We start from the raw sequence: 139,794 nt of genomic DNA, 5'->3' as shown, positions 1-139,794 counted from the left end.
CATAGGGGGCCTTCAGGAGGCAGCCAAATCAGTGATTCTCATCATTGATGTTTCTATCTCTCCTTCTCCCTTCCTCTCTGGAATTTTATTTATTTTATTTTTTTTAAATAAATCTTTATTGTTCATATTATTACAAATGTTCCTCATCCCCCCCCCCCATTGCTCCCCTCCACCAGGTTGGAATTTTATATATATATATAAAAAGAGGCCAATAGAAATAACAATTTCCATGCTTTAAGCTTTTGCTACATGTCTGACAATGAGTTAGGCACTTTGCATACACACAAACATATCTATTTTGCGAGTTATGTATTATCTTCAGTATATAGATACATATGCTGTCTCGGTCAGTAGTGTCCTTCCCTCTGTCATTTGTCCTTTAATCAGAGTACTGTCTTACTTGACTTTGGGCAGCTTAATTCATCTCCAGTTGCAGTGTAGAGCCTGAGGAAATGTAAATTCTCCAAGCTGCCTCTCTTTCAAACTCCCCAAAGTAAATTTTGTTCCAAAACTAATTCAGGAGCCATCTCCATAAAGTTGCTGGCCAGGAGTACTTGAGCGAGGGCAATCAAAGATAACCTTTCTTTGGGGAATGAATGAGGTCTTCATCTCTAGGTGTGCTGGGTATCTTCGCATGCCTTCCAGATTACTCTCCTCCCTCCTGTATTTTATTCTCTATCCTTGGAGACTAACCTGCATGGATTTCATTAATGGGCTCCCTGCACTTTGGCTTCATGATGGATTCAGCCAATAGAGAACTCCGGCAGAAGGCTGGGAGGGAAAGACACCACTCCCCAGGCCTCACCTGGGCCTTTGATTAAAGGTCACTGCTTTTCTCAAGGCAATCTCTCCTTCCAGGTCCTAGTAACCACTAGCCTTCTTTGTCTTTTCAGGCCTAAGGCTGTTACTAGCCTCCAGTTACTGACCCATCCATCCCTTGCCCACATTTTTAAAAAATAGCCCTTCATGCTCTGGCTGGTGTGGCTCAGTTCGTTCGAGTGTCATCCGATACACCAGAAGGTAGAGAGTTTACTTCCCCATGCAGGGTACATAAGGGTGCATACATGAGGCATCCCATAAGTCTTTCTCACATCAATGTTTCTCTCTCTCTCTCTCTTTCTCTCTCTCTCTCTCTCCAGTAAATTAAAAGCAGCCCTTCATTATTTAGAGAATACCACCTATTTCCTGTTTGCACCCTAATATACCTGGTAAACATAGGTGATCTTTTGATTCATAGGCTCCATATTTTTCATCCATGTACTTGAACTGTTCTCTCATACATATAACCTTACATTTTTATGAGTCAATAATACTAAAGGGTCAGCTGCTGAATTAAGTAGCAGAGAGTGACTCATACCTGTGTGGTTCCCAAGTGTGGGGTAGTAGCCCCAAGGAGACATAAATCTGAGAGACAATAATAGCTTGGACCCCTGTGACTTAGGTCCCAAAGAACCCAAGATGCTTAACAGCTTTTCAAGCTTTGTGACTGTGGAACCTTCTGAGGTTCAGGTCCCCAAAGCCTTCCACAAGCTGATGAACTCTGCCTACTGGGGCCCTGGTTTCTCCATAACCTCCCAGGGTACCTCTGGGAAATCAGCTTAGTAATCCCTCAGGATGACAACTTTATCCTCCTTTTGGCACATTCTAGTTTTTCTAAAGGCAAAGTTTGAGTTAATATCCTAATTTAAAAAAAAGGTTGTCAGCCAGTTCCTTAATTGGGGTCATGTTTATCCCTCTACTGTCAGTGATAATACTTTCTTTGAATTCATCCCTTTAATTAATTAATTTTTTAAAAAATTATATATATTTTTTATTGATTTTTCACAGAAAGGAAGGGAGAGGGATAGATAGCTAGAAACGTCGATGAGAGAGAAGCATCAACCAGCTGCCTCCTGCACACCCCCCATTGGGGATATGCCTGCAACCAATATACATGCCTTTGACCAGAATCGAACCCGGGACCCTTCAGTCCGCAGACCGACACTCTATCCACTGAGCCAAACCGGTTTCGGCTCATCCCTTTTATTATTTACTACTGTCTGTCAGCACCATATGTTTATATCAGTGTTTCCCAAACTTCTCTCATGATGAGAATCACCTGGTGGAGTTGTTAAAACACAGATTCCTGAATCCCAACTAAGAAGTGCTAAACTAGAATTTTTGAGAACATATAGGTAAAATTGCATACCTAACTTAGTGCTCTGTATATAACATCTGTCTTAGAGCACTAGTTAAGTATACAATTTTACCTATATGTTCCCAAAAATTCTAGTTTAGCAATTCTTAGTTGGGATTCAGGAATCTGTGTTTTAACAACTCCACCAGGTGATTCTCATCATGAGAGAAGTTTGGGAAACACTGGTTTATATGCTGCTTTACAAACCCATTGTTATATGTTCTTTCCATACTTTACAAAAGAAATTGAGGCTTTGATATGGCAGTTGTACGACCAAGGTCACACACAAAAATATTAACTGGCGGAGTCCAAGGACTATTGTTCTTCTCTGCAACATAGTTGCTTCTAGTAGCTTTGAGAAGGTTCTGCAAGTCCACTTCAGGCACCCTCAGATAATTCTCCATTCTTTATAGATAATAAGTGAACGCCCTTCACAACTAAACTGAAGCCAGGACTTTAACCTATAAATTGCTGCTGCCTGCAGGCACAGGTTAAATTTCTATTGTACTTCTCTTTTGGGTCTATATTTAAATAAAGGATCATTTACCCCTTTTCCTGGGGCCATCTTCAGGGCAAGAACGAAAGTATTTGTGAGGCTTGTCCCTCAAAGGCATGCATGCAGCCTTACATTTTTTTTTCTTCTTTGATCTGGCTTTAACACCTTGGGTTTTAAAATATATATTTTTATTTATCTCAGAGAGGAATGGAGAGGAAGAGGGAGGTAGAAGCATCAATGATGAGAATCATTGATCGGCTGCCTCCTGCAGCCCCCAGCGGAGCAGCAGCCGCCTTGACCAGTGACCTCCTGGTTCATAGGTCCAGGCTCAACCATTGAGCCACTTCCGCTGGGCTAACACCTTGGTTTGAAGAGGATAATGAAATCAGGTGATTGAAAGATTCTCCGCCCGGTCCTTGGTCTCCTCCACCATCTAGCAGTGGTTTCAAAATATCTGGTTTAAGAAAGGCATCTAGTGAAGGGAAGACAGACCTAAGGCCCTCTCCAACCTGGTGCAACGAGCTCCAGGCAGTGTGCACTCTGGAGGGCAACCGAATGTGGCCCAAGGACCTGAGGTGTGAGCAGTGTTCAAAGGCATTTCAGAACCTTGAGGGGAAAGTCTGTAAATGAAGGTTGTAAGGGCTGGAGGGGAAATATGACTCAGTAGAAGATCACAAATGAGGAACAGCCTATGCCTGAGTTGGGAAGAAACCACCTCACAGCTACCATGCTTTCTCCTTTAGAAAGATTTTAGACATTATCGTACTTGAGCCTCTCAGACAACCCCGTTTTTTTTTTACACGAGGAAAACCACTTAGGGCAGAGTTTTGACTTGTCAAGTCACAAAGTAGAACAAACCCAGGGTTCTTCAAGTTGTTCTTAGTGGTTTCCCGCAGAAAGGCATAAATGCCTGAAGGCAGCGAGCCAGGGAGCGTCCTTAGCTGCAGGGCTTGATCCGGCCTCCAGGTGGCGCTAGCGGCGGGGGGGGCGGCCTAAGGCTCCAACCGGGCGGATACTCCGGCCACGCGCGGGCGAAAAACACGACCCGTAAATCCGCAAAAGTAGCCACAGCTGGCGCGAGGCCTTCCGTGGCCTCAGCGCGAGGTAGTGGGCGGGGCATGCGGTCCTGTTCGCCCTCCCATTGGTCCCCAGCGGTAACTGACAGGTATCTACAGCCAGTCCCTGCCGGAGGAACACCGGGACGATCGAGCGCGGCGGCCTCAGGCGTCCCGAGATGCCGCGCGTGCGCACAAAGACTCGCGCGCTGGGCAGCCCTCAGGTACCAGCCGGGGCTGACCCGGGACTCCAGGAGGACCGAGTCCTTTGCTGTTTTTTTGCAGCGTCCGTCCCCCCCTCATGCAACCTAGAGCCTTGGAATTCTCTTTAGGACAAGATTTCCTGAGGTGAAAGTTAAATCACTTTTTTTTTTTTCTTGCTCCAAAAATAACCTTCCCCGCCCCTCGGGACAGGCTACGGAAAAGGCCCTCTTACCTCAGCCCTGAAGCGGGCGCCTCCTGCCCTCCCCAAGCCCACCTACCCTTGGCCTTGGGTCTCCTGGGCCCGGATGTATCTCCACACCGCGCGTGTGTGTGTGTGACATTGAGCTTGGTGAGGGAGGTGCTGGCTGATCTTGAGGAAGCCTCCTGATTAACCCCGGTGGGACCGCAGCCATGCAATTACTCGGGAGGCCGAAGATTCAGGGCGAAGGCGCGAGGGAGCCGACCGATCCCCGCCCGCCCGCCCCGCCCCGCCCAGCGCGTGAATGAGGCGGCGGCTCGGGGACTCGACTGTATTGGGGGGACACGGCTGTATTGGGGAGCGAGGGCTCCTACACGGTAGGAGGCACCTCCCAGGAGGTCCGAGGGTCAGTACACAACGAGCGTGGCCCCAGCCCCGACCGTCCGTCCGTCCGTCCGCCTGCGGCCCGCCCGGGGCCCAGTCCGGGGAGGAAGCCCAGGGGGCGAGTTAAGGCAGCTTGGCTGAGGGGGGAGTGGGGTGCCCGGCCCCTCCAAAAGGCTGGCTCACTGAGGGGCAAGCTTCCGGCTCCCACTCCTGAGGGGACCGAGGGGAAGACAGTCAATAAATAAGCCCGAGGCGGGTGGCGCGGGGCCGGAGGGAGAGGGTCCCCTGTCCTTGGAGACCGGCTTCCTTTACAAGTTGAAATGGCCGCCGCCGGGGACGGCCAGCGGGGCGGGGGGCGCGGCCAGGGGCAGCTTCGGGGGCGGCCGGGGCTTCGCCATGTCCACTCGCTTCAGGGTCCGGCCCCGGTAGCCCTCGGCGCGGCCCGGGTACAGGTGCCTCCCGGAGTACCGGGAAGGGCCGCCCGAGGGGACACGCGTGAGCAGGGTGGGGGGCGCCCGGGGGGCGGAGAAGGGCAACCTGCGGCTGCCGCCCACCCCCAGGCGGGGGGCGGGGACCGGCCGGCCGGGGGGCCCCGGGCACTGCCCATCGGGCGGCACGTCCAGCCGCAGCGGGGGGGCGCACTCCCGGGCCAGAAGGCCGGCGCCGGCCAGCAGGGCGGGGGCGGGGGCCGGGCCGGGCTCGAGGGGCAGCGCCCGCGGGGCCGGGGGGCCGGGCGGCTCCGCGCCCCTGCGGGCCGGCTGCGGGGCGTGCAGGTAGCGCAGCAGTTCCTCCAGGGTGGTCACCTCCACCGCCTGCCCCGGGCAGCCGCGCGGCGGCGGCCTCACCAGCACGCGGGGCGCGGAGCCACCGCCGCCGCCGCCGCCGGCCGCGCTCCCCCGCGCGGGGCCCGGGGCCTCGGTGGCGGCGTTGTTCCCGTTCCGGTTCCACTCCCAGGGGCCCCCGGCGCCGCGGAGGTGCTTGACGGGCAGCTCGGGCGTGGACTCCGGGGTGGGCAGGCAGGCCAGGTCCGGGGGGGAGCCGGCCTCGGGAGGCAGGAACGTGGTGTAGAGCTGGGGCGCCAGCGCGGGCTCTCCGTCCTTGGAGGGCGGCGGCGGCGGCTCTGGGCCCGGCCCGTGCAACCGGGCCAAGCTGCGGAGGGAGAGGGGGCGCGGGAGCCCCGGGGTCTCCATGTCCTTGCTCCGGTGTCGGTGGTGGGCGCGGCGACAAGCGCAGGAGACCAGAAGGCCGGAGACTAAGGCGCCCAGGGCGAAGGCTGCGGCCACACAGGCCAGGAGCAGCGGGATGGGGACGGAGCGGGAGGCTGAGGCTGCGGGGAGGTCGCTGCGCACGCCTGCCAATCAACAGGGAGGAGGGAGGCTTAGCGAAAGCAGGAGGGCTGGATGGCAAGTTGCAACGTTTCATCACTCCTGCTGCTGTTCAGCTTCACTCCAACGCTTTTTTTGACCCTCCCCCACGCACACCACCCCTCAAACACAAGCTAGAACTTGGGTCTGGGGATTCCCCATTCCCAGCTCTGGCCCCAGAAGCCAAGACAAGAGCAACTGCCAAACTTGCCCCAGCAGAAGGAGGGGGGCTGGGATGCCCACCTTTGGGGAGGGGAGGCTCCAAACAGGCATTAGTGAGCACCAAACACAGGCCGGTAAAGGGCTTAGAATTCTTCAAGAACCAGCAGCCCACACGTCACTCCTGTCCCTCCCAGCCGGCCCCCTTACCCTGAGTGTGAGCTCCAAGAGTGGAAGACTGGGGCCGGGGGTGGGCTTCACTGGGGGGGCTGGGGGTCTCAGGGGAAGGGCCAGGACCCAGAAGCACTGGTGACAGAGACCAGGTCAGAGCCGGTGAGGCTCCTGCTCTCCACCTCTGACACCCATTGAGCAGTGCTCCCCCCATCCCCCCACACGTTGGAACCCAAAGGCCCAGAACCCCAGTCTCTGTTTTCCTTTGGCTGAGGGGAAGGGCTCACCATGCAGGACATTCATTTGTGTGTTCAAAACTATTAAGCACCACCGAGCTATTTGCTAGGGGTTTGGAAGATGCTAACTCTGTCCTATGACTCGGGGTGTCCAGGGTGCTGGTCTGCTGCTGCCATGGGCACAGACGTGAGTGAGTGTGGGATGAGTGAGGGAAGTGAAGTTGGGATAAGACTCACCATAAGCAGAGTTCCCTGTGCCAGACTGACTTCCGGTAGCTCCGTCTGCGAAGGGACAGGGGGCAGAGATGGGAGCAGGGGGAAGCTTCATGAATAGGGATGACTGTGCCACAGAAGGGGAGAAAGACAAAAGCCATGCCTGCACAGTAACTGTGGCCCTCAGAGCCATGTGCAACCATGGCTGGAGCTGCAGCCTCCCCTTCTGTTTACCTTGGCAGTCATCATGCTCCATGGGTTCCTGGTTCTCAGCTGGATCCACATCAGTCCTAGGAGGACATGGAGATGACTCAGTGCAGTTATACATCTTGCACCCATCCCCCACCCTGGGCCTCAGCTTCCTGTCTTATGGTGGGGAACTTTCTCCGTAGGAGATCCGGGAACCCCTCACTTACCCATGAGGTCCCCTGATGTCCACACAGCCTCTGGAGCTATGCCATCCACAGTATGGGTCCCGAGAAGCCAAACAGCTCCTAGGGAAAACTGAGTCATGTGAGGCTGGGACCTTCTCCATTCTAATCACATTCCATTCACCTGCCTCTTCTCTGCTCACCCTGGCCTACAGAAGGCTTTTAGCCCAATATTCCCATCCTATCCAGCCCAAAGCCTGTTCCAAACCCTAGTTACTGTGTCCCTGCAGAATGCTTGAGGCATCTCCCCACCTGCCACCCCCTATATTTCCCCCAATGCCTGCATTCCAGAGTTTCTGCTGGCCCAGGGAGCCCATCCAGGCAGGGCCCAGCCTCAGGCCCCTCTCACCTGCGACAGGCCCCATGCCGGGCACACCGGCTGAGAGGGAGGTAGATGATGCAGCCAGAAAAAGCCACAAAGAGCCGGTGACCTTCAGTGTCCAGCTCCAGTCCTATCACCTGCCGGGCCGTTTGGGCCGCCCGCTTCCCAGTGCACCTAGGGTGAGGCCAGAAGGAATCAAAGAAGGGGAAGGCCTAGTGAGGTTCTTTTCCCCCTGAAGGTGGTGAGAGGCACAAGCAACTAAGTATGGCTCATGGAGCCGATGTTCCTGAGTGCCCCCTGCCCCACCACACTGTCCAGCTTCTCACCAAGCCCATCTCTCTATGCCCTATAGAAGCCAATGTTGGAGCCCCTACCCCATTCCCACATCCCCATCTACCATCTCACATCCCATTCCTGTTCTGCAGGAGGCCCGCCAGACAAAGGCCTATGTCCTCACCGGGCGGGGCTGTAGGCATTGATCTCTTCCAACAGGATGGGCTCCCGTCCTCCAGATGGTCCCCCTGGGGGCAGCACCTTCAGCACTGTTCCATCATTGGAGCCAAGGAACAGGACTGTGGTGTTACTATAGGGACCAGCTGTGCCATCCACAGCTACCTGGGTCAGTAGGGCCCTGGAGGAATAAGCCTTAGGTCAGGGCAACCCGGCTAGTGGAAGCTTGGTGCTTCAAGGACAGCCCATGTGTCCTGGTACCCACTCCTGGGTCCTTCCCCAACCCAGGGTTTCCCTTCCCTTCCACTTTCATGGGTACTTCCTCCCACCACTGTGATTTACCTTGTGGGGTCCGAGAAGGAGAGTGACTGAGAAGGGAGGGCAGTGGTCAGTGTTTTTTTAGCCCCATACCTGCTGGTGAGGGTAAGGAGAGGCTGGTGGGTGGCAGGTGGCACAGTGGGGTCCAGCAGTGGGTGAGCCTTGATGAAAGTCAGGACATCATCAGGGAGATCTCGAGAAGAGGGGAATAAGGCAGCTACACCCACTCCTGCACAGGATCCTGGCCTGGTGGGCAATGGGAAGGGACAGCCTTAGGGCAGGGAGCTGGGACTTACGCTCTGGGCTCCCCACACACACACTGCTCCTAAACAGGATGGGTAGCCCTTGCTTCCCCTCCACACACTCACATACTGCTTCCCTTCCCAGTCCCACTGCCAGCACACCACAGCCTCCTCCCCAAGCCCTGGACACCTTTTCCCTTTTCCTTACAACCCCATTTTGAGAGCAGACACTGCTTGACTCTGACCCACAAAACCCACCCCCATCCTGAGTACCTGGGGGAGGGGACCCTGTCCTCAGACACAGGGGTCCAGGCCCCATCCGAACTCCTCTGCTCCTTGAACTTGCCCTCAAACCCACGTTCAATATCATCCAGGTAGAAGGCACAGACTGCAGAGCCAGGGATGCTGAGGAAGCCAGAAAAGGACGCGGGCAAGATGTTAGGAGAGACAGCGCGGCTCCCCCAGGTAAGACATGGCAGCTACCCTTCATGCACCATATCGGGGGGCAGCGCCTGAGAGGGTGGGGTGCCCCTGGCTGCCATGCTAGGAGAAGAAAGATGGGCAAAACTGGCTTCGAATGGAACATCCCCATCAGTAAACTTTGAAAGAGGAGCTTGGATGCTGGTGGGGCAGGGGACAGACGGGGCCACATTGGTTAGTCTAATACCAACCTATTGGTCTGGGTGCTGAAGACCCCAAAGAGAGCAGGGCGGCCATACAAGTTCACAGGCCCCGTCAAGGCCTGTAAGACGTCAAAATAGAAGGCAGCATCTCCAGGGACAGAGCAGTTGAGGCGAAGCTTCAGGAAGGATGTCCAATGGCGGTCCAAGGCCCGAGGTGAGCCGCCCATGTCACGCTTACACACACGGGCCACACGGGAGAACTGTACCTGAAAGTCGGGGACAAGGGGAGAACAGTGAGAGACAACCTCAGGGTCAGCGAGGTGAGAGGAATGCAGTGAGTTAGAGCACCAGGACACAAATGTTAGGGATGGAGCAGAGGAAGGGTATGCTGTACGAGGTCTTTCTGGTTAAGGATGAGGGACACAGCAGGATATGGGGGCAGAGGGCTAGGGTTACTCCAACTTGGGGGCCCAGAGTCGAGGGCAGCAGTTCTCAACCTGTGGGTCGCGACCCCTTTGGGGGTCGAATGACCCTTTCACAGAGGTCGCCTAAGACCATTGGAAAACACAGATATTTACGTTACAATTCATAACAGTAGCAAAATTACAGTTATGAAGTAGCAACGAAAATAATTTTATGGTTGGGGGTCACCACAACATGGGGACCTGTATGAAAGGGTCGAGGCACTAGGAAGGTTGAGAACCACTGGTCTAGGGGATTGCATTATGGAGACCAGGGTCAGGAGCTGTCCCCTGACTCGGACTGCCTTCACAGGATCCAGCAGAACCCTCAGCTACCCACCCCAGGTGCCCACCACCTCCTTACCCTTCCCAGCCGGGTGTCCTCCACAGAGACCTCTCGGAAGAAGAAGTAGACATGGTCTCCATGCTCCAAGGCATGGACAAAGTGTGGCTCTGAGGGGGGTGACAGGACAGGGTATGGAAGAGTATCGGTACCTGCTCAGAAACTCCTGGCCCCACACAGCCTCTCCCCTCTGCACACATGGACACTGCCTGCTCCCTGCCAGTCCTCCCCAGGCACCTCCTCCCCAAGAGCAGCCTCCCGCCCCCAGGCCCGCCCTGACCTCGGAGCCACTTGGAGTCGTACTTGGCTGAGCGGAGTGGGGGCTGAGGGCCAAGGCTTCTGTAAACTACAGCATCACTGGCCTGGAAATCCGCAGCTGTGGCCGAATACAGGCTGCCCTCTGGAGGGATGGGGGGGGGGGGGGGGGTGGAGTCAGGGGATCTGCTTTCTGGCTCTTCTTGGGCCTCCCACACCCCTCCCTCAGTCTGACTCTGGCCTCTAGCTCAGCCCTCCATTCAGGAGCATGAGGGAAAGACCAAATTGGGAGAAGGGCTTCAGCCACATGCCTGCTTCTCACATGCCCAGGTGCTCACCTGCAAAGACAGCTACGTTGGACTGTGTGGCATCAAAGGGGCATCGAGCCTGCCCGCTCAGCTCTTCACCCTCCTGCTGCAGCGAAGTTATCTGGAAACAGAGGGAACAGGCTCTTGGAAACCTTGGGGTCTTAGAGTCAGGCTGCATAGCCTACTTCCTCATGTCCCCTTGCTTCCTTCCCTGACCCCTTCTGGACTGGACCCCTGAACCGTGAGCACTCCCATTCCCCCACCCCCACTGGTCTGTCCGCAACAAACTGTCCACTTGAGTTTTCCTCCCCTACCCATCCTGACCCCCGCACTCTCGCCTTTGTACCCCATAGCTGCGGCACACGGGGCTGAATGAGTTCGTTCCACAAGCAAGGAGTGTCTGTGAGTCCCAGGGAACGAGAACACGAATGTAGTTGTAGCACTCGTCCTAGAGAACACAAAACTCTACGTCAGTGACAGGGTCGCTGGGACTAGGACGGGTGTGTGTGTGTGTGTGTGTGTGTGTGTGTGTGTGTCACAGGAAGTAAGTCCACGCCCCTTGAACAGTCAGAACAATGTGGGGTAAAGTTGCAGCTAAGCTGTTCACCAGCCCTGTGGCCTTGAGCAAGTCCGTTATCGGAGCCTCACTTTTCTTTTTTGTGAAGCATGTGAGAGAAGCTAAAAACCATTAATTCTCTTTCCTCTGGGTCCTGAGATGAGAGGAGTGGGTAGGAAATTGGGCACAGGACAAGACTGCTTGGACAGAGGCTGGAGGCAGGGTAATCTCCCCTCAACATTCTCCTTCCACTCCTCACCGTCAGCTTCCCCCGCACAGCGCAGTTCTCCATGTCTTGGCTCCTCCATGTTAGATACTGAAGGGAGAAATGGGAGAGGGAAAATCATGGGGCAACCTGGACCCCACCTTTTTCCCACCCCCTTGACTCCCATTAGACCTTCCCCAGCCTCATCTCTGAGTGCACCTCCTCCCAACCAGCCCCTCACCTTGTTGGGCACCAGTCCCTCCCCTTCTTCTTGAGCTTGTAGATCGAAGGAGAAAACATGATCCCTGAGGAGACAGGCAAAGAGGGATCAGAGACAGGCCAAGGCACCCACCTGAGCTCCTTAGTCCTACCCTTGTCCACTGCTCAGGGACAAGCAGTGCGGACCTCTGCTCTCTACCCTCCCCTTCCTCCATGCCTTGGCATTTGTGTTCTGGGTCCCAGCATGTCCATGTCCCAGGAGATTGCGTGTCAGCCCCACAACCGTGCCACTGCTAGTTTACCGGGCAGCCACTAGCAAGGTCCGGTTCAAGGTCAGGAATTTCTGGAAGTCCAGGCCAAGTTCTGCAACCACAGCATCCTCCTCCAGGCCCCGGAACCAGGATAATGGGGAAGTACCTGGAAGGCACAGAGGTGGTGCTGAGAGCCAGCCAAGAGCTACACACTCCCTCAACACCCTCTCCAACCAGATGAAACACAGCCATGGGCACAGTGCATATGTGAGATGAGTTGTGAGGCATTAATTAAGTAACCTATTAAGAAAAATAATACCAGCTAACTGAGCACTTAACCTCTGCTAAGCTCTGTGCTACAACTACATTGTCAGAATACAACAACCCTATGAGGTCGGTACTAGTGGTGGTCCCATTTTACAGATTAGCAGCTTGAGGCTTAAAGCCATTACAGAATTTGCATAGCTCATTTAGCTTGGAAGCAGCAGGTACCTGGATTCAGCTGTCGGACTCCAGAGCGGAGCCCAATCCCTTCTTGGTGCTGCCTTAGGGCTAGTGATTCTCTTTTGTGCCCACAATGTACACTGTCCATTCTGGAGCTTTTACTCACCTCATTTCTCCCAGCCCTCTCTTTGCACCCTCCTCTCAAGGCCATTCACAGGCCACCTCAGCCCTCCAAGGTTTCTACCTCAGCTGACCAACCAGCACCCACCTGGCCTGAGCATGGAAACCAGTCATCAGCACTCAAAGGGAGTCTAGAGTGCAGGGGTAGATGGTTGAACATTGCACAGTGCTGAGAACTTCATCTGGCCCAGATAAGTGGTTGCTATCTTATCTATCCCCTAATAGTTACTCCCAATAATCCAAGTGCAGTTCCTTCATCCTTAAAATTACTCTAAATCCTACATACTAACAGGTACCTGAAAATAGATAAAATTCTCAGAAAAAGTGGGTTTATGGTTTCCCTCACTGTAGGGCATGAGCTTAGTAATAGTGTTGGTACAAGTGGTGGAGAGGGGCGTGAAAGGTGCTGGGAACCACTGAACTAGTCCCCACCCTTCCTTTCGTAGCTAATGATAATGGTAAACACATAGAAAGCATTCACTTTGTGCCAGACAGCCCTTGCCCTTTACATGCATTACCTAATTTAATCCCTAAATAACTCTATGAGGTGGAATACTATTATCTGCACATGCAGATGAGGAGTCTGAGGCCAAGAGAGGGGAAAGTACTAGACCAAAGTCACATAGCTAGTGAGCAACCTTGGCCTGGCTGAGAGTCATGTTCTTAACCACCATACGATGCTGCCTCAAAGTTAAGAAAGTTGGCCCAGGGATGAGAAGTGCCTGAAGGGAGGTGGCAGCTCTCTTGATCTGTCTGCTCCCCTTTGCTGGTCAGGCTCTGAGCTTCACTGAGGCTGGGAGCCTTCCTGCACCTTGCCTCCCACACATAGGTCTCAAGTGTTTTATTTTTTTTAATTTTTATTTTTTATTGAGTTCAGAGAGGAAGGGAGAGAGAAATAGAAACATCAATGATGAGAGAGAATCATTGATTGGCTGCCTTCTGCACGCCCCACACTGGGGATCTAGTCTGCAACCTGGGCATATGGCTTGACTGGGAATCAAACTGTGATCTCCAGGTTCACAGGTCAACACTCAACCACTGAGCTATGCCGGCCGGGCCTCAATGTCTAATTTTTAAGCTCACACCCCAAGAGTGTGGTACTGGGCACTCACCTTGCAGGTCAGAGATCAGCAGAGGGAGGGGATCCCGGGGGAAGGTGGCCTGGGTGTGGGGAAGTGAGAGCAGCAGCAGCAGCAGCAGCAGCAGCAAGGGCATGAAGTAGGGGGCACGGAGCATCCTGTGCAGGGCAGCTCAGGCCCCAGGGGGTGCCCCCTCACCCATATGCTGGCCCTGAAAGAGGACACAGAGAAGGGGGGGAGGGGCCAAATGATCTCCACCCTTGAAGCAGGCAGGCTCCTCCCCTGGTGTATCCCCGGAAGACCCTAGGGCATGGGGAAAAGAACCTTCTCTCTGGCACTGCCGTAGTCCAGCCAACTGTCACTGTCACTCAAGGCCCTACCCTTTCCAACTGGCCCAGACTGGCTGGTGTGAGGCCTGCCTGCATGACCCCAGGTAAGGACAGGACACACCTGCTCTCCCTCCCAGCCTTCTCACTCAGCCTATCCTCCCCTTTCCAGACTGAGCCTGGGACATTCAATAGGTGACACCTCCTGGCCCCCCTCTTGCTAACCCCTTCTCAGCTATAATTAGACACGAAGCCTTAAAATTATAAATAGTGACTCCTTGGCACTGGGAGGAGGCAGAGGGCACCATGTCTGACTCCCCCTACATTTCAGACCCCCAGAGCACCGTGGAAGCACCACAGGCACTGAGCCCAGGCAGAGGCAGCTGTGAGATAGCCACTGTCCTCTTTAGGGTTGAGGAAGAACACAGTTGGGGAAGGCAGCCTAAGGGTCATTGTCCTGGTCTAAACTCATACTTCAGGGGCCCTCCCCATTGCTAGGGAGAAGTTGGGGGGAGAGGGGGGAGGGGGGAGGGGGGAGGGGAGTTGCTGCTGTCTTCGCCAAAAATGAATCTGCATCAAAGCCAGATCTGAGGCTAAATTTAGCTCTGGCTGCAGCTGTCTGCCCGACCACTGTGCCCCTTCCCAGCCTCTCTATCCCCCTGCTCCCTCCCCACTCCTAAGAACCAGTGCTTCTACTTAATGGGGGGAGGGGGAAGTGCAGGCCCACCCCCTATGAGGAGCCAGGGAGAGAAGGGGCTACACTGGTGAGGAGTAATGGCTGCATATGTCCCTCTTTCCCTTCTTCCCTCTTCGGGCTACCTCGAAATGGAAATATAAATAATTCAATGACAGGCAGGCAATCATAGTCCAGGAAAAGAAGGGCAGGGTGGGAGGGATGGTGAGACAACCCTCCTTCCCACCCATCAGCCTCCCCCTTCTGGCTGGGACCCACAGCGGGAGGTGTACACCAACTTGCCCTGAAATTGAAGGGTCTGAGCAGGTCCCAGAAATCAGGTCAGAAAGGGTGGGAATCTTTCTTTTAGTGAACAGACAGCTACCTTTTACCAGTCCTCGGTTGCCCATCCTGCCAAGCCCCCTAGAGAAGAGACCCTGGGCTTCCAAGCCCAGCCCATTCCATCTCCCCAACAATTCCACTCTTGGAGCCAGGACCCAAGTGTACCCACCCCCACTCCAGCGTCACTGATGGAGAGATTGACGTCAGATGGGGTCTCAAGAGAGCTAGAGGAGGGGAAGGGGAGGTAATACCTAACGATGACCCCCCCTCCCCGGAGGCAGAGCAGTCAGCTAGCTAACGACCCTCTGGCGCTAAAAAGCCAAGTCTCCCTCCCCCTCACTTCCACCACGTTCCTGGATGCTGGGACTCCCAGGGGAAGAGGAGGGACACAGATTGTCTCCTATCCTTCTCCTTCTGCCACCCCCCCCCCAAGTTGCCCTGGGCAACGAGTATCTTCACCCAGGAAACAACTTTGATCTGTGGCAAGTGGGGAGAACATCCAGACTCACTCCCTGCTCCCAGGCCATGCCAGCTTCTATCCCCGCCTTCAGGATCTGCTGCCCTTTCCTTACCTGGGTGATGACTGCTGTTGGGGTTTGAGGATTGAAGACCTTTGACCTGATGGAAGGAGGGACACAGGAGGGAAGAGACCATTACTACACCTCCTTACCACATCCCTTAAAAGTAAATGTGAATATTCAGAAGCGCAGTGAGACTAGGATAGAGATGTGCCGTGTGTGTGTGTGTGTGTGTGTGTGTGTGTGTGTGTGTGTGTGTGTTGACATTGAGCTCGGTTAGGAAGGTGCTGGCTGCTTCATGCCAAGAGATGTGAGGGCAGGGGCTGGGGCTGGCTCTTAGCCAGAAACTGCTGAAACTGCAGGACCAGACTTGGGAAAGAGGTAACAGGGAGAGTTTGTGGGGCATGATGACCACTCCCACATTAAAACCCTCAGAATCCAGCAGCCTTCTTAGCAGAAGCGCCCCAGCTGGGGACAATAGAGGCTAATTTGCATCTCATTTACATGCTCTTCATTTCTAGGCAAAATGTTGATATCAGTCATCCCTGGCCCTTTCCTTCTTCCTGAGTGAGCAGGCCTTGCCTCCCTCTCACCCAATCTCCTTCCACCCCATCCCCCACCTAGGTCCAGCCTCTAAAAACACTTGGTTGGCCTTTGCATGGGCCCCTAGTAGACTTAACTATGATATAGCTTTAAGAGGGCTTTCCTTAGCTGTTTTGGGGGAGCAACATCTGAGCAGCCTGGGGACAGGCTTATCCTGCTGGGACCAATCCCAGCTGCTGCATACCCCCTCGGAAACAAACGGGGGAGGCCTGCCCGCCTTTTCTCCCCCTCCCCTTCCCTTGCTGGAAAGAGGAAACAGCCTTTCTCTCCGCTCCTGGCTCCGAAGCCACCTCTGGGGAGTGGCGGAGGTCAAAGCCAGAGTCTAGCGGGGGCTGGGGACGCGATGCAGAAGGGGAGACCGGGCTGGGGACAATAGCAGGAAGCCCTCCGGCTGGTCTCCCGCCCCAGTCCACCTTCCTCTGGGGGAGCGGGGGTCGCGCTGAGGAGCCGCTCGGAACGGACGCGTTCGCACCTCCAAGACATTTTCCCCACCTTTAGCTCTCAACCCCCAGCTCACACCTACCCTCCCTTCCACCCAGCCCCCAACAAGGATAGTCCAGGTGTCTGTAGCCTCGCATCGGGTGGGCCCGGGGCCAGGGGCTCGACGTGTCTCCCCCTCACTGGATCCGAGGCTCCGAGAGGGGCGGGTAGCAGAGTCTGGGCCGGGACCGGGTCCCAGAGCCACGTTAGCGGGAGGAGGGGCTGGAGGGGCCTGCAAGCGCAGACCAAGTAGGGATGGAAGCGGGGGGATGTAGGGAGGGGGGGCAGAGGCGGGTCTCCGAGGCCAGGGAAACAGGGTCAGAGGCTGGGAACCGACGAGGGCGGGTCCGGGGCCAGCGCCGACCCGGGTCGCCAGCTCGTCTCTCCTCCTCGGGAGACCAAGGTCTAACAAAGCCCCGGACAGAGAGGGGTGCTCGAAGGAGATGGACTCTGGGACTGATGTTTCTTGAGGACCCCATTCCCCGACACTGTGCCGGAGCCAACCCCTTGGGAGGTGCAAGCCCAAGGACAGAGGTGCAGCCCTGACACCAAAGTCCGAAACGACGCGCCCCTCCTTCCCATCCTCGCAGGGGCATCAAGAGGATCAGGTTTTACGAGGGTCTCGGAGCCTTAGTTTCCCCGATGGGGCGGCAGGGACCAGGTTTTCCACCCTCCGCACAGTGCGCGCCTCAAATCATCCATCTTCGCGCTCCCCAATTCAGGAGACAAGACTCAGAGAAGCTCGGTCGGCAGAGGCGCCCAGACCAGTGACGCGCTCGGCTACAGCCCCCTAGGCGCACCCCAACTCCATCGACCCTCCCCGCCAGCCAGGCACACCGCGCGCGGGCATCTCCCGGGCCCCTCGCACTTAGGAATCTTGGCTCCAGCCTGCCGCGCCCAGTCCTCCCCGCCTCCCTGCAGCCCTGCCCCAGCTCCGGGTACTTGCTCCGAGATCCGAGCTAGCGGGATCGAGAGGGCAGCGGGCGGGCAGCGGCCCCGCACCGCGACGACTTCGCAATCCGTGGTTGGGCTCTGGCGACGGGTGATGAGCGGACGAGTTGGATGGAGCTTGAATCTGGGTTCCCGGGCGCTGTCCAGTCCCCCAAGCCCAGTCGCAGCCCCCAATCCCGCCGCGGGTCCGCGGAGGAAAACAATGCGACCGCCGGGAGGTCTGGGCCGGGCCCCAGCAGCCCCTCCCGCCTCCCGGTCGGACCCGCCTCCGGCCCGCCTCGAGGTCGCCGCAACTAATCCGACTCTCGCAGGCTGGCTAGACCCCGCCTCCTAGACGCCTTTCCACCAATAGTCACCCTCGGGGGCGGGGCGCCTGGAGCACCGCCCACTGAGAGGCCAGGCCCGGAGCTGAGCTAGAGACCAAAGCCAAGCTCCAGCTGAAGAGACCCCGGACTACTGCTGAGAGCCTGACAGAGGAGGGGGTCACACGTTTTAACATGGAGAGGCCCTGGAAAGAAAGAGCAGCTGGGAGGAGACAGGAAACCCAGGGACCTCAGCTGGGCTGGGCTGTCATAGCCGGCGGGACCCTCCCTCCCCTCCTTTCCTCTACAATGGCTTTGGCTACTCTGCTCCCTGGGGAGTCTCCCGCCGCCCACTCTGCCCCCAACTTTCTGTTCGTCTTCTCTAGCCTTTTTACCTCAACCCTTTTGTTTTTCCCCATGTGGCTCCTCTGGTTCCTCCTGACCCCAATAAGAGAGGCCTGCCTGCACTAAAGGCTTGAGGCCTGGAAAAGGAAGGAGGTCTTCCTAGTCCCCATCATCTCCTCCCCTCCCACCTCTATTGCCACAGCAGGACTAGATTGGGCAACTACTATTAAGCCAGGACCTAAGGAGCCAGGATACCAGAGTGGCTGGTAGTCAGGCTACTAGTTGATGGAAGAAAACAGATGAGTCAGGCTAAAGCCAAAAGAGAGATGTGGAGATCAGGACAAACTGACTCAGAGAATCAGAGGAAAAGTGGCAGGCTGTCCCAATTCCACAGAGCCTCACTGTCCCCAAATACAGGGCTAGTTATGTTCCATCTTTCCTCAGAGAACCCTGGACACCCCTCCAAACAGCAAAACTGAAAACTGCTCCTTCCCCATCTCCACCTTCCATAAAGATCCTTTGATTCTGGCCCTGGCAGACCATCCTCCTGGTATGCCTAGGCTGTGGGTTTGATTTCCCCATGGGGAACATACATGAATCAACCAATGACCCTAGCCGGTTTGGGTCAGTGGATAGAGTATTGGCCTGCAGACTAAAGGGTCCCAGGTTCGATTCAGGCCAAGGGCACATGCCCAGGTTGCGGGCTTGATCCCAGTGGGGGATATGCAGAAGGCAACCGATCAATGATTCTCTCTCATCATTGATCTCTCTCTCTCACTCTCTCGCACTCTCTCTCTCTGAAATTAAAAATATATTTAAATATATAAATTTTAAACAAGAATCAACCAATGAATGCAAAAATAAGTGGAGCAACAAATTGATGTTTCTCTCCTTCTCTCTCTCTCCCCATTTCCTCTCTCTCTTTCTCTGTTTAAAATTAAATAAATAAACAAACAAACGACCCTTTGATTCTGGGACTGTCAGTGGGAAGGAAGAATTGGCTACTTCAGACAGCACTGATTGGCTTCCACCTTGGTATTGCCTGCTAAGATTATCCCCTGCGTGGGGGCCGGGACACAAGACAAACGTTCTCAAAATTCCCAGGATAGTGGGTGGCATTCTTGGGTAGTTTTATCTGAATGAGCACATCCTTCCTCCATGCCCCCACATCCTCTTCCCTGGACTGAAGGAGAGAAGAGTTTGCTACATCTAGCCAGTCTTTACTGGACTGAGATCAGGGTGCAAAGCATCACCAACTGGGCTGAACCCCACCATGAAGTCACAAGAGAGATAAACATACATACACTCACACCCACACACAACACAGAAACAGAGACACAGATGGAAGGCCAGGTAAACCAGTGAGATAATCAGAATCAGAAATAATGGAAAAATACATATGCAAGGTTAAATGCCAAGGTCTTGGGTCTAGGGCAATTCAGTGGCCAGTGGAGCTGTTTTAAAGCCTGGAAAGAGGTTTTGGGGGAAAGACACATCAAAATATAGAGATTGAGCCCTAACCGATCTGGCTCAGTGGATAGAGTGTCCACCTGAGAACTGAAGGATCCCAGGTTCAATTCTGGTCAAAGGCATGTACCTTGGTTGCAGGCACATCCCCAATGGGGAGTGTGCAGGAGGCAGCTGATGGATGTTTCTAACTCTCTATCCCTCTCTCTTCCTCTCTGTAAAAAATCAATAAAATATAATTTTTTTAAAAAATTGAAAAAAATATAGAGAGAGGTTGAAATCTCCCAGATTCCAGCATGGGGCTTAAGTACTCAAATATGTGCTCATTAAGTAGATTAATGAATGGGACCAAGGTGTAACTCATTTAAAGTTTTATAGCCCAACTAAAATTTCAATTCAATCCAATAAGTGTGAAGTATGATACTTAGTTCAGGTACAATTCATCTTAGGATGTGGTTCTGGCCTTTAAGAAAATGGTCATCTATTTGAATTAAAACAAGACTTACCAACCTGGTCAGTGGTGCTCAGTGGTTAGTGTCATTCTCGGGTTTGATTCCCAGTCAAGAGCATGTACCTGGGTTGCAGGTTCGATCCCCAGCTCTGGTCAGGGCACATGCAGAAGGCAACCAATCAATGTCTCTCTCTCACATGGATGTTCTCTCTCTCTCTCTCTCTCTCTCTCTCTCTCTCTCTCTCTCTCTCTCCTCCCCCACCCCCTTCTCCCTTCCATTCTCTCTGAAAAGCAATGGGAAAAAAATATCCTCCAGCCCTGACCGGTTTAGCTCACTGGATAGAGCGTCGGCCTTCAGACTCAAGGGTCACAGGTTTGATTATGGTCAAGGGCATGTACCTTGGATGTGGGCACATCCCCAGTAGGGGGTGTGCAGGAGGCAGCTGATCAATGTTTCTCTCTCATTGATGCTTCTAGCTCTCTATCCCTCTCCCTTCCTCTGTAAAAAATTTAATAAAATATATTTTTAAAAAATATCCTCCAGTGAGGATTAACAACAATAACAATAATACAAACAAAACTTACAGTAAGCCTGGCTGGCATGGCTCAGTGATTGAGTATCGACCTATGAACCAGGAGGTCACGGTTCAGTTCCTGGTCAGGACACCCCGGGTTGTGGGCTCAATCCCCAGTGTGGGGTGTGCAAGAGGCAGCCAATCAATGATTCTCATTATTAATGTTTCTATCTCTCCCTCTTCTTGCCTCTCTGAAATCAATAAAAATGTATTTTTTAAAAAAGACTTACATGTACTAAATAAATAAAAAAAGCAATACCAAGTCTTAAAAAAAATGCCCAAAAGTTGCATTGAATATAATTCCTAAATTAAAGAAAAGATAATAAATTTTTTTGTGTGATTGCCTACAGAGAAAGATGGTGAATACATCTTGGGAAAACCTTGGTGAGTGTTGAGTTGGTGCAAAAGAAAAGAGAAAATATTCCAAAGAGAAACATAAGCAAAAGCTATTTGGTGAGCATAGAGCCTGAAGCATGGGTAGCAAAAAGGTCCTGTCTGACCGATGTGTAAAATACTATTTAGAAGTAGAGGAAAAGGGAAGAAAGAGAAAAATTATGGAAGGCTTGATATGCCAAGGTGAGTAGGTTAAAATAATTTGATAGGAATAAGATGTTATTTTAAGTTCTTGAATAAGGGTGTTTGTTACTTGTCAAAATGCTGTATTGTAGCAAGAAGACAGGGAGACCTTCTAGCAAGAAGATAGGAAAGTTCAAGGATGAGGGGAGAGAGACAGTCAGACAAAGATGTTGCCATTGGAATAAAATGGGTGAATCTGAGAGTTATTTCAAAGGAGAGTTATTTCAAAGTCTAAATGATGCTGTTCCTACTTCCTGGAGTCTTCTGGAGAAAATCACACAGTCCTATAGATTGACTCTTTAATAAATTCAGGATCTCCAAGCTTGGAAAATCACTGTCTCCCAGGCCCTACAACTAGTTATTTCTAAAACTACCTCTTTAAAAATACATATATGTGTGTGTATGTATTCTTATTGATTTCAGAGAGGAAGGGAGAGGGAGAGAGAGATAGAAACATCAATGATGAGAGAAAATCATTGATCAATTGCTTCCTGCACACCCCTCACTGGTGATGGAGCCTACAACCTGGGCATCTGCCCTTGACTGGAATCGAACCTGAGATCCTTCAGTCCACAGGCCAACTCTCTATCTACTGAGCCAAACTAGATAGGGCAAAAAACTGCCTCTTTTTCAAGCTCATTTCCTCACCATCTCCTTGCTTATCTTAACAGAATCCACAGCCATCTTCAAATAAAACAGAATAAAATGAGAATTCCACCAACTTTTTGCCCTCTTTACATACACTTAGCTATGCCCTCACATCTCTCTCATCCATAGATGTAACCATATTACATATCTAAGGCTCACCTTTTCACTTTACTATAAGCTCTGTGCACTTGGGAGCCAGCTATGTCTGTCTTGCTCACCATTCAGCACAGTGCCTGGCACAGAGCAGGTATTAATGATTAACTCTTTGGTTGAATAAATCTGTACTCTGTATCTTCTTCTCCTACTTAGGGTCTTTATGCCTCATGTCTTCAAATCCTTTGCCTTCCTTTCTTCATTTTTAAATTATCACCTGAGGACATGGTTAGGGGGTTGGGGGGGGGGGAGAGAGAGAGAGAGAGAGAGAGAGAGAGAGAGAGAGAGAGAGAGAGAGAGAGAGAGAGAGGAACATCAATGTGAGAGAGAAACATCAATTGGTTGCCTTTTGTACATGCCCCAACCAGGGATTGAATCCACAACCCAGATATGTGCCCTGACTGGGAATCGAACCAGCAACCTTTCAGTGCACAGGATGAAGCTCAACCAACTGAGCCACTCCAGCCCAGCTCCTTTCTTTACTTTTAGCACCCCTTTTCTACTGACATTTTCCCCTCAAGTATCTCCCATAATTTAAAAACAAAAATCTAACATTTTCCTTGATTTTGTCTGTATTTAGCCATCAACTTCTTCTCCCCATTACAGGTAATCTTTTCTGTACTCATTTTCCCCTTCTCATCCACTTCTCAATCATTTTAGTTTTTGCCCAAATCAATCTACTGAGGCTGTTTTTATCAAGGCCACAATTGACCTCCTTGTCACAGGAAATTAACAGCTGTCTTTATTCTTTTGGCCTCATATGTCATTTGAACCTGTTAACCACTCCTTCCTTCAAATGCTTTTCCTTTTTGGCTTCTGGATCCTTCTTTCTCTTGACAGAGAATAGGGACTTAATAATATATATATATATATATATATATATATATATGAATGGCTTCACTTCTATTAATATAGCCTCTTTCAGCCTTCTCTAACTTCTCCTTAAATGTTGGTGTTTCCTAGGGTCACATCCTTAGCCATCTCTTCTTGCTCTACACATCTCATTCATTGGTCAAGATAATCCACACCAACAGTTTAATAACTTCTTATGTGCTGCTCACCATAAAATCTAGTTATTCGAGCTGGGTCTTTTGCCTAAGCTTTAAACTCACATATACAATTACTTACTGAATAGTTCCATTTGTATTTTTCATAGGTATTTACCACTTAGTCTAAAGATAGGAAGCTTGTCTCTTATCTTTGTATCCCCAGCACTCAGTCATAATGCCTGACAAATAGTACTAATAAGTAGAGAAAGAAATGCATCAAAGATCTGAACTACCTCCTGGTGTCAGGCTGAAGTCTTCCCTGACTGCTTCAAATCATAGTGGACATTCTCTTCCTGGGCTGATGTGAGTACTGATCCTAACTATGGTAAAACCTTAGCTGAGCATAGAGGTATGTTCCATTCTGAATATTTTCCCAGATAACGGAAGTTTATCCAATTAAGTGCAAAAAAATTTCATTTTAACTTTCAAATTATGGATTATTTTATTTTATTTTTGCCAGTATTTTCTTGTTAATAATCACCCAAGGACAATTTTTCAATGATTTTTAAAAATACATTTTTATTTATTTTAGAGAGGAAGGGAGAGGGAGAGAGAGATAGAAACATTGATGAGAAAGAATCATTGATCAGCTACTTCCTGCACCCCTCCCAAAAGGGATGGAGCCTGAAACCTGAGAATGTGCCCTGACCCAAAATCAAACTGTGACCTCCTGGTTCATAGGTCTGCACTCAACCACTGAATGACACTGGCCAGGCCATTGGTTTTGAGAGAGAGAGAGAGAGAGAGAGAGAGAGAGAGAGACTGTTATGTTCTTGACTAAAAACCCTTGTGTGATTCTTTGGTGTGCTGGCCAAAACTCTAACCACTGAACAAACAGCCAGGGCAAATTAGGAGTTATTTTATTTATTTATTTTTAAAATATATTTTATTGAATTTTTACAGAGAGGAAGAGAGAGGGATAGTTAGAAACATCGATGAAAGAGAAACATCAATCAACTGCCTCCTACACACCCCCTTCTAGGGATGTGCCTGCAACCAAGGTACATGCCCTTGACTAGAATCAAACCCAGGACCTTTCAGTCTGCAGGCCGGCGCTCTATCCACTCAGCCAAACTTGTTTCAGCAGGTATTATTTTAAAAGATATTAATTTCCTTTGGATTATATAGTGGAAAGAGCATGATTAGGAGATATTAAGACCTAGATTGATCTCTGGATTGGTCTGTCATTTGTGAGTGGACACTTTACCTTCCTGTCTATCTCATAGGATCAAATAAGATAATGTAGGTAAAATGCTTTGTAAACAAAGTGTTTCATACATTTAAGATAAGCACCAAAGGGTGGTGGGTTTGATTCCGGTCAAGGGCACATACCTGGGTTGAAGATTTGATCTCTATGTGCGGATCCAACTAATCAATGTATCTCTCTCACATCTATGTCTCTCTCTCTCTTTCCCTCCTTCCCTCTTTCCCTTCCACTCTCTCTAAAAATTACTGGAAGAAATGTCCTTAGGTGGAGGATTAGTAAAAAATATATAGATAATACCATCACTTAACCAGTTTTTCACTTATTCAGAAGTACTGGGAACTTAATTGTCTAGGAAAACCACGAGGACTTCAAAGTCTATAATATATGTACTTAATACTGTTTGCTCCTCTTTCACATGGCCAAAATGCTACAATTTTCAATTGTCTGCCTTTTTTTCCTTTTTAAAAAAATATATTTCTTTATTGATTTCAGATAGGGAGGAGAGAAACATCAATGAGAGAATCGTTGATCAGCTGCCTCCTGCACATCTCCCACCCCCCACTGGGGATCAAACCTGCAACCCAGGAATGTGCCCTTGGCCGGAATCGAACCTGGGACCCTTCAGTCCACAGGCCATGTCGGCTAGGACTGCCTTGTTTTCTTAATCTTCCCTTGCTATCATAATGCTCATTGTTATATGTTGCTTTCAAAAGCTTCTCTTTGCTCTTTTAATTTGCTATTCATTATATGCTGTGGGTTCAGAGATGATTACTAGAAATGGGTATAGAGAAAATAAAGACTTCCACATAAATGAGGTAAATGAACATTATTTCATGTGACTGCTGTTATGTCTGGTCTTGGGGGTGTGTGTGTGATTTGGTTTTTGTTGTTGTTGTCATTGTTAATCCTCACCTGAAGATATTTTTCCATTGATTCTTAGTGAGCGTGGGAGGGATGGGGAGGGACAGAGAAAGAGAAACATGTGAGAAAGACACATCAATTGGCTGCCTTCTGCATGCCTTGCACTGAGGATAAAGCCCACACCCAGGCGTGTGCCCAGACCAGAAATTGAACCAGCAACCTCCTGGTTCCTGGGTCATTGCTTAACCACTGAGCCACACTGGCTAGGCAGATCATCGTTTCTTTTAATGAAAAAGAACTTTTATTATTCCTATGATTTGAGTAGTGCCACCTACTCTTGTCCCCAGAGTGTGATGTGGTCAGTGAATTGTTAGAGCAATCAGAATGGAATGCTACCACATTCATTATGAGGTTAAAGTTATTACCTCATAACCTTGTAAAGCAATTATCAGAAAAAGCATAGGCTTGAGAGTCTTACAAAGTCTTCAGTCTGCCATTTATTAGCCCTCCAATTTGGAGACAGATTATTTAACCTCTTTAAGCCTCAGTCTTTTTCATTAGTAAAAAGGATATCTCCACATTTAATTCATATGGTTATAAGAGGATTAAATGAGATATTTATTGTACATAACATCTAGCAAATTTCAATCAATAAACACTAGTTCCCGTTCTCTCCTCTCACTTCCCTCCTCTGAACTCTGAATCCATTCTCTTCCATCTGCCCTCCCACCTTGCTCCATATGCTTTCCCTCTCCTTTGCATTTTTCTAAGCCCCCCCTCTCTACTGCTCCCTCCTTTCCACCTACAAAGGTCCTCAACTCTCAGCTAAAAGTAGTTCTTCTGTCAGTCCAGCTTCCACCCCCTTAAGCTACCTTTCCATTTCTCTTCATCCCTTTACCATCACACTCCTTAAAGCAGTTAACACTCCCCATCCAGGCTGTATGAAGGACCCTCAGCTCTGGACCTGGGCTCAGAGAGGCCGAAGTAAAAAAGAAGTCAGGACCCTGGCCACTATCTCCGAGGAGGAAGACCCATGTGTTGGGAGTCAGTATGCTGACTGTCTTGACTTCTGAACTTTAACTTTTCACAGTCAGCTAACTTCCTGATCCTTCCCCTTCTTCAAGAACTCCTTTCTGGGAAAATCACCAAACCCCAAGGTCTCTCATTAGTACTCATCCTGTGCTTAAGCAAGCTATACCATTGATCACTTCTTTTCCAGCTACCCCTTTCTCAGCTAAAAGTTTACTGAAGACTCTAACCCAGTGGTCGGCAAACTCATTAGTCAACAGAGTCAAATATCAACAGAACAACGATTGAAATTTCTTTTGAGAGCCAAATTTTTTAAACTTAAACTTCTTCTAAGGCCACTTCTTCAAAATAGACTCGCCCAGGCCGTGGTATTTTATGGAAGAGCCACACTCAAGGGGCCAAAGAGCCTCATGTTTGCCGACCACGGCTCTAACCCAATCCCATTGAGCTAATGATTTCACTTTCCTGATTGAAAATCTGTAATGCCTCTCTACTGCCTATGGGAAAAGCCTGAAGTCTTAAGCAAGTGCTTCAAGACCTTCCATAACCTGGTCTTTTTCCTTCTTCACGTCTCTCAAAACCTATGCTCCAAACATACAGAATAAATCACTGCTTCCTGAGTATACCTCATATTATCTTTACCTGGTATTCACTGTAGGACTTATACTTATTCCCATCGTCTGGGAAGCACTTCTTTCTCAAATCTGCCTATTAAATAGTATCCCTCCTTCCAAGTCTGCTTCTTTGCCCTATAAAAAATACCCTAAATTTCTCTTTACTCTCATAATTTCTTATTGATTTGAGAGTGAAAGAGATTTCTTGTTCCACTTATTTATGCATTCGTTGATTGCAGCTTGTATGTGATCAAACCTGCAACCTTGGCATATTGGGACAATGCTCTAACCAACTGAGCTACATGGCTAGAGCTGTATGATTCTTTTTTTTTTTTTTTTTTCAACAAAAAGAAAGGGAGAGGGATAGTTAGAAACATTGATGAGAAACATCGATCAGCTGCCTCCCGCACACTCCCCACTGGGAATATGCTTACAATCAAGGTACCTGCCCTTGACTGGAATTGAACCTGGGACCCTTCCCAGGTTCAATTCCAGTCAAGGGCAGGTACCTTGATTGTAAGCATAGACTGAAGGGTCCCAGGTTCAATTCCAGTCAAGGGCAGGTACCTTGATTGTAAGCATATTCATGCAACCAGCCCTAACCGGTTTTGCTCAGTGGATAGAGTGTCTGCCTATAGGCAGACACTCTATCCACTGAGCAAAACCGGTTAGGGCTGGTTGCATGATTTTTTATGGTAAATACTTTTGCCTCATTTAGGAACTCTGACTTTCCTACATTTAATTTTTTTTTTAGCCGGGACCAGTTTGGCTCAGTGGATAGAGCGTCGGCCTGCGGACTGAAAGGTCCCGGGTTCGATTCCGGTCAAGGGCTTGTACCTTGGTTGCAGGCACATCCCCAGTGGGGGGTGTGCAGGAGGCAGCTGGCCGGTGTTTCTCTCTCATCAACGTTTCTAACTCTCTGTCCCTCTCAATTCCTCTCTGTGTAAAATCAATAAAATATATTTAAAAAAAAAAGATAATTTTTTTTAAATTGATTTCAGAGAGGGAGAGGAAGAAAGGAATAGAAACATCAATGATGGGAAAGAATCATTGACTGGGTGCCTCCTCCACACCCCATACTGGGGATCAAGCCTGCAACCAGGCCTGTGCCCTGAGCTGAAATCAAACAGTGACCTCTTGCTTCATAGGTCAAGGCTCAACCACTGAGCAATGCCGGCTGGGCCCTTCATTTTTAAAATTTCTTTAGCAGCCAAAACCGGTTTGGCTCAGTGGATAGAGCGTCAGCCTGTGGACTGGAAGGTCCCAGATTCGATTCCGGTCAAGGGCATGTACCTTGGTTGAGAGCACATCCCCTATGGGGGGTATGCAGGAGGCAGCTGACAGATGATTCTCTCTCATCAATGTTTCTAACTCTCTATCCCTCTCTCCTCCTCTCTGTAAAAAAATCAATAAAATATATTAAAATAAATAAATAAATAAATAAATACATACATACATACATACAATTTCTTTAGCAGCTACAAAGTACATGGTAGGCTTGTTTTTTCCAGTGGTTCGATCCTGTGCTGACACCTGCTGGTCAGATCTGGTTTGGCAGCCTGGCCCTAACACCTTCCTCTCGCAAGTAATATTAAGAGTGGGGACAGTCTGTGGCAACCTGACTCAGCCAGACGCTGGAAGCATATGCTCTTGATAACATTGCTCCTTGGTTCCACCCTTCCCTGGAGACTCCAGGAACACTCAAGTCTGTTGAGTCTCTGGCTTGCCTCTGGAATCTCCGGTTTAAGTTCAGTTCAATCTTCAGAACATTCTCCATTGACCACACACCCCAGCCATTTGTACTTTACAAGATTTCAAGGAATTGGGCAGCAAGCAAAGAAGCAAGTGAACAATTTGAGGGCAGGGTTTATGTAATCCCTCCTTATCACCTCAAAGAATCAAGACTAGCCAGTTTGGCTCCATGGATAGAGCATCAGTTTGCAGGTTGAAGGGTTCTAGGTTTAATTCTAGTCAAGGGCACACGCTTGAGTTGTGGGCTTGATCCCCAGTGTGGGGACATGCAGGAGGCAGCCAATCAGTGATTCTCATCATGATGTTTCCATCTCTCTCTCCCTTCTTCTCTGAAATCAATAAAATATATATTAGGAAAAACAAACAAACAAGAATCAAGACTATTTCCTACAGAGTGCTATTCCTTTTGACCTATGTCACACTTCAAGGAGGCTCTTGGGCCATAAACTTTCTTGGTGACTGTATGAAGAACCGGAGGTTGAGACGAGAGTAGGTAGGCGGGGCTTGAGGGGTGGGGCCAGGCCAAAGGGCCTCTCACTTTGGAGCTTCTCCATTCAGTCAGCCCTTCCGGAACATCCAAGGCAAGACTGGCACCCAGTGCACAGCAGGTGAGCGACTGGCAATGACTGGCAAGGGACTGGTAGGCTTTGGGGGGTGAAGGTGACAGAGAGTCCTTGCTCTGTCAGCCTGATCTTTCCAGATTGTGAGACTAACCTGATGGTAGTATTCTTGGGTCTCCAGTGGAGGGGTCCCGCTCAGTTTTTCCTGGGGCAAGGCAGACACGGTTTGGGATGGTTTGAGGCAGGACTGAGACCTGGGAGTGGAGGTGTGTGTGTCTGACAGAGTACTGAGAGATGCAAGGCAATCTTGGGAGACATGGAGGCAAATGTAAGGGCCAGAGGAGGAGCATGACCAGAGGATCATAGGGCAAGTCCCAGTGAGAGAAAAAGTGAGACAGAAACAGGGCAAGAGGGAGAGGACAGTGGACCAGATGTGAGATGGCAACGGGGGCAACTGAGAGCAGGGTAACGGAAGGCCAAGGAGGAAGGAAGGCCCAATGGAGCAATCTACTCTCCCGGCCGCGGAACCTGGGTTCAGAAAACCCCCAACAAAGGCAGGAACAAAGCGAGGTTCCTGGTTCCCCTTGAACTAACTCAGCTGGGGAAGAAACCCCCCGAGCCCCACGTACCCATCTGCCTGACTTTTCAGACTCCCACATTGGTTTGGGGGAGAGGGTGAGGCTGCTCCTCACTGCGGTCACAGCCACATCCTGCAGATCAGGGGAGGGGGAAGTAAGAAGCAAAACAACCAGAACAACCATAGGCAAAGCCATGGCGAGCGCACCCTGGACATTTGCAGCTGATGGGTCACCAGGAGGGTCCTAGCTCAGGCCCAGCGGAAGACTTAGACCTCTAGTACTGCCTGCCCCGCTGAGGTGCTTGCTTCTCATGCTTCCTCGGTGTACTTCAACAGCCTTGACAGTATTCCAGGGAAGGAAGTTTCTTTGGATTATTATTATTTTTAAAATATATTTTATTGATTTTTTTTACAGAGAGGAAAGGAGATAGAGTTAGACACATCAATAAGCTGAAACTGGTTTGGCTTAGTTGATAGAGCGTTGGCCTGTGGACTGAAGGGTCCCGGGTTCGATTCCAGTCAAGGGCATGTGCCTTGGTTGCGGGCACATCCCTAGTGGGAGGTGTGCAGGAAGCGGCTGATAGATGTTTCTCTCTCATCCATGTTTCTAACTCTCTTTCCCTCTCCCTTCCTCTCTGTAAAAAATCAATAAAATATATTAAAAAAAGAAAAAAAAGAAACATCAATGAGAAACATCGATTAGCTGCCTTCTGCACACCCCCTACTAGGGATGTGCCAGCAACCAAGGTACATGCCCTTGACCAGAATCTAATTTGGGACCCTTCAGTCCACAGGCTGTCTCTCTATCCACCGAGCCAAACCAGTTAGGGCATGGATTATTTGGTTTGAAACCCCTTTTTATCATTTGCTAGTGACTTTGGCCAAGTTGCTTAATTTCACTTGGCTTCAGTTTTCTCATTGTAAAATGCGGATGTCTATCTTACAAAGGGTTGTGAAGACTGAGATAATTCACATAAAGCACTTGGCACATAGTAGGTTCTCAATACATGTTAGGTATTATTTTTATCAAGACTCCTGCGGCCCCACATTTCTTACTTATGTAAAGGCAATATATCGCACTGGTTGACATGGGTTTTTGGAGTCAGAAAAACAGTAGTGTTTACCCTTGGGTAAATTATTTAATTAAGCCTCCGTTTGCTCAGCTATAAACAAGGATAGAAATACCTACACCTCACAGATATATGCACATGGTCAGTGTCCAAAATGGTAGCTGGGAGAATTATTTGCCAGGTAAGCCTTATCTTCTCCCCTATAGCAGAAATACTCTGCTTTTCCTTAAAACTTACCTTGAGGTGGGCTAGCCTCATTCCTCCAGCCAAAGCTATTCTGCTCCTCTAGACTGCCTTAGAGATCAAGATTTCTTACAGCCCTGGCTGGTTTGGCTCAGTGCATATCAGCCTGAGTGTGGACTGAAGGGTCCTGGATTCGGTTCCAGTCAAGGGCACATGCCTGGGTTGCGGACTCAATCCCCAGTTTGGAGTGTGCAGGGAGTAGCCTATCAATGATTTTTTCTCATCAAAGATGTTTCTATCTCTCCCCCTCTCCCTTCCTCTCTGAAATCAATAAAAATATATTTAAAAACAAAAAAAAAAATATTTCTCACAGTAGTAAAGGGAAAAATAGGAACAAAGCATGGGGGGGAGGGGAAATCTGACAAGCAAAGATGCTGATGAGATAGAAACCAAATAAGAGACAGAAAAGGGGAAAAGCTATTTCTCTCTTTCTAAGGAAGCCTGTGGCCTTTCTTCTGACTGACCGCATACCCCCACCCCCACCTCCTTCTCCAGGAGCCATGGAGTCCTTCAGCTCAAAGAATCTGGCAATGCAGGCGGAGAAGAAGCTACTGAGTAAGATGGCAGGTCGGTCTGTGGCTCATCTCTTCATCGATGAGACAAGCAGCGAGGTGCTAGATGAGCTCTACCGTGTGTCCAAAGAGTACACGCAAAGCCGGTCCCAGGCCCAGCGGGTCATCAAGGACCTCGTCAAGGTGGCTGTCAAGGTGGCCGTGCTGCACCGCAGCGGGTGCTTTGGCCCCAGTGAGCTGGCCCTGGCTGCCAGCTTTCGCCAAAAACTGCGGCAGGGCGCCATGACGGCGCTCAGCTTTGGCGAGGTGGACTTCACTTTCGAGGCCGCGGTGCTGACCAACCTGCTGACCGAGTGCCGGGACATCCTGCTGGCCCTGGTGCAGCACCACCTCACGCCCAAGTCACACGGCCGCATCCGCCACGTGTTCGATCACTTCTCTGACCCGGGCCTGCTCACGGCCCTCTACGGGCCTGACTTCACTCAGCACCGCGGCAAGATCTGCGATGGGCTCAGGAAGTTGCTGGATGAGGGAAAACTCTGAACTCAGCACATTCCACCTTGATCCTGACTAAAGGGCTGGCTGAGAACGCAACAGACAATGAGTGGGCTTTCTAATTCTGCTCATCTGCGCTAAGGCTTTTCAGTCCTCAGTCTTCCTCAAGAGTGCTTTTGACTCCAACCCCCACCCCCAAATGACTGGAGGAGGAGAAGCAATGAGGCCTCTCTCCCACTCCAGCCCCTGGCAGGAAACAAAACTGCCTGCAAAGAGGAAGTGAAATTTGGATCTCTTATTTCCTCCATAAGGGATGTTTGAAACGGAAAGCCCCTTCCCCCGGGAACCCTTCTGGGGACACAAAGACAGAGGGGGGAAGAGGTTGCTTTGAGACATCCTAGACCTGCAGTTCCAGGCAGCGCCAGGACAGACACCGGAGGCTGTTCCAGAGCACAGGAAGAGGGCAGGCGGAGTCTCACAGGGGAAATAAAACTACTGAAACACGCACAGGGCTCAGTGTTTAATCTCTCCAGTTTCAGTGTCTTATATCTTATGATCATCACGATGGCATATAAACACCATTTATCTCACCACTCGCCTTTCCACACAGGACACTCAGGCGTATTTCAGTATCACTGGGGTTCCCTTGCCTACGTCTGTTTAAAAACTGTACCACAGATCAGTGCTACAAATTGCAAATAAATATTAAGTGAGGAGCAAGGCATACAGCGATAGACTCTGATGGGGAGGGAGGATAAGAAATAGGAACTGTTCGTTATACTCCCACAACTGTTCTCCCCTTCGAACTCCAAGGCAATTCTTCCATCCCTTAGCTGCACACAGGCTGAATTGAGGTGCAGTGACTATTTTTTTTTTTTTTTTAACTATTCAATTCCGGTACCTACATCACTGTGACTAAACCCAAATTCTTTACGTTGAGGGTCAGATCACTGATTGCCTCATCCTCAATAACATGCTTGGCTGAAAAGGTGGGCAGCCAGCAGTTACTGGCTCACTGTTCCTGGGTTTCCATCACACCATGGCTATAAAAATCCCATTTTTCAGCTAAGGGTGGGAAAGAACAAAATACCGCAAATAAATATTACTTCAATATAGCACCAAATAAATTAGGTAATATACTGGAGATGGGGAAGAAGTTAGGGCCTGAGGGAGTCACCTGCCTCCTGTTCTAAGGCCAAGGAATGGGGAAAGGCAGCAGGGATATAAAAAGAACCTTTGAATCTAAAGGACAACTCTAGATTCAACCCAAGAACTGAGAAGGGGTCTATTCCCCACCCCTACTCTTGCCAATCAAACTGCCTCAGGCCAAGGAGCTCTTGAGGAGACACAAGGCTGGGCCGGAGGGAGGGAGGTGGGCTGGGCAGCCTTGTTCTTGAGCCTCACCTCAGGCTCCTCTCCCCCTCAAGTTGCTCCTTCACCATCTTGCTTCTCTCAATCAGTTCTGGAAACATCAGAGTTTGAAGATTTCATCCTCCTGGTCCCGAAGTGTCTGGATTCGAGAGGTCCGGGTCAGTGGCACGGGACCTAGGACTGCTCGCTGCTGCATCCGAGGGGAGCTGCGGTGATGGCCTGACTCCTCCCCAGGTACCCTGCAAACGAGGAAAGGGGAGAAAGAGTGACAGGTCCAGGGAAGAACCTGAGAACAGGCCAAGTGATGAGGTACGTGGGAAGCTGTCCTCCTTTCCTAATACATCCAAGCTGGTCTAGATGGAGTCTCAATGCCTTCTGGATAAATCCTACCCTACTGCTCCTTCATGGATCATCAACGCAGTAAGCACAGTCAACTATTTTACTCCAGTGAGAACACAAAACCCTTTCCCACTGCCTCTGCCCATTCCAGCAGCCACTGGCTCTGCTCATTGTCGTGGGGCCACTGGAGGAGAGGATTCCCCTTGCTTCTGCAGACACTGTGCTTGCTTCCTTGTGTTTCTGGCAAGGGAAGGCTGAAAGAGGGGAGAAGTCTGTGAAGGGGCTGAAAAGGAACCATTAAGACTCACCCACTTTCCCCTTTTCTCAGCTTCTGGGCAGCAGCCTTCTTTGACAGGCTGATCTGTGAGTCGAGCTTCTTCAGGAAGTCAGAGGCAGAGAGGTCATGGGAGGGAGTGGGGGGTTCCTGGCCAGGTGTGGAAAGGACTTCGCCATTGGCCCGTCCTGAACCTGCTTCCTGTTTCTTCTTCTCAGCTGAGTGTGGCCGAACTTCAGCCTTACTTGGCTGCATCTCTTCCTCTCCATCTTTCTCTTCCTCAGAATCCAAACCATTGAAGAGGTCTCTGGGCTCTGTCAGGATGGGGATGTAGAGGGTTTTCTTCAGGAAGATGGAGTCATTAGTATAAAGGCGGTTTGCACGTTTAATCTGTTCCATCTTAAAAAAAATAGTCACCACAATTAATGACAGTAATAAAGATAAATGTTATATTTGTATAGCATTTAATGCCTTTAAATTGACTGTGTATCCGTGGTGGATGTGGTTCAGTTGGTTGGAGGGTCACAGGTTCAATCCCCGGTCGGGGCACATACAGTAGGCAGCCCATCGATGTTTCTCTCACACCAATGTTTCTCTCCCCATTTCTTCTCCTCTCCCTTCCTCTCTCTCTAAAATCAATGAAAAACATACTCTCGGAAAAGGATCATATATATATATATATATATATATATATATATATATATATATATAATGTTTTTTGTTTTTTTTTAAAGGGATTGTACAGAGTCTTATCTCTTATCAAGAGACCCTAAAGTACAAGGGGCTGATCTTAGTCCTATTTTATTGATCAGTGGTTTTCATACCTTTTGGTTATTGGACCCTTTTACATTTTAAAAAATTATTGAGGAAACCCATGCCTGAGTGGCTCTATTGGCTGGAACAATATCTGTTCACCAAAATGTTGCGGATTCAATTTCAGGTCAGGGAACATACCTAGGTTGCGAGTTCAACCCCGGATTGGGGTGCATACTGGACGCAGTCCATCAGTGTTTCTCTCTCTCCCTCAATAAATATATCCTTGGGTGAGGATTTTTTTTTAATATATATTTTATTGATTTTACACAGAGAGGAATTGAGAGGGATAGAGAGTTAGAAACATCGATGAGAGAGAAACATCAACCAGCTGCCTCTTGCACACCCCCTACTAGGGATGTCCCCGAAACCAAGGTACATGCCCTTGACCGGAATTGAACCCAGGACCTTTCAGTCCATAGGCCGATGCTCTATCCACTGAGCCAAATCGGTGAGGATTTTTAAAAAATATTGAGGCAAAAAGCTTTTCTTTATGTGGATGATAGCTATCAATATTTAAATTACTTTAAATTAAAACTGAAAAAGTTTATGCCCTAGCTGGTGTGGCTGAGTAGACAGAGCATCAGCTTGTGGACTGAAGGGTCCCACGTCCAATTCCGGTCAAAGGCACATACCTCGGTTACAGAATCCTGGCCCTGGTTAGGGGCATATGGGAGGCAACAAACTAATGTGTCTCACTCACATCAGTGTTTCTCTTTGTCTCTCCCTTTCCTTCCACTCTCTAAAAAGAAAAACTCAAAACATTTAAGAACATGTACTTATTTAAAAATAATAAAGCTATTACATGTTAACATAAATATTTTAAGAAAAATAACTATATTTTCCAATACAACAAAAATGTAGCAAGGAGAGGCACTGTTTTACATTTTTGCAAATCACCTTAATATCTGATTTAATAGAATACAACAGGATTCTCACATCGGTCTCTACATTCAGTCTCTTTAAATATCACATGATGTAGTCTCTTCTTTTTTTTTTTAACTCAGTTTTTAACTTTAATTAAAACTGTATCTCAATAATTTCAGTTCGCTGTATATACTGTTCCTAGCTGATTACAATAAAATGAAATTCCCCTGATTCACACGTGATGTAACCTCTTGAAAATGTAAACTCATGAGAATGAGAATGAAAAACGGAAATAAAATCTCATTATTACTATGAAAACAGTTTGGACTTTGTGGACCCTGAAGGGTTTCAGGGACCCCTAAGGGTCCCTGGATCTCACTTTGAGAACTTCTATTAAAAATGATGGAACTGAGGCTCAGGGAGATTAAGTTACTTGCCTAAGATTATCTAATGACAGCGCTAGGACCCTTTTACTCCTTCTGGGAATATTCCACACTACAATATTAATTTCACTGACCAAATATTTACTTAGTACCTACTTATTTATCACTGAACATGGTGACTGGCATCACAATCTATCTACCTGTCTCCCAAGGTAGAAATACCAATGTCACCCTTAACTCATACTTTTCTTTCATCACCCATACCCACGTGGTCAACAAAAGTGCTGCAAAACTCTCATATCTAGTCTAATCTTCCGTCTTCTGCCATTTTAAATATATTTTATTGATTTTTTACAGGAGGAAGGGAGAGGAATAGAGAGTTAGAAACATCGATGACAGAGACATCGATCAGCTGCCTCTTGCACCCCCCCACCCCCTGGGATGTGCCCACAACCATGGTACATGCCCTTGACCGGAATCGAACCTGGGACCTTTCAGTCCACAGGCCTATACTCTATCCACTGAGCCAAACCGGTTTCGGCACTTTAGAACAACTCTTAATACTTCTCATCTGAGTTCTGAAAGTTTAATGGGTCTTTCTACTCATCCTTCACCTTGCTGACATCTATCTTCTTCTTCTTCTTCTTCTTTTTTTTTTTTTTTAAGAGAGGGAGGAAGGGAGAGAGAGACAGAAATATCAATGCGAGAGAGATACATCGATGGCTTGCCTCCCACAGGTGCCTCCACCAGGGATCGGGTATATGCTGACTGGGAATCAAACCAGAGACCTTCTGGTGCCCAAGATGACACTCCAATCAACTGAGCCACATCAGCCAGGGCACATCTATCTTTCTCAAAAAATCAACCTGATAAATTCAGTACCCTACTTATAAACTTACTCATTGGCTCAGTTAAAATACAAATTATCATTCAAGAGCATCTTCAATCTAGCCCCCATAACATTTAGCTTCATCTCTCTTCTTTTGCCATCTATATATTTTGTCATCCTGAACTTCTCCTTTTTCTTTGAATCCTATATAATAAAGAGCTAATATGCTAATTAGACCGGATGGCAGAATGACCTTCCAGAACAACCAGTGGGCATGGCCGCAAGGCAGTCGGGGCTGTGAGGGCTGAGCCCCTTGCACGAATTTTGTGCAGGAATTTTGTGTATCGGGCCTTTTAGTATATTATGATCTTTCACACTTTTGTGTCTTTATCTGCCTGATAGGTTTCTCCACTACCCCCTTTTCTGCCTGAAAAATTTCTACTTATCAACTCTCACTTCCTTGGTGTTACCTTCCTTAGGGCTCCCATACTATCAGTATTGTAATAATGCCTGCCCTGTTATATTGCTCAAACTCTGTAAGTCCCTTAAAGGCAGGAATGGTGACGTGCTGTCTCTGTGTCTCTAAGGTGCTCCTCAACATCACACAAACTTGGCACCCAGCAGAGCTCATTAATGCTTTATGACTGAACAAGCTAGATCATAAAATAGAAAAATCACAGATACAGTATGCTAGTATTTTATCATCAGAGGCCAGGCAGCCAGTTGTACTAAAAATTCATCCCATATTGGCATCAGTTTAGGAAATCATATTTCTTATGTCTGTCAAATATCTAAGCAGTTTCCGCCCCGGGCAAAAACTATTATAAAATCTTGACCAATAAAGTCTTATACTATAATGTGCTTAAAAATAAAACCAGATTAATCTAAACAATAAAAAAGTTAATATTGGCTTACAGTTCTGTACTTTTACTTTGCCAAGTGCTTTGATGACATTAATTTAAAAAAATACTTTTATTTCAGAGAGGAAGGGAAAGGGAGAGATAGAAATATCAATGATGAGAGAGATTAATTTATCAGCTGCCTCCTGCACGCCCATTACTGGGTATCAAGCCCACAATCTGGGCATGATAATCAATATATTTTTAAAAATAAAAACAAAAGAATGGAATATGTCCTCTTATATGGTACTTTTAGGAAATAACAAGGCCACAGAAAATTTACAGTAATATAATACCTTAGAGCTAGAAGGGACCTATGATATTATCTAGAAAAAATAAAAATTAATAGCATCAGCTCAACCGGTACACCAAAGTCATGGGTTAAAATCCAGTCAGGGCACATAAAAGAATCAACCAATGAATGCATAAATAAGTGGAACAACAAAATTGATGTTTCTCTCTCTCTCTCCTTTCCACTCTCTCTCTAAAACAAACAAACAAACAATTTTTTGAAGGAAAAATTCTTAAAGTAGAATATAGGCTATTGGAAAGAAAAAGATGTAAAAGGTCTAAACAATTGGATTGTATGCATTTGTAAAGAGAAGCATAGAGGAAGGAATTTGTAATTATTTCAAAGCCTTTAATGATGGCTCCCTTGAAATTTGCACTGATGTCTTATTCCCTTCCAGATAAAAAGTTTTTTCTAATTTTCCATCCTTTGTTAATACCTCTACAAACTCACCACATTCTCACCTACCATCATTATTTATCCCTGTTTATTTCTCACTAGACTGTAAATTATATGAGGACAACTATACATTTTATTTATGTCTGTACCTCCTAGAATGGCTACCAGAGTGCATTAAACCTACCAAGCATAAAAATGTTGCCTAAATTCAACAGGATGTGTAAAAATAATCAAACCCTCATCAACTTTAGTGCAGTATATTTTTACACCTAGTGTATATACCCTATGCATAACCTGAAAAGCTTGGTGTAGAGAGTACCTTGGAAAGAAGAAGGTAGAGCACTGAGGAGGGAAAAAGAACAAGGAGAGAGTGACACTTTAGGAACTTAGAACTAAAAACCAGGTCTCCACAATTTGCTGTAAATTTTTAATCACTCTCAAACAGTTTCTATGTGGCTATCAGTGGAGATTTTGTAATCAGACAGAAGTCTAATGCTCATTAGTTATTTGACCTTAGTCAAATTGGTGAACCAATCTAAGTCTCAGTTTCCTCATCTATAAAAAGGGGACAACAACTGTATGCTCATAGGGATGTGAGGATCAAATGGGCTAACGTATATAAAGCCCCTAGCACAGTGACTCGAATAATAAAAGAGAGCTGCTCCTCTCCACTAAGATAGTGTGGACAGGATTGGTCCTGGCCAGACAGTGCAAATGGGAAAACAAAAACACAAAGGTGGATCAGACAACACAACACCGTTAGGGAAATTTCAGAGGAAATAGCCTAGAAGGGACACTATATTGTCCTGAGGAATAAATCTCTTCCAACTGGTTGCCAGTCCCAATCCTGGAAGACTCACCGTCACCCCGTATTTGAGTGCTAGTCCAGCCAGGGTGTCTCCGGGCGCCAGCTGATGCTCCAGGCGCCTCTCCCTCACCGGGGAGCAGGTAGACTGCACCAGGCTTCCGTACGAACGAGCCCGGCTCCCTTGAAGCAGCCCTGACCCCCCGAGGGGGTCCTGTCTAGAGGGAGATGCCATCTCCTCAATCTGCCGGCAGCTGGGGTTGCAACTGCCAGACGGACAGACGCCCGGCTAAGTGACCGATAGTGACAGCAGGCCCGGGGACTGGGGACAAATAACCAAATCCCTTTCTCTTTCTGTCTTCCCTCCCAAGCCACCGGTCTCCCTGGCACTAACACCCCGCTCCACTCGCTTATCCTCCCTCCAGGCGCCTTTCCCACAAATCCGCTCTCTCGCGTAGTACTCAGTCTCTGGGTCTCTCTCCTTACACACCCCTCCGACTTGCGACCCCCTACAACTTGTGATGTTGACCTTTGACCCTTGACCCCTAGGCACTGTCCCTCAGTGTCCCGTTCAGTTTGCCTCCAGGTCTGGCAGCCCCTTCTCGGGGGGCGGGGTGAGGGGTGGGGGCCTGATACCCCGGCTCCGCCCCGTCTCTAGGTTGGTCCGCTAGGGTCGGGAACAAATCAGACGCCCCAGGTGGGCTGTCGCCGCCGCCCAAGCGCGTGATGGTCTGGAGAGCTTGGAGTGCACGTTCCACTCAGAGATCCTCCAAGGCCCACTCCGCATCAGGGGAGCCACCCCCTCAAATTCGGGCTCCACCTCTTATCTCTCCCAATGCCTCGAATGCGACGAGACGCAAGGGCCCGGACCCAGCGGGAAGGCAAGTTCTTTGGAAAAAGACTTCATTTCCCAAGAGGCCCCGCGTCTGCGGGGTGGCGGGGGACCGTCGGAAGTGCAGTCCCCCTCGGTGGGCTGGAGGCGGGCTTCCGGAACCGCGCAGTGCATGCCGGGAAGCCGTCTCCGGAAGTCAGGAGGCCAAGCGGGAGGAGACCGGACGGAAAGGAAACGCCCCACTCTTGCTACGGTGGCCTGAAAGGAGTGGCGAAGTCCGTGCGATAGAATTTATTATTTCTGGGGCTCACAGTTGTGATGTCTTTCAAGAGAGAGGGGGATGACTGGAGTCAACTCAATGTGCTCAAGGTAAGCGCGAGAGGGGAGCGTAGAGAGCAGCTTCCGCTGCCCCATGAAGGCCGCGAAGGGGTGGTTTTGTTGCTCTGGCAACAGATGGAGGTTGGTTGGGGGGCAGGGAGCCAGGGTTACTAGTCCTGGGTTGTGACCCATTCTTCGCTTTGTGATCTCTGTTCTCTCCATGGTCTTTAGTCCGTTTGAGTCCCTGTCATTTTCCCTCCACCCTATCCCGCTGATCTTTCCGGACTTCTTTCCCTTCTCTTTGCAGAAGCGGAGAGTGGGGGACCTGCTGGCCAGTTATATACCAGAGGACGAGGCGCTGATGCTACGGGATGGACGGTGAGGGAGGGCGAGAGTAGATCAAGCCTGAGAGTTCTGCGATTAGAGGCTCAATAAACGTTTGTTACTGAGAAGAGCGGGAGGATCTAGGATTTGTTGGTGGCGAGTGAGAGCAGGGATGTCGGTGGTGGAGATGAGTTTAGGAAAGTTGGGAGTAGGGCTTTGGAAAAGACTGCTCGGACAGGGTGGGACCTCCGGCCGAGACCCACTCCCCAAGGACTATTTATCTTTTCTCTCCTCTCCAGCTTTGCTTGTGCCATATGTCCCCACCGACCTGTACTGGACACCCTGGCCATGCTGACTGCCCACCGTGCAGGCAAGAAACATCTATCCAGTAAGTTTGTCAGAAGACAGGGGGTGGAGAATAAGCCCTTAAAGCCCTGGCCAGGTGGCTCTGTTGGTTGGAATGTCCCCCGTATACCAAAAGGTTCTGGGTTCCATTCCCGGTCATACCTAGAAGGTTTCAGGTTTGATCCCAGGTGTGAGTTTGTGAGACAACTGATCTGTGTTTCTCTTTCACATCAATGTTGTTGTCGCGCCCCCCCCCCCGCCCCCCGCCTCTCTCTCTCTAAAGGAAGGTCAGATCCTCCAGTAAGGATCATATATATATGTTTAAAAGTAACAAAAATAATAAAATGTGTGCAGATGACTCAAGGTGCTTTGCTTTTAATTCTCTTGCTTTTATACTCAGGCCTGCAGCTTTTCTATGGCAAGAAGCAGTCAGGAAAAGGAGTAGAGCAGAATCCAAGGCAGCAGAATGAATTGGAGAGGGAAGAGACCAAAGGAGAGGTAATCCAGAAACGGAAGTGTGTGTTCCCAGGGAGCACCATACTGCATAACTTAGGCTTGAAGGGCTTTGGCTTCTAGAAAGAAGCTCTGACTGTTTTCCTTCTCCATACCAGGCTCCTCTGTTAACCCAGACTCGACTTATCACCCAGAATGCTCTGCACAGAGCTCCTCACTATAACAGTTGCTGTCGACGAAAGTACAGGTCTGTGGGGTGGGAAAGTCCAATAGGGAGGGATAAAAGGAGATAGATGGTTCTTTTTTCTTTTTAATTCTTATCACCATTTATCCTTATATATCCTCTTGCACCTCCACATACCTTCCTCCCCCTGCTATCATCACACTGTTGTCCATGTTAATGAGTTCTCTTTTTTTCCTTTGTACTCAGTCACCCTCCCTGCCCCACCATAGCTCACTACTCCTCAAACCCCCATAGGAGGTTCTTTAAAAAAAAAAATAATAATAATAACAATAATAAAATATATATATTTTCATTTTTAAAATATATTTTATTGATATTTCACAGAGAGGAGGAAGGGAGAGAGATAGAGAGCTAGAAACGTCGATGAGAGAGAAACATTGACCAGCTGCCTCTTGCACAGCCCACACCGGGGATGTGTCCACAACCAATGTACATGCCCTTGACCGGAATCGAACCTGGGACCCTTCAGTCAGCAGGCCAATGCTCTTATCTACTGAACCAAACAGACAGGGCCACATGAATGTCTTGATGAACACAATTTAGGAAACACTGCTTCAAGGGGTTGGGAGTCACAGGAGAAATGGCCCTTCCCTTGACTGCTTTGACAGATTTTGATTCTTCTTTACTCAGGCCAGAAGCTCCTCGTCCCTCTGTCTCACCTTCCCCTCTGCTACCCCCAGACGTTGAACTCCAAAGTGGGAAGCCCAGTAGGGACCCAGAGCCGGGGGCAGGCCCACAGGCTAAGGAGTCAGCAGCCGTCTCATCCCCTGCACCTTTGAGCCCCACGAGAAGACGAGCCCTGGATCATTACCTCACTCTTCGAAGGTGAGTGTGCAGAATCACTCTTCCCTTTTTCCTATGACCCTCCTCTTTTCAAACCTTCTGAATTGTTTTTTCCTGTCCCACTGACTTAATAAACCTTTCCTGACCAATTCTGTTTTCTCTGATGTTTCTAGCTCTGGATGGATTCCAGATGGACGAGGTGGATGGGTAAAAGATGAGAATGTTGAGTTTGATTCTGATGAGGAGGAACCTCCTGATCTCCCCTTAGACTGATACTCTCTTTCCCATTTAATTCACAAATAAACTATAGCAGGCGCTGGGAGCCTGACTTTCCTCACGTCTGGTTCCTTGTCCCACTTCAGGATTTCAGAGGTGTTCGTTCTCAGTCCAGCCAATCCTTCCCTGCAATGTACACAGCTGCCCATACTTCTAACCCCTCCCCCACCTCCTACCAAAGTCATGCCAAGCGTCAGCTGCACGCAGCCCGGTGCCCTATTAATAAGTCTGTCAGAAGAGGTCTTTGCCCTTCATGTTGTCTGCCTTCTTCACTACCTCCACTCAAAATCCTTTCCTCCTTCAAATCACATGATGGGGTTGTGGGTAGAAACTGGGGGGCGGGGCGGGGAGGGGTCTGGCCACACCTGGAAACATGGCTGAGGCTAAGTATCCTGTGAAATAGAAGAGACTGAAGGCATTAGCAGGGTGAAGGGGAACACCAAGGGAGGGAGCTCCCCCCGCCTCTTCTCAGTAACTTAACCTCCCTGCCTGTTGATCCCCAGAGTATAAATAATCCCCAGATGAACTGGCAGTAACCCGTGGGGGTTAGCGCCAAGATTTCCACCCCAAAGCCCAAGGAAGGAAGCAGGCAGAGTGGCTAGAAGGACCTTTATTTACAGGAAAGGGGAACACATGAGGATTTTAACATTCAGGGCTCCCAGCTCTTGATGGTAAAGGCAAAGGGAGTGTTATCTCTTTTTTTGCTGGCGACCTGTAAAGGAGGAAGGGTAAACAAGTTTTGTTCCACCTCTTGCTTTCTGCAAAGCTGGTCTCCCTTCCAGCTTCTTGACTACACTCGTAAAGAGGTAATGCCTTAGGCCAGCAAACATGCCCATATCATATTAATAAAACGAAATTAAAAATGACAACAAAAATACTCTGTTTCCATAGAGGTATGTCTACCTTCCTTTCTACTTCTCTTCGGGTATATATTTGGGGCAGGGGGACTTCTCTTTCTACTTTCTGACCACTTACGGGATTTGCACTTCACATGTGAATATCACTTTGGCAGCATTCCGAGCTGTTAATCACTAAGTCAGCTTTTAGGACTATTGGCCAGCTTTTTAAAAAAATATATTTTATTGATTTTTTACAGAGAGGGACAGAGAGAGTTAGAAATATGGATGAGAGAGAATCATCAATCAGCTGCCTCTTGGATACCCCCTACTGGGGATGTGCCCGCAACCAAGGTACGTGCCCTTCACCGGAATCGAACCCGGGACCTTTCAGTCCCCAGGTTGACGCTCTATCCACTGAGCCAAACCAGTTTGGCTCAGCCAGCTTTTTTACCTATTGACCCTCCCCACAACACCATGTCTGTAGTTACTCACGTAGTTCATTGTTCCGGGTCACGGCCTGGGCTGCCCGAGCTCGTGGCCCTTGCTGGGTAAAATGGTAGCCAAAGCGGACGATGGAGGGACACTGTTCGAGCACCGTGGCCATCTCCATCTCCACTGCATCACCAGGCCACTGGCGCTGGGGGAGGGAGAGAGGACAGTTGTCAGCACCCTCTCTGGGTTGTTCACTGTTCCAGATCACACACCCTGTGGGAGGTCAAGGGGGCTTGTTTCTCCAGCGTGGGAGAGGTGCAGGTTTGGCTCCTTTCATAGAGACAATGAAGAGAAATCAAACAAGATCAGGTGATTTCCTGACCCAGTGGCTGCCTCAGGGAGGAGACTTAGTGAGTATTAGCTGAATGCAAAGCCCAAGGGAAGGGAATGCTGACCTGGTTGTCTACACGGAGCTCAGTGAGCGTGGCATTTTCCCGAACGGCCTTCAGCACAGCCATGAGCCCTGTGCTGCTAATGAAGTTGGATTCAATGTTCAGGCTCTGGAGGCTACGATTCTCACGCAACATGTCAGCCACCGCCTGGGTAGTAGGGACTTGGGTTAGGATTAGGGGACAGTTTCACAGATGACTGAGGAGAGAAAGAACAGGAGCAAGAGGGAAACACAGCTCTTTGAGACAAGTCCTTGAGGAGCTGTAGGTGGGGCCAGGGGGTGACAAGAAAGGGAGATTAAGTGTGCAGTGGAGGTGGGGGTAGGAGAGAGGGTTTGGCTCTTTGGGAAGATGATCTAAGGATTGCAGACTGTGGGATGTAGGACTGAGGGTAGGAGTCTCCATCAGGGCTACCCTGAGAGAGCGTGATGGGAATAGCACCCCCCGCACAACCCTTGATGTCAGCCTTGCCTGGAGTGCGTGTCATGTTATGGGGAGAGGGCTAGGGATGTCAACCAGCCTTACATTGGCAATGGGGTCACCACTCTTCGTGGCCACCAGACTGAAGCTCCGGACGTGCGTATTCGTCTTCATGGCCTCACACAGTTCGGTTAGCATGGGAATTGGGATGTCCTGTCAGGGAACAGGAGGAGATGGTGGGCTAAGGAACTCCCATGTCAGCAGTTATCCCAGTTTTCTTTGGAGGATGGGGGTCAAATACCTTTATATTATTGAGGTTCACCTCCTCCAGCTCCTTGTCATTGCTTCGAACACTCTTTAATATCTCCTCGATGTTTGTGGGATTGGGGGGCTCATCTGGCACTGGCTTATACTTGTCAGGCTGCACTACACCTGTGGGTGAAGGCAGGAAGGAAACCCTGTATACCCTGCAACCTCCTCCCTGTTGGTTCTCTTATCACTTATGCACATGTCTTTTTCCCCATTCACCTGGCTCGTCCTTTGCTACCTTTCTGCAGACTCTGGGACTGCCTGCCAAGAGCCCTGGGAGCCATGCTCCCTGACATACTCACTGCTGATGCCTTCGGTGTTGCAGATTTCTCCACTACAGATGGCATCATAGTATTGCTTGTTGCTCATCAGGGTGTACATGCCCAGAATTGCTGGAAAGAGGAAATGGGGGGGATAAGGAATGAGAAGGGATGTTTCCAAGCCACCCCTCTCATCTCATTCTGAATCTTGAATTTTTTAAAAATATATTTTATTGATTTTGTACAGAGAAGAAGGGAGAGAGAAAGAGAGTTAGAAACATCGATGAGAGAGAGTCATCGATCAGCTGCCTCTTGCACAGCCCCTACTGGGGATATGCCCGCAACCAAGGTACATCCCCTTGACCGGAATCGAACCCGGTACCCTTCAGTCCCCAAGCCGACACTCTATCCATTGAGCCAAACCGGTCTCGGCTGAATCTTGAATTTTTTAAGCCTGACCTCTTCTACTCTTCCAAAGAGGTTCCCCCTCCCTTGGCAACAGGGGTCCCTTCCATAAATTGCTTGAGGCAGTAGTTTTTAAAATATTGAGACTGGGCTAACGAAGGTCCGTCCCTAAGGAGCCACTAGAGGTTGAGGGAGTCTTGTCAGACTTCTGCCTGTTTTCAGCCAGAATAGTTCCACTTTTAGTCTCTGTGAAATTGCCCTTGAGATATTTTAATTTAACATATTAAATTTAAAAATGAATGAGTAATATAAACAAGGAAGAAAAATTAAAAACCACGACCTGAGGTTTTTCAAACATCCATGTCCTGGTTCAGGGCCTTCCCCACTGATCCCACGCCATGAGTAGGACCCCCGGCCCCTGATGTTCCCACTCCTCAACCTCCCGCAGCTGCCCACCTGCAATGTCACACATCTCGGCGTCTGTGGCATTGGCCAGCGCCTGCTCCAGCTCAGGCTCCAGAGTGATCTGCTCCTGTGCTGGAATTTCCCTTTTGGGTTGAATATAAGGTTTCCCTGATGGGAAGAGGAAGGATGGTTCATTGGAGGGCTAAGATCCAGGCCTCCAGCTTCCTTTTCTTCTCCAGGAGATTTCAGAATGTTGAGTCACTAGGGGACACTGGAAAGCCTGAATCCTCGTCAAGCTCAGGACTCCTACGTCTTTTATAACAGCTGAAGCGGGCAAGCTGGCATGCAGGTCTCAGGGCAGTAGAGTCCCCAAGCAGCTGGGCGCTGGCAGGTGAGAGGGAAGCTGGAAGGGGACATGTGAGAGACAGCCATTAGGGTGCCGGGAGGCATGGATGCCAGGGTCTCCATACCCTTCTTCTCGCCTGTGAAGGGCACCAAGTCATCCCGCTCTTTGACCTCTAAGGCCTGCTGCTCCAGGTACTGCAAAAGGGCATCGCGGTCCAGTGGCCCTGTTGGGCTCTTCTTTGTCTGGTCACGTTGTCTTAGTCCAGCTGGCAGGAGCAGGTTCTTAGGGATGAGTTTTGGGGAGCAAGTCAGACTTTCCCTCTGACCTGGGGACCTCCAGGGCTCCCTAAAACTTCTCCAGGCACATTTTCCTGGCCTTCCTGGGACTTCCCAAAGGTAGTCCTGGTCTCAGCCACCCCAAATGCCTGGGGATTGCCCCTGGTTCCTAGCTAGAACCCCTACCTCAGGGTCCATCTCCTGTAGCTCGCAGTCCAGCTGCTCTAGCTGCTCGGGGCTCAAGGTCCTTAGGATCTCATCTTCATCGATGTCTCTGTATTTCTCCAGTTCCTTCAGATACGATGACATGATGGCCCCCACCCCCTCCCCACAGTGTGGCACTCACGGAGCCTGGGGAACATGAGGAAAGTGGTTGGACAGTGGAAAGACCCACATGGACAAACACACTAGGGACATAGAAAGACCAGCTAGGGAGCAAAACAATGAACTTGATGTCTTAAGGTGAGAAATCTAGTTGAGCATGGGAAGATGGGGGAAGGTTAGGTGGTTTAGTTAGAACCAGAGCCTACTCCTTGCTGCTTCCTCAGCTTCCAGCCACTCTGAATGAGGATCCGGGCTTCCAGGCTGGATTTATCTTCAAAATATGATGGAAAATCCTGGCAGCACCCCTCCCTTAATACCTTGCCCACTGGGCCTCTTGACCTACTACAGCTGCTCCACAGTTGGCTCCAGGCCCAGTTCCTATTGAAAGGAGTTGGGGGGCAGAAAGCTTCAGGGATATTTCTCCTCTCCTCCCTATAATGCAGTCTTTTTCCTAAACTGGTTTAAGAAAGCAAGTTTTTTAGGGGGACAGTTCTCTTACCCCACCCTCATTCCTTTTTTTATTATAAGGGATCAAGATTTCACTGATTGCTAAAACCCTAAATCCTAAGGGAAACCAAGGGTGCAGAGAAGCCGGGGGAGCAGGAGCGCGTACTTCCAGGCTGGGGGAAGGGTGGTATGTCCTCGGAGGAGGGGCTGAGTCCCCGTAATTTGTCCCTGGCTTTGGACAGGAAGGTGACACCAGACCGATGGGTGGGAAATGCTTTCTAAATGGGAGTTTCTTTAAAAACAGGGGAAGGGTTAAACTTGCACAATCTTTTCAATATAAAAATTGCACAAAAGCTACACATACACACCATGCTTAATATGAAAGAGCCAGAAAGTGTGTGATACTTACATTGACAATGTAAACTACAGTTAAGGAATATGACGGACAGTGGCAGAAACATACACTGAGTGACAGAGACAGAGAGACACTTTGTGTTATTCCCAGGAGGAGCCACTCTTCCCATCTCCCACCAGGCTCTGAGCCATAAGCCCCTGTGTTCCCCACCTACCAGTCCTGAAGGCCACTTCCCTCACCTCCCCTTCTGTCCGTCAGTCTGTGTTCTACTGGAGCACTGTCCCTGCGGCAGGAGCAGTCCAGGAGTCCAGTGCCGTGTGCCGGGGGAAAGGGTGGGGGAACAGTGAGCTCAGCATTTTATTATTTTAGCTCTGGCCAGGTGGGGGGTAGTGGGAGATCACATATACACAGCCCCCATACTCTGCCCAGCCCTGAGAGCCTCTAGTGGCCACTAACAGCCATGACAAGTCCTCCTCTCCTACAAGCCTAGGTCCTAGAAACTGGAGTTCTAAGAGAATCAGATAGTTCCTACTTATTTGGTGCCTGCAGTATTCAAAGCAGAGACTGACTATATATGGTGATATAAAGGTGAGTATAAGGATTTTGTTTTGGTATCTTAAATTTTAAAAAATATTTTTTATTGCCGAAACTGGTTTAGCTCAGTGGATAGAGTGTTGGTCTGCGGACTGAAGGGTCCCAGGTTCGATTCCGGTCAAGGGCATGTACTAAGATTGCAGGTACATCCCCGGTGGGGGATGTGCAGGAGGTGGCTGGTTGATGTTTCTCTCTGTCCCTCTTCCTTCCTCACTGTGGAAAATCAATAAAATATATTTAAAAAAATATTTACCGATTTCAGAGAGGGAGATAGACACATCAATGAGAGAATCATTGATTGGCTGTCTCCTGCAAGCCCCCTACTGGGAGTGGGGGGGGAATCGAGCCCACAACCTGGGCATGTGCCCTTGGCCAGAATCGAACTTGGGACCCTTCAGTCAGCAGGCCAACGCTCTATCCACTGAGCCACCAGCTAGGACTCTGTGTCTAATTTTAAGATGTTTATAATCTAGTTGGAGGAATGAATACAATTTAAAAAGTGCAGCTCCCTGGCTGGGTGGCTCAGGTGGTTAGAGCGTTGTCTTGATACACCAAGGTTGCAGGCTCAATCCCAAGAATCAACTAATGGTCCACTATTGAAAAGTGAGCAAAAAGTAAAATAAAAACAAATGAACTTTATCAGAATAAAAGAATCAACTAACAAATGCATAAATAAGTGGAACAACAAATTAAAATAAACACACAATGCCCTGACTGGTTTGGCTCAGTGGATGGAGCATCGGGCTGTGGGCTAAAGGGTCCCAGGTTCAATTCCTTTCGGTCAAGGGCATGTACCTTGGTTGAGGGCACATTCCCTGTAGGGGGTGTGCGGTAGGCAACTGATTGATGTTTCTCTCTTATCGATGTTTCTAACTCTCCCTCTCCCTTTCTCTCTGTAAAAAATCAATAAAATATATTTTAAAAAAAGCAAACAAAAAAACACACACAAACAAGGCAGCTCATTGCTCTGGCCAGTGTGGCTCAGTTGGTTGGTCATCATCCTGTGCACTGAGGAGTTGCCAGTTAGATTCTTGGTTAGGACATGTCGGAATTTCAGGCTCAATCCCCAGTAGGGGGTGTGCTGGAGGCAGTTGATTGATGTTCTTGTCTCACTTCGATATTTCTCTCCCTCTTCCTCTGTCTCTAAAAATCCTATATAATAAAAGCCTAATATGCAAATCAACCAAACAGTGGAACAACTGGTTGCTATGATGCACACTGATCACTAGGGGGCAGACGCTCAATGCAGGAGCTGTGCCTGCAGGCCTTCCCTCCAACCTCCTCCCCATTGGCCCTGATTGCTGGCCAGGCTTAGGGACTGCCCCCCCACATGAATTTTGTGCACTGGGCCTCTAGTCAATCAATAAAAGGGCAGCTCATAATAAATTCTGTTAATTAAATATAAAGACCCATATATGTGCAGACATTCACAAATACTTCTTGCTCCCAACCCTAGATTAGAGATCAGACCAAAGGGATTTTTCTATTTTATTAGATTAAAAAAAAACACACACACACAAAACCAGCAGGAACTAGGAGAAAAAATGGTGAAAGAGATACAGAAAAGGGCTGGGTAAAGAGATGATAAAGAGAAACAGGGAGAGGAGGGGGGGAGCCCAAGTCAGGGCCAGAAAGAGGTTTTCAAGGACTAAACATCTTTTCATTTGATAACGATTTTCTGGCGCAAGGCTCGAGGGCCAGAGCCAGGGAGGGGCTCAGGAGGTGGTGGGCCAGGGCCCAGGGCTGAAGCAGTGGGTGGCAGTCCATGGGCAGTGATGTACTTCTTGTAGGCCTCACGGATAATCTTGAAAGCTCGTGCAGTGGCGTAGGGTATGTCTGTAACAGGGTCCCGGTATAGGGCTGGGCGATGGGTCACTGGGCATACCTCCCGAACAGGGATCTTTGGGGGCCGCACTTGGGGAAACCATTCCTCAAATGTTGCATCATCACTAAAAGTAATGAAGGTACGTGAGCAGCGAGGAGGAGGAGGGATGACGGGTTTAGTTGTAGTTTCAGTCCCGGTTCCAGTCTCGGTTCCAGTCCCAGTTCCAGTCTCGGTTCCAGTCCCGGTCCCAGTGCCAGTCCCGGTGCCAGTCCCAGCCTGGGGAGTCGATGCAGAAGCTATGGGAGCAGGATCAAGTCTGAGTGAAAAGACAGAGATAAACATAAAGAGTTGAAAGAGATCAGAGAGCTGAGGAAAGAGGAGGAGGAGGCAGAGTGATGGCAACATTCTGAGAATATTAAGTGGCAGATGGGAAAAGAAAGCTGGGCTGGATGGGAAAACAGGAGAGAGGAAGAAAAGAGGCTAAAGGGAAAGAAAGAGGAGTGGAAGGGAAGAGCAATCTGAAAGATATTCAAGTGTCTGTGAGAGCTGTGGGAGGGAGAGTAAGTGAAAGGGGGCTGAGAGAACACAGCTAAAAGAAGGGAGACACAGCTTTCTTTCCCCTGAGAGTCACTCACCCTTCCACGTCCACATTCTCCTCCTTAGGGCCCGGCTCCCCCAACAGCGGCACTGTCACTGAATGGTAGGTGATTACAGGCCCAGGACACTTCCGCTTCTTATGAACCTGCTTCTTTTTGTCAGCCTCAAGTCGCTCATACGTCTCTTTGGAGTACAAAAAGGAATGAGGAGGGTCAGTTCCCCCTCTTCTCACGCCCCAGTTCTGCCCTACAAGCTCTCAATTATCTTTGTGGCTGTCAGTCACTGCCTAACCAGCAATTATGGAAGTCCTCTAAGCCCTCTAGTATCTCTCATCTTACAAGTTTTCTGCTTGCTCCTCATGACATCCTCTTTGTTCACCATTTCTCAAGTCCACTTGGGTCCTCATCCACTCAGAACTGTAGGACTTCAGAGTTGGAAGGAACCCTTTGAAGAGCCTGCTCAATTCCCCAAATACTCCCCACATTTGCCCTGTCACCTCGCTCCCATCCATGGCGGCACATTACATCTTTAGGCATCTCTAGGCATTACATAGTTCTCTCCTATTTTGAATTGAAATACACTTTCTTTTTAAAAAAAAATATCTTTTATCGATTTTTTTACAGAAAGGAAGAGAAACATCGATGAGAGAGAATCATCGATCGGCTCCCTCTTGCACACCTCCTACTGGAGATGTGCCCACAACCAAGGTATGTGCCCTTGACCGAAATCGAACCCGGGACCTTTCAGTCCCCAGGCTGACACTCTATCCACTGAGCCAAACCGGTTTCGGCTTGAAATACACTTTCTGATGATACTTTTACCATAGAGGATGGAAGTCTAATCAGTCTTCCACATACAGCCCTTTAAATAGTGTCCTTGTGTTTCCAGGCTGATTGCAACACCCATCCCATTGACCTATTCCTCATACAACCCGGCTTTGAGTCACTCCCTCCTGAGCCACCCCGGAACCTAGGACACTCCTATTACTAACAGTCTATGGCAGAGGTTGCAAGCTGGCAGCCCACTGATCTATAATGTCTTTCAAAGAAAATTTTGAATTAGTTCTTGACATTTAAAAGTTAGACAATTACATTTAAATAGAGACTTCTGGTCTCTCTTAAAAAATAGTAAGAAAACCTGGCAACATGGGTCTGCATTTTCACACGTAGCTGAGTTGAATGATTGCCCTTCCTTTCAGGCAAACCTCTCTATAACCAGTCCCCTGGCCGGACCCTGTGACAGTGCTCCATGGCAGCTCACTGTTAGTATATGTGTCTCCTCCCTAAGGGCAGTGACTGTGGCTCATATTACCTACAAAATATCAGGTCATGCAGCATTCCACACTTCACAGGCACTCGGTAAATATTTGTTGCTGCATAGAGAGATCAAAATATTCCTTGTCCCTGTCCTCTGAAATGACTCCAAAATTCTGCTTCCTTGTTAAACGTGGGGACAGTGAACACAATCCTCTAACCAGAAGAGTCCTCAAGAAACCACTCAAGCTTAAACTGGTTTGGCTCAGTGGATAGAGCGTCAGCCTGTGGACTGAAAGGTCCCAGGTTCGATTCCGATCAAGGGCATGTACCTTGGTTGCAGGTACATCCCCAGTAGAGGGTGTGCAAGAGGCAGCTGATCGATGTTTCTTTCTCATCGATGTTTCCAGCCTTCTATCCCTCTCTCTTCCTCTCTGTAAAAACTCAATAAAGTATATTAAAAAAAGAAAAAGAAAAAAAAAAAGAAAGAAACCACTCAAGTACTTTAACCTCTTTCGTCCTTAAATTCTGGTTGATAATATTGCTTTCTTTCCCTTGAGTCAACCTTCTAACCCTTCTCTCGAACACTTCCCTCTATTTTCTGGAACTCCTGCTCTATAATCAGCCAACTCATTCAACATGCCTGACCGGAAAGCTGTCACCCACCGAGGCCGCCCCTCTCCCTGCAGCTCTCTGCTAGAGGTGGCTCATCCTCTCACATCCCACGCAGCACACCCACTGAGCCCCACTGCAGCTTTCAGGTCATTCCTCTGCCCACCTGCACACTTGCTTTTCTTTTGAGACCTTTGCCCACAATCTAGTTTATCTTCTCCTTCATCACAGTCACGCCCTCACTCATGGAAGACTTGAGCAATGGTTTCTACTCTTCATCTCCACCCCAACTCCTATAATCTCAAGTCACCTTGGTAACTTCAAAGTGCACACAGATAGTAGGCCCTTCAACACCATATCTCCAGCTGCTTTATCACATCTCTCAGCCTGCCTGTCCATGGCATGTTAGTTCCTTCCTCCATTCCACTCTAGCTACAGCCTAGACTTTGTCATTGCCTGAAACTGCCCCAGCTCTGAAATATTCAAAATCACATACATCCAGGTTCTGACCACAAAATCCTATCCTTCAGGTCTGTTTGCTCCACTACCCTGGAGATAGCTTTGTTCTACCTCAGTACGTCTCATACATGGATATCTCCTCATTCTATCAGCTCCTTCCAGCCTTCACTCTCCTTCTTAAATTGAGCTCAGGTTCCTTTATCTATCATTTCAGTCATTCACTCCTCAACTGTGGAGATTTTTCAATTTTTCTTACTTTAAAGCATTTTATCTCATGAACTGACTGATTCTACTGAATTTCTAATTCTCCTGTTTAAACTAGTTATTACAACCCTATTTTGTGAACAAAGACAGCAAGATTTAAATAGATCGAATAATTTGCTTACAGTCTTAGACAAGTGAACAGAACTAGCATTTTAACTCCGTTCTATACAACTCTTACTTTACACCAAAGTTCTTCAATAATAATATTGCTCTCAGAACTTTCATAATTGCCTAGTTCTTTGCTCCTAATCATTTACTATCCCCATTTTTTCCTTCAGATTCCCTTTTCCAAATCTCCATGCTTCCAGTTCTTTGGGTCCTCCAGGTCTTAGCTTTTCCCATGCTCCTCAGCCCTTGTTCTCAAAACCACACACTGACCCAGTGAACGTAAGTTGAGCTCTTCTGTGATCTTGGCCTCCCTGAGCAGCTCCTCCTGGGTCAGTGGCCGCTCGCAGTGAGGTCCCTTTCGCCGCCGTGACTGGCCCTGCCTTTCCTGCACCCGCAGGAATGTTTGTCGTGTATGTTCAGCTGTAGACTGACGCATGGACTTCCGACCTGGGAAGGAAGTCAGAGAGAAATCTTTGAATTCATGTCCACCTCCTTTATTATTTGTTTTAATTTTAAAACTTTTTACTTGAAAGTAATTTCAAACTTACAAAAAAAGTTGCAAGAATAGTACAAAGAACACCCATGTATTCTTTACTCATATCACCTACTATTAACGTTTTGCCCCATTTGCATTCTGTATGTGTGCTTTTATTATTTCTGAATAACCAGAGTTAAGTTGGACACATCATGGCTCTCCAAGCCTAAATACTTCAGTGTATATTTCCTAAGAACAAGGACTTTCCTTACATAACCACAGCACAGTTATCAACTTCAGTAAATTTGATGCTGATTCAATACTTTTATCAGCTTATTCCAGTTTTGTCAGTTGACCCAAACATCCTCACTCACTGTCAGAGCCATCATCCTGAAGTTCCAGTGGTAGCAGTGTCTTCTCTTCTCGGGTCTTCTGAGCGCTACCAGCTGGGGTACTGACCTTTCGAGGCCTCAAGCTCTTGAGAGGTTCCTGGGGACAGAGTGAAATCAGACACCAAGGAACAGAGAGATAAGGAGAAAGAAGATGAGAATCATATGAGAAAACCAGCACTGTAGGAAACGGGGCTGGTATGAGGAGGACAGGGACCTGATGAAGGGAGAGTAGGAATTAAGGAAGTCCAAGAAAACCAGGACTCCCCCTGCACCTTATAGGCTTTGGTGACTATTCGGCGCTTCCTTCTGGGCTCTTCTGCTTCTCCATCACTGGATGGTTCATCTCCTTCGTCGATGTCAAAGTCAGAGTCCACCTCATCCTCTGTGTCTGACTGGTCCCCTTGATACTCATCATCTCCCGATTCCTGAGGACACAGGGAGATGAGGTTCTGGCTGGCAAGAGTCATTAATGCCCCTCTAGAAAGAACAGATCTTTTTGCTTCCTTGATAAGAGCTGCCCCCTTCTCCTTCCCTGCCCTTTCATTTTTCACAGGCATTCACTTTTCTCAGGCAAGAAACCTTCCTAGCTGATGGCCCTTAGCTCCAGCACCACCCTTTCCTCATTAACTGAGTGCTCTTTACGGGTAGCACACCACGTTAAGTGCTGGGGTATAAAAGGGTATATTTTGGTCCCTACCTTCAGGGGTCTTACAGTCTAGTAGGGGTCAGGACATAATTACAAAAGGAAGTTATAATACGAGGCAACATATGAAGTACCAGATGGTAATAAAATGTTACAGGTGATCAGAGGAAGCAACACATGCTAAGGATTGGTGGCCTGGGAAGGTTTAAATGTCGGACTTTATTCCTTTAGACCGGGGATTGGCAAACTTCCTGTAAAGGACCAGATTAAAACAGGTAATGTGTCAGATTTATCCAGTGATTTGTAGTTTGCAGAATCCTGTCTTTAGACTATAAAGAATGAAGAGAACTTGAGCCACAATTTAAAATACTGGTAGTATTGCCTGGCTAATGTGGTTCAGTGGTTGAGCATCAACCCATGAACCAGGAGGTCATGGTTCAATTCCCAGTCAGGGCACATGCCCAGGTTTTGGGCTTGATTCCCAGTAGGAGGTATGCAGGAGGCAGCCGACCATCTCTGTCATCACTGATTTTTCTCTCTCTCCATCTCCCTTCCTCTCTGAAATTAAAAAAAAAATATATTTTAAATCTATATATATAAAAGGCTAATATGCAAAGTGTGCCAGGGAGTTTGATCACTTGCTATGATGTGCGCTGACCACCAGGGGGGCAGCACGGAATAAAGGAAGGCCCCACTGGCAGCTGGAAGGTCCCAATTGGCCCTGATCGCTGGCCAGCACAAATTTCTTGCACCAGCCCTCTAATAAATAAAATAGAATACTGGTAGTATTTATACAGCCAAGAGGAAAGAGGGAATAGTGGGCAGATAAACTAGCAGGAACAAAATAGAACTGTGTATAGCAGTCACCAACCAGTGGCCCATGAGGTCCGAAAGGTTGGTGACCCCTGGTGTATAGCATATTTATGGAATAAGGATCTAAACCTAAGTAAAACAAGCTTTATCTCTGGCAAGAAGTCTTCCTAGCTGACTGCCTTTGGGTCCAGCACACCCTCCTTTCAATATCAATTGAGACTGTAAGATTTGAAAAGGTTATACTTCATCTTTAGAGAAATTTAAATGTCAGCAATAAGCAACAAAACCAGCCACAGCTGACCTCAGGCCCCGCTGCACTAGATAATGACCCCAACCCTGGTGCTAGCTTTTCGATCAGTGGAGACCACAACTTGAAAGGGCACACCAGGAAAGCTGCTGAATATTCTACTGCTATCTTCCCCCGGGACCTCCCTAAAACTCCACCTTAAAGCCCTTAGGACCTAGGACCCAGGGCACTTCCCTTCCCCAGAGCCCGCCCCTGCCTTTCCCGTCCCCCCTCCCTTCAGTAGTTACCATGAGCCTCCTCACTCCCAAGCTCCAAGGGCCCTTCCTTTACCTCCATAACTTGTTTCCTAAGCCCATTTCTTTTAGGAACTGCTTCTACCTCTGTGATTTTCCAAAGAAATGTTCTCTTATAAAATAAATAAATAATGTCAGGTTAATAACCTTATGGCTTTAACTTGCAGGTCAGTGCTCTCAGTCTTCTCCTTACTTGTCCCAGCATTGACAATCATTGTTGAAGTAAACTAGTTACTGAGAAATGTCTCATTCCTCATGTGTGTTCGGATAGAACAGTGGTCGGCAAACTCATTAGTCAACAGAGCCAGATATCAACAGTACAACGATTGAAATTTCTTTTGAGAGCCCAAATTTTTTAAACTTAAACTTCTAACGCCACTTCTTCAAAAGACTGGCCCAGAGTGCTGGGAGGGAGGAGCAGTGGGGAGGGGGAGAAAATTAAAAAAACAAAACAAAAACAGGCCGTGGTATTTTGTGGAAGAGCCACACTCAAGGGGCCAAAGAGCTGCATGTGGCTCGTGAGCCGTAGTTTGCCGACCACGGGGATAGAAAACCAGTTGGGTATTACTACTATGTATTGCAGGGAGCCATTGAAGATTTGATGGAAGAGGAAAATAGTGTTCAAGGGGTATCACAGAACTCTGGAGGAGATTAGACGGGCTGGAGTAGAGAACATGGAGTTCAGCCTAACCGGAGGTGATGCAGATTAGGGCTAGACGGGCAGCCACATTGGGAAAGGGAAAAACACTGGGGGCAAAGGAGTAGACTGGGTGGGGCACTGCACCTCAACCTTGTGGCTCTTCTTCAATGAAGCAGGCTGCCAAAATAAGCAAATAACAGTGGACTCTCCAAGCCTGTCAGAGTCCTATCCTGCACTGATGACCATCATTTCCTCCCAAATGTTGTTTGTGAAAGACAGCCTGGGAACACATTAATCCCCTCAGCTCTAACCTTGTATTAGTCATATCGCCAGAGGGCTGTAGTTCTACACATTAGGTTAGTGCCCAGTCAAAAGCTTTCAGCCTTGGCTGGTGTGGCTCAGTTAGTTAGAGCATTCTCTGGAGCATCAAAGAGTCACGGGTTTGATTCCGTTAGGGCACATACCCAGGTTGCAGGATCAATCCCTGGGCGGGTGCACATAATAGAAGGCAACCGATCAATGGTTTTGTGTGTTTTTTTCTCTCTCTTTCCCCCCCACCTCTTCTCCTCTCCTTTTCTCTCTCTATAGAATCAATGAAAAATATGTCCTCAGGTAGGGATAAGAAAAGAAAGTTACCGATTTACTACCATTCCTTTGGCTTTTTTGTTGTTAATCCTCACCCGAAGATGTTTCTTTACATTGATTTTTAGAGAGAGGTGAAGGGAGTACGATTACATTGGGGACTGGGGGGAGAGGAGGACATCAATGTGAGAGACACACTGATGTTACCTCAACTGGTTACCTTCCACACAGCCCTGGCCTTCGATGTGCAGGCCGATGCTCTAACCACTGATATACACCAGCCAGGGCCCTTTGGCTTTTATTGAGGGTCGTTAATAGACATGACTAGGTAAGAGAATGTTTTACATCACATACCAAACCCCTGTTTATATATCTTATATAAGGAGGAGATTCTCCCTAGGAATGAATGCTGACCAATTTTGTTTCTCAAAAAATTACATGCTTCCTTCTTTCTAAAAAAAGAAATTCAGAATTTCACTGCCAGAAAGCTCACAGCTAAATTTAATATTAATTGTTACTACCATTTCAGCAGTGGCTCCTGGTACAATTACTTCTGATCTCTCTATTTTTACTGTACTTACTTTTTGTTTATATCATAAGCCTCCTTAAATCCTTTTTGGAAGCATGATGGGTACATATTAAATAACGACTCATAAAATGACAGGAATAGGATAATGGCTTTTAGAAAGAGGGATGAGAAAGTTCTATTTTAAACTAGCTGGTTAGGGCCGTATAAGTAATAACTTCCTATCAGTCACCAGGTCCGATGGATTCTACTGCCTTAATTTCTCTTGAATCTTCCTGTCCCTGTTTCTCTACTCCCAAAGCCCTCCTCAAAGCATTCCTTCATTAGAGTGATCTTCCTAAAGTACAAATGTGATCATCTTTCCAATCCTCTTGGTGAAGAGCAAAACTCCTTAATCCTAACATAGCTCACAAGGCCGGGCATGTTCTGGCCCAAGCCTACCACCTCTATCCTTACCAATCTTTATTCTCCTTCAGGTCTGGAGAATGAGATGTGCAGGTTGAGGACTTCAGTGCCTTTACACATCCTGTCCTGCCCCCTCCATGGACTAACTTTTCTCCTACCCCAGTTCCCACTCCTATTGCTCTTTACCCAGCCAAAGCCAATGTTTCATACTGTCTGTCCTCAGCTTAAACATCACCTCCTGGCGATACCCATCCTGACCAACTCTGGCTCCCGTGCATTACTATAGCATCCTATGCTTATCACCTATTTTACTCCTTATCACACAATATTTTAGCTGTTAATCCAGCTAGTTCCTCACTGGGATCTGAAATGTATAAGGAGGAAGCAGTGTATTTATTTTTTAAATTTTTACTTTTTTTAATCCTCACCTGAGAATATGTTTATTGATTTTAGAGAGAGAGAAAGGGAGAGAAGGGAGGGAGAGAAAGAGAGAAACATTGATGTGAGAGGGAAACATGGATTGGTGCCTCCTGGAATGGAACCCCACAATCTTTTGGTGTGCAGGGTGACGCTCCAACCAACTAAGCCACCCAGCCAGGGTAAAGCAGTATTTTTTAATATTTTCCTAGAGCCTGTCACAGTGCATGGCTTGTTCTAGATGCTCCACATACTTCAAGAATGGACAGACTCAATCAATACAAATTTAACAAATGCCTACCCAAATAAGTATAGACAAGTAAGCAAACCAAATCTAATTACAGAGAAATGATCTATGAAGGAAGTAAAAGAGGACACTTTTTAGGACAGTCAAGAAAGGGTTATCTAAGGAGAAGTTTACATTGAGATTTCAAATCTGAGAATAGGCTAAGCCCCTCTATTTAAGGGAGTGGGCCAACATATTACGTGACTACGACGTGCGTGTGAGACGTCAGAGGTAAAATGCAACTAGACATTCAGCAGGTTTCCATCATGTTCGGTAGTGCCCAGAGAGCTTCTTTATTCCTATCCCGTTCTTTTAGGACTCCGGTGTATCTCATCTCCCCCGCTCCTTCCGACTCGCCCACCCCGCCTCCAGTATCCTCGGCCGGGCTCCTCTCCATTGCCCGCCCCCTTCTTTGTTCGAGGTCTCTCCCTTAGGACCCCCCTTAACTGTCCGTCTCCCTCCCTCTTCCTGGGCCCAGGGCTTGCCTCCGTGAAACCCCCATAAGTCGTCTGGTAGAACTCATCTTCCTCCTCTGCCTCCAGAAGCCCGGAAAGTCGGTTCCCCGCGGTCTTCCGTGGGGCTCGGCCCCCAGCCAAGCTCATACCGCCTACCGAGGCTGCGCCGCCATCAATGGCCCTCACAGGCACGAGGAGCTCGGCGCTCGACACCACCGCCTGCAGGCGGAAGCCGGTCTTCTCCAGGCAGAAGCAGCAGAGCACCGAGGGGCTCCTGGCCCCGCCCCTAGGCCGGGTTTACTCTCCAGCTACGGCCACTCCTGCGCTGCTCCCAGCCCCAGGCTCCCAGCCCCAGGCTCCCAGCCCCAGGCTCCCAGCCCCAGGCTCCCAGCCCTAACTCGTGCACATCTGGGTTGTGGAATAATTCCACACAGTGACTCCGCTATACTACCTTAAATCCAGAATGTAGGACTACAAACGGTTGTTTAGAAGAGGCCAGTCTCCCTCTGCTCCAGTCTGTTTTTCACTCTGCTATGGATAGGAATCTTTCTAAAAACCCAGACTTTCCCACTCTGCTTAAAAATCTTTAATGGCTTCCTATCATCTTCAGGGTGAAGTCCAAAATCCTTTAGGTAAAAGAGTAGTGTTGGTTAAGGGCAGGCATATAGCCAGCTAGACCTGAGCTGGAGTTTGAACTTAGAGATGCTAGCTGTGTGATTTTGGACAAGTTGCTCTGAATCTGTATTTTGAAGGCTGTTGAGAAGATTAAAAGATATAATCCTTATAAAATGCTTCACATTGTATTGAGTACACACATAGATATTTAATAGGTGATTACTACTATTAACACAGCACTCAACAACCTTTATAGTTTAGCCTCTCCCTGCCTTTTTAGCCTCACCTATGCTACATCATTCTATTCTAGTATCACTTCCCTAACACCCAATTTTCTGTATTGCTTCCATGTTGTTCCTTCTCTTGAGAATCCCTTTCCTTTCTTATCTACCTGGCAAAATTATAATTCCGTAGGACAATGAAGTCTTCCTGCACACCCATTCTTCTCTTCCTGCACAACCATTCAGTTCTTTTCCTAGTCATAGAAATCACACCTCCCTGATTCTCTTGAATATTTCCAATCTGAAATAGTCTGTGGTATGGTCAAGCCTCTATGTTGTTTATTCCAATTTAAAAAATATATTTTTATTGTTTTTTAGAGAGAGAGGAAGGGAAAAGGAGAGAGAGAGAGAGACAGAGAGAGAGAGAGAGAGAGAGAGAGAGAGAGAGAGAGAGAGAAACATCCATTTGAGAGTGGAAAAATCAACCGGCCACCTTCTGCATGCCCCCATGGGGGATCAAGCCTAAAACTGGGGTTGTGCCCCTACCAGGAATTGAACTGGCAAACTTTCCATGCACGAACTACACCCAGCCAACTGAGCCACAGTGGCCAGCGCTTTTCCCATTCATTTTTATTCAGAAAATATGGTTGTCAAACCATACCACTTGTACATACTCTATAATTACATTTTCTTCTAATGATTTATATGTCTGTCTTTCTCATTAGTCTGTGGTCTTTTTGAGGGCAGGGACTTTAATTGTATATACCAAGAACTCATAGTGTGGGGGATATTGTTGGGGCTAAATAATGTTAATTCAGTAAATGAATGAATGAATAATTTAATGATTAGGTACACATTCTCTTATTTAGCCTCTTTGTTGATCTTGGCAGCTCCTAGCCCTTCCATTCTGACCTTGGGAACTATTTTAAGACATTAAGTTCACTTTATTTATTTATTTTTTAAAATATATTTTATTGATTTTTTTACAGAGAGGGAGAGGGATAGAGAGAGTTAGAAACATCGATGAGAGAGAGTCATCGATCAGCTGCCTCTTGCACACCCCCTACTGGGGATGTGCCCTCAACCAAGGTACATGCCCTTGACCGGAATCAAACCCAGGACCTCTCAGTCCGCAGACCGAAGCTCTACCACTGAGCCAAACCGGTTTTGGCTTAAGTTCACTTTAATAAGACTGTATGTGTGTCCCAATTTTGAGATAACTGGATTGCCCCCCTTTTCCAAAGTCTATGTTAGTGAACTCCCTTTTCTATTTCCTTGGAGTCACCAAGCCAACATGTCCTGCTCTGCTCCTACTTCCACACCCTGTGACATCACGAGGTTCTGCTATGCCAGGAATGCTACTGGGCAAGAGTGGCTCCATGACTCAGAGCACATCAGCAATGCGTGGGAGTGAGAGCAGAGACAAGGTTTAGGGGGGAAAGATCGGAGGCACCACTAGCCCAATTTTTTGAATTTTACCTTTAACCATTCATATCCCCAGGAGGCAGTTACTCTGTGCCAGGCACTATTCTAGATCCCTGAGATGTAAGAATGGATAAGATGTAATCTTTGCCCTCTGCTTCGCAGTCTTATGAGGGAGACAAGTAAACACACTGACATAATACAAGTAGCCATTTTGGGTCCATAAAATAGAAACAAACACCGGAAAGAAGTTGCAAAATACAGATCTCTTCTTTTGGGATGGTTCATAGGTCAAATCCCAGGGAGAAACTCCTCTGACCTACTGCCATAGTGAGTCCATTATTGGTCCATTTCCAGTTTTTATTTTTATTTATTTTAAAAAATATATATTTTATTGATTTTTTACAGAGAGGAAGGGAGATAGAGAGCTAGAAACGTCGATGAGAGAGAAACATCGACCAGCTGCCTCTTGCACACCCCCTACTGGGGATGTGCCCGCAACCAACGCACATGCCCCTGACCGGAATCGAACCTAGGACTCTTTCAGTCCGCAGACCAACGCTCTACCACTGAGCCAAACCGGCCTCGGCCTCTTCAGCTGATTTCTTTCCTTTTCTTTAAAAAAATTTATTGATTTTAGAGAGAGAGAAAGAAGAAGGGGGGGGAGAGAGAAACATCAATTTGTTACACTTATTTGTGCATTCATTGTTGATTCTTGTATGTGTTCGGTCAGGTGATGGAACCCCAAACCTTGGCATATCAGGATTTGTTCTAACCAACTGAGCTACCCAGCCAGGACTCTAAAAAAGCTAATTTCTAAAATCACTCAGGAAATGGTAGCAACTCCATGCCTTTTATGGAAACAAAAGTAGTTTTTCAACAAATATTTGTTGAATATCTATGAGCCAAATCCTATGCTGGCCAGTGTGGACCCACCTGTTAGGTTTTGTACTATTTAGTTTGGTGGTGGAGGGGGGTGTTGGTATAGGCAATCATAAAATACTTCAATGCTACACATTTCCATTGCTATGGAATTACAAATGCAATCCGATCATTGGAAATTTGTCTACCCTTCACTTCCCAAAGGAAGAGGAATAATCCAGCAGGTGGCAGCAGGGAAACAATTATTATAGACCTCAATGAGGGAAAGGTAGAAGGCAGTAGTCAGTGTCTAAAGCTATTTTCTGGCCAGTGAGGTCCTAGATTCCTTTTTGAGGACCTAGAAAGAATCGGATAGAGAATAACCAGGCCATTGGGGGCTACCGAACCTAGGATTTTTCCCCCCATTCCTCTTCACTTACTCATTCCACAAATAATTGTTGAGATCCTACTATGTACAGAGTCACATCACCTGAGTAGCTTGAGGATACATGAGTGAACCAAACACAGTGGTTGCTCTCCAGGAGTTCAGTCTCCTCAGGGAAAGAGGTCTTCAGAGTTCACAACCTCTAAGGTACTTTGTTAAAAATGAGCAGGGTTGGTGCGAAGACTAGACTAGAATGGAGAGCTTCTATATGTCTTCATGCCCTTTGGAGTATAGATAACAGAGAGGCTGAGGGCTTGGATCACGGGATTGATCACCTTCCTTTTTGACAAGTCTTCATTCACTTATAAAATATTTCCTGAACTCTGTCACTGTGCCAAGCCTTTGGCTCGAGGCAAAGTGTAGATCTTTTTCAAATGTACATTCGGAGGAAGACAAGACATGTATGCATGTTACACTAAATAGTAAACATTAGGCAGTAGAGCCGGAAGGATGCTTGGTGGCATGTGACGCTTTGCGAATTTGACTGCTGAAAGTCTCTTACTTGACACTAGCGAGTCCATTGGGGAATTCTTCCCTAAGTTGCAAAATTGGGAGGACCCGTTGAACCAACTCCTAAAGAGCGTAGGCAACGCAACCCAGTTCTTTAAAGGAGCCGAACTAAATTGACCCCACCGAGCCACCATAGGGCCCTTCTGCCGCGGCGTGGATCTGCATCATGTGACCAGTAATAGCCTCCCGATTGGCCCGGCTCCCCCACCCCCGTCGAGTGGGATGGAACAGGAGGCTGGGCGCATGCGCAGCGCCCGGAGTTCGCTGGCTGCCGGGAGTGGAACGGCGGGGCTGGGAGATAAACAGGCTGTGGCTGGGAGCAGGGGGAGGGGGCGTTCGCTCCGCCGGGACTTCTCACGCCCCCTCATTGCTTTCGGGGTGGTTTGGTGCGGACGCGGGCTCCCGGCAGCCAGCTGGAGCCTATTCCCTCGTGGAAGGGGAAAGCAGCTCCCGCGGAGAGCGGTTCAAGTTGCAGAGAGGGTACGAGACGTGGATTGTCCCCATGCCAGCCAAGTGGCGCGGCCCTGAGCTGGTCCCGGAGGCTGCCCGGCGTGTCTGAGGAAGGCCTCGGAGGCGGCGGGAACGTGGCCGCCGGAGCGCAGTTTTTTTTTTTTTTTTTTTGTGAAGAGACGGGAAGATTCGATTCGGCGAAGAGAAAGAGCCGGATTGGAAGGGAGTGAGGCCGCTGAGGGGGAGGGGGCTGCCAAGATGGCGTCGGCCTGTGGGACGTCGGCGACCGGGTTTTCATCCGTGGAGCCCGGGGCTGCTTCCGGCACCACGTCCTCAGGTAATCAGGCGCGGCGGGGACGGGGGGCCGACGGCGGCTGGGCGGGGGAGCCAGAGCGGGACCTGGGGGGCACCTGTGGCTCGGGGGGGGGGGGGGGTGTCTCAAGAGTTGCCGGCGAGGAAAACAGGATTCTACATAGGCTTTCTGAGTGGGCAGGGGATTCTGAGGAAAAGATGGCTTCATATCAAAAACGTCGTCTGTCTTGGAGGAGACCGAGTTGAGGACTTGAAAGATGGACAGTGGGGATAGGAAGGGAACAGCAGGGACATGGAAGGGAGCAGAGAAAAGTAAAGTAAATGGAGGCCTTACGAATAGGAATTTCTTAGTGAGAGGCAGGTAGAATCCCAAGCTGGTTCTGGAGTTCATTGAAAATGTGGAAGAGAAGCCTTGGAATTGAAGAGTGACGGGGTGCTTCCGATAGCTGGGAGCGGAGGGAATTGGGAGTGTTTTTGGGGGGTCGGGAGCTGATGGGGACGTCTTTTTCCTTGGAGACTCCCCCTAATGCGTCATTCCTTCGCACTTCGTGCCTCTGCCCTCCCCATTCCCCCTCCCCCGCCTCCCTCTCTCTCCCCTTCCCCCGCGTGCGCTCGCACGGACATATTTTACCAAACATCCTCCCTTGGTGACTCCTCTCTCTACACCAACTCTGGGAAGGAATGGGCAGTGTTGAAGGAAGACTGAAGAATGTGGAAAGTTAGGGTTAAAATACCCCCAAAATAGAGGGAGAAGGCGGAATGATGACGCCTGGAGATGCAGTAGAGGCCGAGAGGGGTGATGTTGGTAATTAGGGGGATCCCGGCTCTGAGTGCTGGGGGGAACAGTGCATAATGGGAAATGGACCCGAAGGACGCTCAGGCGGCGTCAGGAAAGTGGCACTTGGAGAACAGAGCCGGGCACTGGAGCTCAGAACGGTTAGCAACGAGCAATGATCGAAGATAGAGAGAAGTCTGAGGAGCCCGCAAGAAAAGCGACAGATTGTGAGTGGGAGGGGAAATGCGTGGTGGTGTAACGTGTGTGGGGGGAGTTTGAGTCAGAAACTGTTCCAGAGCTTCCATCAGAAACGTCTGGTGTTCCATAGTGACTGTTGCCTCCACACTGAGCAGGATGGGCTGCCAGATGTTGGATGCTTGACTTGAGATGCTGACATTTCCTTAGACCTGAGATCCAATTCTTGCCATTTTGCATTGGCTTTCATATTCCAGCTCAGTTAATATTGGTCACAGATATCTTCTTCCTAAGCTGCAGTTTTATTTGTGCACATCTGTTTTTAGTTTCTTGAGAGGTAATTTTTGCCTTTCTTGTAAAAGCCTTACTTAGAGAGCCAAAACAACTCATATTTCATCTAAGTATGAAGAAGGATAAAATAAAAATGACAAGTTTTTTGTTTTTTTATAAATATAGTAGGCTCTTAATTTAAAACCTCTTTTCCCCCTCCAATCCAAGAAAAAATAGTCATGTGTGGTCCTTAAACTTACTATTTATTTATTTATTTATTTAAGATATTTTATTGATTTTTTACAGAGAGGAAGGGGATAGAGAGCTAGAAACATCAATAAGAGAGAAACATCGATCTGCACATGCCTTCTGCACATCTACTGGGGATATGCCTGCAACCGAGGTACATCCCCTTGACTGGCATCGAACCTGGGACCTCTCAGTCCGCAGGCCGACGCTCTATTATCCATTGAGCCAAACCAGTCAGAGCAGTCCTGTCTTTTTTAGATGTCACTATTTGATATTTTTCTATGTTTTTTGCCAGATCCTAAGATTTGCAGGTAATAATTCAGATCGTATGTTTTTTCCTATTGTGCTTTCAGCAGAAAATCAAATACTAGGTTTCAGAACCTTGACTACTATGTTGATACTTGAAATCAAGGTGTAAAAATGTCCAAAATAAATAACTTTAGAGTCCTTTTTTTGTACTTTTGTTTTTACACTCACCTTCTCTGCTTCTTTGGCAAATATTGATATAATTGGATTAAGAAATTAAGAAAAATTCTGTTTATAAACATTCTTGAAAACATTATGGGTTATTGTGCGCAAATTCGCAATGTTGACTTTTTGTTCTGCATTTTCACTTGGGTTTTGGCTTAGTAAATTTAATGTAATACAAGATTTCATTTCAAGGATATGTTTTTGAAAAGTATAGGATGTTTGATTCTGATGCAAAAGAGGCTATAAGAATCAGGTTTTTAAAAATATATATATTTTATTGATTTTTTACAGAGAGGAAGAGAGAGGGATAGAAAGTTAGAAACATCAATGAGAGAGAAACGTCGATCAGCTGCCTCTTGCACACCCCTTACTGGGGGTGTGCCTGCAACCAGGGTACATGCCCTTGACCAGAATCGAACCTGGGACCCTTCAGTCTGCAGGCCGAGGCTCTATCCACTGAGCCAAACCGGTTTCGGCAGAATCAATTTTATTTGTGATTAGAGGAGAGTGGTGCTCTGGATGGTACCTGGAGAAATAATAGGACATTGGCAGAAATAAGTGACAGTTTATGATTTCTTAAATTGTTAAAAGCTAGAAATTCAAAGAAAGGATGTGTGTGTTTAACCATCCTAAAACCAGTTTATTTTCCTAGATGCTTACACTTAAATTTTAGTGAAACTCTGAATTCTAAAATTAAAAGTAAGATTGCTTGGCAATGTTGAAAATTGATACAAAACAAGAATGTCAGGATTCAGCGCAGAAGGACTGATGTTTTAAAATAAGACACTTACAACCTTTGGAGGCTCAAAATCTATTGGCATTCAAATTAGGAAGGACAGGTGATTTAAAACAGTTGTTCCCTGCCAGTATTAACCCCTGTCTTGGTTATTTTGCCATTAAGTCAGAGCTGGTCTTTTATGCTGATGACAAGTGAAATGCCAAGGGAAGAGCAAACCATAAGCTCTGAGCTAGGATTGACATCTTTTCCCATTGGAGTAATTACCATGTTTGGATTTTGGGGGAAGCAGTTATAAATGAATATCTGCTTGCAGTAGCCATCATCGTATTCTTGCTCTTAAACTTTGTTAATAAAAGGTGATGCAGTTTGCCATCTAGTCTCAGCTGTTTGGTGAATAAAGGAAATTTATTCCTTCTCTTCCTTTGTCTCCGTACTCATTATTTGGACAGTGGCGGCACCACTTGAAAAATAAAATCAGCCCTGATAAAGTGCTAAGTGCTGTTGACAGTTTGACCATCTAATTTGACTAGTCCATCAACAACTTAAAATCCAGCCGCTGAGTCCCTTTTTTACCGCCATGAAGGCAGTAAAGTATTTCTGTTTTTGAGAAATGAAGTCAGTGGAGGAGTTAGAAAGTAAAGTTAGAATGCTAAAGTGTACACTGCTCCCCTGAAATAAGAGCTGTGTGATAAAATCACATGACTCTCCAAGAAAAATAACTTGAAACCTTAGAAGACCATGAACTTCTAACTCCTTTTGCTTCACACCAGAGCATTTCTGAAGTTATCATCCTTATGATATGATTTTATCATAAGCACAATGATTTGGAGGTAACTTTACAGCTTCTTTCCTGACTTTTTCTTAACTACTGAGGGAAACCTCAGAGAACACAGGATTGAAGCATTTTTGCTTAGGATCTTGATTCTGGTGCGTTTGTTCTTGCTAAGCAGGGCCCCACCAGTAAATTGTGCTGTAATCTGATAACTCCAAATGGTAGGGATTTTTGTAGAGGGTTTTTTGTCTGTTTTCTTTGTATATAGTGTAAGCTGTATGCTGATCCCTCTCCCTTGAATTCTTCTGTACTGGTGAAAAGTAATGATCTTAAACCAGTTTACAGGAGTGAGTACAGTGAAATGTAAAGATAGAACAGATTGTCATGTGGTCAGAATATATCTAAGTTCTATTTGGTTGATATTTTATAAGGAGGAAGAGATTTTTCTGTTTGCTTTCTTTTTAGGGGGTTTTGACCACCCCATCCCTTCCTTTTTTCTTTTGTCCCCTTGGTAAATTCTGACACCAGAATGTCATTGTTTGGTGTCTTTTTTTTTTTTTTTTTTTTTTTTTTTAAATCATCACCCAAGACCTATTCATTGATTTTTTATTATTATTATTTTTTAAAATATATTTTATTGATTTTTTACAGAGAGGAAGGGAGAGATATAGAGAGCTAGAAACGTCGATGAGAGAGAAACATCAACCAGCTGCCTCTTGCACACTCCCTACTGGGGATGTGCCCACAACTCAGGTACATGCCCTTGACCGGAATTGAACCTGGGACCTTTCAGTCCGCAGACCAATGCTCTACCACTGAGCCAAACCGGTTTCGGCTACTCATTGATTTTTAGAGAGTGGGGACTGAGAGAGAGAGAAACATTGGTGTGAGATGTTGCCTCCCCCATGTACCCCAACGGGGCCAGGGACCTGGGTGGAGGATTTTGCCTTCTACCTCAGCATGTGCCCTGACGCTGGAATTGAACCTGCAACCTTTTGGTATACGGAACATAGATGAGCCACATGGTCAAGGTGAAATGTCATTGCTTTTGATCAGTCATTTATTTCTGCCAAGGTTGCTTAAGCTTTTGATTATCAAAATAGTATGTTTGCTTGTTACTTTCTGTGTGCTGTTCTGGGTTGATATAAAACTCTTATGATTAATAACTTTGCTCAGATATGAGCTAGCTACTAGCTATTACATAAAGCCTGTTTTGCTTTGATAATATAATGGAAGTTATAGCCTGTGAAGTGAACAACAGAGATAACATTAGGCCAAAGACAGAACTGGAGAGAAGAAAGGTGGTTATTTTATCATTTATTTGTATATTTTCTAAGATTTGGGGATATTCTTACTTAACATAAAGAAAGCAACAAGACCAAAGTTGTCATTTTCTTTTTACTGGACATATTTTCTTTCTTTAAAAAAAAATATAGCCGAAACCGGTTTGGCTCAGTGGATAGAGCGTCTGCGGACTCAAGGGTCCCAGGTTCGATTCTGGTCACGGGCATGTACATTGGTTGTGGTGGGGGGTGTGCAGGAGGCAGCTGGTTGATGTATCTCTCTCACTGATGTTTCTAGTTCTCCCTTCCTCTCTGTGAAAAGTCAATAAAAATATATTTAAAAAAATATATATATTATTGATTTTTTTTTTTTCTCTCAGAGAGGAAGGGAGAGGGATAGAGAGTTAGAAATATTCCTGAGAGAGAAACATCAGTCAGCTGCCTCCTGCACACCTCCCTCTGGGGATGTGCCCACAACCAAGGTACATGCCCTTGACTGGAATTGAACCTGGGACCTTTTAGTCCACAGGACAACGCTCTATCCACTGAGCCAAACTGGTTATTTTTTACTTTAAAAAAATATATATTGTTGACCCTTTTTACAAAGATGGCTCCGAAAGTGAAGGAGGAAGCCCCTGCCCCTCCCAAAGCCGAAGCCAAAGCAAAAGCTTTGAAGGCAAAGAAAGCAGTGTTGAAAGGCGTCCCAGCCACAAAAAAAAAAAAAAAAAAAGATCCGCACGTCCCCCACCTTCAGACTGCCAAAGACTCTAAGGCTCCAGAGCAGCCTAAATATCCTCAGAAGAGCGCGCTCAGGAGAAACAAGCTTGACCACTATGCCATCATCAAGTTCCCCCTGACTACCGACTCAGCCATGAAGAAGATAGAAGACAATAATACACTTGTGTTCATTGTGGATGTCAAGGCCAACAAGCACCAGATCAAACAGGCTGAGAAGAAACTCTATGACATTGATGTGGCCAAGGTCAACACCTTGATGGCGAGAAGAAAGCATATGTTCGACTGGCTCCTAACTATGATGCATTGGATGTTGCCAACAAAATTGGAATCATCTAAACTGAGTCCAGCTGCCTAATTCTAAATATAAAAATTGTACACTGTAAAAAAAAAATATATATATATATATATATATATATATATTTATATATTTATATATATGGTTAATGATTTCAGAGAAGGGAGAAGGAGAGATAGAAACATCAATGATGAGAGAAAATCATTGACCAGTTGCCTCTTGCACACCCCACATTGGGGATCAAGCCTGAAACCTGGGCATGTGCCCTGGTCGGGAATCGAACCATGACCTCCTGGGTCATAGGTTGACACTCAACCACTCAATCCCTCAATTCTGCTGTGTACAGACCAATGCTGTAAATACTGAGCCACACTGTCCAGGACAATATGTATGGAATTAATCCAGAATAAACACTGCCCCAAAGGTTCAGAGATGTTGATTAGGCTAAAGGAAGGTAAGTATGAGAAGCTGGGAGAGAATGGGAAGAGTTTTTTTGTTTTGTTTATTTTTTAGGATATACATATAATTAACTAGGGTAGAGTATTAGATTACCTGTGCACAAGTAAACAAGCCTGGGAAACTAAATTTTCATTGACAAGAATCTGTAGAAAAGGGATGGCAGATGATTTCCTTGAATTGGCAGAGGGGGGAGATGGGTGCATTTTGGGGGCAATTAATGCTCATTATATTATTAAAGTTAGACTTTCTCTGCTGAAACATGTACATTCTAATTCAGCAAGACGTGTGTGTGTGTGTGTGTGTGTGTGTGTGTGTGTGTGTTTTCTTTTTTTCAAGATAGAGCCAGGTTTGGAAATAGAATTAGGAGGTGGCAGTCTGTCAGCAATCTCAGATACCTCTCTGTCACAAGTGACCTATCCAAGAGACTGGTCTTCTAAAAAAAATATATTTAATTGATTTTTTACAGAGAATAAGGGAGAGGTATAGAGAGTTAGAAACATCGATGAGAGAGAAACATTGATCAGCTGCCTCCTGCACACTCCCTACTGGGTATGTGCCTGCAACCAAGGTACATGCCCTTGACCAGAATTGAACCTGGGACCCTTGAGCCTGTAGGCCGACGCTCTATCCACTGAGCCAAACCGGTTAGGGCAAGACTTTGGTCTTTTAAAGAAGGACTTTTATTTTTTTATTTCCCCCCCCATATTTTCAGCCAAAATTTGTGCCAAGAGATACATTTTGAGACCTGAGAGCCATAAAATTTGCTTTGTGGAAGGAGAAGCAAACATTTTTTATTAGAGGAAAACAGATACTATAATTTAACCTCATTTTCCAATGAGAAAACTAAAGTTCAGAGGATTGTTACTCATTTCATAGATCTTGTATTAAGGCTGTATTAATAAACTTGTGGCTCATTCCTCACTACTTAGTTGGCTCTTATACAAGGTAACTGCAGGACTGGTAGATGGAACTGCTTTCCAGCTTTTAGTTTCTAGGAACATCCTTGCCTTTCTGACTTTTTCCTAGAAGATCCTTAGGAAAAATTGACCTTTGCTAGGAAGCAAAATTTACTTTTCTCTGAGATGTGGCTTGGTTTCTTCATATATATATATATGTTGATTTCAGAGAAGGAAGGGAGAGGGAGACAGAAACATCAATGATGAGAAGGAATCACTGATTGGCTGACTCCCACACGCCCTCTATGGGGGATCGAGCCCATATGCTCTTGACTGGAATCTAACCCGGGACCTTTCAGTCCACCGGCGAACGCTCTATGCACTGAGCCAAACCGGCCAGGGCAGTGTGGCTTGAATTCTTAATTGGCTTGGCTCAGTCCTTATTGAGGGTATAGCAATAGTACTTTAAAAAACAACAACGTTATCTCTTATAGTTGTGTGCTCAGCAATGCTCATGAGGTAGGCTGACATTTTAGACGATTTCTCAGTATTTTAATTTGTGTCTCCTGCTTGCTAGAATATATAGTAGTTAAACCTCCTTTCAGTATTTCAAGTTAAGAGGACCAGAGAGATTGCTTCAGGTAGTCCAGCAAACAAGTTGGCTGTTTGTCTCTCTCTCTCTCTCTCTCTCTCTCTCTCTCTCTCTCTCTCTCTCTGCAACCAAGACAATCTCCAAAGAATTAAAATTTTGCTTCTGAAAAGCCTGCAAATGTAGAAATTCGTGCTCGATGTAGGAATTATTGACATGTTTATGTAGAAGTATTGGTAGGTCATTGAGTTGGGTGTCTTAAGACTGCTTCTCTATGACCTGTGCAGGTGCAATTCCAGTTGTCTGAGGAATGCACATCCGGCCAGCCTGTAGTGTCCCCAATTTATATGTGTACTTCAAACACTGAAGTCAGTCACGTACTGCCTCTTAGTTTCTCATCTGGTGGATGATGTCATCTCATCTCTGACGGAAATATTTCTGCACTGAAAGTGCTGGGAGAGGCTCTGGTATTAAGGCCAGCTCTGTTTTGTTCCCCACACTGGGTGGGGGACTCTCTTTTTGGAGCTATTTACTCTCTGAAAAGACCTTTGTTTCAATGATCTCTCATTCCCAACTTATTCTTCCCTTTGAAGTTTGCCTTTTTCACATTTTGCAGAATCATATTGATGTTTTTTCTCTTCCTCTACCTATTGGATCTAGTCTCCAGCGGTTTAGAAGTAGCAAGCAAATTTATGGAGAACCACAGTGATGTTTTAACTAGTGGCTAGAAACCAGGCTCTCCAGTGCCTTTTCACCATAAACACAATTTAGGGTTAGGCCAAGGACCAACATGGAGTGCTTCCTTAAGACTAGTCCTGGGTTACTCAGAAAAATTTTCTGACATATCTTTTTATTTTAACAAAGAATTTATTGGTTTCCACTTTGGCACTTGACTGGTCCAGTTATTTTGAAATTACTTTAGCAACATTAAAGATTTCATAACTTAAAGGCTAGATCTTTGGTATTTTTTTAAGTCTTGCCATCAAGAGATATGTTGAAATTAGGTATCCCTGTTTTATAGGAGAAATGATATTCTTGAAGGATATAAAAAATAAACCTCAGAAGGAATCTCATATATGCTGATATGGGTTTGTTTCAGGTTGAATAGGCATCTAAAAGTAATATGTAGTGGAGAAGGTGTGTATATAGGAGTCATGCTTTTTAAAAAATCCTCACCCAAGGATATGTTCATTGATCTTTAGAGAGGGGAGAAGAGGGAGAGAGGGAGGGAAGGAAGGGGTAGAAAGAAAAAGAAACATCAAACATTAGTCAGTTGTCTCCCATATGCTCCCCAACTGGGGATCAAACCCACAGCCTAGGTATATGCCCTGACTGGGAGTTGAACCTGCAACTTTTCAGTGTATTGGGACACAGAACGACCTGAGCTATACCGGCCAGGGCTAAGGAGTCATGCTTTTAAAATAATTAAAAAAAATTTTTTTTTCTAAAACATTTATTGTTCTTTTAAAGAAAACTTTTTTTTTTTTTTTTTTTTTTTTTTTAAAATCATGCTTATTTGTAGCTTGGGATTGTTGGCAGCATTTGAAGTATTTTCACCTTTTCCTTCTAGTCTGTCTCCGCAGCAGTATAATGTAATTGTAATGAGCTTGAGTTAATGTGTTGGGCAGGGAGTGATGTGAGTCTGTATGTGCGGGACTTTTGAGCTGTGATTTACTGGGGGAAAATGGGTGATGAAGTAAAGAGAATATAATAAAGCCTCCTGTATAGAAAATTTACATAGAAGAGAAAATTTAAATTTACAAAATTAACCTAACCCCACTATCCAAGATAGTCATATTTTATTTTTTATTTTTTTATTTTATATATTTTATTGATTTTTTTTTTATAGAGAGGAGGGGAGAGCGACAGAGAGCTAGAAACATCTATGAGAGAGAAACATCGATCAGCTGCCTCCTGCACACCCTCTACTGGGGATGTGCCCGCAACCAAGGTACATGCCCTTGACCGGAATCGAGGCTGGACCATTCAGTTCGCAAGCCTATGCTCCAAGATAGTCATATCTTAACATTTTGGTATATGCTCTTCTGGACCTTTTTTTATGTCTGTAAGTACATGTGAATTTGTAGATAAGTATGTTTTCAAAATATGGTACTACATAATTTTTTTTTACCTTTTCCCACAACTTATTATGACATCGTTATCTATAAGTATACAATAAAATAATGGTTATATACTATTCCATTTTATGATTTCACCACTATTTATATCACGAATCCCCTGTTCATTTAGAATCTTTCCAATTATGGTATCTTTCCAATTACAGTTATTATATACAGTGCTGCATTAGATATCTTTGTATATCCATCTTTGTCCACTTGACTGTTTCCTTAGGATAAATTCCCACTTCTAGGTCAATTTATACATTTTTGTTTTTAAGACTATTTGCCTAGATATTGCCAGATTGTCCTCTAAGAATGAAAGGAAGCTCCTCAAGTAAAATGTATGCATAGTCTTTTGTTATTGTTGTTTCACCAGAGGATATTTTTTCTATTGATTTCTAGAGAAAATGGAAAGGAGGTGGGAACAAGGGAAGAGAGGGAGACAGGGAGGCAGAGAGGGAGATATCAAATGAGAGAGACACATCTATTGGTTGCTTCCTGTAGTGCCCCTACCAGGGCTGGGAACCTGCAGTGAGGTACACACCCTTGACTGGTACTTGAACCTGTGACCCTTTGGTTGGAGGGCTGATGCTCTAACTACTGAGCAAAAACAGCAAGGGCTACTATTCTTTCTTAAAAGATCAGAAGCCTGCAAAATTTATTGCCAATCTAAAATTACTCCAGAGAGAAATGATTTGGGTTACAAGTTTTGTGACCACTCCTGGAATTTTTTTTGCCAGAACTTATTTTCTATTGTTTTTTTAGACATTTACTAGTACTTAGAACTACAAAAAAATCATCTCACATTTCATAGTATGGTGTTGGGGATCAGGCCAGATCCTGTTCATAATTTTAAACTTTAGAGTTTTCAAAAAGATATTCTTACTCTGCTGTAAGTAAGTACAATCCTAGAAATAAGTGATAATTTTCTGTTTTTCCTCATTTAGGTTGCCACTTTCTGTGCTGTGGGGTCAGCAGTAAGAGAGGTAGATCTGATGTGTATCTGTGCTGAAGAAGCATGAGCTCCGCAGTAACTAGCAGCCAATCAACCGCTCTTCCCCATAACAATTGCAGATTTTTTGTAGTGGTGGTGCATGGTCTTCTGAGAAGGCTATTTCTTAGAAACATAATTAATTTACTTGCCCTCTCCAAAAAAAGCTGCTCTTAACAGAGAAATATATTTCTCCCAGTTTCACAGTATAATGTGAACCAGTCAACTCCCTAACTTTTTGTCTCCCTCAAAATCTTCCCATAACTTAATTTCCTTTTGTTTTAGTAAATGAGTCTCTTTTTTCTCTTTAAAAAACATATTTATTGACTTTAGAGAGGAAGGGGAAGAGATAGAGATAGATAGATACACCAGTGATGAGAGAGAATCATGGATTGGCTGCCTTCTGCATGCCCCACATGGGATCAAGCCTGAAACCCAGCCCCTACCGGGAATCAAACTGTGACCTCCTGGTTCATGGGTCGATGCTCAACCACTGTGCCACACCAGCTGGGCAGTAAATGAGTCTCAATTCTTTTTCTTTTCCCTATGTTGCACCTCTCATTTGCCCTGACTCTTCCTATCATGTAGATGGGGTTTCATAATTCACAATGATAATAATTGCTTATATTTATAGAGTATATGTTATGTGCTATACATGACTTATTTTAATTCTCATAACAGTCCTATGAGGTACATGTTATTATTTCCCCACTTTATAGATAAGGTTACCAAGGCCCAGAGAGTTTTAATAAACTTGTCCAAGGTTACCTAGTAGTAAAGAGTGGATCTCGTATTCATACCTAGCAAACCTAGGTGTTCTGATTTCAGAGTCCACAATCCTCCCCTCTATGCTATAAATGCTCCCTCGCTAATTGGAAAGTCTGTGCAAACTAACTTGACTTTAAACCAAATTAAATATTTGTTGAATAAGTACTGACTGAACCAGTAGTCCTTAGTGAAGGAGAGACTAGTACAGAAGGGAACTTCTCCTTCTGACTTTCACTCTCCTTAAAATGGCAACAAAATTCTGACCTCCTGTTGCATAATATGTGGAGTTATTAATCATTCTTTCAGGAAATATTTTTTAAGCTTTAATGTGAATTTATGCCAAGGATTGGTAACTGATTCTACAGTAAATTCCAAGATCCCTGAAACTAAACAAACAACAGAGTTTGCCTATCAGATGCCCTCTTTTTGTTTATTGCAAATTCAGTAATCATAAGCCTTACGCTTTTAATCAGAGCAAGCAGAAAACTAATCTGAAATGGAAGGAGCTTCCCCCACCCCTCTCTGTTAAAGTTGTTGAGGTCTTACTGCAAAGACAAGTACTTTGTACTACTAGTGAGGACCTTAATATGTGTGAGGCTGCTCTTTCAAGTATCAGACTTGAAAGACAGATTTGCTCCTCTTAGAACACTGCCATTGTGTGGCTCAGAACAAGGATAATCTCACTAAGAGAAGTGAGATCTTTTTGTGCTAATGACATGACTGTTCCAGAAAAACAGTGTTGTTATTGTTAACCTACTTGAGAAGAACTGAAGGAGGAGGACTCTGCTCTTAATTCCCTATCAGGGAATGTGAAAAATAGGTTTTTCTTGTCCCAAGGGAAAGGGGTACCTCAAAGGAAGAAAGTATGTGTTCTTCTTGTCCATTAGTAATTCTGAGATGTATATAATTTGTTAGAGCATTCTAGTTCTCTAGGTGCTTTCTTGTTCCTCCTGTACTCAAGTTCACCAGGAAATGAAAACAAAAAGATGGCTTAGAAAAAAGAATTGGGGTTTAGGAATGTGGATTCCAGTTTTGACCTGGTCATCATCTTTGCTCTCTGGTTTTGAGCACATCCTTACGTTCTGCTTTTATTTATTTATTATTTTTTTAAAAATATATTTTTTATTGATTTTTTACAGAGAGGAAGGGAGAGAGATAGAGAGTTAGAAACATCGATGAGAGAGAAAGTCATCGATCAGCTGCCTCTTGCACACACCCCACTGGGGATATGCCCACAACCAAGGTACATGCCCTTGACCGGAATCGAACCCGGGACCCTTCAGTCACCAAGCCGACGCTCTATCCATTGAGCCAAACCGGTTTTGGCTGCTTTTATTTATTTTTTAAAAATTAGACTAAAAATCATAAAGGCCCTTTCTGAATGATTTTTTTCTTAATATAAATGGTTATAGACTTGTTAGCTTGAAAATGGACAGTAGTTTCACTTAGTGGCTCAAAAAACTACATTCTCAACTTGTTCTATTTAAAAATCAACTTTCATGAACAGCTATAGATTTTAGCCAGACTGAACATACCCAGGCTAGAGTTAAAAAAAAATTTTTTTTTTAAATCCCAAAGTGAGTACACTGTTGGTTCTTTAGGTCTTTATTTTTTGCTTCCAGTAGAGCAAAATTAGCTAGTTGTTTACAGTGCTTCTTGGTCCAGGGCCTGTTAATAAGGAGGAGTCCCATAGTCGTAAAGGAAATAAACTATGGACATGAATGGAATTCTGTATAATACAAAAACAATTTCTGTTTGTATAATACTTCCATTGAGCCAAACCAGTTTCAGCATATTGGCTTTTCTTGGTTCTTCCAAACCCCTTTCTTGGGGGGGAAAGTGGAAAGCTTGGCCAGGTACTGATCAAAGAGTCCAGAATCAGTGTTTGTCTTCACAACTGAAAGTATACTGGTTTCCTCACTGAGAATCACTGATTCCATAGTTATGTGTGTATACTTCCAGGAGGGTGTGGGGGGGCAGGGGGGTGTGCTTTGAAATGCTAATTAAAATTTTATGATGGTCTAGGTAATTGAACATTAAATCTTACTATGGACTCAACTTTGCTCTTGCATTAGAAATCACATCTGGCAACATATTTGCTTAGCACTTCACAGTCCATAAAGTACTTTGAATGTAGCTTATCTAATCTTTATATAACTCATTTTAGGTTTCCTTTCTTTTAGTTAAATAGAGCAATTTGCCTGATATAACAAGGGTTTGAACCTAGGTCTTTGAATTTTTAAATAGTTCAGCATGTTGACTTGCACTTGGCTAAAAGGTTGTAAAATATACAATAAAACGTTTGACTATTGTTTTTGTTGGTAGACACCTTAAATTTTGTAGTAAGTCAGTAGAGTTTTAATTATAAATCTAAGTCTTTCTGGCTTTAGCTTAGGGGTTCCAGTCCTAATTTGCCTAATCTTTCACTCAGCTGAAGTCAGCATTATTGAAGATGAAGCATTCTACAAAAGATGTAGGTTATTGGGCACTGACATTTTTTCCCTCCCATTTTTGGAGGGTTATTTTATGCAGTATGTCTCCCTCACAGCTAAGTGTCATTTCCCTTGCCCCCTTTTTTGGAAGATAAATGAAAACTATCTTGTTCCTCATTTTTTGCCATTCCGGCTCACTATGGGGAAGGAAATTTTGCTGGTCTGCCTATTGGTACCAGAAATACGTGGTCTGTGCTAGTAGGAGCTATTCTAACCTCTCTGAGACCAGCTATATTCTGAAGTTCTCAGGGCGCTTGGCCATTTGTCTGAAACAATTATAATTAGGGCTTTAGCTGATTGCATGTGTCCCTGTTGCTGCCTCACCATTAATCTTTATATATGGACTAAAACTAGGGTCTTTCTACTAGGTTTTATGTTATTGAAGATTCATCTCGTTTGGACTCTTTAATTATCTTTAATGTGGCTAATCTTTATTCCTTTTGAGTTCTTTAGAGCTAGATTGATGTGATAATCAGTAATCTATGAAGATAAAGGGCAACATTCTCCAATATGAAAAGGGAAGGAAGGCCTGCCTTCCGGAGTGATGATGTATTTCTGATGTGATCATGGATGAAGGTTATGGGGATGGCAAACCCTGAAGAATTGACTTAATCAGAGTACATTTTTCTATAGATAGTCCTTTTTCACTTTATGAACATACTTATTCTTGAAATCTTTTCTAAAATTAAATGGATAAAAGGCATAAATAATAATGAGATTTAACTACACACATACCTGCACTGATTAAATATTTAGTAAGTAAAACTTACTTTAGTAAGTAAATGCTAACAACTCCCTGTTGAATTTACAGCAGAAATGAAGACGAGGCTATAGGGATGCAGAATCTGTTTCTGCTTGCACTGAATGCTTTTTCATTACTGTATTTTGATTTTGCATTTTCTCATCCTTAGCCTCTTTCTTCACAGATCAGTTCTTTCTGAAGTGCTGAAATAATTAGAGAGGAGTAAATCACCATAGATATGCTCTAAAAGTTCTCACCCTTTTAGTTCTATAGGAAAAATTATTAAGCCCCAGACTTTCCAATTAGTCTTGGGTCTCTTACGCCCCTTCTCTTTCAGCCATGGTATCAAATGAGACCCTCTGACTCTGATGAGTAATGTATCAAGAACATGTCTATTTTCCAGAGAAAATATGAACACTTGAGTAAGAAAAGAGACTAGAACAGGAATGGAATGTACTCAAGGACGCTGTGAATATTAGGGAGAAAGAGGAAGGGACTTTTAAAATCTCTGTCCAAAAGGTATCACAGAGCAAGAGGCAGGAGCTCTTGGTTAGGTTTTAATTTGACTCGAACCCTGATTGTTTCAGTGTGCAAGATAAAGATGTCTTGAGTGTGTGTGTGTACACACTTATAATTGTGTTTTGTTTATTTTATTTTTTAACAGCTTCTGGGAACAAGAGAGCCATGCCATCTGAGGTAAATTTCTTATTGATACATTGGTTCTAAAACCAGAGGATACCTGGTTTGGACATCTTTATTTCCCCCATTTAAGTCTTAGGAGCTAGACAGGTTTCTTATATATGTTTTGAGAGCTAGGAATTATACAATTCTTATTTTTGTTGAAGTTTATTTTAATTTTTTTATAAATTGTAAAGAGAGAAGAAGGGGGATAAAAACATCACTTTGTTCTACTTATTTGTGCATTCATTGGTTGATTCATACACACACACACACACACACACACTTGATTTCAGAGAGGAAGGGGGAGAGAGAAAAATATCAATGATGAGAGAGAATTATTGATCAGCTTCCTCCTGTATGCCCGGGCATGTGCTCTGTCCGGTAACCTCCTGGTACATGGATTGACGCTGTACCTCTGAGCCACATCATCTGGGCAATTTAATACATTTTTAATGTACCAAAAAGTAAATAATGTACCTAAGTGACCTGTAATCTTGAAAACAACTTCTATGAGAGAAGTACTGTAATTCATGTCTTACCTATGAAGAAAATGAGGATTAGATGTTCTGTAACTTGCCCAAAGTCACATAGTTAATAAATGGGATTGATAAGTGTAGGATTCAAACCCAAACAATCCAACACTAAAGCCTACTCACTCACTCTCTCTTTTTTTTTTCTTTTTTTTTTCTGTTACTGCCTCTGGTCGCACAGCTTCAGTGAATTTGAATATCTTTGTGTAACCATACAGAAGCTAAATTTTCTACATTTTGTTTCTGTGCAGAATATTTTCCATTTGCTTAACTTGCTTCTCAGCCCTCTTCTTGCCTCTCTCCTGGGCTGTATGACGAGGCTTCAGAATGTGGGCCCTTTTGTCCTGGGATTTTAGGCTTTTCTCTTAGAATATCTTCTAAAAACCGTGAGGTTATATATAGATGGTTTTCTAGCACTAAGAGCCTTACGTTAGCAGGAAGTAGAACTTGAATATCAAGTCGAAGATCGTGACATCCTATTTTCAGTAGCCTTTTGGCCTTCTGGCTTATTAATTTAATTAGTACTGACATCATGAAGAATACCTTCCTGTCGGTTGTGCTGTCATTTTGGCTGTGGGAAATAGCCTTCTAGGCTCTGCTCTACTGGTTTTACCTCTTATTTCAGGGGCTGATAGATGGGTGGAAAACAAAGGCTTATTATGTTCTCAGGAACCTCTTCAAGGCACTGAGGCCCATATGCTGTCTCAGAGGAGCATCTTAATTGCCTCAGCCTTTTCATTCCTCCTTTTGCAGTACTTGCATTTGCCAGTGGCAAGATAATTTCTCATGGTAAATTCAGTTTGAGCAGTTAGTATTCAGATTGGGTTGAAGGTTAGAGGGGTAGTAATTTCTGAAAGGATCTGGTGGGGGAAAAACGAACTGTGGAACCCTACTTGTTATCTGTCTTGCTTTTTTGAACTTCTCCTCTTTCCACTTTTCTTTAATTACACTCATTTTCACTTTCTATGTTGTATTCTGAGAACCAAAGGTGAACTATGGGCCCCTCTCTGTTCTTTCAGCCAGTTAATTCCCTGGGAAGCAACACTATAGCTGTGTTTGCATAGGGTGGGTCTTCTGAAGATTTTATAAATGTTCATAACCTATAAAGGGTATGTTGAATGCTTTGGTTTGTCATCATGGTAGCTGTTTGGTGTATTATGTGGGAATTATATATTAATCTTGACTCTTCTTTTTCTAGGTGTCTTATGCCCCTGGCACGTCCATCAAGAAAATAGGCCACAGAGGTGTTGATTCCTCAGGAGAGACGACGTATAAAAAGGTGTGTCTGGGCGTAGCCTTTCATCTTCCTCCAGGAAGGGAGAGTCCTATGCCCTCGCTGCTCTTATTCTGTCCCGTTTCTTGATGTCCTAAGTCTTTGCACAATAGCTATTATACAACGTGGACTTTAGAGTTTACTTCACAAAGGGTGAAGTGAGATATCTTTCGCCTGTATAGGTATGACTAAATGAGAATGTTGTTCAGGGACATATCTGGTGGTGGTTGCTATTTCACTGAGCTGAAGAAACTGGGTTTCCTTGTTAGGTATAAAATTTCAAGCCCCGAATGTCATTCTTCCCTTGCTTCAGGAAACCATGTTTATCTTAAAAAAAAATATATATTTTTTTACTGATTTCAGAGAGGAAGGGAGCGGGAGAGAGACATAGGAGCATCACTAATGAGAGAGAACCATTGATCGGCTGCCTTCTATACACCCTACACTGAAGATTGAGCCCACAACTGGGGCATGCGCCCTGACAATGACCTCCTGGTTCATAGGTCGACGCTCAACCACTGAATCACACCAGCTGGGTGGAATCATGTCTCTTTAAGTCTTTCGATCTTTCCTATGGTGCTGGATGTACGTAAGATCAAGGCCATATCTCACCCAGCCTGGTGATATAGATTGATAGCGGGTAGATGTTCTCCTTTGTTTCTTCTTAAGTGTTTTTGTTTTTCTGGTTTTTTTTTTTAAAGATTTTCTTCACTTTTAATTATTTTATTTTTTTAATCTTAATCCAAGGACATTTTTATTGATTTTAGAGTGAGAAGAAGAGAGAGGGATGAAAGGAGGGAAGGAGAGAGGGAGAGATAAACATCAAAGTGAGAGAGAAACATCGATCAGTTGCCTTCTGTAGGTATGGAACCCACTATCTTTCTGTGTATGGGACCAAGCTCCAAGCTATTGAGCCACACTGGTCAGGGCATGTGTTTTTTTAAAGAATGTAGTTTCAGCTGGTGAAGAGGGCCTAGAATACCTGCTTTTTGAGCTTTCTAATGTATTGGAAAGATAGTAGTACTAAGTAAGAATAGAAAATTGAGCTGATGAAGGGAAATCTTGGAGAAAACCATCTTGGGATCTCAGGTCTTCGGTTCTGGACTAATTTAGAGATGCCTAGCCTCCCCAAGGGACAGTATTCCGCCTCCCATTTAGCAGCTGCACGTTATCTGATATAGGGCATGCAGATTTCTTGGAGTTCTGTTTCTGGCTCATATAAAATTTTCTTGTGTCTTTTTTCTGCCTTTATTGCATTTTTCCAAGTAATAGAGGTGGACTGACTCATTTTCCGTCAGTTACCTGAATCCCTAGGAATGGGCACTGAGGGCCATGTTAACTGACATTTATTGAGCTTTTTTTATATGCTGAACATTGAGACAAAGTGTGAGTTTCTAGTCTAATTAGAGAAACAGACACTTAAAAACGCTAGTTATAGTTTTAATGCCCAGTGAGGACTAAGTAGAAATACAAGTAATAGTAATATCTGGTGAGAGTTAGGGATGAGGAAAATCATGTAGAACAAAACTGTCTAATGGTACTTTCTACAGTGACTGAAAAGTACTGTTTGTTATCCATTATGGTAGCCACTAGTCATACTATGCTTGATCTTAGCCAAAAGGCCTAGGAACGATGCCACTAGTCATACTTAAATGTGGCTAGTAAGACTAAAGAAGCAAATTTTTAATTAACTTAAAATCAAATAGCCATGTGTGGCTAGAGGCTACTGTACTGGACAGCACATATGTAGGGGATGCGATATATTTCCATGGGATTGGAATCCTAGTTTGTAAAAGTGGGGCTCTTGCATTTGTGTTTTAGCCATAGTGTGATCATTTCTGAGAGAAGTTTTTAGATTTAATACTGAGTTTTTTCAGTTACGAATTTTTTGTTACTTTATTTTTTGCTACTCTATTGTCCTTAGAACACCAATCAAACCCTGCCTTAGTGGATTGAAGCTTCTATAGCTGGGTAGATCATCAGAATATTAGTTAATTTTAATTGTCTCCTATATCAGATGAATAAAATGTTTCCTGATACTCTGGGGGAAGGAATTTTTGGAGTGAGACCTAAGATTGTTCTCTCAGTACAATGTATCTTTCAAATATAAATATGGATAGGAGGGAACATCTTGCCTAGCTTAGACTGGCAGGACAGTCCCACCTTTGCTACTCTGTATCTTTAAGCCCTTCCATTCTGTGCCAAGCTAAACTGCAATGTAAAACATGGGGATGGGGAAACTGGGTCAGGATGAACTACTTAGAAGGGCGTTTGCTTTAAGTGCTCCTTCGGGCTCTCCCTTCTAAGTTTTTATTGCTGTGATCAGATTTAATCCTAGAAATTTTGCCCTTATTTCCTTTCTGTTTTCAGACAACCTCATCAGCCTTGAAAGGTGCCATTCAGTTAGGCATCACTCACACTGTGGGGAGCCTGAGTACCAAACCAGAGCGCGATGTCCTCATGCAAGACTTTTACGTGGTGGAGAGTATCTTCTTCCCCAGGTAAAAGAGGTTAATGTTCAGGATAATGGCCTGGATAGTGTGCCTTTTCATATTAACCTGAGGCCGGTTTTAGGGGTTTGGATGTAATTTAGGCATGTGCCAAGTTCTTAACCTGATTTTAATCAGAGTGATATGGGACACTAGAATGTAGAGAGTAGATGCTGTCCTTTGGATGTTTCCATGAGCCTCTGGCCTAAAGAGTGAGCCCTAAAAGAAACAAAACAATTCCATGCATGTGCTCATGTTTTCATCCCCATGTGCTTTCTAAAAAATTTATTGATTTCAGAGAGGAAGGGAGAGGGAGAGAAAAATAGAAACATCAGTGATGAAAGAGGATCACGGATCAGCTGTCTCCTGTTTGCCCCACATTGGGGACCAAGCCTGCAACCCCAATATTGTGCCCTTTACTGGAATCAAACCTGGGACCCTTCAGTCCACAGGCTGATGCTTTATCCATTAAGCCAAGCTGGTTAGCACCCCACGTTGTGCTTTGGTCCCACTAAGTAACTGACTCATCTAATCCCTCTGGTTCTATCAGAAGGGATGTATTGACTCTGCCTCTGGGTGACTCCCAGGGTGAACTCCCTGGATAACAGGGACTGGTAATTTATGGCTTCTTCTATTTAACCCCACAGTGAAGGGAGCAACCTGACCCCTGCTCATCACTACAATGACTTTCGGTTCAAGACCTATGCACCTGTTGCTTTCCGCTACTTTCGAGAATTATTTGGTATCCGGCCTGATGATTACTTGGTAAGCTTCCAGATCTCATGACCCTGTGACTCCTATATCAGAGCAATACTCCTAAACGAAGGTCCTCTCCATCGCTTTACTCTAGTTTTCTTTTGGAGCAGAATTGCATCTGCAGTTGATTTCTGGTTGAGCAGGTCCTGATTTTTCTGAACTTCTTGTTCTCTTCTCTTTGGGGCCTCAGTATTCCCTCTGCAGTGAGCCGCTGATTGAACTGTGCAACTCTGGGGCTAGTGGTTCCCTCTTCTACGTGTCCAGTGATGACGAATTCATCATTAAAACAGTCCAGCATAAAGAGGCGGAGTTTCTGCAGAAGCTGCTTCCAGGATACTACATGGTGAGGGGAAGAGGAGCACTGGCTACCTGTGCTGCCCTCTTTACTCCTGGACAAGGCTGGGGAGGTTGTCCTCTATGGGGCAAAACAATGTCAGTGGCCGAAACCTGTTTGGCTCAGTGGATAGAGTGTCGGTCTGCGGACTGAAAGGTCCCAGGTTCAATTCCCATCAAGGGCATGTTCCTTGGTTGCGGGCACATTCCCAGTAGGGGGTGTGCAAGAGGCAGCTGATCGATGATTCTCTCTCATCGATGTTTCTAACTCTCTGTCCCTCTCTCTTCCTCTCCGTAAAAAATCAATAAAATATATTAAAAAAAAACAAAAAACAATGTCAGTGCTTTTAAAAATACATTATTATTAAAAAATATATTATTATTATTATTATTATTATTGATTTCAGGGAAGAAGGGAGAGATATAGAAACATCAAAGATGAGATAATGATTAATGGGCTGCCTTCTGCACGCTCCACACTGGGGATCGAGCTCCCAACCCAGGCATGTGCCCTGACCCAGAATTAAACTGTGACCTTCTGGTTCATAGGTTGATGCTCCATGGCTGAGCCATGCCAGCCAAGCTGTCCCATTTTAAGTGTTACTTGGCTTGGACTGTCTTATCCAAAGGCAAGATTTAATGATGGCCCTGGCTAGGTAGCTCAGTTGCTTAGAGTGTTATACTGATATGTCAAGGTTGAGGGTTCTATCCCTAATCAGGGCGCTTATAAGAATCAACCAGTGAATGCATAAATAACTGGGACAAATTGGAACAAAAAAATCTTTCTCCCTCCTCCCCCTCCCCCCTTCTCAAAATAAATAAAATAATGCTAATTTTTTTTTTTTAAATGGATGCAATGATGATTTTGTTTTCTTAGCTCAGCTCCTACATTGGGGAATGGGTTGCTTATTTCCCTTGGCAGTACTCTATCTGATCTTACTCTGACTGACTGCTCTTGGGGGTTCTCGAGAAATTGCCTCCCATCACACACCAGAATATACTATACCAAGGGCTAAGAGTTAAGACTTTTTCAATGCTGTCTTCTCTTAAACCTCTCTAAAGGAATATACTCATCATACATTCAGTATCCTGACTGATTACTATATTGGAGAGGCTGTGGCTCAGCTTGGTGATGATCCCATCATTAGATGCATTGTGAAGTTGCAAACAAATATGTTATGTGGCATGTGGTTATGGGCAGACAGATTGTACTTGAATCCCAAGTATTAGATGAATGAAGGTGGGTGGCAGCTTTTGCCCTTGAATTTCACTGAAAATCAGCTAAGTTCTCCTACTTTTTGTTTTTGTGCCCTTAGAACCTCAACCAGAACCCTCGGACTTTGCTGCCTAAATTCTATGGACTGTACTGTGTGCAGGCAGGTGGTAAGAACATTCGAATTGTGGTAATGAATAACCTCTTACCACGGTCCGTCAGGATGCATATCAAATACGACCTCAAGGGCTCAACCTACAAACGGCGGGCTTCCCAGAAAGAGCGGGAGAAGCCTCTCCCCACCCTTAAAGACCTGGACTTCTTACAAGACATCCCTGACGGTCTCTTTTTGGATGCTGATATGTACAATGCTCTGTGTAAGACCCTGCAGCGTGACTGTTTGGTGAGTTCGCCAGATTTCCTTGTCTCACAGACACCAAAAATCTCTATTACTAAAACAGCTTGGTTGTCCTTGGGCTTCAAATCTGTGGGAGATTTGACTGTTCCTTCACTTCATATTTCCTAGACTTCATTTAAAATAATTTTTACTACCTCCTTGTTACCACTTTACATTTTTACTTTCTATCCTCCCCCACCTGGTTTTATTTCCTTCTCTGCCTACCCTAGGCTTCATAATTATACAGTCTTATTTTCATATCGGCACCATCATTCCTCAGGTCCTGTCTGCCAGATCTAAATTTATATCTTGGAAGCCGGCTACCATCACACAACTGTGTGTACAGGCATCTCTATAGATGTATGATAATCCATCTCCACCTGGGCCTTCGTTTCCCTCATCAATCCATTTTCTGTTTCTCTCAGCAGAGAGTTCAGATAATTGGCACTCTCCAAACCACTTTTTTTTTTAAAGAAAAAATATATTTTATTGATTTTTTTACAGAGAGGAAGGGAGAGAGATAGAGAGCTAGAAACGTCGATGAGAGAGAAACATCGACCAGCTGCCTCTTGCACACCCCCCACTGGGGATGTGCCCAAAACCAAGGTACATGCCCTTGACTGGAATCGAACCCGGGACTTTCCAGTCCGCAGGCCGACGCTCTCTCCACTGAGCCAAACCGGTTTCAGCTCAAACCACTTTAAAAATATATATATATATTTTTATTGATTTCAGAGAGGAAGTGAGAGGGAGAGAGATAGAAACATCAATGATGTGAGAGAATCATAGATTGGCTGCCTCTAGCAGGTCCTCTACTGGGGATCTAGCCTGAAACCAGGAATCAAACCATGAGAACTTGGTTCATAGGTCGATGCTCAACCACTGAGCCACATCAGCCAGACTAAACCACTTTTTTTTTTTGTAGTTTAAAATGAATTAAAATTAAACTTATTGGAGTAAGAGTTAATAGTATATAAATTTCAGATGTTTAACTTTATAATATGACATCTATACAGTCTATTATGTGCTTACCACCTGAAATCTAGTAGTCTTCTGTCACTGTGTATCTGACCCCTTTTCCCTTCTTTGCTCTCCACCCCGACCCCCTTTCCCGCTGGTAACCACCATGCTGTAGCTATGATTGTTTTTGTTCCGTTGTATGTTTATTTTGTCGAACCGCTTTTTTTTTTTTTTTAATTTAGTCATTTAAAAAAAAATACAAATAACATATTTTTATGAATAATAACTATATTTTTTAAAATAGAACAGCATAGTTTTACATTCTTATAAATTCCTTTAATATCTATTCATAGAAAACAGCTGATTCTTATATCTTTTCTTCTTAGCTTTTTTCTTTTTTCTTTTTTCTTTTTTTGGTGTTTTTTTTTTTTGCCCCCCTCCCTCCCATACATACCCTCCCTCCCCAGAGTTTTATGTCCATTGGTTGTACTTATATGCATGTACACAAGTCCTTCGGTTGATCTATTATCTCCCCCAGATCTTCTTCCCCTCCCCACTGTAATTTGACAGTCTGCCTGTTGCTTTACTGTCTCTATATCTGTCTCTTGGTTCATCAGTTTATAATGTACTTTATCATCCACAAATGAGTGAGGTCATGTGATGTTTCTCTTTCATTGACTGGCTTATTTCACTCAGCATGATGTTCTCCAATTCTATCCAGGTTGCTGCAAATGATGAAAATTCCTTCTTTTTTATGGTAGCATAGTATTCCATTGTGCAGATGTACCATAGTTTTCTGATCCAATCATCTGCTGACGGGCACCTAGGCTGTTTCCAAATTCTGGCTAATGTAGATTGTGCTGCTATGAACATAGGGGTGCATATATCCTTTCTGATTGGTGTTTCTAGTTTCTTGGGATATATTCCTAGAAGTGGGATTACTGGGTCAAATGGGAGTTCCATTTTCAGTTTTTTGAGGAAACTCCACATTGTTCTCCACAGTGGTTGCACCAGTCTGCATTCCCACCAGCAGTGCATGAGGGTGTCGAACCGCTTTTTAACTTCCATTTCCCAGCCTTATTTCTCAACAAACCACCTCAACTTTCTATTCCATTCCATCCCTTTGTCCTGCCCCATCACTAATTTATAAACCATCCTTAATCTCCTTTCTTAACCAACTTGGTGGCTTATTCCAGGTCATCCCCTTTTGTCTTTTAGATCCATTTCCTCCTATTTAAGATCATGCTTTATAACTTGCTTCCTTTTCCACCTCTGGCTTCAGCCTTTACTGACTATTTTCTTTCTATACCCAAATAAGCTTACCTCTTCTGTCTTAAAGTCAGGAGGTTTTTTTCAATGTCTCCATTTAATGATGCTTATATTTCTTCTTTTTCTCTTTTTCTATTTCTGCCTCAACTCACTGTTGTCCTGGCTTTTGTTCTCATCACTCCAGTTGAACAATTCTTCCCATTGACTACAAAATGCCAACTAGAAAGGACTTCTCAGTCCTTTGTTGAATTTTCTGAAGCATTTGACAGTTAACTATTTCCACTTTTTAACATATTTTCTTTTGATTTTGGTGACATCTTTCCCTATTGATTTTTCTACATCTATGGTAGTTTTTTCTCGAACTGGCTTTGCTTATTCTGCATCTATTTCAGGATAGTTCCTGTTTTAGTTTGACTCCTTTGGTTGTAAGGACTAGAAACAGTGAAACAAATGTGTGTTTTTCCCCTCAAACTATACATAAGAGTCAGTCCTGTTCTCTTTACCCCTTACTGCATTCACGTACCTAAGTGGTTGAGGTACAGCACCAAAGAGAGCTCCTGGACAGGTGGGAATAAACGCCTTTCCACCCTGTTCTGGGTGGGGAGCGAGGGATGAAAACTATAAGATATGATCCAAGCTCCTTAATGTGACATATCAGACATGTCATTGTCTTACCCCTGCCGGCCTCTCTAATCTGCCTCACTTAGCCTTTGTATTTTATGTTTTAGAAATATCAAATTATACCTGCCTTTGCAAGACATGCTGTTTCATGCCTTGCAGGATTTCCTTTATATACTTAGACTTATTTTCTCTGTAATTTATCTTTCATAACCCTATGTATGTATTACTTCCTGACCTGTAGACTGCTCCTCAGTCAGTAAGCACTTCCATTGTACACATTAGGCCATGTTGTATTTATTTTCACTTTTGTTTCTCTTCCTAAATTATAATACTCTAGAGGACAGAAATTCTCTTCAGTATCTTTGTATTCCCCATAAGCAAGCACAGTGCCTACAGATGGTAGGTATAACTGAATTGAAGCTGATTGTATTAAGTCCTGCAACAGATCTGCTCTTTCACAAAGTAAAACTTTTACCAGACCCTCCTTGTGGATTCTTTAAAGCAAAAACATGTATTTCTTATTCCCTTGCGAATATAACGATGTTTGTGTGAAGAGAAAAAAGGAAAGAAAAGTGTCTTGTGAGCTAGGCAGTGCCTATTTGTTGTTTACTCAAATGAAAGAAAGCTGAGGGATACAAATGAAGAGATATCAAGAGGATGTTTTTCTCCAAGGACGAGGAGAAGATAAGGATAACACTATGGTTAGCCCTAGAGGTTCACTATCAAGAATAATTGGACCAGAAAAGCTGCGAGATCCTGAAAAAACCTCTCATGCCACCCAAAGCTCAGATCGTGTTATTTCCTTCCTTTAGGTGCTGCAGAGTTTCAAGATAATGGACTATAGTCTCCTGATGTCAATCCATAACATAGATCACGCACAACGAGAACCCTCAGGCCATGACACACTATACTCAATTGATACACGCAAACCAGCCCCCCAAAAGGCTCTCTATTCCACAGCCATGGAATCTATCCAGGGCGAGGCTCGGAGAGGCGGCACCATGGAGACTGAAGACCAGTGAGTGGTGGGCTCAGGGTCATCAAGAAGGAGAGCATAGCCAAAACCTCTTTGGCTCAGTGGGTAGAGCATCATCGGCCTGCGGACTGAAGGGTCTCAGGTTCGATTCTGGTCAAGGGCATGTACCTTGGTTGTGGACACATTCCCCGTGGGGTGTGTGCAGGAGGCAGCTGGTCAATGTTTCTCTCATCCATGTTTCTAGCTCTCTATTCCTCTCCCTTTTTCTCTGTAAAAAATCAATAAAATATATTTTAAAAAAGGAGAGCATAGGCTAATAGCATTTCTTCTTCAGGAAGGAGTGTAGCTTCTGCGAAGGAATAGCCTTGATTCAGCAGTTAAGCCAACAATGTTAATGTTTACAGACTACAGAATGAGCTTTCTGTTTTTTATTTTTATTTTTTAAATATATTTTATTGATTTTGTACAGAGAGGAAGGGAGAGAGATAGCTAGAAACATCGATGAGAGAGAGTCATCCATCAGCTGCCTCTTGCACACCCCCTACTGGGGATGTGCCCGCAACCAAGGTACATGCCCTTGACCGGAATCGAACCTGGGTCCCTTTAGTCCCCAAGCCGACGCTCTATCCATTGAGCCAAACCGGTCTTGGCGAGCTTTCTGTTTTAAATTTTGTAAAATATATTTTTATTGATTTTGGAGAGGGGGATAGAGAGAGAAACATCGATGATAGAGAATCACTGCACGCCCCAAAGGTGGATTCAGCCTGCAAACCGGGCATGTGCCCTTGACTGAGAATTGAACCTGGACCCTCCAGTCCGCAGGCCGTTGCTCTATTCATTGAGCCAAATCAGCTACGGCTTTTTTTTATTTTTTTTATTTTTTTTTATTAATTTATTGATTTTAGCCCTGGCCGTGTGGCTCATTTGGTTGGGTGTTGTCCTATACACCAAGTGGTTGCTGTTTCGATTCCTGATCAGGGCATGTGCCCAGGTTGCAATCTTCATCCACTGTAGGAGGTATGCAAAAGGCAGCCAAATCAGGGTTTCTCTCTCTCTTTCCCTCTCCCCTTCCCTCCCACCCTCCCTCTTCCCTTCTTCTCTAAAATCAATAAAAATATATATATTTTAAATTTATTGATTTTTAAAGAAAGAAGAGAAGGAAATCAATTTGTTGTTCCACTTATTCATGTATTCATTGTTTGATTCTTATATGTGCCCTACCAGGGATCAAACCCTGGCGTATTGGGATGATGCTTTAACCAACTGTGCTACCTAACCAGGGCCTAGAATGAGCTTTCTTAAGAATCTGTAAAGAAAGGATGATATCTTGAATTTGGGATTTGTAGTACACTTGGGAAGGAAAGCTATTCAAAATTAAAAGACTTTTTTAAAAGTTCATTCAGAGTCAGAGATATCTGCAAATGATACTGGAATTTATTAGACGTATTACATCTTACCATAATGTATCTATCAAGGATGTGTAGTTACTGAAGGGACCAGAGATGTTTTTTAGTTGGTTTCAGTTTTGAGGTCATTCAAGAAGAGTGTCTTAGTGGGCATAGATTTACTAATAACTATGTAAGTACTGATGGAAGGAGTTTAGAGTTAATTGGGTAAATATTTCCAAAATTGTAGGTGATTTTAGATTCTCTTTGGTGGAATAGGGGTGGGAGAGGCAGGCTAGCGAGTGAAATTTGGAGAGGATGAGGTTATAATACATACTTCAGAGTGGGCGGGTCAAAGGAAGTCTCTTACTCTTTCCCAGTTTGTGGAAGATGGGCCAGTTATGTTACCTGCTAGCCAAAGGTTTGCTTTCTTTCCCTTTTGTCTTTCTCAGTATGGGTGGCATCCCTGCCCGGAATAGTAAAGGGGAAAGGCTGCTGCTTTATATCGGGATCATTGACATTCTGCAGTCTTACAGGTGAGAAACATAAGAATTCCAAATTAGGGGGCAAAGTGGATGCAGATAACCCCCAATTTCTTTTGAAGATGGGTTTTTCACCAAATTCTTCCTGATACAAGAGCAGTGAGTTATAATCTGGCTGCTTATCTCATTGGGTGTCAAGTAGTGATTTATTTTCTTGATTTTTGCCTGTCTTTTTGGCTTCTTTACCCCAACATAACATGCACCTCTGGAAAGCTGAGCCAGTTCTGGGCAGCACCAAGGTAACTGACACCATTTGTCTGACTGTGAACACCCTGTGAGCTGAGGCATATTCCACATTGGGTTCCAGCAGGAAGCACGTTCCCCCTTTCCACGGAGGAACAGCCAGAGGGTCACTGTGCTCTTTGGAAACTATGAATTGGCCTGTGGAACTAAGAGGCAGTGAAGGGATGGAGAGGGAAACGCTAGAAATACAGTGTGTCCAAAATAAATAAATAAATACACATATTTTGAATTACAAAGGCAGTGTTCATTAAAATATATTTCATTTTAAAAATTGAGCTATCAGCTGTTAACGGGTACATACTTTTTTTTTTGGAACACCCTATATGAGACCTCAATTTTGCTCCTGTAGGGTTTCAGGTACTAGTAAGTGCTTGGTTTACAGATTCAGAATATTATCCAATTTTAACTCCTCTAGAGGCTTGCCCATTTATTCTTCTAGCTGTTCTTTTACAATAAATATTCTTGTCCCTGACTTGCCAGAGACATAATAGCTACCCTTTCTCTTGGGATAATTGACCCACCTAGAAACATTTTTGCTCCATACTGAATAAGCACTACTGTGCCTATTTTTTGGAAAACCAGTATATTAGTGGGAGTGCTTTCCCAGCTTCTGTCTCTAAGTTTTTCTATTACCATTGACTTGAACTCCCTAAAATAAAAAAGTATAAGGTCATGTATATATAATACACATTTTCTTTGGCAGGTTTGTTAAGAAGTTGGAGCACTCTTGGAAAGCACTGGTACATGATGGGGTGAGTAGCAATTAGCTAGAGGTTCTCCTTCTGCCTCCCTCACTTCAGATTCACACACACACACACACACACACACACACACACACACACACCCAGTTTCTTATTACCTCATTTTATTTGTGGGTTTTACCCTTCTACTAAGGTCTGAATAATACATACAAGGGGAAAGTGGCCCTTGGACTAGAGGTTCCTTTTCTGGACCTCCTCCGTCTCTTAACTCTGCAGCCATCTCTTCTGCTCTGCAGGACACCGTATCGGTGCATCGCCCAGGCTTCTACGCTGAACGGTTCCAGCGCTTCATGTGCAACACAGTGTTCAAGAAGATCCCCTGTAAGTGGCTTCTACCAGATGAACCCCCAGTGGCCCCCTTCAAGAGATGAGGGGCAGGACACTTCTGTCAGGGACACAAAGCCAGAGGCCTCTCCTGCTCTACTCACATTCCATGATAGCTGCTGCCTGTCTTTGTGTCAGTCACTCTGTCTGTTCCAGTCGTTTCCAAGTTGCTCGCTGCTTTCCCCCTGGCTCTCCCTACATGTGTCATTGAGGTGAGGGGCATTTTTTTGGAAATTGGTGGGATTTCAAAAAATACGTAGTGTGGGTGTAGGGTCCATGTCACAGGCTGAGCTAGGCAGAGTCAGACTTCTATGGTAGTTAGGCAAGGATATTACCAATGTTATGTTTTCTGTTTATAAATCCAATGCCACGGAGTTCTCAGATTGAATTCAAATGGTTGCAGAAGCATTTACTGATGTCGCTTAATGGGTGTTTTTACTTTCTTCCCTCAACTTTTTTGATAGGGAAGTACCACTGTTCTTTCCAAACCTTTCATGTTGCTGCCACTGGTAAATTCCAGCTCCTCCTTCCTATCTCCTCATCACAGGCATCCCTCAGTGAGTCAGAGGACCTAGTCTGCCACACAGTCGTCAGAAATACGGGAAAATCCTTTTACAGTCTTTTCAAAGGGATGTATAACCAAGCGTAAAGTGTCATCATAGTGCCGTGTGCATAAGTACTTCAAGGATATAGCGTGAAGGGTCATCTTTGTCAGCTTTAACTGAAGGATACAATTAAAGAATGGTGTTACAGAATAGAGCAGCGGTCGCCAACCTTTCGGACCTTACGGATCATCAGTGGTCTGTGGATCACCAGTTGGCGACCGCTGGAATAAAGAACATCTCAGGTGAAAGCTAAGCCATTGAGGTCACTTGTAGGAGGGGTGAGAGATTTATGTGTCTCCTTTTTCTAGGTTCCCCTCTTGTTTCCAAAGTGAAGTGAACTAAGGTGCCCCTTCCTCTAAAAAGTAATTCATAGAGCCCATCTTTGTTGATATTAACCCTTCTTCCTGCTTTGCAGAAAAACAACTTTGTGTTTGTGCTGGGGATGCTAGCTGTTTGTGCCTATGTCTTGGTGATGGTTTCTGAGGGGGGTGCTAAGTAGGCTCTCTCTTTCCCTTTTGAAGTGAAGCCCTCTCCTTCCAAAAAGTTTCGGTCTGGCTCATCTTTCTCTCGGCGAGGAGCCCCCAGCGGCAACTCCTGCATTACTTACCAGCCATCGGTCTCTGGGGAGCACAAGGCACAAGTGACAACAAAGGCGGAAGTGGAGCCAGGTCAGCGCCAGGGCTGGGGTTCCCATGTGATTGGGCACTCCTTCCCTTTCTTCCGAGTCCTTATTTGCTTAGGACCTTTGCTTCCTATTCCTGTCCAGGAAAAGCCAAGTTGCTACATAAATTTCCCTGAATTTTTCCCACCCCATTTCTTCTTTTTTATTTATTGATTTTCTTCCCCTTTCTTTTTTCCAGGCGTCCACTTCGGTCGTCCTGATGTTTTACCTCAGACTCCACCTTTGGAGAAAATCAGTGAGGTCTCCACTATTCCCGACCCCTGCTTTTCACCTGTAGTTGGAGAGACTTTGCCAATGTTATCTACAAGGTTGGTTCCTTGGCCCCTTTCTCTGTAATCTTCTTATCTCTTTCTTCAGGTCCTTGGAAACTTCCATCACTGTTTTTTACAGACATCGTTGTCTTTTGCTCTTCACTAGGTTTTTTTCAGATTTCACCTTCCTTAGTGTTCATCATTAGGATTTGAAAACGTGTGCCAACATCTCTGTATCTTTGTGGGTGGGGAAAGCTGTGTGCAGGCTTTTCTGATAATCAGTAAGAATACCCCAGCGAGCCCTGCATCTCCTGGTGAGATAAGTGAATTCTCCGAGTTGGATATAAGGTTGGAGAGATTCCTGGACAGTGAAGACAGTGAACAATCTTTAATAACCCAGTGTAAAGATTGTCATTCTGTTTTGTTACCTGGTGTGTTAATTATCTGTTACAACATAATAAGTTTTCCCAAAACTTAGTGGCTTAAAAAAAAAAAAAAAAGTAACATTTTCTGGAGGTCTGGAATTTAGGTGCAGCTTAGCTGTGTCCTCTGGCTAAAGGTCTTTCATGAGGTGGTGGTCAAGCTGTTGGCTAGGGCTAGGGTCTCTTCTGAAGGCTCCCTTCTAAGTTTATTTATATGGTTTGGGGTAAGATTCAGTTCTTTGTGGGTTGCTGGACTGAGAGCCTTAGTTCCTTGTTGGCTGTTGGCTAGGGCCTCCCTCAGTTCTTGACACATGGGCTTCTCCATAAGACAACTCAGATATCTGGCTTCCCTCAGAGTGCATGCACCTAAGCAGACACCATATTCTTTCTGTCATCTAATCTCAGAATTGACATCCTCCTACCTGCACTCTATTCTGTTCACTAAATCTGACATGTACTCAAGGAAAATAACACAAGGGCGTGAATACCAGGAAGGCAGGTCTCACTGGGAGCCATCTTAAGAGTCACCTATTATAGTCCACCCTCTGATCTCTAGTGACTCACATCCCTCCAGTGCAAAATTCATTCCAAAAGTTTCATCCCATTATAACATCGGCTCAGAATCCAGAATTTTGTTACCTAAATTCACTCCATGTTTGAATGAGCTTCCCAGGTATTGCTCCTTGAGTGCTGATCCTCTGTGAATTTAAGAGACAAGCTTTCGTCTCACCAACCACCCAGTGTACAGTGGCGACAGACGCTAGATGACCCATATACACGTTCCTGTACAAAAAGATTGAGAATTTGAGGCACAGAGGAATCACTGACCCATAGCTACCTAAAATACAGCAAATACTTTAGTTTCTTTATCAGGTCTCAAAGCTTGGGAATAATTCTCCATGATTTTCGGCTCTATCTTTTGGACTCTTAGTTTTGCCTGCTGGGTGTTCCTAAACAATAGAATGTGTTCGCAGCTGAGTAGTTTTCTCAGCCTCCTTCTTGCCAGTAGAATTTGGGGGATCCAGTGGTCCTTTTTCATTTTGCATTGCTTTTGTTGTTTTTAGTCTCAGCTCGTGATGTTTTCACTGATAATTCTCTCAAAGATTATGTGGGCTTCCTGTGAATGTCATTTGGGTTTACTCCATTAGACAAAAACCTCATATATATATATTGATTTCAGAGAGGAAGGAGTGGGGAGAGAGAGAAACATCAGTGATGAAGAGAAAAGAATCATTGATCAGCTGCCTCCTGCATGTCCCATACTGGGGATCTAGCCCACAACCTGGGTATGTGCCCTGACTGGGAATTGAACCATGACCTCCTGGTTCATAAGTCAACGCTGAACCACTGAGGCACACCAGCCAGGCTACATATAAGTGAACTGAGTTAACCCCTTTGCTTCCTGTTGAGAGGATCTGTAAGGTATACCCTTAATCTTTTTGAATGTTTTGATGAATGGCCTTTTATTTATGACTGAATTGTGCTCTGAAGCATCAACTTTGATTTTTCTGTGGCGTTACAAAAACATTTTGCAACCGAAACCGGTTTGATTCAATGGATAGAGCGTCCCAGGTTCGATTCCGGTCAAGGGCATATACCTTGGTTGCGAACACATCCCCAGAAGGCAGCTGATCAACGTTTCTCTCATCGATGTTTCTAACTCTATCCCTCTCCCTTCCTCTTCCTCTCTGTAAAAAAATCAATGAAATATATATTTAAAAAATGATGTTTATAAAAAAAAAAACATTTTACAGCCCTGCCCACTGTGGTTCAGTTGGTTGGAGCATCTGGTGCACTGCAGGGGTCACAGGTTCGATTTCTGGCCAGGGCACATACCTGGTTGGGGTCTGTATCGGAGGCAACCAGTCATTGTTTTTCACATCAATGTTTTTCATTATTTCTCTCCCTCTTCTTTCCTCTCCCTCTCTCTCCCTCCGAAATCAATAAAAACATATCACTGGGTGAGGATTAAAAATAAATTAATTTTAAAAATTATTTTGTTAGTCCATACCCGTGGCTTCAACTTTATACCACTTTTTCCTGATATTGCCTTGGATTTTAGCTTTACTCTGAAACCATTTCTTTTTTTTAAATCTTCACCGGAGGATATTTTTTTCATTGATTTTTAAAGATAGTAGAAGGGAAAAAGGGAAAGGTGGGGAGAGAGAGAGACACTGATTAGTTGGTTGCCTTCTCCATGCTCCCCAGGTGATCAGGGGCTGAGGATTGAACCTGTAACCCTTTCATGCACAGGCTGACACTCTAACTACTGATCACACCGTCTAGGACTGTAAACGCCTTTTAATTTTAGTAGTGTTTGCTATCTAGAGAGGCTCAGACTTTGCAAAATGATCTTCAAGTCCTGGCTTCTTTTTATTTAATAATCCTTCCCTTAATTTATTATTCTCTCAGATTTTACTATAAGCATTGAGAAGAAATCAGGCCCTGGCCAGTATTTTTCAGTGGTTAGAGTGTCAGCCCGCACATGGAAGGGTCTAGGGTTTGATTCCTGGTCAAAAGGTTTGTTCCCTTGGCCCAGTTGCGGCTCAAGGCTTGTGTCTCCAATCCATGTCTCCCTCTTTCCCTCCCTCCCTTTCACTGATTCTAAAAAGTAATGGAAAAATTCCTCGAGTGATTAACAAAAAAAAAATAAAATAAAAAGCAGAAATCAGGTAGCACTACGCTTTAGAAATCTCCATAACAAGATTATCCAGTATTAGGCACATATTCTACTTTCCATATAACTGCAGATGACATTGTTGCTAAACTTAGTTTTACTATATTATAAGGATTCCCTTTCTTTCATTTTCTAATATGAGTATTTTTCTTCACTTTTAGCTGTCACTGGCAACCCAGTTAAAGTCCAAAATTCTATACTATATTTAGGGCACTTTTAAACTTTCACTAAAATGCTCCTTGAAAATCACTTCCTTTTTCCAAAGCCACTTCCACATTTTAGATTTTTCTTACAGCAGCACTTCGTTTCTAGGTGTATTTTTATCTATTGTTGTATGATAAATTACCCCAAAACTTAGCAGCTAAAAACAAACATTTATTGTCTCAATCTTATGTAGCTTAAGAATCTAGGTGTGGCTTGGCTGGGTGTCTGGCTTAAGGTCTCTCAGGATGTTATAGTCAAGCTGTTAGCCAGGGCAGTGGTCTCATCTGAAGGTTTACTCAGGGGAAGATCAGTTTCCAAGCTTATGTAGTTGTTTGCAGGATTCAGTTTCTTATCACATGGTCCTCTTTGTAGGACAGCTCACAGCCTGGCAACTGGTTTTCCCAAGAGCAAACAAGTCAGAGAGCATATACCCAAAAGGAAGCAATAGATTTTTTGCAACCTAAGTTCCGAATTGGCATCCTATAACCTGTGCTAGATTCTGTTCACTAGGAGAAAATCATCAAATCCAGCCCACACTCAAGAGAAGAGAGTTACACAATGGCAGTGATCTTTCGGTGCCTACCATACTTGGGGATTGAAGACAGAAGAAGAGGGTATTAGGAAATATTTTATAGTTTCCAGAAACTAAATAATGTTTCTAAAATTTAGTAGCTTTTTAGCCCCTTCTTTCTGAATCCTGAATTGATTGTGAAGTACATTATGGAGAATAGGCTTGAGAGGACAGTTCTTTTTCTTTTTTATCTTATAATTCTTCTTTCTCTATTTCTGTTTCCCCCCTCCTATTAGTGCAACCCTCTTGGAAAAGCTTGAAATTGAAGAGTCAGAGTCCACCCATGTGAGTGTGTGGGATTTGGGGGAGGTGAATGCTTTGAAGGGTATGAAGAGGATGTGCTGATGGAGTGTGGAGCAAGGCGTTAATTGGCGAAGTCAGAAGGACTGGGTGCCCCCTAAACCTTGCTTTTAAAAATTTTGATTTTGGTACCCTGTACTTGGAAATGGAGGCTGAAATAGAAGAAAACTTATTAACTCTGCCAGGCAGGTTGAACTTAACTTGAGTTCCTTTCCTTCCTCCTCATTTCATACTCCTCATTCTTAATTTGACATTCTTTCTCTTTCAGTGAGCAGAAAACCCCAGAAGACGTGGAACAGGATTCTGTCTCTGTGATCTCAAGATGTCAGCCATTGCCCCAGTAATGCTGAGTTTCTTCTTGGTCATCAAAAAAGGAGTATAATGGAGGCTAGGGTACTCTCCAGCTCCTTTCTGAAGAACTACTCCTTCCCCCTCCTCATGAATGGGTGTTACTGCCTTGAACGATTGAGGAACCAGCTTCCTCTCCACTCCCGAGTTGGGAATGGGGGCACAAGTTTTCAGCTGGCCAACTTTGGACTCTACAATTGAACTGCTTTTGAAACATCCATTCTTCCTGCTGCAAGTGGGGTTGCTGGACTTGGTGGTTTTCTGCCCCTCATCTACCTTTCACCAGGAGCTGGACTCTCAATTTCCTCAGGACAGACTAGCTGGCACATTATCCTTATATAGCTCTTTCTCTCCGTAAGGAGACCCCTGTACACTTGGTAAAGGTTTTTGGGAGAGTGAGGATGTTTAACCACCTTCCAACCTTCTTTTTTTTCCTTAAAAAGGGAAGAAAAAATAACGCACAGCACACTATTTTTAGCCAGACAGTTCAGATCAAAACTCCAAAAGTGGAGAGATGCCCATTCCTAGGGTTCCCTCTGGAGAGCCTTGGTGTTTGAGAAACAGAAGAGTGGTGATTGCTCTGCCCGGAGCAGCTCCTCTTTAACTCCTCCTCTCTTGATGAATTTCTTAAGGCTAAAGGAATGGAGAGAGTGGGACCTGGGGTAATCTTTACCCCTTTTGTTAAAACAGCGGGGCAGTCATGGGCTAGGAGATCAGGGCTCTTCTTAGGCGTGATCCTACTCACTGCCGGGCCATAATGATTATTATTGTTTTGTAATTTGAAATGTATTCTGGTTGTTTTTTCTAAATATGAAGACATCAAATGAATCTTAGATCCTTCTCCAAAGGAGATTTCTTCCTTATTCTTCCCACCTTCTCTAACAGTGTTATGCTGTTTGTGGGGCTGAGGTGGAGAGAGGCTCACCTGTGTCTGTTTGACAGGCAGCCCAGATCTATGAAGCTAGAGAATATCTCTTATACTCATGGGAGCCAGCAGATTCTTGCCTCGGTGAGGCCACTGCTGTGCCACGTGGCCTGCCCCTCTCTTCATGCAGAAAAGTTGGGGATGGGGGCTGTATAATCCCTCTCCTCCCCATCTCCAAGAGTTGCAGTTCTCCATCTGATCCTCCCATTCCCTGTGAGGAGAAGGGGCCTGGCATCTCAGGCAGATTGTTGAATTCCCAGACTATCCTCTTCATCCCACCCCACCTTGATAGTAGGTTAGCCCACAGCCTGAATAACTGTCTATATTAGACACCCTCAGCCAGGTCTGGCTGCCTGTCTTTGCTGCCATGTTCTTTTTTATAAGAAGGAAAGAAAGAATTCTTCCTGTTTTTTTTTTTTCTTCCATAATTTACTATTTATGATGTATTTAAGTGTTTTATTCAGGACAAAGTTCTGTAGAGGGTGGGAGGGAGTATTCAAGGGAGGCTGGGTCGGAGGGAAGGGAATGGGAATGAACATTTTTATGAAGTGTCACTATTGCCTCTACTTTGTATTGTTCAGAAATGGCAAATGCAATATAAGTGATAACTATCTGGTTTTGATGTATTAAACTTTCAACACTTATTTAGATCTGTTGTTTCTTCTTTGAATACAATCTGCTCAAAACTTGAGTCCTCCAGGCAAGCTCAAGTTCTATTCATGTTGCCCTGAACAAATGCATCCTTTCCAGCCTCAGTCTAACTCAGGCTGAGAGAAATGGTTTCATTGAACCCTTCCAGCCACCCCTTCACCTTTTTCTTTTAAATATATTTTTATTGATTTCAGAGAGAAAGGGAGGAAAGAGAGAAACATCTATGATGAATCATTGATTGGCTGCCTCCTGCACACCCCTTACTGGGGATTGAGCTCATAACCCAGGCATGTGCCCTTGACCAGGATTGAACCCGGGACTCTTCAGTTCACAGGCCAACGTTCTATCCACTGAGCCAGACCAGTTAGGGCCCCCTTCATCTTAATTTAAACTTGACAAGGAAAAGCTGTGAATTAATCTGAAGGGAGTTACTGTAGGTCTGTTGCCTTGTTTGCAACCCACTTTAACTGAGGGAATTGGGAATCCAAAGCTCAAAATCTCTCAGGTTTCAGAGGAAAGAAGAGGGACATTGGGAAAAGCCAGCTTGAGATTGGTTGGTCCTAGGATTCCCCCCCTTTACCTGGACATGGCCCTACAGCAGCAATTTTCAACCTTTTCATCTCCTGACACATAAGTTTAGTTTCATCTCCTGACACTAAAATCCTGTGACATATTAAAAACATACTCTGCTTTTTTTGCTGATCTGACAAAAATTAGGTATAATTTTGATGGATTTACACGCAAAAATGTATTATTTACTTACCCTTTTTGCTCCAAAGTGACTAAAAAATCAGGTGCTTATATTTGCTTGTATATAAGCAGGGTTTATGGTACCAAGAACTAACCAATCAGACACAGCTTTATTTGATATGCCCAATACGATGCAACTCTTATTGTAAGGCCTATATATATATAGTTCAAGACGGCATTCACACTGGGGAGTCAATTGTGTTGGCTGTTGTAATTTTCTTTGACAATCTAAGGGAAAAGAGGTCAGTGCCCTGACTACATGTTTTAAACATGCTTTTTTGGTTGTTAATCTTCAAAGGATATTTTTCCGTTGATTTTTTTAAGAGAATGGAAGGGGGAGGTGGGGTGAGGAGAGGGAGACATCAATTGGTGCCTCCCCTAATGAGCTCCTATTGGGGCTGGGAACCTGCAACCTTGGGACATGCCCTTGACTGGGAATCAACCCATGACCCTTCCTTGGTGCTCTAACCACTGTACCACACCAGCCAGGGCATGTTTTAAAAATTCTTGCAGCACATCAGTTGAAAAAAACACTGCCTTAGGTTGTCAGTCTTAGAAAAACATAAAGACTGCTTCCCTCACCTCTGTTTTCCTGTTGTGCTTAAGCTTGTTTTAAAATATATTTTTATTGACTTCAAAGAGGGAGAGAGAAATATCAATGATGAGAGAGAATCATTGATTGGCTGCCTCCTGCACTCCCCATAGTGGGGATCACCTGTAACCTGGTAATTCAACCATGACCTGGTTCATAGGTTGACGCTCAACCACTGAACCATGTTGGCCAGGCCAGGCTCTTTTACTGTAATGGGAACTAGACAAAAAGGGGGGCGGGAGGGTGTTCATTCCAGGGCATATTGGTGGCATAATTTTAGAGAAAACGAAGTTAACTAAATATTGCTCCTTTTCATACCACAATCTATCTTATTCTATAAATATTTATGCAGCTTTTGAGCATTGTATGGGCAGTTGGAAGTCAAAAGAAGTAATTGACCTTCAAGAGTTGACAGTGTCCAGGAGGAGCACGCACACACATGTACACCAAAACATGTTAGATATGATCTAGTTAAGGATTTCGGTACTCAGAGCATAGAGGTGGGAGAAAATTACAGGCTACTGTGGGCTAGAAGTGTCGGGGGCGTCTCACTGGTACACAAGGGCCTGAAGGTATGAGAAGGGTCTGTTTTAGAGAACAAGGTAGAGCCCATGGTGCCTGCAACCCCAGCATATGCCCTGATAGGAATGAAATCATGACCTCCTGGTTCCTGGGTCGAGACTCAACCACTGAGCCAGGCTGATTAGGCTTATCTATGTTTAGGATGCAAAAAGAGTTGAAATTACTGTCAAGTCAACTCACGACCCCAAACTCATTGACCTGCTGTGCCTGTGAGGCTGGGCGGTGGGATTCTTGGAGTCTAAGCCCCAGACTGAGCCCTCTAAGCTGGATAAGGAGAAAACTTTCCCTGGTAGAAATTGAATCCGAACATGGTTTAGGTGCAAACGGTCTTTCTGCTAGCCTTGCCATGCCCTCCTCCTCATGCTCATGCCACTGGTGAGTGCAGAAGGAACCCTCTTACGGTCAGCGTGTGCCTCTAGTGACAGCAGCTACTACTAATTCTATAGCTGTCCACTGCAATCTATTCCGGTTCAAGCAGGGCCCCGGAGCCTCCTGTGACCATGGGGACCAAACACATCTGCGGCAGAGACTGTCCCGATTCCCAGTCCAGCTCTGCTCCATCCCGGCTGAGGGGAGCCCCTCCGCGGCCTGGTTCTGACCTGGGACATGGGGATGATGTGTGGGGCTGGCTTCCAGTGGGCAGGGGCTGGGTGGCAGGGTGTCGCCTACCTTCCGCAGTAACAGGACCTGGCCAGCAGAGGGCGACAGCCCCTGCCTCCTCCCCAGGCAGGCAGCTGGGCTGGGCTGGGCTGGGCCGAAAGCACAGCTGCTTCCCCTTGAGGAGGGCTAAGGCCAGGGAGGCTGTAGGGTGGCTCTGGAGCCAGCTGGGCATCCAGTAGTTGCCCTGGGAGGCCTGTTCTGCCTAACCGCCCCGCAGACCGGTTCCCTCCGGTGGCCGCAGAGCTCAGGCTGAGCCCTCCAGGAGCTCGGGCAACCCCCCTAAACCCCCCAATCGCACCCGCACTGCCAGCCCCACCCCCAGACCTGGTCTGAGGACCCTGGGGCTGCAGGCAGGACCCGGGGAACTGGTGACCGGCTGGGGCCTGGGCCCAGCAGGTCCCTGGAGCTACAGGGGAGCGCTGAGGGTGCCCTGTGCTGACTGGGGGCCCAGGAGATACGAGATGCTGCCACGGGGGGCGGGGGGGGGGGCAGAGGTCACAGGTCAAGGGGACAGAGGCTCTGGGCAGCCCAGGCTTCCATTTTTCTCTTTGTCCTGTCCTGCTGTGTACCCTCAGAGGAAGAAGCCCAGCGGCCTCTCTGTGCTGCCCGTAGCTTCCCCCGTGGGCAGGTGCACAGCGGGGGTGGGGCCACCCGGAGAGCTGAGGTGCCGCCCTTGGTGGGGGGGCGGGGCCACGCAATTGGCTGGAGATGAACACGTCATCAGGGGGCGGGGCCACATGGACAGTAGGGTGAGCACGTGATTGAAATATAGTGGCAACCATACTTTGGTAAAAATTGCTGTTTGAATTTTAATCCTTCTAGTTTAGCCCCTGCACCTGATTAAACACGGAATATTTACCTTAGCTTTCAGGTGGAGACCTGGAGGCTGAGGCAATTTTCCCTTGCCTGGGACCACAGGAGATTGATTCAGAGATAGAAACTGTAGATAACCTCTGAGCTTGCTTCTATGTTATCGGCTATCGCAAGATAGGGCCACATTCCAATGTCCAGCAGGATGTGACTAGCAATGACCCTTTGGGCTGACCCCAGTCTTTAGAATGTAGTCATATATATATATGACATATATATATATATATATATCTTATTGATTTTTCACAGAGAGGAAGAGAGTTAGAAACATCGATGAGCGAGAATCATCGACCAGCTGCCTCTTGCACACCCCCTACTGGGGATGTGCTTGCAATCGAACCCGGGACCTTTCAGTCCGCAGGCCGACGCTCTATCCACTGAGCCAAACCGGTGCCGGCTAGAATGTAGTCTTTAGGGTTTAGAATTTAGAACAAAGGAAAATTCCTGTTGTTTGAACCCCTGAAACGGTGCAGTCGTGTGGAGTCCACCTGCGTGTGGTGCTCTCCTGGCCAGATATTCCAATAAATCTTTGCCTGCTTTTTAATCAATCATCAGCCTCCGGTGGTCTTATTCTGAACCCAGGGTTCGAGCCCACAACAGTGATCAGGGGGCGGGGCCACGTGGACAGCTGCAGGTGCGCTCCCTCCCTATCAGGGGCAGGGCCACGGCCACGTGCTTGGACAGAGGCACACACACGTGAACTCACTCGGCGTGGGCTTCTGTGAGGGCGGAGGCAGAGTCAGGTGAGGATGGTGGCAGGGGCCAGGCCAAGAGGAGGGGACCATGGAGGGATGGGGCTGGGAGCAAAGGTGCCCCAGGAACCTCTAGAGGCTGACGAGGCAGGAAGGACCCTGCCCCGGACGGAGCCCAGCCCTCCGAGGGAGCGCGGCCCTAGACACCCTGGTTTCAGCTTCTGGCACCCAGATGGGCAGAGCGCTTGTTTCCGTCGGTTTAGGCCAGTGGTCGGCAAACTCATTAGTCAACCGAGCAAATATCAACAGTACAACAATGGCAATTTGTTTTGAGAGACTGAAATTTTTTTTTCTTCCAACTTAAACGTCTTCTAAGGCCATTTCTTCAAATTAGACTGGCCCAGGCCGTGGTATTTTGTGGAAGAGCCACCCTCAAGGGGCCAAAGAGTCTGTCCTCCACGGGTTTGGGCCAGTCTGCAGCCATCGGAGCGGCTGACCCAGGAAACAGTCCCCTCCGTTTGGGGCTTTGACCGTGTCCCGGGAACAGCTGAGCCTGGACCGTGGGCTCCTGGCACAGGCCCGGGCCCGGAGCAGAGCCCGCTCCCTTCCTGGGGGAAAGGCTTCTCTCCTCCGAAATCAGGACCGTGCCTGCCTGCGAGGGCCTGAGGGCTGACCTTGAGCGGGGGGGGGGGGAGGGGGGGGGATGGGAGTGGTGTGTGTGTGTGTGTGTGTGTGTGTGTGTGTGTGTGTGTGGGTGACTTCAAAGGGTTTCCACACCCAGTCCTGTCCGCATACAATGCCTTCCTTGCCTGATGGCCATGAAGTAAAGCGGGTGGAAACCAAGCTGCTTGGGGCAGAGCGGTGCGGTCGTGTGGAGGGCGCCTGGGAGAGGGCACGGAGCGCCCTTTCCCCTGTAGCTCCGGGCCGGGTCGCGGGGAGATGGCACAGCCAGGCCCACTCCCTTCCTGCCGCTCGTTTCCACTTGGGCCTGGGTTCCAGCTCCAGCTGCCTGTTCCCATGGCGAGCCTGCTCAGAGGCCGTCTCCATCTGCGCGGGCCTGAGTGGGCTGCCCATGTGTGGGCAAGGTACCCTCTTCTATGTGAGTGGCGCGCCTGGCAGGGTGTCCCCGCAGCGTGTGGAGGACAGAGCAGAGGACGCCTGTCCTAGAGGCTGCTTACAGGTCTGGATTCTGCAAGTAGCTTTTTGCAGACATCGGCGCCCTCTGCTGTTGAAGAGCAGCGTTGCACACCCTGGACTGGCCTGATGCTCTTCTCTGAAGACTCAGGGATTTAACCCCGAGGATCAGTTCCAACTTCCGAAGTGTTTTCTTTCTGGTCCTTTCCACCCCTGAGTGTTACCTGTCCGATTGGTGGGTGCCTGTCGCTGTCAGGTCCTCGTTTGTGAACCGGGGTCCAGGGTATTGTCTGAGCATTAAGCAAGGCAGTGTGTAAGGATCCAAATACTGCCTGGTAAGCAGTTAGTGCTTCTTAAGTAGAAATAATAGTGTGGGGGTCATTGTTGAGACTTCCCCAGACCCTCTTCATAGTTCCTCAAAGCAGGCAGCACGGGGTGCCTCTCGGTGGTGAGAGCTGCTCTGACTCATGTTCTGGGACGTTCAGAAGGTCTCGGCCCTTCTCCCAGCAGGACAGCAGGCCCCAGGAGCCTGTTGTGCTTGAAGCTGAGGGAGAGGCAGGCCCGGGCTAACTGGTTAGTGCTGAGGGAGAGGAGGGGAAGAGGCAGGCTGGGGCTAACTGGTTAGTGCTGGGAGTTCCCAAGCGCCAGGCCTGTGGGAGCTGAGGTCGCTCCAGCTGTCCCCGAAAGCCGGCCTCTCTGAAGGTTGCAGTCTGGTCCCCGCTTAGGGGATGGAGGCCCTGGCCTCCCCGAGAGGGAGGTGCTCTGAGTTACAGGATCCACGGATCTCATGGAGGCCGGTGGTTATGTGTTTCACAATAGCTCCTGACCTGGTGACCTGCTCTCCTGCCTCACTCTGTGGGCCCGGTGTGGTGGGAGCTGGGGAGTCCCGGGTGTGGGGTACCCTGTCTAGGAGCTCCCTGGTGCCCGCTCCACGGGAGAGGCAGCCACGCTCGGGGCCTCCGTGGCCCAGTGTGGCAGGAGCAAGACCGCCGGCCTGTGGCTGCAGCTCTGGGTGGCCGTTTCCTGTTTGCAGTTCCCCCAGCTCTCAGGTTCCGCCGTCACCGTGCCCCCAGCAGCAGCGGCCGCTCTCCTGACCGCAGAGGAGCCTCGCATCGGCCTCATTCTGAAAGCACAGCCTGTCCCCGCGGCCCCCCTCTGTCTCCCCCAGACCTTGGCCCTTCTGTGGGCGGCCCCTGGTCCTCTCTGCCGTGCGCTTTGCCTCAGCTCTGGCTTGAGTGGACACAGCTGGCTGCCGACCCCTGGCCTCCCTCCTCTGGGTCCCAAACTGCCCAGCACACAGGACGCCCCGGGCAGAGGCCCGCGCCGACGGGTCAGAGGCGAGGCTTTCCAGACGACCCGGCCGCTCCCGGGCAGCCCGCGGGGTCCTGCTCCCACTGAGCCACCCTCCGTTTCTGTCTCCGCAGCATTATGGCTCAGGGACGTAGACAGTTCTACCTGCTTGCGTGTTGCCAAGGTGGGGCCTTGCGATTTTGTTCTGTTCTGGGGCTGCCAGGTACAATGCCAGATGCCCAGTTAAATACATTTCAGAGACAAGAATAGATTTTTTTTTTTTAGTTTTAAGTGTGCCCCAAATATGGGACTAAAGAAAGGTTCCTTGTCTGACTGAAATTGACACTGAACTGGAAGGTTCTGAGTTTTCACTCGTTAATTCGGGTAACCCTACTCCGGCTCCAGGGGAAACCCCGTGGTCACAGGCCGGGGTGCCTGTGGCTGGGCTTTGCCGAGCCCCGGGGGCCTCCTCTGGGCGCCTCACACCGCTCTGCAGGGTGTGAGGCTCCTGTGGTGCTCTCCTTGGGCAAGGGACAGCGGACCAGGGCAGGCTGGGAGGGCGCGTATGCTCCTGGCTCACTCTCCGTCTCAGAACGAGGAGCAACTACTTTGTCGTGGGGATGAGGGGAAGCAGTTGGGCCAGAATCCACTCTTGCTCAGAATGAGGCTGTCTTTTGGGGTGCCGGGGAGGGGGACACGGTTTACCCACGCCCCGAGCTCTGACAGCAATTCTGGTTATTGCTTCTCCTCTTCGCGGAGATGACAGAAGGTGTCAAAGCGAAATACTTCCTGGAGGCGAAATCTGAGCACTTCAAATGAGATTTAGAGGCTCATCCGGTGGAGGGAAACTCAGGACCCGAGATCCCCTGCAGGTTATTCTCCGCGAGCCCAGCTCATCGGAGGGAGACGGGCAGGGGCATCTCCTGGTGTTTACATTCTGAAACTTGCCCTCTCCTCCTCTTGCGGGAGAAATGCGTTTCACCCTTGGGGCTGTGGGGCCCAGGAGGCCTCTGGGAGCCTGTGACGGGTGAGTGACAGCACCAGGTCTGCACACGAGCGATAGAAAGCCGGTGACGGGATCATCTCCCGGAAGCGGTGCCACTGTGCACCTCACACCCACCTGCTTCTCTCAGAGACACGGAGGCCATCCCAGCTGCCCATCTGCAAGGGGGCCTCTTTCTTTAAAGGAGCAGCCACTCCTGCTTTAGCCTGAGCTCCCCGGAGTACCTTCCTCCTCCCCCAAGAGGATCATCCTTCTGCTGCATTTCAAACCCCTAAGCGCCCTCTAGAACCTTCTGTTGGGACTTGCCCAGTTCTGCTGGCAGGGGGAGGGCTACTGCTGCCGGTTGGTATTTCCACTGGAGCCCCTTCCCTTGGGCTCTTTCCCGCCCCCCGCCCCTCGCCCACCTGGCAGCTCTTAGGGAGTGATTGATGGCATCTGTCATCACACTGCTGGAGGGGAGGGGGGGGGAGGCTGAGTGACAGAGAGGGGCCTGGGGTGGGTGGGCTCGTCTCTCTGGAGGGGCCCGGAGGTCCTTTGTAATATCTTGAATTTCATGCTCAGGTCCCTCTGTGGTCAATAAAGTAAGGTTTTAGTTGAAAGGAATGTTTTAGAAGGAACTAGCCCCCAGCATTGATGCTCTGGTGTGAGAAGAATAGTTTATTCTTAAACAAGACATAGAATGCATTTCCTATAACAGCGATTATACTAAAACAAAGAGCTTTGCTTATTAGACATCTTAAAGACAAGTTGCACACTGGGAGAAGATATTTGCGATGCAATATAACTTGCAAAGGGTCAGGTTATACATATAGAACTCCTATTTATAATTCAATAAAAAGAGAGCAACTCAATTGAAATATGGATAAATGATACAAACAGGTGTTTCACAGAAAAGGATATATATATATATATATATATATATGTAACTAATAAACACATAAAGAGGTATTGAACCTCTTAAATTATCAAGAAAAAATAAATTAAGATAAGTTAACATTTATGTTTAATTGACAAAAATTACAAAGTCTGGTTAATATAGAGAATTGGAAAGATATACTCATTCATTCATTTATTTAATAAAAATTCATCTGGCCCTACTTTGTACTAAGTACTCTTTAGGTGCTCAGGATATAGTAATGAATAAAAAGACAAAAAAAAAAAAAAAAAAAAAAAAAAAAGCCTGCTGGCTGGTGTGATTCATTCAATAGTTAAGCATCAACCTATGAATCAGGAAGTCACGGCTCAATTCCTGATGGGGACACATGCCTGGTTGGGGGGGCGTGTAGGAGGCAGCCAATCGATGATTCTCTCCCATCGATGTGTTTCTCTCCCCCTCCCTCTCTCCCTTCCTCTCTGAAATCAATAAAAATATATATTTTTAAAAGGCCACTTCTTGTGGTGGCTTCCATTCTTCTGTGAGGAGATGGACAATAAGGAATAAACATCAAACTACTTCTATAGGATGCTGGAAAGGGAGATAGGAGGGTAAGGACAATGGAGCATGATGGCAGGGATGGGGTGTAATGTTCAGCTAAAATGGAGCAAATCAGGATAGACCTCATTGAGGAAGTGACATGTGAGGAAGATTGGAAGGGCATGGACTGTGCAGATGCCTGGGGGAAGAGCATCCCAGCAGAGGGAGCAGCCAGTATAAGAGCCCGAGGACAACAGGCCTTCTACCTTGTCAATAGAAGGTAACGCAGTACAGCTTCTTTAAAAAACAATTTGGCCTTGTCTTATAAACGTGCACAGCAATTCTACTCCTAAGTATACACCCAAAAGACACTCTTTTAGATGAGCACTAGTGGAAATGTATAAGAATGTTCATAGTAGTCATGTTCACAATAGCAAACATTTTAAATAACTCAAATGTCCAAGATCAGTAGTAACAGGGTTCTAAACCACGTTGTCTAGACATATGTTCCAGCGATCTATTGTGGTATAACACATCACCCCAAACTTAGCGGCTTCAAACAGTAAGACTCCTCTTATTATCTCTCATGGTTTCCGTGGATCCGAACTTTGGAGCGGTCATGGGAGAGAAGGCTTGTTTCTCCTCCACGACATCTGGGGACTCCGCTGGGAGGACCTGACGATGGGAGGTGACTCAGCAGAGGGGTCTAGGAGTATCTGGAGGTGTCAGAAGTCACATGGTTTGTGGTTGATGCTGGCTCTTGGCGAGGATCTCAACTGAGCTGGTGGCCAGAAAAGGTACACATCACCTCTCGGTGTGGCCTTCCTCAGAGCATGGTGGCTGGGTTCAAGCATGTGCCCTTGAAGAGCAAGGCAACAGTGCACGAAATTTTTATGACTTGACTTTGAAAATTACAGTGTCACTTCTGTCTTACTGTTGGAGGGAGCAGACATAAACTCAAGGGGAAGGGACATCGGCACCCCCTCTCCATGGGAGGAATATAAAGATAACGCTGTAAGAAAAGCAGATGGGAGGTGAGATATTGTTGTGACCGTCTTTGAACAATACAGTCTGCTACCGTGCACCGTCTTAGCTGTAAGATTTATATCCCTCTTATATGCAAACCGCTCATTCTGTTCTCCAGGATTGCCAGTCTGATTCCACGATGGCATCAGCTTAAAGGTCAGGATCCCCGTTTAAATCAGGTTCAAATGTGAGTGAGACAACTCAGGTGTGGTCCTCAGGGACTCGCTGGAGTATATTCCTCTTGATCTGAAGAGCTGAGAACTACAGGGACAGGTTTTATGCTCCCCACATGGCCAACATACAGCGGTGGGTTCATGAAGAGGAAGAAAGGAGGCATAGAGCCCAGAGCGATTCTAAAACCCATCTGGATCCATATTGCAAGTGTGTTTCATAACTGGGGCTCAGTTCACTCTGGGAGTTGTTTTGTGTATCTCTTGGTTCTTCCCCCTGAGTTCTTGGAATTTTGGTTTTACCTTCTGGCAGAAAAGGGTTCTGAGAGAAGAGCAGGACGGGCAGAGTGGAGGGGAGATGATCATTAAGGCCTCTCTGAGGAAGGGACACGCAAACAAGACCAAGCTAAGGAAGGAGGCAGGCCAGTGAAGAATGAATGAAGTGCGTTCTAGGTGGAGGGAACAGCATGAGCAAAGCTACGATGGAGAAAGGATTATAACGAAGATGCACTGTGTGCCGGGTGTGACTAAAGTCCGTCTGCACAGCAGGCCCGGGAGGCGGTACCGTTGGTACCAGGCTGCCGTTCTCGCCCGGGAGGAGGCCATCGAGGCTGCTGCTGGGCGTAAAGGCAAGAATGGCAGGAGGTGGGGCTGGAGCCCGGTGAGGGCCTGGGTCACATTCGCCTCGGAGACCATGGAAAAGGAGTTGGAATTTTATTCTATGTACCATGAGAAACTATAGAAAATACATTAGCAGGAGAGTGCGTGATATAATATACATTAAAAAACAAACAAACAAACAAAAAAAACAACCACAGTGATAAACTTTGTTTTCCTAAAAAATGACATTTTATGATTAGGTCTTGTTTTATTTTATAAAACCCCCATATTGTGTTCATTTGGAAAACACAGAAGTAGACAATAAAAATAACCTCTAATCCCACCCCCTGCAGACAACAAATAATCATTGCGAACCTTGGAATATAGTAACCTTGACACACATGGATAAACCATTGACAAGTATTGTATGACAGTGTAACTGAGAAATATTTGTGCTATAGTGTAACTGGGATGATCACCCTGGGCGTATTGTTTTGTCCACCAGCACCTGAGGAAAACACAGTGTTAGGTGGTAGTCTGGTGCCAGGGTTTGTTTTGTTCTCTATCATTTTTTTATTAAGGAATTATATGTGTACATCCCTTTGTGCCAGGGTTTTGTTGGGAAGAAGTCCGCTGAGCTCCAGGCAGGTAGCCGGCAGACGGGTCCGGTGGGGCATGGGTTTGAGTGTCACTCTGGAAGGCTGCCTCTGAGCCATGCGTGGGCCTGCGGAGGACCCCAGGTTCTCTGGGTGCTTTGAGGGCCCAGCATCTCTCCTTCCCCTGCAGGCCTCTGCCCGAGACGCCAGCTCCCTGGGCAGCTCACAACATGGAGCCCTTGTCCTGTGCAACCCCGTGGGCCTAGGGCCCTCGTCTCTCCACTCGCTGGACCAGGATCCTGGCGTGCGGGGAATGACATGTCAGCCCCCCTCCCCTGCTCTCAGGCACCGGCACCGCAGCGGCACCGCAGTGAGTACCCTGTTCACACGCCACCGTCGCTCGTCCTGCCTGCCGTGCTCTGAGGTGAGTCCCGTTACTCTTTCTTCTCATGGGCGAGGACACCGGAGCGCAGAGCAGAAACAGTGGCTGGAAAGCAGCAGAGCCAGCTGAATGTCAATGTCAGGCCTCGCATTCCATGTGCTTAACCACCTCTTCGCACAGCCGTGTCCCCCCAGACCCTCTGTGGACATTCTGGTCTGTGGACGGCAGACGTGCTCTTCCTTGGACCCAGGGGCTGGGCTGGATGTGAGCGCCGGGCAGCGGGGAGGCCAACCAGCCCGGAGGCCGGGGCGTTGAGGATGTGCAGACAAGGGGCGCGTGCGTGGAGGGCAGACCCATCGGGGGAGAGGCTGGTTTGGGTTAGGGTTAGGGTTTGGGCTTTGGGTCAGAGAGTGGAAGGTGCAGGAGAATCATGGTCTCCGTGCTGGGGTGGGGGTGTGAGGCTTTCGGCTGAGGGTCAGGGAAGGGGTGAGGGTTTGGACCAGGACTCACCCACCTGGGCCGAGTGTCTTTGGACCCAGATGCAATGTTTGGGGGAAGGGTATGTTTGGTGGTAGTACATGTCTCTTTTATGGTCTTAGACGGCCGGGCGTCCCTTGACCGGAGTAACGGTGTGGGGTGTGAAAGAGGCTCATTGACTGTGTGGAAGAGCACGGGGCGCTGACAGATGTCAAGGAGCCGATCCCCGCAGCACCTGGGAGCGCTCAAGGGGCTCGGGGCTTGTGGTCACACCCTGTGAGGGCCTGGTGTCTTCGGGAGGGTCTGTGGACAGCTGGCCTGGCTGTGCTGGTGCTGGGGGTGTGTGGGGGGGAGGAAGGGGCATGCAGAGCTGCCTTGGCAGTGGGAGGACTGGCACTGGGCTCGTGTGGGGCTGCGTTTGTGCCGAGCGGCCTGCTTCTGGGTGTGCGGAGAGGGAGGGGAGGGGAGGGGTGGGGTGGGTGGTGGTGTGTCTCCAGGCCTCCCAGCCCGGCCGCCATGTTTGCAGTGCAGTTCGCTGGGCTTACAGTAAAGGCGTACGGGGCTTTCCCGGAAGCTTCTCGTTGTGGAAACTCTGGTGCTGGCAGTCCAGCGGCGGCGTCTGGTCTGCTCGGGAGAGGTTGAGTCAGATGGAAAGTTCCTCTGCCCGGGTCACTCGAGGGGAGCAGCGGGGGCCCCCTGGGCCTGCCAGGTCCTCGGAGGGGATGGCTTGCCCTGTAGCCTGGGCCCCAGTGGACCCCCACTGTGTCCTACCTGTCCCTCCTCCGTGGGTTCCACACGTCTCCGCAGGGGAGGCCGTGGTAAAGACTCACCCTGGTTATTCAAACCTTCCATGATTTCCCTCACAGTTGGAAAGCATGAGGGTCTGGTTTACGGAGCCCACACAAGCCAACGCCACAAGAATGGCCTTGCTAGCCGAAACCGGTTTGGCTCAGTGGATAGAGCGTCAGCCTGCGGACTGAAAGGTCCCGGGTTCGATTCCGGTCAGGGGCATGTACCTTCGTTGCGGGCATATACCCAGTTGGGGGTGTGAAGGAGGCAGCTGATCGATGATTCTCTCTCATAAGTGTTTCTGACTCTCTATCCGTCTCTCTTCCTCTCTGTAAAAAATCAATAAAATATATTTAAAAAAAAGAAAAAAAGATCGGCCTTGCTGATTGCAGACAGTGGCGCACAGCGCACAGGCCACGTCTGGCTCGAGTGCTTCCCCGGGCGTGAGGTGCCACTCAGCACCCCTCCCTCCGCTTTTCCCATCGCCTCCCCGACTCCCTCTTTGCAGTGAACTCCCCACCAGCCTCAAACCGACCTCAGGACACTTGGCTTCCCGGGGAGGAGGCGGGCTTTGGCTCTGGGGTCTTTGAAAAGGCCCAGACACCCAGTTGGTGAGTGAAGGTGGCTCTGAAATGGAGCTGACTCCCGTCACAGCCTCCGTGGCTGTTCGTGAGGCGTTAGGGCCCGGAGTGCTGGGCCACGTCTCTCCCCTGGGCCCTCTGTGTAAGCATTGATGTCGCCGCTGTTTCCGTTCTTGAAAGTGCAGGGATGTTTGTAAAGCAGAACACACTATTAGCCTGTGAAGGGACGTGGTGACCGTCCGCTGGCTGTGCAGGTCTCTGCGGGCCCTGCGGGGTGTCCCTTTCTGTGAGAGTATCCTTCCCGGGCAGGGAACGGGGTCCCTCCGCAGTGCTGGGGGGCGGCCGCCGGTCCCGTGGCCCCGGGGGTCCAGGCGTGTCTGTGCCGCCGGCACCGGGGGAGCCAGCTGTGCTCTCATGGACGCTCTGAAGGGAGGTTGCCAGGATGACCACTGAGCTTCCTGACCTGAGGAGCTCGGGGAAGCCAGTTGGAGTGGTCAGGTGTCAGCTTTTGAGTCCCAAGTCCCAATTCTCCCACACACTTGGCGTTCTTCTCCGCTGAAAAGAAGCCGGGACCATCGAGGCTGCTCCGGCGAATGAGCGAGGCGATGCCCAGAGAGCACCGGGGCTCAGCGGCGTTCACTGTTGATCTGAGTCAGGTCAACTGCGTGCTCAGGGCGTGGGCTCCACCCTGCAAACAGCCTTGTATATAAAATAAACCACCACGTGGCTCCGTTTCATACATGATACATACACGCATGACTGTCGTATCTTGTTTCGATTTCTCCCCACTGTCTGTTTCTGGCAAGTGTGCCTGGATGGGTGTTTCTGTCCTGGATGGCAGCGCCCGGGGCAGGGGCAGGGGGTGGGGGTGGGGGAGACTGAGTCACACCAGGCACGGCGATCTGCCTCGCAATGAGGACTCCCACCGTAGAGTTAGGGTTACACTGGGCTTTCGCAGTAACCCTGGGGGGTGGGAAGGACCGGTGAGTGATGGCCACGTTGGGAGACTGCCCAAGGACAGGCCCAGGCCCAGAATTGGGAGGCTTATGGGCCGAGCTCAGGGCTTCCCAGGACGGCCACTCTGCCTCCCTCCAGCTCTCCCAGATGTCCTCTTCACGCGCTCCTGAGCCCTTTTCTGAACTTGGCCTCAGTTCCAGTAACCACATTAGATGGCTCGTTTTCCATGTGGGTTCTAAGGAACATAATCTAAAAGACAAGGAGACCTTTGTCCCAGACCCTCCAGGCCGGGGTAGCTGAGGGCTCAGGGCCTGGGGAAGCAGAGCCGTGGGCCAAGGCCAGAGCAGGCCAGAGGCGCACGGCCGTCTGTCCGGGGTCTGCAGGCTGCCTGGCTTCAGACAGGGATGGTCAGCGGTCAGTCCTTTTCCTCCTGAAGCCAATTACTGGTTCGTGCCTCTGGCCCCCATGGCACGTTCTCCTCGGTGCTCTGTCATACGTAGACAGGAACGGGGAGATCCTCCCTGGCCGGAGGGTTTGGCAGGATGGTTGATGAGTCAACCAGTAGTGGAAATAGGCAGATGGCAACCCCAGAGAAGAATCTGAAGACAAATACCTGGCAGAACCAGGTTTAAGTTCTGACTCAGTGCAGGAAGCAGGGATTCAGCCAAGAGCCTGCTGCGGAGTCCCAGGAGTGAGTCAGAGCAGCCTGGCCGCCGTCCCCGCGGAGGGGAAGGTGAGACGAGTCTGAGCACACCCAGGGCTTCCACTGTGCACAGGCCGGCCCTGACCCGTCAGGGCACCTGCCCCAAGTGCCTCTAACCCTCAGCCCCTCCATGACTCGGCCTTTGTTTTGTTTGTTTTGTTGTTTGTTTTTGTTAATCCTCGCCTGAGGATATACTTTCATTGACTTTTAGAGAGAGTGGAAGGGAGGGGGAGAGATAGAGAATCGTCGCTGTGAGAGAGAGAGAGAGACACATCGATTGGTTGCCTCCTGCACTCGCCCCTACCGGGGCTGGGGATCCGCGCCCTTGGCCAGAATCAAACACAGGACCCTTCAGTCTGCAGGCCAAACTGATGCTCTATCCACTGAGCCATTTCGACCAGGGCGTGACGTGGCCTTTTTGAAAAGATGAGCCGGGCCGGGTGAGATTTCTCTCTAACTGCTCTGAACCAGAAAACCCTGAGAGAATGCGGCAGCTGGACATAGCCAGCCAGCATTTACTAGTAAGAGTGGCTGGCGCTCCGATAAGCAGGAGCTGTGAGGTGGGGACGAGCTGCAAAGAGCATTGGGGTCAGAGCTGCTCAGCGGTGAGGGCGGGGAGGAAGGCCTGGAAGGAAGGCATGTGGATGGTGGGGATCTTCATGGGAGATGCACCAACGCCGCTGTTGAGGGCCTAGGGCTGCTGCGGATCCAGAACCAACCTTCGCGTGCTGCTCCTGCCCTCAGGGCCAGGCGGCCTGGCTTCCCCGGGTTCCTGTGCTCACGGACCGAATCTGTCAAGAAGCCCCCATGGCCCAGCTGGCGTAGCTCAGTGGTTGAACATCGACCTATGAACCAGGAGGTCACGGTTCAGTTCCTGGTTAGGGCACATCACATGTCCAGGTTGCAGGCTTGATCCTCATTGTAGGGTGTGCAAGAGGTAGCCGATCAGTGATTCTCTCTCATCATTGATGTTTCTATCTCTCTCTCCTTCCCTTTATCTGAAATCAATTATATATATATATATATATAAACCCTCATGGTGAGAGGAAAGATGGGTCAGTCTCAGTCTCATGCAAACAAAGGACATATTAGCTGAATGAACTCTTAGAGGCCTGGAGAAAGATCAGTGGAATTTTCACATGTACGTGCACACACGTGTATCTTAATTTAAACATATTTGCCGACCCAGTTGCAACGTGGAAGTTCTGTGCGTGTGGAGCAGCTGGGCCGTGAGGTGCCAAGCGATGGACCAGGGACAGAGCAGCAAGGAAAGCAAACCCTCCCTCCCGGTCAGGCAGCAGAAAAGGCTCATTTTAGTTTCTCTCGGGATGAAGATGTCATTTAAAGTCAAACTATTAACGTAGTTCTTTGAATACAGTTACCACGTGTCATCTGTACATATCGTTTTGGCACTTTATCACCTGCAGTTTTGAGTATTGCCCTTAGAGGTGCGTGTTTATGTTGGGGTGTATTCCTTCCTTTTCCTCCCTGAACCTGGGACCTGGGTCAGGAGGCCCTGCTCTGGCATCGGGTGCTGTGTGACCTTGGCTTGGCTCCTCTCTGACCCTCTATCTCTTCATCTGCACAGTGGGGACAATGACATCTCACCAGCCTATCTGAGAGGGCTAGGGGGTCAAGGGCAATGTCTGAGTGAGCTTTCTAATCTCTGAATTCCGTTAAGTGAGGCATTGATATTATTTTCTTGTTAGGACTCTGCTTTATAGTTTTTATTGTCTGTCTGAGAACCCAGCCCCAATCAAATCAGCACGCTGATGAGCGAATAGGAGGAGCTCACTAAATAACTGTTGAATGCGATCATCGTTTTCATCGCCACAGATTCCTTCGGAAGGCATCTGCAAGTTATGTAACCTTGGTGGAGACTAGACATCAGGAACACACAAAGGTTAAGTGCATCTTGGAGGATAGAGAAAGCGACGAGTGAATAATTGAGTTAAGAAAACAGCTTGTGGAAACAGCAGGAAGATGTAAGATCCAGACCCAGGCAGGGCGAGGCAGGGGAAATGGCTTTTGTGTGATGAATCGTAAGAGGACCTTCCAGAGGAAGCTGGTTTTCAGGAGCAGGTAGACTGAGGAAGGGATGGGCTAGGGGAAGAGGGAGTCAGAAAGCGTTCCAGACCCATGAGGTAGCTTCTGCAGCTCGACCTGCTGAGATGCCTTCAAGGCGGCTCACTCCTTTTGACACCTGGGGATGGCTAGAGGGTGTGCACATGTGCGTATGTGTGTGTGTGTGTGTAGATGGCAGAGTTGGGGGGGGGGAGGGGCAGACAGTATGGGAGGGAGAAAGGAAAGAAGGGAGTTGGTGGAAGTGATGAGGAAAATATGAGATCGATATACTCGAGGTCTGAGATGTTTCAGAGGAACTCCATAGAGAGACTTTTTACACTGTGTCCCCTAAAGATGTCTCCAGCTTCTTTGTTTGGAGTCCAGCTACCTCAGACCACTGTTGTGATGGGCCATCGAGGTCAGTGATGGATACAACTTGGACTTGGGGATATTTTCAGAATCCAATGGAAGAGACCATAAAACTGAGTGTCTGTGAAATCAGAGGTTAGGGGTGAGGACAGAGTAAAGAACCCACGTCCCAACGTCCGCAGGAAATGTACAGACCTCACTGGAATTTAATCGAAACTTGGCCAATTGGCCCACCACCTTTCCTTTGGAAGGTTTCTCATGGAAATTGAGTTTTTATTTACTTGTTGCTCATTGTGGGGAACCATCATCGAAACCCCCAAATTCACAATTTTTTCTAGGCCTCTGAGTGAATAGTATGACCAGTAAGAGCCCTGGGGGTCTGGACTTGTGACTGTGCAAATCCCTTGAAGTGAGGAAGAGGATCAGGCCTTTCCTTCATCCAAGCCAATAATCCAGACATGGTGTTATCAGGTCCCCTCCCTGGGGAGGTGGGAGGCACAGGACTGTTTCATTCCATTTCCGGAGGGAGGAACTGAGGCGCTGAGCAGTAAGTTTTAAGGACGAGATAATGGCCAGCAGCAGACTGAGAACAAACTGGCTGTTTGAGAGTGGCTAACATCCAGTACAGTGTGTGTGTGTGTGTATGTGTGTGTGTGTGTTCGTGTGTGTTCCTCTCTGGCCCACCTAAATCTTCAAAAGGGACTTTGTAGGTCCATTATCTGTGAGTAGGGAATAATAGTAATACTTACTCCAGACCACTGTTGTGATGGATCACTGAGGTCAGTCATGGATCTAGATCTCAGGATCCAATGTCTGACCCCTAGCAGAACCCGCGAGCACCTGACCACAGTGCCCACTGGGAGATAATGTCCATCCAACCTGAGCCCACTCGCGGTTCCCCAGCCCAGTGATGGAGCCATGAACCCCCGGCAGCCTGGACACCAGCTGTCCCAATGTGGGTCTGTGCCCTCTTAGACTTACTTTTCTCATTCTATTACCACAGGCGGCAGGAGCCAGCTTTGTGTGCCTTCAGTGTGTGTTGAGCAATTTTCGAGGTGATTTTCTGCATAAGCGATTTTCTTGATGCTTTACCACAGTCTCCTGAGGGGTGTTATCAAACCAAGGGATATTCCCTAAGAAATTTTGTACCTGGGATAATCCTGGATGCTGAGGGATAGAAGGAAACAAGGTGGATATTTTCAGAATCCAACTGAAAAGGCCATAAAGCTGAGTGTCTGAGGTCAAACTCATCTGAGCTCCATTCACCCTTCAGTTCATTCCAAGACTTGTAGCCTTGGTCGCTTATTGGCAAGATTGATTACGCCCTCCTTGAAGCTGTCTTCTCACCTCAGCGTTTCCTTTTAGTTTCTCTGGAGGCCAGCTCTTTTTCTTTCCCTTTGAAATTAGCTTTCCTAAGGATCTGCCCTCCGTTCTTTTTTCTCTTTTTGGGTTGACTGTTCGCCGTAAGAGACATCCAATGCCATAGATTATTTCCAAACCTCAAGTCAGTTCCCAGAGCCGCAGACTAAATAGTCAGTTACCTCCCAGAATTTCCCCTCGGTCGTCCCTCAGGCACATCCAATTCTGCGTGTTCAGAATTGAACTCACCCTCTTTCCTCCTAATCTGTTCCTTCCCTTTCTTTCTGGCTTGATGAGTGATATCACTATCAAGCTCGCCTCCCAAGCCCGGAGCTGGGAATTAGTCTAGATGTTTTCTTTACTTTCCACGCCCAACCCGTCAGATCCTCCCTTCACTCTCTTCCTCCTTGCCTCTTTCTCCACATCTCGATCCTCGATTCAGACCCTTGTGTTTCCCTCACAGCTCAGCTTCTGCTGCCACAGCCAGAGCAGTCCTTCTAAATCTGTAAAATTGGTTTATGGCTCTCTGGTGTCTATCACCTTTAGGATGAGAGCTAACCCCTCGAGGATCAGACCTAATTTACCCCTTTAGCTTCCTTTCTGGCAGTGACCCTCACCTTCCCTGTCCTCCCCCCCCCATGGGACTAGAACACCCCCAGTTTGTACTATTCTGCCTGGAAGACCTGGCTCCCCCTTATCTGTTTGGCGAACATCTCAGTTTGAGGGTCACCTCCCTTGGGAAGACCTGTATGGCCGCCATCCTTGATGCATGCACAGCTACCGTGGCTTGTCTGACTTTCTCAACCAGCCTGAGGCCTCCTGAGAGAGGGCCATGTCTCCCCAGTGCCTGTCATTATGTTTAGCATGTCGTGGGAATTGAACCGATATTTGTTGAATGAATGGTGGAGGAAGGTAATGGAACATTGAAATCCACGCTGATGTACACAGGCCCCACAGGAGGGAGCGCGTGTTCCTCCCACTAGAGGGCACTCTCGCCGTGTGCTTCGCTGGATTCTCATTGTCAGCCACACACACCCTACACCTTGTGGGCAGAGCCTGAGTGTGCCTTGTGAGCTGTGCTGCCCTGAGGCCTGTAGGCTCGGGCCAGTCCTCTTTCCCGGCTCCTGCCATGCCCTTCAGGTGTAGCCTGTATTTCTCCCATGATCCTCCCTTCCTCTCTCGAGCTCCCCTTGCCACAACCTTCACCTGTGGCAAACTCCATCTTTCCCTCCTTCCTTTAGCGGGAGCCAATAAAATGATTTTTTAAAGCCAATCAGCATTTTTTTTCTTTTTCCTGTAGTTGATTTTTTTTTTGTTTCCGGTGACATTGGTTAATAAAATTATATAGGTTTCAGGCATACAATTCTTTTTTTTTTTTTTTAATATATTTTATTGATTTTGTACAGATAGGAAGGGAGAGAGATAGAGAGTTAGAAACATCGATGAGAGAGAGTCATCGATCAGCTGCCTCTTGCACACCCCCTACTGGGGATATGCCCGCAACCAAGGTACATGCCCTTGACCGGAATCGAACCCAGGACCCTTCAGTCCCCAAGCCGACGCTCTATCCATTGAGCCAAACCGGTTTCGGCCAGGCATACAATTCTTAAGTAACTTGAGCTCAGACACTAATTAATGACAAGTTCTGAGGGTATCATCATCCTGTTGATATGATTGCATGTTAACAATGGCTCTGAATGGCTTTTGAGTGACCTGTTTTGTGTCCTGGCGGTGGGCACATGTTGGTGGCATGGACAGGGCTGCCCTCAGAGGCCCCAGATGACACACATGGGGCCTGCGAGTGCCCAGCTCCCGTCACCGGGCCCTTCACAGACAGTGGACACACAGCGGGAGTGCCCACCTCTGGAAGCTAATGTCCAGTTCTGAGCTGGGCTGTGCCTTCTTTCTAAGGACAATGTTGTAAAAGTAATGCATTCCTCAGCTTCATTAATGAAGTTTCTTCTTTACGGTCAGTTCCCAGGTGCTCCGTGCTGTGGAAACACGTCTGAATGACTGTGCACTGATAGAGCATCTCCTTCTAAAGACAATGAGCACTGTCCTGGGGTAACATCAAAAGTGGGTGACCAGCCGAAACCAGTTTGGCTCAGTGGATGGAGTGTCAGCCTGTGGATGAGGGGTCCCGGGTTCGATTCCGGTCAGGGGCATGTACCTTGGTTGCGGGCACGTCCCTGGTAGGGGGTGTGCAGGAGGCATCTGATGGATGTACCTCTCTCTCATCGATGTTTCTAACTCTCTATCTCTCTCCCTTCCTCTCTGTAAAAATCAATAAAACATATTAAAAAAAAAAAAAGTGGGTGACCAGAATGGGGGGGGGCCCTCTGGGAACTGGGCTATTTGAGGGTCAGATAAAGAAACCGGGGCGGTGAAGACGGGGCAGGAAAGATGTGGGGAAGTGTGATGGCTTCTTGCCATGTGGTGCTTCTGTTTCCGCCAACGTGGGCCAGAGGCGTGAAAACCAAAGTGTTTTCGATACCACGGAGGCTCCGGGTGCCTTTTGCAGTGCGGAATCTGGGGAGTGGGGTCCGAGAGAAAACAAAGCCCCGTGCTCCCCTTTAACGCTCCCAGTTCTCTCCTCCCTAAAGAACCCTGCTCCCTCTTTACGGTCCAGGGAAAATGGCCACCTCCCGCCTGCAGAGTCTGTCACCTGAATGGCCCCTCAGGCGGAACCAATGGTGTTTCTCTCTGTTTGCAGAGCACCTCATTAATGAGCAGGTTTACAGTGTCCCCCCCCGCCCCCCCCAATCTTCAAGCTCCTGGAAGGAGGATGGCGATTCTGCCTGGATCTTGGTTGTAGCTCCAGTGCCTGGCATGGTACCTGGCACAGGGTAGCCGTCCACAGAATGTTTGTTGAGTGACTACATGAGTGCAACCAGAAGTCTGACTCTGCACCCCTCTGTGTGGCTCCTCTGGGAGGTCCCCGGGGCTCTCACAGAAGCACAGGATCTTCTTATTTTTATTTTTATTTTTATTTATGGTGGCTGATGCTGGGGTTCCAAGCAGGTACACATTCGGGCTGGGAAGCTTTCTGTGTGTTTCTCTTTTTCTAAGTGGAGTTGGTGACTCTGTGCATTGCCTCTTTGTGAGGCCTCTGTATTACGCGGCCCCAGGGAATGGATTTCAGCCTGGCAGACCTTATTTTTTGAATTACGAAGAGGTAACACTTTGGGAAGAAAAATTCCCTTGCTTTAAAGAAAATGTTTTCCTCTCCCTCTGAAATTCCATGCTTGTTTAATCTTGTTTAAACAGTTAAATTCACCTTGAGGAAGCTAAAAACGGAATCACTCTGGGGAGGGGGCCGGGACCAGCACTCCCGCCCAGCCAGCTTTTCTTCTCTCTTCAAGAAACGCCGTTCCCACCCCCTCTCCTGCCAACTGATTAACACCTCGTGGTGGAGCCAAGCACCGGGCTGGGGGCGGGGGGCCGCGCTTCTCAGAAGGTGAGCTCTTCCCAGCGGAGAGCACTTGTTCTTTGTTTCAGGCAGAACTTTTTACCTTTTTTGTTTTTGCATTTGATTAAAACTCTTGGATCCGGTCCAAGCAAAGCTGTGAGAGGGCGGCGGGCCTGGGTGAACCGCGTGTGCGAGAGCGCTGGGCTCTGAGGAAAGAGGCGGCAGGGTTTGGTCTGGGCGGGAAAGACCTCTTTGGTGCAGGTGTGCAGACACCTTGGCTCTGGCCTCGCTGTGGCCGAGCCTCCGCTCCCGGGCTGTTGTGCTGTTGTCAGCTGGCGGCTCTGGCCGGGAGCCTTCACATTGCCCCGAAGCCCAGGGCGCTCAGCAGGGACCGAGCACCCTCCGGCAGCTCAGCCAGGTCCGAGGCCCAGAAGCTGTGCGGTGCGGCTTTCTGGAAAGCGGAAACGGAGAGTGATTGCAGGGGAAGGGAGAGGAGGGCGTTCCTGGATCATCTGGCAACTGCAGCAACCTGGCTGGCAAAGTTAACACGGATGCTCCATTTTCCAACAAAATCAGACCCGAAGCAGGGGGCATGGAACAGACTGACACACTTCGATGTGGGGGTCGGGCGTGGGGAGTGCGGGAGGACAAGAGGAGTAAACCAAAGAACTTACGTACTTACAAGCAGAGCCATGGACGAGGCAATAGGGCAGCAAAGACCTGGGGGTGGGGTGGGTAGGGGCTGGGAGGAGGGGGGAAAAGGAAGAGGAAATGTGAGATATCTGTAATACTATCAGCAATAAAAATATATTAAAAAAATAAAATGGGCTCTGACCAGTTTGGCTCAGTGGACAGAGCCTCGGCCTGCAGACTGAAGGGTCCCAGGTTCGATTCTGGTCAAGGGCATGTGCCTTGGTTGCGGGCACATCCCTAGTAGGGGTGTGCAAGAGGCAGCTGATCAATGTTTCTCTCTCATCTGTGTTTCTTTTTTATTTAAATATATTTTATTGGTTTTTTTAACAGAAAGAAAGGGAGAGAGATAGAGAGCTAGAAACATCGATGAGAGAGAAACATCGACCAGCTGCCTCTTGCACACCCCCCACCGGGGATGTGCCCGCAACCAAGGTACATGCCCTTGACTGGAATCGAACCTGGGACCCTTCAGTTCGCAGACCAACGCTCTACCACTGAGCCAAACCGGCTTCGGCTCTCATCTGTGCTTCTAACTCTCTATCCCTCTTCCTTCTTCTCTGTAAAAAAAAATCAATAAAATATGTAAATAAAATACAAATAAAATGGATGTTCATTCAGTCCTGGTTATAACAACCACTGGCATGTACCAAGTGCCTACCTCATGCCAGGCATATTATTATACATACATGATCATGTGTAGTCCTCAGAATGTTCCCTCGAGGGGTGTTTCCTATTCTTCCCATTTTTCTGATGTGGAAACTGAAGATTAGAGAGGTCAGGCCAGTTAACAAGAACTTGCCAAGGGTAAGAACCAGGCGTGGCTCAAAAGCCCTTGTCATGGAGTCTGCCCAGGTGCGGGGCTGGGCCTTAAGAATTGTGAGGGTTTTTCCACACATTTTTCAAATACGATCTATTGAATTCCCTCAAATGAGCAAGGAACAGCGTCCCCAGCAAACACACGGTTCGATGAAAGCTCACACACAAGCCCCCGGGCCATGAGAAGGGGAGCTGCTGAAGGAAGCATGGGTGTCTGTTTCAGATGCTCTCATTAACAGTTCCCGCTCATTCATTCATCTTGTCTTACGCTGGCTCTGGCTAACCCACAAGTGGTAACTGGCACCAGATACAGAACACAAATTTATGGGTGACATGCCTACAGTTGGGAAAAGCCTATATGTTCTCAGTTTTTAGTGCACGGGGAAACCAGCTAATTCTTTATGTAAGCGGTACAACACCCCCAGCCATGCTTCCAGAGCAGCGGCTTTCCAGAAGCTTCCATTCTGAACCACGCTGAGCGTAGATGAGGGGCACAGGGGTGTGTGTGGGGTAAAGTACGATCTGCTCCTTTGAGCTCTGAAAGATGCCTCCCACCATGTGACAGGCAGACAATTCACCTCCCACGTCCTTCTGACCTATGTTACCTCCACATGATTTGAAATGCTCAAATGATGGGCCTGTGAAGTTGGCCTGAGTGTGCTCGAGTGAGGTTGTGGGGTGGAGGGAAGGTGCCGTGCGCTTGGAATTTTAGAACTGGCTCGGGATAATGCTGTCAGTGGACCCCTGCCCTCCAGAAACCACCTCGCTGATGATCCTCTTTTCGGAAAGTCCTCCGACAGGCACAGACTCACAGACCGTCATTCCCCCCAACCTGCACGTTTTCTTCCTGGGCAAGCACTCAGGGGCATCTTCCCGTCAGCCTTCCTCGCAGAGCCTGAGGGTGTGAACACTACAATTCCCAGAGTTCAGCGGGTCCAGCTCTCTCTGCACCGAGGAACTGTTAATGTTTTGCATGAGGTCAGCTCTGTTAAAATCTCACAAGGGCCTCTGGATGATGCCAAGGCCCCAGCAATGCCAATACATTTTCCCTACTCACCTCTGTTTCTAGTCTCCGCAGTGAACAGTCACTGGGCCCCAGATGATAAGATGCTAATGTGATGATTGTGCTGCACTTCGCATTTGTGAAAAAGAACCAGCATTAAACAACAACAACAACAATGGTAGAATATGATTACGGTTTGGGGTGGAGGCCTCAGGATCTCAGGATGGAGAGCATGTGGAATGCATCCACAGCTCTGTACAATTCCCTCTGAACTGAATGGGCTCAGATGAGAAACATTCTTTTGCCAGAATTCCCACTACTGGGCGTGGGGGGGTCTGCTAGGGGCCCTTACTAGAGAGGCTGCCTTCGGAGACAAGATGCGATCGTTAGCTGCCGTGGTGGGAAATCTCCACGCAGCTCTAAGCCAAGGAGTGGCTGACGCGGTTTAAATTGTTTATTTTAGTCTGTTACACAGAAGGTGTCATAGATCAAATAGGAAGCGCTCGGCAGTACGCAGGGGGACCGGCTCACGTCATAGGCCGTAAGAATTTCAGATTCACGTTCACATCCACACGGCCTTCACGATTCTGGTATCCGTAATGGGATGCTTTTGGTGAACTTATTGCCGGTTTGGGTAATTTGGAAGATCAGACACGGTGAGCTCAGAGTACTGATGGTTGTTTGTGGTGAACTGTGGTGCTGGTGGGGGGTGGGCAGCCTGTGAAGCCCCTGCCCTTCCAGGATTGGGGCTGGGCACCCCTCTCGTGATCGAATAAACCACCGCATGACTGCACGTGTGTTCTGGAAAAGAGGGAGCCGGAGGTTTCCCGGGGGGCCCTGTCTCTGGGTTTCCCTGCTCCTCTGTGGTCTGGCTTCCCCACGTGGGTGGCCCTCGTGGTCTGTGCTTCTATCCAGTTTCCTTGTTTCTATTTCGATCATCTTTGCCACCAGTCATGGTTGCATGTTCTGGTGGAAATGTTACAAATATTTAAAGTGAGACTGAGTTAGAGGTTTATCAAGCGGGGAGCCTTGCCGTGTTTCGGGAGCCGTGCTAGCATAGGCAGCACATTTACAACGCCGGAGACTGTTTTAAGGAGCTCTCCCCTTTGTGACATGAATCTTTTTTTTTTTTTTTTTTTTTTTTTTAAGTTTTGTTTTATAAAACGCAGTTTCCCAGGAGCCTGGAGGACAAGGGCGTTGGGACTTGGGTCTGAGGAAGGAGGCAACGATGAGAAAATGGGCAACTAATGGGGGAAGGTGTTCAGATGGATGAGGTAGCACCTGTCAGTATGATCAGAAAATAAATATCAGGTGCACATGTATGCCACTAAGTCAGAGAAACAGGGGGATGACTGATATGCCCAGTGTTTCTCATCTTATAAAAAACTAGAGGCCCGGCTCACGGATTTGTGCACCTGTGGGGTCCCTCGGCCTGGCCTGCAGGGATTGGGCCGAAACCGGCTCTCTGACATCCCCTAAGGGGTCCTGGATTGCGAGAGGGTGCAGGCCAGGCCCAGGGCCCCACCGGTGTACAATTTGGGCCTGGGAGGGACTGTGGGAGGGCTCCAGGGAGGTCTGGCCCGCCTCGCCCAGTCCCGATTGACTGGACCCCAGCAGCAAGCTAACTTACTGGTCGGAGTGTCTGCCCTCTGGTGGTCAGTGTGTGTCATAGTGACTGGTCAGACAGTAGCTTAGGCTTTTATATATAATGATGGGGCATTTGGAACGAAGGGTGGGAAGAATGCTGGCTGAGCAAAGGGGCAAAGGCTGGGTCGTCTGTGTGGGCTGCTGGTCTTGTCCTATTCATTTTTCTATTTTTTTCTGTCTTTGCTGGTGGTTGATCTAGTTCAAATAATCCAGAGCCACAGAGGAATTGTAGTAGAGACATGTGCTCATTCTAGAAAGACAGGCTCTACCTCCACAGCTTAACCCAGCCCCTCTCTGCAGACTCTGACCTTGACTCCCACCTGAGCCCCACTTATGCATTTCACCCTTTGTGTTCTACTCCCAAAGTGCGTCCGACTGGTCCCTCACATTTGATATGTATAAAAATATAATTTTCTATCATTCCATTCTTTCCCCCCTCTTCTGACATCCAATTTTACTCTCTAATGCATTCCACATTTTCCCCTATGCTTTTCATTCCTATCACCACCACCATAATCCTCTCTCAGGACCGAATTACGTCATGACTAGTGTAATAGCACAGCCATTTCCCCGTCACTCTGACCCACATTCTCTCTTCTCTCAAGTCCTGACTCTAGAATGGCCTCCCATATGTAGCCAAACTTAATAAATATCGCCCGAGTGCTTAATATGTGCATAAGGCCCGTCACTTATCGGCCCCAATAAATGTGTCTTGAATTACACCAAATTGAAATACTTTTAAGATGCATGCAGTCCCTTTCAGGAAGACAAATGCAAAGTCATAAAGCAGAACAAGAGGTTGGAGAGGAACTTCCCAGGCAGTTTGAATAGTGGACTGTGTGTTGATGGAAGACCCAAGAACCATTGCTAGTCCGTGAAAGACAATTCAAGGGCAATCCTATTCTGACTAGTTAAGGACTCTGGGAAAGTCAGTAACTATCTCCGGGCCAGCGTTTTCTCATTTTCAGGGTGATCATTAAAAAAAGTAGATCATTGCCAAGGTCCCTCCTAGGGGATAATTCTTTGATCATTTCTTAGACTTTTCATAATTTTTCCTTTCTGTCCAAGATGATGACTTAAGGTAACGATTGTTGACTTAGTTCTAAAATAACTAACTCAGTAACTTATTTGTAAATATGGGTCCTTGAGACGACAAACACCACTCAGGCCTGCTGGTTTATGCTGAGCCAACAGACAGGACGTGGGCGGGCATTGCCACTGTTCCCAGTCCGCAGTGATGGTGCTGTCCACCAAGATGGTGTGTCTGCAAGTTCCCCAGCCTGGCCTGAGACCTAGTCACCACCCGCCTGCTCCACTAAGAGTTCATCTTGCTCACGTCCTGGTTTATAGGGGCTGAGCAGTGCTTCCACCGGCCCAGGCACCGCACCGTCCTGGGCCATCAGACGGAAGCCGGGACCTTGGGTAGTCAAGGGCTCCACATCGTGTGGGATGCAGGGAGGCTGCTGTCACCGTGAACACGGCTTCTGGAAATCTGGAATATAATCAACTCAATTAACTCAAATGCCAGGAGAGGAATTATGAGATCAAAACAACTCCAACTTTAAGTATTACTTAGCATTTTTGTTTTGTTTGAAATTGGCTAATGTCACATCCATGGTCTAATTTCCCTGAGTTGTTAAATGCCAAAATGTTAGTTTTGAGGAGCAGCACAATGGGCCTGGGAATGATCTCAGGAAAAGTACTATATCAAATGCCTTTTAATTCTCCCCAAACCTGAAAAGACTTATTGTCTTGGTTAACCTAAGAAGTCTAGGAAAAGATGAATGTGGGTCCGAGGATGAGATTAATAAAAGGAGATAATTTGTCATATGCATTCTTTGCTCTCCCAGCCAAGCTAATTTGCTGTCAGCATCCTCTCTCTCCGTGCATCTTTTGATTCTTCACTTCTATCAGGGTTTGACTCTTGCTTGTAATGACCTTTACCCTCTCTCCACAGAATTATATCCTTCCAAATGCATTCCTTATGGAGCTTTACCATGATCAAGACATCTAATTGGAGGGTCACATGGTTAATAGCGGGCAGGACTCTTCACCCCTGGGCCTCATTACGCTTTTAATCTTCAAAATGAGAGAATAGAATATGAAGGGCCTGTCTAGCCCTAAGATTTATGGCCCAAGATGTGAAATCCTGGGTGCATTTGTACCTTCTCTGTAAGGACTAGCCTGCAGATTCAGAGAGACGGAGAACAGAAAGAGACCTGTGGTTCTGTTTAAATGGAAATAAAACATAGAAAACACATTTCATCACCCTTGGCAAAGCTGATTTTCCTCCTCTCCAGGCTAATGTTATCTCCACTCTTCCTGACATCCGCCCTGTACTGACAGGGTCATTTGTTATTCTTTCTGCTCCTGTGGACCCCCTCCCCCATTTAAGGTCATCATAGCCTGAATCCTGTTAAGTTGAAACATATGAAATTACCTTATTTTTTTTTCTTCTTGATATGACAAAAATGGTCTAATATTGGCAATTTCATACGGTTAACCTAACAAAAGCTTTGTTGAAGCCCTAGCCAGTTTGGTTCAGTGGGTAGAGTTGCTGGGGTTAAGACCAGACGATGTGTCGGTAGCTATGACGCGCACCGACCATCATGGGGCAGATGCTCAATGCAGGAGCTGCCCCCGGTGGTCAGTGCTATCCCACAGCCAACCTCCAGTGGCCGGCCAGCCTCCTGCAGTCCCTCCCCCTGACCAGCTAGGGCCGAGGGATCCGACCCATGCATGAATTCGTGCACCGGGCCTCTAGGATTATAATAACTATGTATGTTCAGTGCCAGATGGATACTAGGTTCCTGGAGGGATCACTGCATAAGTTATATAAATATCTAATCACTGTGTCGCACCCTTCAAACTAGTATAATATTGTATGTCAATGGTAACTGAAAAATAAATTTTAAAAAATACTCAATGTCAAACTGTTTTACAGACTGTCTGTACCAATCTATACAACCGCCAGCAGTGTATGAGAAATCCTGTTGTTCCAAATCCTTATCAACATTCATTACTTTCAGTTTTAAAAATTTCAGCCACGCGGGTGGAAACGTGGAACCACGCGGGTGGAACCACAAAAAAAATGTGGTTTTATTTGGCCCCCTTCTCCGCAGTGCTTCCTGAGCCTCAAACCAAGGATGCCTCTGTGCGGTGGATTTCCGAAATCGCTCTTTTATTCCATTGGGCTGTTTGTTTATCTTTGCACAAAACCCACTCCCTCACTTTTTGTGGTTTTAGAATGGGTTTGGTATCTGGACAAAAATTTCTCCCCTGTTTGTCAGAGGGTTTTGGCGGTCCTTGGCTTTGAGCTTCCATACATATTTTGGAATTAGCACACTACTTTCCACCAGAAAAAGAGAAAAAAAAAGGCCTATTGGAATTTTTATTGACACTGTGTGGAATTTATGTCAGTTCCAGAGAACTGGAAACTTTACAATATTGGTTCTTCCAAACCATGGACACCACTGTCCCTCCGTGTGGTCTCACGCTTTTGTGTCTTTCCTCTCCCTGCTCCTTTGCCTTGAATGCCCTTCCAATTCCATTCACCCCCTGGCTGGCTCTTACTCATCTGCAAACTCTGACTCATCCTTTAAGGCTCACCTTGCTCAACTCCCTTACCCCGAGGCAGAGTTAATTACATCCTCCTTTGTACCACTATTACATAGTTTATTTCATTGCCTTCTATATGCCGACTCCCCTCCCAGCTCCTAGCACAGTGCTTGGTACATATTTATTAAACAATGAATAATAGTTTAAAATATTTAAAATATACAGTGTAGCATTATGTGACTTTTCATAAAATACCCGTAAAGGGTATTTTCATTTTTTACTGGTAATCTCTTGTGAAAAAGTAAACAGAGTCCTGGCCAGGGCAATCATATTTCCTGCATTTGGAAATGGAAAGAAGTTTCCAGGTCTGTTTTTCATCCCCTTTCTTGCACGTAAAGTTTGGGGATGTGAGTTAGGACATCTTAGGTTATCCCGATTTTCCACAATGTAAGACGGAATTAAATGACCGCAGGGGTTTCCACCGGAGAAGTCAGTGGTGGTGAGAGAGAGTGATCCCCAGGGAGGCCAGAGGGCAGGAGAAAGTCCCACTTTCACTTCACTGATGTGACTGAAGTTCTTTCACAATCTGTGGGTGTGAGTGTGGCAACACTCGGAGTAGCTTAAAACCGGAGCCATGAAATGACCTAGACATGATTCACGGGCAGCTGTCAGTGCATCTTCCCTAACAACTCCGTGAGTAAGATAAGTGGGCCTAAGTGCTTTGTCCTGCCTTGCGGATGCAAACAGGATGCTCCGGAAAAGAATCTACTTTACGTCCAATAGGAAAAAGACTTCTCATCCGTGTGGGAAGAAACACGAAGACAATTTTCAGCCCTTGTTGCACATTAGTCCCCAGAATTTCATTCCATGGAATGTCCACTGTTTCAAAACATTCCCCACAGGGAATCCTATCAATGGCTGGGAAGTCTCCAGAGGCTAACTGATTAGGAGCTGGAGTGCTTTCCTTCTTTTTCAAAAGCGGAATTCCAGGAACTAAACCACTTGATTCCTAGACCTGGTTTATGGTTTCGTGTGTTCAGGCTCTTAGAATGTTGGAACTGGAAGGACCTGAAGGAACATCTGGTGCAGCCCCCTCCCTTTGCAAATGGCGCCAGGGAGGTCAATGGGTTTTTAAGGTCACATAGCTTGTGGGACAAGGACTCAGGTGTCCTAGCTCTTAGCCTACGGGTATTTTCTCTAAGCAAAAATTAGCAACAAATTCCTATAGGAGAGGAGTGGAGAGGTCTTAAAGGATATATATGGGACTTGAAACACTCTGAGTATGGACATGTCCCCCTGCTTTCCCGAGACCTGAACCTCACTCCAGGCCAGCTCTCAGAGGCAGCCCTGCAAGGGGCTGACTGCCAGCCCTCATCTCGGACCTGCTGGAGAGGAGCTGCAGATTTGGTGCTCATGACAGATCAGTATTCCACTGAGCTTCACTGGTACCTGCTCTGTCCTCCCATTATTATCAGGAATCTCTAGCCCATCTTCAACCTCCAGCCTCCTCGGGCACTGCCTCCTGCCCTCCTGTGATCCAGCCCTGCCCTCCTCTCTCTCTCTCCAGTTCAGCCCCACTCCATGCAGGACACTTTGCTTTCTTGTGTGGGACTCCTCCTGGGCCCAGCAGAGCGCTGGTTCTACTGAGAAGACTCCTCTCCACCTTTCCCTGAGCACTTCTTTCTGGCGCCTTCTCACAACAGAACCATGTCTTCTCCCTGGATACTGGCGCTGGAACTTTCTCCACCACTTTCCTTCTCCCACTCCCCGTGGCTCATGGGGTGAGGAGTGTGAACAGAGTAGGCTCCTTCATTTCCCTCCAAATTATGCGTATTAGTCATCTTGTGGCCCTCTCCACCCTTTTACTGTTACTTAAAAAATTCTTACCGACTTGCCAAAGCTTCCTTATGGAGTCTATTTCTTCTTGAAATCCTTTCTTCTCTCTTTAAACCACTTTCACAGGCCTTTGTAGATGGCTCCATTTCCTTCCTTCAGAGATGATGGAGGGCTTTCCTTCTTTCTATCTCAAACTTTCTCCATATCTTTCTCCATACTTTTGTTCTTCTTTGACATTTCAGAGAAAGTCAAATCTTCAAGGCTGGGACCCCCATGGTTTTTGGATTATTGCCCATCTACCTGTTCTAACACATCAAGACACACATCTCTGAGTTGTATCTCAGGGTAGTTCCTTCTCACTGGAACCTTTCCTCCCCCATTTGCAGCAGAATCATCTAAGGTATTTAAAATGCAAGTTCTTGGGCCCTTTCCCAAAGAGTGCTGTCCAGTTAGTTCTGTATTCCAGTATCTAAATCAAATTTTTAGGTCTGTGCCTACAGTCTGCATTTTGTCAGATTCCAAAGGTAATGCTTAAAGAACAATACATTTAAAACTAGAATCATATGTAGCCTCATCAAAACTAACCACCCCATGTTAGCTACTTATTGCCGTGTAGCAAATTACCCCAAAATTTAGTGGCTAAAACAGCATTTCTTTCTCACAGAAGTCTCTAGGCCAGGCATCAGGACGTGGCTTAGCTGAGCCCTCTGCTCTGGGCTCTCACAGGCTCACGGTATTGGCGAGGCTGCTGTCCGCATCAAGGCTCAGACAAGGAAGGATCTGCTCCTCATGGGCTGTTGCTCTGAGGGCCTTAGTTCCTGGCTGGCTGTTGGCCGGAGGGCACCCCCAGTTCCTTGCCCTGTGGGCCTCTCCATGCGGCAGCTCAACATGGCAACTTGCTTCATCAGGGCGAGCAAATGGAGAAAAGCCAGAGAAAGAGTGGAAGACAAAACCCAGTCTTTTATAAGCTAATCTCACACAGGACATCCCCTAGCTTTTGCTGTATTCTGTCAGACAGAAGTGAATCACAATCCAGCCCATGTGCAAGGGAAGGGGATTAAACAAGGCTGTGAATATAAGAAGGGGACTTATTGGGAACCTATTGGAAGCGGACTGCCATCTACCCCAACTTCAAAGCCTTTCCCTTTGACCTGCTGCTACCCATTTAAGGTGCCAATCTATTTTTCTCCTAATATTTACCACTCAGCTTCTTAGGGGAGGAGTCCACATTGCTGGCCTTCATTTTCTGGCCACATATTCACCTCTTATTCCTTTGTAGTTTCCTTTCTTTTTAAAAATTATTTAAAAATATATTTTATTGATTTTTTTACAGAGAAGAAGAGAGAGGGATAGAGAGTTAGAAACATCGATGAGAGAGTGTCATCGATCAGCTGCCTCTTGCACACCCCCTACTGGGGATGTGCCCGCAATCAAGGTACATGCCCTTGACAGGAATCAAACCTGGGACCTTTCAGTCCGCAGGCTGACGCTCTATCCACTGAGCCAAACCGGTTTCAGCTGTGGTTTCCTTTCTTGACACTCTATGCAACTGTTTTCTCGAAGGTTATAAATGAACTGCTGATGGCCAAGTCCTTTTCTCCTCCTCTTCCAGGACCTCTCTCTGTACCTAATGCCCCTTCTTCCTTAAGATACTTCTTAGCCTCCATAATACTCTACTTTCCTGGGTCCTCACTTCTCTGCTCACTTCGTTTATTCCTCTACTGATCCTGCCCCCAAATTTTGAGCAATTATTACACTATCCTGAACATAATAATATTTTTTTGTACTCGAATCTGAGGGAAACTGAAAATGTTTTGGGACCAGCTCAACATTATATGTACAGTCACAGAAATCACTAGTCCACTAATCCTGTTTGGAGAGACAGCATAAGAAAAAAGTTCCTTTAAAAATGCATGCTTATCGCCTGTCACAGTCAAGAGGACCTTAGAAGATGTAACGATTAAATGCAATGTGATATCCAAGATGGGATCCTGGGACGGAAGAAAGACATTAGGTAAAAAACAAGGAAATCTGGATAAAGTATGGACTTCAATTAATAGTACTTAATCAACATTGGTTCATTGATTGTGACATATGTACCATACTAATGTGAGATGTTAAAAATGGGGAACTTGGGTGTGAGGTGTATGGGAACTCTGTGCTCTATCCACCATTTTTCTGTAAATCTAAGTATATTATAAAAGCAAGTTCATTCTTTGCAATGCACGTCACATATCAAGCTCTACTCTTCCGGCACCAATAACTCTCACGTTGACACCTGCGTCTCAGGCCTCCACAAGCCTCTACCCTCAGGCTTGTGCTCACCTTCCCACCTCCTTGGAACTAAGCCCAGGGCCCCAAATATTCCACAAGTAATTGTTGAACGAATGAGTGAGCGAATGAGCAAATGGGTGATTATGAAACACCAGAGTGAACTCTTGGACAGGCTGGTCGGTAAGGACTTAATGAACCCAGTTGAAGGGCAATGGGGACGTTTTACTGACCTTGGTCTTCAGTTCATTCGGTTCAACCAAACCTCTAAAGTGGCCTGTTCCCACTTTCTGCTTCAAATTACATGTTCCTGCTCTGTTTCTATCTCTGTCACTTCCTTTCTCTCTTTTCTCTTTTCCTCTCTATTATTTCTTCTACTGCGGTGCACTTTCCACTCATTTGGACCCGAACAATGGTTGTTCTTCCTAATGTGTTGTGGTCTAGTGGGAAGTTTCTTGAGTGTCTGTTTGGAGCTGGGACTGAAGGAATAGCAGAACACGGATATTTGGTTCTGGAAGTGTGCCTCCCAGGTAACCACAGATCCCAGACAGGAAGGCTTTATGCCATTTCCCATGGAATTAGTCAAAACAGACTTGTTTTAACTAGCAGTAAACAATTAGACTTACTCCCCAAATTGCATCATTCTGGAACAATTGTTTTGGTTTCCATTAGTTTTAGTAGTGTTTGCTCATGGATATGGTTATCAAATAAAGAGCAAAGTCTCCTTTCATGGTCACTCAGAGCTCCCATCTTACATCATAACTGACCTTAGCAAATTTAGAAATATTTGGTGTTATCTCCTCCTTCTCTCCCCTCTTCCCCCTCCTTTCTCCTCTTTCTTCTGTTTTCGCTCTTCCCTCTTCCTTTCCCCCTCTTCCTTCTCTATCACTCGCAGATAGATGGCTTGCTTATTCATGGACTTGGATTTTCCTGGAACTTGTGAACTCTCCTCTTTCTGTATGTTTCAAAAACAACATGCCATCCTCCGTAAAGGAAGCTAGTGCTATTGGCTGATTCTCAAAAAGGATAGATGGGAGTCAGCTGATTTCTGGTCATCTTAATTAGCTGTTTGGGGTTTAAGTCCAGGATGTGACATGAGAATAAATGCAATTAATGAGACGAATGAGGTTTGACCTCAGCAGCACAATTTTCTGATCCTCTGACCTAACTGGATATAGATTATAATTATAAATGCCTTGTATTTTGCCTGGTGTTTAATGCTCTTCAAATTCTACTTTATCTGCCCTGGCCGGATGGTTTAGGTGGTTATTTGATCTAATTTTTATATTCTTAAGACATGGTTCTTTCAAGAATTGAATTCTCAGGTTTTTAGACCAGCATGGTAATGGGTGGGAAGTGTGACTTTAGATGTTGGGAAGAACTAAGCTTTAGGTGGACTTCCTTGGACTGTATTTCAAAGTGGTGAAGGCTTAGTAGGGCCCGGGAAGGAATTTGTGGTCCTTCATGGAGGCAGGGACTGTGTTTGTCCTGTTAATGCTCTATCCCCAAATGCCTAGAAGAGTACATGGCATACGGCAGGCACCCAGGAAAAGGTGTCTCTTTTGCTTGGTTGAAACGAGAGTGGGAAGCCGAAAGGGGCAGAAGGTCTGATTCACTCTCGTCATTCATGTTCCCAAATAGAGGTTTTAATCAACAGTCTTGGGGAGGTTGTGGTTCCCAAATTATTTCTATTTATAGGAGAGGGATAACCTAGCTCTTCGCCCACTCCTCTTCTTGTGTCCTGTGAGGACGGTGAGTTGTTAATTAGATTAGTCACAGCCCAGGACACAGAGCCACATTTACTAGTGAGTAGGATTTGAAGAACAGTGGGTGGTGTGTGGGAGCTCATCTCTTTGGTTTTCTACAACTGCAATGGAGTCTCAGGCCCAAACCCAGTTAGGAGGTTAGACAGAGGGACATAGGTTTTACATTTGATGTTTTCCTTGTGCTCCCATCTCTCTTAGAAACTCACAGGGAGAAGGGCTGGCTGAGCCAAGGCAGGTCTTGAATGCTTCTGGACCGATTGATAGGACTCCAACAAAGAACTAACCGCACCCAGATTACTGATGCCGTTAGAAGCATTATTGTCTTCTGCTCTTCTGCAGTGGTTCTTGAGTCTGAAGGGTCCACGGACAGATGTAAACATCGGTGGCCAATGAGCCCTCCTGGGTGTGTGGAGCATCTTAGTCCTGCTTCTTCCTTCTCTGACCCCCCACCTCCAGGCCTGTCATTCAGTGGCTCTTAGAAATAAGCATTGAGCTCATTTCCTGAGATTGCTGTAACAGATCACCACAAACTTGGATTAAAGCAACCAAAATGTATTCTCTCTCAGTTCTGGAAGCCAGAAATTCAAAATCAAGCAGCCAGCAGGGCCACAAATCTCTCTAGAGGTTCCCTCCTTGCTTCTTCCAACTTCTAGTGGCTTCCAACATTTCCTAGTTTGTGTCTGTATCATTCCAGTATCTGCCTTCCTCTTCCCAAGGCCTTGGCGGTGGCGGCGGCTGCTGCTGCTTCTTCTTCTTCTTCTTCTTCTTCTTCTTCTTCTTCTCCTTCTTTTTATTTTAAATATTTTGTTACAGAGAGGAAGAGAGAGGGATAGAGAGCTAGAAACATCGATGAGAGAGAATCATCAGTCAGCTGCCTCTTGTACACCCCCCACTGGGGATGTGCCTGCACCAAGGTACATACCCCTGACTGGAATTGAACCTGGGACCTTTCAGTCCGCAGGCTGACGCTCTATCCACTGAGCCAAACTGGTTTCGGCGGCCTTAACTTCTTTTGTGTGTATCAAACCTTCCTCTGTGTCCCTTCTATAAGGACACCTGTGATGCACTTCCGCCCATCTGGATGATCCAGGATTACATCTCTATCTCAGGACCCTGAACTTCATCACATCTGCAGAGACACTTCCCGAATGGGGTAACATGATAGATGCCAGAGATTAGGGCCTGGTCTCTCTGGGGCCACCATTCAGCTCCCTAGAAGCAGACTGGAGTAATATTGCTTTTACCCCTTTTTCTGTAGAAGTGCCTTTTTGAAAAAGAGCGGGACATGCCCATAGTACATTTCTTTGAGCAGGTTGGGGGGTCTCATTCTTGGGCACGGTGCCAGAAAGTGCCTTGCTCACCAAAGACAAACAGCATCTCACTTTTTTTAGTTGTCGTGACTTATTCTGAATCATAATAGGAAACACAACTTCCAGTCAGGGTCTACATGACACCAACATCTGGCAGCACAGCAAAAAACCAAACAAACTCCCAAACCACCAGCCAATTAACCAGATGCTTATTTCCAAGCGTCTAGAAGATGTTTGGTCCCTGTATTTGGGGTCCAGGGCACGCCGTCTTGAGAAAAGGAGCAAGTTTGCCTTTACCCCGCATGACCGAGGAAGGTCATAAGGTGGAGAGGCAGTATGTTCAGGGTCCGGAGTCGAGAAGAGGGGAAGAGCGAGGAGGAGGAACTTCTAAACGGAGTTATGGAATTGTGTCCAAGAACTTGGGGAGAGGCAGGATTGGTGGAGAATGAGGACAGAACTAGTTGCAAATACTGGCACTCTGGCCCCTCCGAGCAGCCATAGGAAAGGTCCAAGGGGCAAAGGCCATGCATTCCAGACGGAGTCGGGCAGCAAAGCGCAGCTATGAGAGCATTCTTGGCTGCCATGCTCTCCAGTGAAGAGAGCGCACAGGGTCTGGGCTGAGGCGGGGATGTTTTCAG

At 46.8% G+C, this 139,794-nt stretch overlaps 7 protein-coding genes and 1 pseudogene across 23 annotated transcripts; 4 read left to right on the top strand and 4 right to left on the bottom strand.

Moving 5' to 3' along the window:
• Positions 1-4,460: 4,460 nt before the first annotated feature.
• SEMA6C (semaphorin 6C) lies at positions 4,461-17,514 on the bottom strand. Of its 5 annotated transcripts, XM_084866409.1 has the most exons (20): positions 17,233-17,512; positions 15,258-15,303; positions 13,378-13,555; positions 11,693-11,807; positions 11,413-11,476; positions 11,226-11,282; positions 10,757-10,858; positions 10,441-10,531; positions 10,128-10,247; positions 9,869-9,957; positions 9,092-9,309; positions 8,694-8,825; positions 8,272-8,424; positions 7,868-8,041; positions 7,438-7,584; positions 7,074-7,151; positions 6,892-6,947; positions 6,682-6,726; positions 6,248-6,343; positions 4,461-5,865 (listed from the first exon to the last, which is right to left on the bottom strand). In XM_084866409.1, exons 3-20 carry the CDS (start codon positions 13,499-13,501, stop codon positions 4,823-4,825), a joined length of 2,904 nt encoding a protein of 967 aa, XP_084722535.1. In that variant the 5' UTR covers positions 13,502-13,555; positions 15,258-15,303; positions 17,233-17,512; the 3' UTR covers positions 4,461-4,822. The 5 variants fall into 5 exon arrangements, with proteins under 5 accessions (XP_084722535.1, XP_084722534.1, XP_084722533.1 ...); XM_084866408.1 differs by lacking the exon at positions 6,248-6,343 and having other exon boundaries at positions 6,682-6,784; positions 17,229-17,513; XM_084866407.1 differs by lacking the exon at positions 6,248-6,343 and having other exon boundaries at positions 6,682-6,784.
• A 10,499-nt stretch (positions 17,515-28,013) lies between these two features.
• TNFAIP8L2 (TNF alpha induced protein 8 like 2) lies at positions 28,014-32,228 on the top strand. Its single transcript, XM_084866448.1, has 2 exons — positions 28,014-28,874; positions 31,212-32,228. Exon 2 carries the CDS (start codon positions 31,217-31,219, stop codon positions 31,769-31,771), a length of 555 nt encoding a protein of 184 aa, XP_084722574.1. The 5' UTR covers positions 28,014-28,874; positions 31,212-31,216; the 3' UTR covers positions 31,772-32,228.
• On the bottom strand, positions 32,229-39,233 carry LYSMD1 (LysM domain containing 1). Its single transcript, XM_084866447.1, has 3 exons — positions 39,047-39,233; positions 33,742-34,106; positions 32,229-33,333 (listed from the first exon to the last, which is right to left on the bottom strand). The coding sequence occupies exons 1-3, from the start codon at positions 39,224-39,226 to the stop codon at positions 33,195-33,197; spliced, it is 684 nt and encodes a 227-aa protein (XP_084722573.1). The 5' UTR covers positions 39,227-39,233; the 3' UTR covers positions 32,229-33,194.
• Positions 39,234-40,008: 775 nt separating this feature from the next.
• On the top strand, positions 40,009-43,024 carry LOC311612985 (sodium channel modifier 1). 2 transcript variants are annotated; one of them, XM_084866446.1, is made up of 7 exons: positions 40,009-40,192; positions 40,449-40,519; positions 40,765-40,835; positions 41,211-41,308; positions 41,422-41,510; positions 42,138-42,332; positions 42,464-43,024. In XM_084866446.1, the coding sequence occupies exons 1-7, from the start codon at positions 40,142-40,144 to the stop codon at positions 42,561-42,563; spliced, it is 675 nt and encodes a 224-aa protein (XP_084722572.1). In that variant the 5' UTR covers positions 40,009-40,141; the 3' UTR covers positions 42,564-43,024. The 2 variants fall into 2 exon arrangements, with proteins under 2 accessions (XP_084722572.1, XP_084722571.1); XM_084866445.1 differs by having other exon boundaries at positions 40,051-40,192; positions 40,765-40,853.
• Positions 43,025-43,160: 136 nt separating this feature from the next.
• Positions 43,161-48,200, bottom strand: TMOD4 (tropomodulin 4). 6 transcript variants are annotated; one of them, XM_084866439.1, is made up of 11 exons: positions 48,047-48,200; positions 47,887-47,941; positions 46,893-47,057; positions 46,556-46,712; positions 46,137-46,253; positions 45,318-45,407; positions 45,008-45,138; positions 44,812-44,919; positions 44,293-44,436; positions 43,898-44,042; positions 43,161-43,278 (listed from the first exon to the last, which is right to left on the bottom strand). In XM_084866439.1, the coding sequence occupies exons 3-11, from the start codon at positions 47,013-47,015 to the stop codon at positions 43,256-43,258; spliced, it is 1,038 nt and encodes a 345-aa protein (XP_084722565.1). In that variant the 5' UTR covers positions 47,016-47,057; positions 47,887-47,941; positions 48,047-48,200; the 3' UTR covers positions 43,161-43,255. The 6 variants fall into 6 exon arrangements, with proteins under 6 accessions (XP_084722565.1, XP_084722567.1, XP_084722569.1 ...); XM_084866441.1 differs by having other exon boundaries at positions 48,072-48,200; XM_084866443.1 differs by having other exon boundaries at positions 46,893-47,408; positions 48,072-48,114.
• A 1,700-nt stretch (positions 48,201-49,900) lies between these two features.
• On the bottom strand, positions 49,901-59,940 carry VPS72 (vacuolar protein sorting 72 homolog). Its single transcript, XM_084866429.1, has 6 exons — positions 59,749-59,940; positions 54,684-54,836; positions 54,394-54,508; positions 53,815-53,991; positions 50,887-51,031; positions 49,901-50,567 (listed from the first exon to the last, which is right to left on the bottom strand). The coding sequence occupies exons 1-6, from the start codon at positions 59,863-59,865 to the stop codon at positions 50,087-50,089; spliced, it is 1,188 nt and encodes a 395-aa protein (XP_084722555.1). The 5' UTR covers positions 59,866-59,940; the 3' UTR covers positions 49,901-50,086.
• A 4,093-nt stretch (positions 59,941-64,033) lies between these two features.
• On the top strand, positions 64,034-101,784 carry PIP5K1A (phosphatidylinositol-4-phosphate 5-kinase type 1 alpha). Of its 6 annotated transcripts, XM_084866416.1 has the most exons (16): positions 64,130-64,579; positions 75,353-75,391; positions 80,063-80,094; positions 81,808-81,888; positions 84,253-84,383; positions 85,019-85,136; positions 85,318-85,470; positions 86,777-87,076; positions 90,733-90,938; positions 92,734-92,817; positions 93,770-93,818; positions 94,064-94,148; positions 95,278-95,424; positions 95,617-95,746; positions 99,800-99,848; positions 100,132-101,784. In XM_084866416.1, exons 1-16 carry the CDS (start codon positions 64,501-64,503, stop codon positions 100,132-100,134), a joined length of 1,686 nt encoding a protein of 561 aa, XP_084722542.1. In that variant the 5' UTR covers positions 64,130-64,500; the 3' UTR covers positions 100,135-101,784. The 6 variants fall into 6 exon arrangements, with proteins under 6 accessions (XP_084722547.1, XP_084722542.1, XP_084722543.1 ...); XM_084866421.1 differs by lacking the exons at positions 75,353-75,391; positions 80,063-80,094 and having other exon boundaries at positions 64,034-64,272; positions 64,420-64,579; XM_084866417.1 differs by lacking the exon at positions 75,353-75,391.
• On the top strand, positions 69,731-70,412 carry LOC311612989 (large ribosomal subunit protein uL23-like; annotated as a pseudogene). Its single transcript has one exon. The product of its transcript is annotated as a large ribosomal subunit protein uL23-like (transcript).
• Positions 101,785-139,794: the final 38,010 nt, after the last annotated feature.

This window comes from Pipistrellus hanaki, assembly GCF_964339955.1.
Source record: "Pipistrellus hanaki genome assembly, chromosome: 18".
Classification (NCBI taxonomy): Eukaryota; Metazoa; Chordata; class Mammalia; order Chiroptera; family Vespertilionidae; genus Pipistrellus; species Pipistrellus hanaki.
Note: the sequence above shows the minus strand (reverse complement) of the source record. Positions and strands in the feature narration are given on the sequence as shown.

Coding starts and splice junctions, on each gene's coding strand:
- SEMA6C (XM_084866408.1), bottom strand. CDS start 13,501: ATGCTCCGTGCCCCCTACTTCATGCCCTTGCTGCTGCTGCTGCTGCTG. Junction 11,477..11,692: donor ACCTTGCTAGTGGCTGCCCG/GTAAACTAGCAG, acceptor CTGTCTCCTCAG/GGATCATGTTTTCTCCTTCG. Junction 9,958..10,127: donor CGACTCCAAGTGGCTCCGAG/GTCAGGGCGGGC, acceptor CACCCCCCTCAG/AGCCACACTTTGTCCATGCC.
- TNFAIP8L2 (XM_084866448.1), top strand. CDS start 31,217: ATGGAGTCCTTCAGCTCAAAGAATCTGGCAATGCAGGCGGAGAAGAAG.
- LYSMD1 (XM_084866447.1), bottom strand. CDS start 39,226: ATGGCATCTCCCTCTAGACAGGACCCCCTCGGGGGGTCAGGGCTGCTT. Junction 34,107..39,046: donor CACTCAAATACGGGGTGACG/GTGAGTCTTCCA, acceptor ATTTTTTTTAAG/ATGGAACAGATTAAACGTGC. Junction 33,334..33,741: donor CTGAGAAAAGGGGAAAGTGG/GTGAGTCTTAAT, acceptor CCTCGTTTGCAG/GGTACCTGGGGAGGAGTCAG.
- LOC311612985 (XM_084866445.1), top strand. CDS start 40,142: ATGTCTTTCAAGAGAGAGGGGGATGACTGGAGTCAACTCAATGTGCTC. Junction 40,854..41,210: donor AGGCAAGAAACATCTATCCA/GTAAGTTTGTCA, acceptor TTTTATACTCAG/GCCTGCAGCTTTTCTATGGC. Junction 42,333..42,463: donor CATTACCTCACTCTTCGAAG/GTGAGTGTGCAG, acceptor TGATGTTTCTAG/CTCTGGATGGATTCCAGATG.
- TMOD4 (XM_084866439.1), bottom strand. CDS start 47,015: ATGTCATCGTATCTGAAGGAACTGGAGAAATACAGAGACATCGATGAA. Junction 45,408..46,136: donor CGAGATGTGTGACATTGCAG/GTGGGCAGCTGC, acceptor TCCTCTTTCCAG/CAATTCTGGGCATGTACACC. Junction 45,139..45,317: donor CAACACCGAAGGCATCAGCA/GTGAGTATGTCA, acceptor CTTCACCCACAG/GTGTAGTGCAGCCTGACAAG.
- VPS72 (XM_084866429.1), bottom strand. CDS start 59,865: ATGAGCTTGGCTGGGGGCCGAGCCCCACGGAAGACCGCGGGGAACCGA. Junction 53,992..54,393: donor TCAGGATGATGGCTCTGACA/GTGAGTGAGGAT, acceptor CTTCCTTCCCAG/GTCGGAAGTCCATGCGTCAG. Junction 50,568..50,886: donor GAGAATGTGGACGTGGAAGG/GTGAGTGACTCT, acceptor CTTTTCACTCAG/ACTTGATCCTGCTCCCATAG.
- PIP5K1A (XM_084866416.1), top strand. CDS start 64,501: ATGGCGTCGGCCTGTGGGACGTCGGCGACCGGGTTTTCATCCGTGGAG. Junction 90,939..92,733: donor ACCATGGAGACTGAAGACCA/GTGAGTGGTGGG, acceptor TGTCTTTCTCAG/TATGGGTGGCATCCCTGCCC. Junction 95,747..99,799: donor TTGCCAATGTTATCTACAAG/GTTGGTTCCTTG, acceptor CCCTCCTATTAG/TGCAACCCTCTTGGAAAAGC.